Genomic DNA, 116,167 nt, shown 5'->3' on the forward strand with positions numbered 1-116,167 from the left:
TGATGATGAGATGATGGAGGAGGTGACCTCACACCTGCTCTGTCCTCTATAATCAGGAAGGTCTCCTCTTACCTGGTGATGTGAGGGGCTGGTGGTCCTCCATCATGATGTCCTTGTACTGGTCCTTGTGTCCTTCTATATACTCCCACTCCTCCATGGAGAAATAGACAGCGACGTCCTGACACCTTATAGGAACCTGACACCCACAATGACACAGTCATCACCCGGACCCCTCCCTTGTGTTATTGTACAATGTCCCAGCATTCCCGGCAGCGCTCACCTCTCCGCTCAGCAGCTCAGTGATCCTGGAGGTAAGTTCTAGGATCTTCTGCTCATGTATCAGTGAATGAGGTGGAGGCTCGGTGATGGGGCTCTGGGTCCATCCTCCTGACACACGGGGGGTCACACACTCACCAGACGACTTCTTCACTACTGTGTAATCCTGTGTATGGGGAGACACTGATCACTACATAGATCCTAAGAATCCTTCACCTCTCCAGTCATTTCCCGCTGTTATTCCTAGAGATAAGAGCCGTGTCCTGGGAGACTCTCACCTCTCCGGTTATCAAGGAGATCATCTCCAGGGTGAGCTCCAGGATCCTGGCCGCCATCTGCTCTCTGTCCTTCTCCCGGATCCCTGGGGGATCATTGATGGAAAGGATCATCTTTAGGAGAAACCTCTGGGAGTCCTGGATCTATAGAACCTGAGGAAACATGACAAGAACTAAGAGCAAACTCTATATGAAGCAATTGTGTCCATGACATGTGTGATGTGACAGATGGGGATTCTCCAGACACTGGAGGGGAGGTCACTGGACTGAGGGAGGAGTGATGGCGCTGGACTGTGCCGCTCCTCACTAATAGCACATACTGGACCCCACATGGAGGGACCTGGAGCATGCTGGGAGTTGTAGTCCCTCCATATAGTGTGTGTGCTCCTGGAGCATGCTGGGAGTTGTAGTCCCTCCATATATTTTGTGTGTGCTCCTGGAGCATGCTGGGAGTTGTAGTCCCTCCATATAGTGTGTGCGCTCCTGGAGCATGCTGGGAGTTGTAGTCCCTCCATATAGTGTGTGCGCTCCTGGAGCATGCTGGGAGTTGTAGTCCCTCCATATAGTGTGTGCGCTCCTGGAGCATGCTGGGAGTTGTAGTCCCTCCATATAGTGTGTGTGCTCCTGGAGCATGCTGGGAGTTGTAGTCCCTCCATATAGTGTGTGCTCCTGGAGCATGCTGGGAGTTGTAGTCCCTCCATATAGTGTGTGCTCCTGGAGCATGCTGGGAGTTGTAGTCCCTCCATATAGTGTGTGTGCTCCTGGAGCATGCTGGGAGTTGTAGTCCCTCCATATAGTGTGTGTGCTCCTGGAGAATGCTGGGAGTTGTAGTCCCTCCATATAGTGTGTGTGCTCCTGGAGCATGCTGGGAGGTGTAGTCCCTCCATATAGTGTTTGCTCCTGGAGCATGCTGGGAGTTGTAGTCCCTCCATATAGTGTGTGTGCTCCTGGAGCATGCTGGGAGTTTTAGTCCCTCCATATAGTGTGTGTGCTCCTGGAGCATGCTGGGAGTTGTAGTCCCTCCTCTGGTCACTTACCTCTTCTCTCCTCAGTGCAGGACACTCTATACCTCAAACACGTCCTCGTGCTTACTATCCACTAGTCATGTGACCCTGGGAGTGTGATGTCACTGAGGGCGGGGATTTCCCAGGAATACCTGTGTATAGAGGAGAAGTATTGGCCTGTGTAAGGACCTGTGATGATGTAATAAATCATGTGATCAGTGTGGGCGGGGCGCTGGTTGTGAGGGGGAGGGCACAGTTGCTCAGAGACTCTTCCATCCTGGAGGGTGTGAGGAGAGATGAAGAACTGGGTGATTTTGTGAGGCGTATAAGGAGTTTATATGGCGGCATTTTTAGTTGTGTATTGGTTAATGGAGTTACTGGACGGAGGATAAGAGTTAGTTCAGGAGTAAGGCAGGGCGGCCGCTGAGAGATGAGGTGATAAGAGGTGTTATGGTTCCTGGAAGTGGTGGTAGGGAGTAGAATGGCTACATGGATGACGTGTGTGGTGTGCGATTGTGAAAGTGCGGTTACAAGAGTGAAGCTGTTAGTGTCGATATTTTGTGGGGCCTTTAGAGTGAATTGGAGTAAAAGTGAGTATATGGTGTTTGGGGGCGAATGATTTAAGGGAGGATATTGGATTAAATAAAGTGGAGGATGGGATTAAAATTTTGGGGATTAAGTTTAATAAAAAGTTGGATGGAAGTGCATGCTGGGTGGATGTTAGAGACAGGATTGAAAGGAAATGATGTATGTGGAGGTTGTGGCAGTGGACTTTTTTTGGAAAAATTATGATTATTAAAAATGTTATTTTTGGGGGTTTGGCTAGCCACCGTCTAAGATGGCTGCGTGAGAGCTAAGTTTCGGGTCCCTGGCGCTGATTTCGCCCTCTAACAGAAGTGCACGCTGGCACCGAAGCTCAGAAGACGCTCCGAGAGGGAGCAGAAGCCCGCAGCTTCACATCAGAAGCCGTCCCGGCTGAAATCTCGGCCCCTGGACCGTTACTTGAGGCCGGTCCTCTCGCTACCCGGACCGGCACAGCACGTGCCGCCGCCCTCTTCAGAGACGCAGGAAGTGCCGGAGAGACACGCGCCCACCCAGGAGGCAAACATGTCTCCGACTGCAGCAGCAGGACGCTCCGCTAATCCACCAACGAGCAAAGGGAAGGGTGAGTCGGCTAAACTGCCACAGCAATCAAAGGCAGCACTAACGGCACGGAGGCAGACATCTCCGGAGGCCGTACATAAAACCTCCGCAGGAGGATACTCCCCCAAGTCCCCGGGCACGTCGGGGAAAGAGAAGTGGCCAGGCAGCCCCCAAAAGTATGACTCTGAAAGAGGGCCCACAGAATCCCCTCCCAAACCCTGCACCACAATTCAGGGGAAATCATATAGTGCAGCAGCGCAGTCTGTATGCCTTCAGAGGGCCTTACCCACGTCACCTCATCTGCCAAAACCTCAATGGGAGGTGCGTGCCCCCCATACCCGAGACCCCCCACAATCGGACTCAGAGGATATGCAGGAAGATGATATAGGGGCCACACCGTCTTTTGCAAGATACCAGGAGCCGTCCCCAGTATGGGCCTCATCCCCTGAATCACAAACAGAACCTGAAGGGAATAATCCCTCTCTGCAAGAGATAACATCTTTGCATGCATACTTACAGAATCTCCCTACTAAAGAGGATTTCAAGATGCTTCTTACTGAGGTCAAAGACGCCTTTAAGTCTGAGATCACTGAGATGCGACATGACCTACAGAATATGTCGACCCGTATAGAAACTTTAGAAACTACCACTGATGACAATAGACGCACTATGTCACAAGTCCAGATGACTGTAGCCTCTCACACTGACGCTATGAGAGACATGACTAGACACCTGGAAGATTTAGACAACCGGGGTAGACGGAACAATATAAGAGTGCGTGGGGGTCCCGGAGGCAAATGGAAAAGAGGATGTGAAAGCCACCCTGACATCTCTGTTTTCTACTATATTGGAAGATGACACTATACAAATTAAATTTGAAAGAGCCCATTGGGCATTGCGATCCAAATCATCGACCGATAATTCAAGGGACATTATTTGTTGTTTGCAAGACTTTGAGCTTAAGGAGCGGATAATGTTTGCAGCAAGAAAGCACTGAGAAGTGGCATTTAGGGGAGCAAAGGTCCAGTTGTTCCAAGATCTTTCCTGGATTACCCTACAGAAAAGGAGACACCTGCACCCTCTGCTGGACACTTTGAGGCAACATGGCATCCTGTACAAATGGGGCTTTCCATTTGCCCTTATAGCAACTAAAGAAGGAAGATCGGCTACCTTACGATCCTACTATGATCTGGAACCCAGCGCCAGATATAAGGGACAGGGAAATTGGATACCCGCCTCCTATGTTACCACCAGTCTGGGAAACAGTCCAGAAGAAGAAAAGAAGAAGGCCTTCAGGGGGTTCCCAAAGGGGACCGCCACTCTAAGCATTGTCCTATATTCGTAGTGGTATCCTTTTTTAAAACAAAAAAAAAAGAATTTTTCTAGGGGACACTCTGCATTGTCTACGGGCTACTGTAGTTGAATATTAATGCCGGTCTTATATACATCCTGATAGTGCCAGGGATCAGGACATTGTTGTTTTCTATACTAGATTCATCTAACGAAACCATTAGTTTTGATTTATCTAGAGGCGTAATAAAATCTGTAGAGGGGGGCTCTAGCCGCGTTTACCCCCACATTAAGGGTCATACTTAGGCTCCCCTGGGTAATCCAGGGTAGACTAAGCCAATCGGCTGTACACTCCTGTAGATTTCACAGGAGCGGTTGGTGCGATACCTTAACCAGAGGAAAGGGGTCTCCTCCACACCTCTGAGTGTTTATACTAAGTTGGTATTGTTTTATTTGTACGACTTGTCTTGTGTCTTTCCCCTCCCTCCCCCCTCTCTTATCCTACCCCTTCCCCATCCTCCGCCCTCAGATATCCTAGCTGATACGCCTTAAACGAAGCTTGACTGCCCCCCTTGTCTGAGGAACGGAGCTGTCCGGGGCCTGATTTGAATAGTACTGCAGACAGTCCTATTCCCTCTCCCCATCAAACTAATTCGGATTGAATAGTACGCCAGATTGGACCGGGAAAAGGAGGTAATCTTTTTTCTAGGGTCAGAAGATTGGTAGGCCTTACAACATGGTTAAAATTATCACACTTAACGCTAAGGGGCTGAACTCTCCTGCAAAGCGCAGACTACTGCTCAAAGAACTTAAATTACATAAAGCAGATATTGTCTTCCTGCAGGAGACCCACTTTGACTCAAAGGGCACGTTTAATTTTACAAATCACATGTACCCGGTGACATACACTGCATCGCATGATAGCAAGAAGGCGGGGGTGGCGATCCTACTTTCCACCACATGCCCAGTGCAGGTGGTATCAGCAATAACCGATCCAATGGGTAGATACATTATTTTGAGAGAAACGTTAAATGGAAACTCGATTCATCTCTGCAATGTCTATGCTCCAAATTCCTCCCAGATAAGGTTTCTAAATAAGGTCCTGAACAAAACCGTGAAACTCCCGCCAGCACCACTTCTAGTTGGAGGAGACTTCAACCTTATCTTCTCCGAATCTATGGATAGACTAGCACTCGCAAATGCCCCAGTAAGCAGATCCAAAAAGGGTTTAGCCACTGAGTTTCGCAAATTGGTGAGACGCTTTGCCCTATATGACCTATGGCGAGTCTGTAGACCTAGAGACCTAGAGATAAGGCATTCTCGTTTTTTTCCCCGCCCCATGGCACCCATACCCGCATCGATTATGGGCCTTGCCCATTAACATTCCAGAAGAGACGGTAGCATTGTTAAAGTCAAATTATAAATATTCCTGGAAAACGGATACGCTAAAATATTTAGGGATAAGCCTCACCTCTTCCTACAAAACTCTTTACGAACATAATTTCCCGAAGTTAATCCGAGAAATTCGATCTTTACTGGATAAATGGAATGGTTTGCCGTTGTCCCTATTCGGAAGAATAGCCTCTGTGAAAATGACAATACTCCCCAAATTGATGTACCTGTTTGAAACACTCCCGATCCCGGTTCCCATGAAAGTGCTCAAATCCCTGCAAGCTTCCCTCCTTCACTTTGTGTGGGCTCAAAAGCGACACCGAGTAGCTAAATCCGTCATGCTCTCGCATAAGTTGAAGGGTGGACTCTCAATGCCAGATTTAATTAAGTATTACTGGGCAGCACATTTGATGCGTATCCCAGCTTGGTCGCAACTTTGGGCCTACTCAAAGTGGATGGAAATTGAAAAGTTATGGCTGGCCCCATACCATCCTAACTCTTATCTGTGGTCTCAGAGATCCCTCTCACCTCCCACCATGGCGCTAGGCCCTATTAACTTTACATTGAGCATATGGAACACTTGTAAAGCCAAGTTCCCACTAGCATCACCAAAGCCCCCCATTGCAATCCTTCCTTTACAACACAGAGACAGAAGATTTTATGATAGGGAGAGATGTGAAGCCATGGCATGAAAAATGCCTATTCCGCTTCGCAGATATAGTAGATCACATGACTTAGAAAATTCTGCCGTTTGAAACACTCCAAGAGAAATTTGGTATCCCACCATCCTCACGATATCATTACCTACAGATACGTCACTTTTTACAGAATGTCAGTAAATCAGATAGGGTTTCCAAACCCACAGAATTTGAACACATATGTTAAACGACAACCCATACTGCAGGACTGATTTTGGTGATATACCTACTGCTGCTACACCCTGATCCGGAAGCTACCCCTTCACACCCGTACATGGCCAAGTGGGAGGAAATCGTTGGGGCCCCGATAGCTCGAGAGTCGTGGCAGCGCATATGGCAATACGCAGCTCAGACCTCCATGTGCACGGCCTATAAAGAGAATCAATATAAATTGCTTCTCCATTGGTACTATACCCCGGCCTTCTTGCATCGCATATTCCCAAATGTATCGGACAGGTGTTGGAGATGTGGGTCAAAGAGAGGCTCCCTGCAACATATTTTCTGGACATGCACTCTTATACAGCCGTTCTGGGAGGATGTGAGGAAATTGCTTAAAGAAATCCTCAAAGTAGATATTCCTTTGAATCCTCTATTCTACCTATTGAATGTTTCCGCCTTACCGATGGCGAAAGCGGTTAGGAAGGTTTGCCTTCACATCCTTACCGCAGCTCGCTGTCTGATTGCACAACACTGGAAAAGACGGGCTCCTCCAAACCACACACAGTTATTGGCTAGGGTGAGAGAAGTCCGAAGTATGGAGACAATGACAGCTTCCATGAATAACCAGTCAGACCTTTTCACAAAAGTATGGAACCCATGGGACGAATACTGGGCATTATCTCCATAGGGTACCAGTGGAGTTATAAGTAGAACGGAAATCCGTTGGATCGGATACTAGGGACCATCCCTCCCCCCGCCCTTACTTCCCATCCCCCTCCTGATGTTTGTGAAGTTGGTATACTGTTTATGGTCACTATTCCAGCCATATATCCCGGTTAGATGTGATTCCATATACATGACTTATAGATTATGTACTTTCTATATATGTATATATTATTTTGTATTACTGAAGATTGTAATTTTGACAATGTCTGCAGACCGGAGATCCGGTAGATGTTTTGTGTTCAAGTAGAATCTGTACTTTACATGTTTTAAAAAATTCAGTTAAAAAAAATAAAAAATGTTATTTTACCTATTATTTTGTATATAGCGGTAGTCTTTCCACCTAATATGGTGGAATTAAGAAGGTTAAACCGGGTTCTTTTTGTGTTTTTTTTGGAGTTCAAAGTATGAGAGAGTGAGAGAGAAGTGGTCATGAGAAGCATTGATAAAGGTGGACTGGGGTTTCCTAATTTGGAGGTGTATGTGGGGGTGAATGTTTTGGCGTTTGTGTTAAGATCTATTAAAAAGAGAGTTTGTTGGCTTGTATGTGTAAGTATAGTGGTGGAAGTTTGTTTATTAATGAAGGATGGATGGAAAGTTGTTTAATGAAACCGGTAGTGTTTGAATGGCCGAGGAGGTATGAATGGTTGAATAAGTTTCTGAGGAAGTATGAACTGAATGGGCTTAGTAAGGAGTTTTTGATAAATAAGAGGGGGATAGTGAAGTTAATCCAAAGTAAAGAGTTAGAAGTGAGTATTAATATGGTGAAAGGTGAAGATACTAAAGTTGTATGAGAGAGAGGAGCAGAGGATGGATTGTCGAATGTACAAAAAGAAATTTTGTGGCAAAGTTGACACGGGGTGTTACCGCTGCATGATTTTCAAAAAAGTCATGGTTTTGTTATAACTGATGAGTGCCCTAGGGAGAATTGTGGAGGGTGTGAAGGGTTGGTACATTTATTCTGGAATTGTGGATACACCAGGAAAGTAGGACCACTGTGTAAGGAATTGAAAGGAGTTCATTTTTTAACCTTTGAAAATTGTATGTTTGGTGAACGGTGGGAAGAAAGAAGCAAGGGTGTTTTGGCTAATGATGGCTTGTATTAAGGCAATGTTATGGGGTGTGAGATGTGCTTATGTATTTAAGAAAAAAGAAGTACGTGTGCAAGAGTGTGTGGAGATGATTCTTGGGAAAATGTATATATGTTATTTATGGGACAAAAGGAAGGGGTTAGATGCAGAAGGGATGTGGAAGGTCACGAAGTGGAGACAAATTGTTTGTTAAAATGTATTTGGTTGTTTTCTTGACTTTATTTTTGACAAAAATTTGAAAGTAAATGATGGAAGGTCTGACGTTTTCTGGTGCGAAATGCGAGAAGGAATATAGTCGAGACCCATCTGAGACTTTCAAAAAAATAAAAAAAAAACTGGGTGAAATGTCCCACTCTAGTTTGTTTGTGCAGTATTCACATAATGGGACACAAAATATATCAGAATATTTCCAATTGCCCATGGCAACCAATCACAGCTCCCCTTTAAAATATTCATGAGCACTGGTGAAATGAAAGCTGAGCTGTGATTAATTGCCATGGGCAACTGGAAATATTCTGACTTTCAGACTGCTTGATAAATCTGCCCCATCATATATATAACATATAAGAAAAAATCAGTACTTCTTTCCGGATGGATGAACTCTCCTGCTGGGCGGCGGCCATCTTCATAGCTCTTCTTATCCCACTGTAAAGTGGCCAGTGCCATTGTGGTGAGCAGCTTGGTGCCGGCGTTGAGGTTTGCGTCGTGGCCCCGACGTTGTGAGTGCCTACATACAACGCCGTGTTGTGCATAGGCAGAACAGCGAGTGTATTAGTCCTTATTTTGACAATGCACAAGTACACTCGAGCGCGACAAAAAAGAGGCTGAGAGAGATATACACTTCTTTCTCAACAACAGAGGAATAAGTTATTGAGCACAAGAGGAGCAAAAAGAAGGTGGTCGTGTCAGACACCTTCCAGTCAGACCCTGAGGAAAGGGCGACTCGTAGCTATAGCACCTCTAGTGAGAATGACAGAGGGGCTGGTACACACTCCGTCTTTAACAACTTAACGCTGCAGCTCCTTCGTCTCGTTCGAGCGACATAACGAACTACAAGTTCCATGAAGTGTTCACTTCATCATACATGTCCCCAGGCACAGAGCTCCCAGAAGAGGTCGATCAGGAGTCAGAGACGGTCACCAGGTCCGCCTCGTCTTTTGAGAGGGGGAAACGCAGCGAAATACAAATGACCAGAGTGGGGCTAAAAGGAAAAATCTCCCAATAAACTATTTAACCAGCGCTGGGCCATAGCAGAATACTCAGACGTGTGAGATTTTGCAAGTCTAGCTTTCAGGACCACACTAGTCAAGGAGGATGGTCTAGTGTTACACAAACAAATTGGTGTTCTGGAAATACAAGCGCTTATTGCCCCAGATATTGATCCAGCTCTGTTGTCCATTGCTGGAATCTCTAGTACTCCAGATAGTCTGGACGCCTTCTTATGTAACATACAGTTTAAGATGATGGACGCGGTCGGTCCCCTGTTATTTATGCTGTCCAAGGCAGAACAGGAGGGCAGCTTAGAGAATAACACTCAGAGGCTGCTAGCGTCTAAGATAGCGCTGCTAAAGGCCATAAGCAGAGCGGTTCTAATAGTGGGCCAAACCTTTAATTTTGACACTAATCTGAGAAAGCTCACTGCTGCTGGGATGCTAGACTTGGCCCCAAAAACACAAGTTTCCTAATTTGGAAACAGCTAACCTCTTTGGACCAGAGTTTATTCAGGTGGTAAAAGCAAGATAAAGGGCTAGGAAATTTTTTTTGCAGATTTTAAAAAGCCTGCCCAAAATTTTAAACATCCCCTTCATACAACGGGTCGGTCATACAAGTCCCAGGGACAGACCTGTGGCTATTCCCAGGGACCGTACAAGGAGTCAGCCAAGTCAAGAGGCTCCTCATCAGCCAGAGGTAGTTCCTACAGACCCAGAACCTCCAGAAGGGGTCAATCTGGTCAATTGGAACACTGTTCATTCCACGGCATGTTTGAGTGCCTGGGAGCAGTTCATTACAGATTGTTGGGTGTCTCAGATCATTAAACAAGAAAAAAATGTATATTCCAGAGGAAAAACTCTGCTTTATCAAAAGCAAAGAATTGAACGAGGTGCTGGATTCAGCATTAAAAGCAGGCCTCCCAAAGAGCAAAGCTCAGTTTGCAGGAATCTATGATCTGCAAACTGCATTTGTTCTAGGGAATAGGTCAGCCACCCAGCAACAGCTCCCCCCCCCCCATCTCTTTAGAGGTTTTAAGGATCCTAATAGTGTCTCTTAGGAAAGTAAAACTATTGCAATTCTATTGCAATAGGATCGAAGACTCGGAAACCAACCACGTGACAGGATGTGACAGAAGTTAAGAAATAGCCTGGCGAGAACAGAATAGAAAGCTTCATCTATTCTGTTATTGTACTTTATTTCAGTTCCAGTTATCTGTTGTGTGATCACAAGTGGAAAGCTTGACAACTCACCAAAGACTTATATTCCATGACCTGTTTATCTTGGTTTCTTTACAAATAAGTGCGACAGAAAGGAACAAACACATCTATGACTCTCATGACGGTACACAGGGGGTCTGACTTAAGACTTAGTGTCTGCAAAATGTTCTTAGGGAAGAAGTTAGGGCAACCATTAGCTGTTGCTGGGTGGCTGATCTTTTCCCTAGGCTAACCTATGGCACGGGTGCCAGAGGTGGCACTCAGAGCCCTCTCTGTGGACACCCAGGTCCTCAGCATAGAGTTCATAAGACAGGATCTATAGCCTCCTCCTGCAGTCACAGGCCACACAGGACAATCTCCACTCACTAGTATTTTAAAGCAACACATCCTTAGCTGCCTGGGTGTTAAAGAGGTCGCACTGGTTTCGGACGCCATCTTGACTACTGTCCGCCATCTTAGATACAGCGGCCACCTTGGGGGGTATGCTTCCCTCTTAAAAGCTATAGAGTTAAATGTTTTAATTCAGCTATTTTTCTCATTCAAACTGTTGTTTGCCTTTTCACAATATCCTTGGCATTTCTTACCGTGCTTTGGGCCTCTGTATTCTTGTTATTTATTTTGGTTATGAAGAAGCTTCTAGGAGCCATTGTGTAGATACGCATGGCTGTAAACAAGGCCTAGTCATTTTTCCCAGAATGTGCTGGTACAAAAGCATAATGGCCAATAGGATCTAAGTACCTTATCAACACCCCAAATGTTGATCTCTATGTGTTAAAATATAGCTGTATCTGTTTGAAATAAACAGTTTGATTTGAGTGCATCGGAAGACCGACTGTGTCTTGCATTTACTCTGTCAGCTTGCTGCCGGCAGCTATCTCATCCTCCCTCAAAGGGTTAATTAGGACTCACCTTACAAAAGTCAAGAGGGCTGTTGGGGCCCTGCACAAAAATCCCTAACAATATTTGGCGTCCTTTCCTGGGTGGGCTTAGAAGTAAACAACAACAACACCGAGACAGCCTCCGTGAAGGGTCCCCGCCGGCTTGGTGAACAGAACTGACCAGAGCGCTCTCAGGGTAAGATATTAATTTTTCTTGTCTGCCTTGATATGTCACTTCTGGTTCACTAGTTGGACGGACCGGGTAAGACTGTCCCTGTGTTATATATTTGCCACTGTTGTTCACTGTAACCTAAGCTCAGAGTTTTTGGCAAAGAACCACTTTGTAAGGTGATGGACAGAGACTGGACAGTGACGGATGGTCAGACAGTCTGTGGTGTTATCTGGTTGGAGCTGTGGGACAGGCAAGAGTAACCCTTAGAGGTCCGCACTGCTATAATGGGAAGTGAACAAAGTAAAGTAAGCCAAGGGTGCGGACCTAGAAAAGCTTCTCAGATTGTGTCCCACATGAAGGGAAAGAGATGGACAAAAGGTAGTAGTGAAATTTTAAAGGGTTTGGGTATGTCAGATGATCCCTTGAATGTACTTAAGTGGGAAACCGCTTTAGAGGAGAAAAGCGGCTGGCTTAAGGACAGAAAGTGGTATGCACAGGCAGAAGGCTGGCTTGAAGTGAGTAGAGATCTGACATTAAAGGGTGGGGGCTGTTGAAGCTGCGTTTTGTTTTGTGAAGAACTGACATGTGCTGTGTCTGTCTTATCTACGAGAGAGACGATAGTGACCTTGATGTTCACGGAAAACTGAATTTCTCCATATTGAGTTGCTTGGAATCTGTGTTCTGTTATCTCGTCGTTTACAGGCTAGTGAGAACTTTTCCATTTAGGAGGGGTAGATCGCTGCGTTTAGACTTCTCCCTGACAATCTAAAAAAGACTTGAAGGAATTTATTTGATTGTGGAACAAGAATACAGTATGATGTGATGTCCTCCTGTGTACCCCATGAACAGACTAAGCAAGAATGAGCCCCCCAACTGTATTACAGAGCCTATGATTGACTTTTGTTCCTTTTTGATTAAAAACCAACACAAGTGTACCTGGATTTTATTGAGACGTGGAGTCTGGCCAGAACTTTATAGGAAGCACAGAACACTGGGCTGGAGATGTGGTGGAGGGACTCTGACACATTGACGTACAGAGGGAATAGAGGATGTTTCACAGACCACGCCAAAGTGAGATTGACAATGTGATAATAATATTACTCCTCCACAGTTTGTTGTATATATATATTTTTTTTTTTATTCTTTCTTTGTGTTGTTTCATTCTGCCTGTTATAAATCATTAGGCTCTATTTGTTTAAGATCAGCCAGAAGATGAGCCTGGCAGGGTGGTTATAAAACCCCAGGGAGTCTATGCTTGATCAGAGAAGCATGGTCTTCCTAAGTGGTAAAATTAACACCTCTCGGCCAGAGTAGTCTAGTTAGTGGGGGATGAAAAGAAGCCAGAGACTGCATGTTTTTCCCTCCAAATTCAGACAAAGGGGAATATCATAGCTGCCCTTAACTGGGACATAATTCATAATTATAGGTCCCAAGTTACACAGGACAGTTATGGGGTCTAGACACACTCCTAGCTGCAATGGAAGGCAGTCAATAGCAGAACACCCCTGATATTAGGCTAAGACACCCCGAGTTTGGTATGGGGTTAATGGGAATAACATGCCCGTTTGGTTGGAAGCCATGGCACAATTGTGCCATCTCCCAATCAAAAGTTATGGGGTTCTGATAAAAACCCAGACCCAAAAAGTATCTCACTGATGGGAGGGGGATAGAAAAATCCCCCTCACAGTGACATCACAGCCAGGGGTGGGGGTCAAAAATCACCTGGGCTTAAATTAATGAAGCAGCCACATAGTAGTGTTCAGTCTGGGTGACTCTATGACAATAGAAGGCTGGATCGATGCTTATGCCCTGTCCTCGGGCCAAAGAATTTCTTCCTATTCCACTAGCAAGAATTTTTTGTTTCGCTCTTCCCTAACTGTTTGTAAGTATTGTATGTGTATTGTTTTAATCCTTTTTTCATTTTATCTGACAATTTAATTCTTTGAGTGTACTGCATTTTTATGTAAATTAAAACTTTTTTATAAGCCTCTGCTTGTAGCCTTAAAGAATCTGAGTCTCTAAAGGGAATCACGTTACCAGAGGTCATTATTAGCATAGTCCATGTAGTAAGCGATTGCATGTTCTGTGTGAGTTTATAATTGTAATATCGTGTAAGTAGTGTGTGCATGTGCTGAGTTATCATCAGGGTACATTGTCTGTGTGGTTGAGGTGCCTACGGCCTTCTTTGCATAAGTAACTCGTGGGTGGTGGCAGTGGATTGGCTGGGGTGGAAATTCTGTGGAGTAAATTTAGCGTAAGGACGCCATTTTGTGGAAGTGGGCGGAGCTTAAGGGCTAAATTCTGGGACTCCATAGAGTAGGTATCCCCGTGTGTGAACTCCGGTGAGTCGGGTTCGTGACAGACAACATCTCCGGAAGTCTCAACCGGCCAACCCAAGTGGGCGTTGCGGGGAGGAGACATTACTGTAGTGAGTGGCGGAGACGGCCCCGACAGGGCAAGACAAGGTGGGTGGTTATGGACAAGGATGTCAGCGAGAACAGCCCCCCCAAACAGAGTCATCGCCTTGCATTGTAGAACTCTCCCCTGCTAGTCCGATGATGATTTTAGCCCATTCCCGGTCAAGAAAAGACTCAGAAAGAACAGCCAGATACATGTAGGATGGTCCATGATCTCTAAGCTGCCAATGAGTGCACTGAAGCCCAGTGGTCCCTAGCCCAAACTGGCAGCAGTCCCTGAGAGTGACCTTTTATTCACTGTTATTGATTTGGCAAATGTTTTCCTCTCTGTGCCCCTGCATGAAGATTGCCAGGACCTATTTGCCTTTACCAGTTCAGTATTCCAGTATACCTGATGTAGATTCCCACAAGGGGGGTAAAACTCACCCAGCCAGTATTCCATACTACACAGCCCTATAGGGAGTAGACTGACAGACTAGCCCCTTACTGGATGTTCTCTTTTTCAGTATGTGGAGGACCTACTGTTTTTGTTTGCCAGGATGCATTTATTGACCTTATGTGTTTTCTGTTCCAGAAGGGTTGCAAAGTTCCCAGAGACAAACTCCGGTACTGCCAGGAGAAGGTGGTCTTCCTAGGCCACTGCTTCTCAGCCACAGGCAGATACCTGGCAGAGGAGAGAAAGCTGGCAGTCCAGAATGTGCCCCTGCCCTGAGGCCCTAAGCCTCTTCACATGATTCTAGGACTGGCCAGCTCCTGCAGGCCTGGGATAAGGTCTGCTGCCTCCAGCCCAATGCTGCCCCTTTCTGACTGAATTGCCTCTTCCCCATTTGCCCTTAGTCAGGAGGCAATTGATGCATTCCATAGCCTTAAGCTGGCAAATCCTGTCTGCCCCGGCCCTAGGCACACCCCACTGAACCAGACCTTTTGTTTTATTTTGCACTGAGTATCTAGGAGACAGGTGTCCTAGCCCAGGAACGTGGTGGCCTCCCCAGTGGCCCACTATTAGGCCCGGTTAGACTCAGTCGTGAGGGGAGCCCCTCATGAGCTGATCCTAGACCCTAGATCACTCAGTTGCAGTGCAAACCCCACATACCTTGCACAGTGTCCTCACCCAAGTACAGCCCAAGCATGTGAGCCAAGGCCAGACAGCTCAGACTCCAGTGTGCACTCCTGATTCCCCAGGATACACTGATAAGGTGCACAGCTCTGAATCCTTCGTTCTATCGCCAGTCTTCCAGGATTCAGAGAGGGGGGGAGAGCAGGGTAATTAACCCAGATGTTGAGTTTTTTTCTCATAGATGGCTCCAGGTCTGCAGGAGAAGACAGATGGTTCTACACTGGATATACAGTGGTCAGTGGCGCACATGAGGTAGTACAAGCAGAACCACTCCCTCCACACAGGTCAGCGCAGGAGGTGAAGTGACGGCACTCAGGGAAGCGCTACAGCTGGTGGAAGGTAAAAGGGCGAACATCTATACTCAAGGTATAGTCCTGGGGTCTAAACACGACTATGAACCCATATGGAAGGCTAGAGATTTCCTCACCTCTTCAGGGACCCCCTTTAAGCATGGCACGCTGGTTAAAGAGCTCATGGATGCTCTCTTACTTCCACAAGAGGTGGGGAAAAAGCAAGAAAAAGCACACACAATTTGGTAACTCCACAAGCCAAGGGCAAGTATGTGGCTGACGGGATGGCGAAGGCAGCTGCACAGATGGAACCCAGAGACTGTCCTGAAGCCTCAGCGGTGAGTTCTGAGCTAAAAGTTTGATCCACAGATGTTCCAGTCCCTGGTGGCCCGAGTGTCATCAGAAGTGAAGGAAGAGTGGAGGAAAGCTGGAGCCCAGATGCCTATGGGACCTGGATGCTGGGAGAGAGGGTGTGCCTGGCAGGAGCCCTGCACCCGACAGTAAGTCAAGTAGCCCACGGACACACACACATATCCAAAATGGCCATGCTAGTGCTCATAAACCACCAGTGGTTTGCCCCGGGCATTACTACCCCTGTCACTAGACTAGTGAAAGCCTGTATAGTCTGTGCCCGCCACAACCCGGGTAGGGGGAAAAGACCCCACAGAAGGTGACACCCAAGCTGCTGTATCCCTTCCAGAGACTGCAGATGGATTTTATCCAGCTACCAAAAATTGGTACGTAGGAATACGTGCTTGTGTGCATTGATCTCTTTCCAGGGTGGCCAGAAGCTTCTCCCATGACCAAGGCTACTGCCAGAGCTGCAGCCAAAGAAGTTGGTGAGTGAGATTTTTCTGCAGGTTTGGACTTCCAGAGACCATAGAGTCCGGTCGCAGAGCCCACTTCACTGGACAGGTAAAGACCTGAAACCTTGTCCCTCCTGGGTGTAGAACAGGCCCTGAACGCCCCTTGCCCTTCCCAAGTTAGTGGTGGGATTGAAAGACTAAACGGCACTCTTAAGTTAGAGATCCAGAAGGCCATGGAAGAAACAGGAAAACCATGGCGCGAGTGCTTTCCTGCTGACCATCATTCAGTTAGGACCACGCCCACCAGAAAGATGGGATTGTCCCCCTTTGAAGTACTTTTTGGCTGTGCACCCAGACTAGGCCCCTACTTCCCACAGACCCTATAGCTGATGGCAGGAAACCAGGTGGAACATGCCACACAGTTGAGCCAGGCCTTTGAAAAGGTCCGCAAAAGTGTTTCTGATTCCTTTTTCAGATCCAGACAGAGACCTCATGATGCATAACCTGAAGCCTGGAGATTACGTGGTGGTAAAGAGACACCAGGGAGAGAGTCTGGAGCCTCGCTACGATGGTCCTTTCCAAGTCCTGCTGACCAGTGCCACGTCTGTGAAGCTAGAGGGAAGTCAGCATGCTTCCACGCTTTCTATTGCAAACTTACTTATTCTTCTTGCTAGCTGGTCTCTTCTGACTGACTGTCTGCTCAGGGACACCCCAACCATGACTATCACTGTATCTATAGGGCTGACCAGGATGCCCCCAGGGTAGGAGACTTTACCTATGGTCGGTGCAACAAGACAATGACCTTCTTTAACATTGACAGCACAGGTAGCCCTGTATTAGCAGTGTCTGATGTGTACCGGATTTGTGGGGATAGGAGAGTAAGGTCAGGCCTAGAGGCTGGGAAGGTGAGTGTACGGTGATAACACTTGTGCATTCCTTCCTCGTGATCCCCAGGGATAAGGTTGATCAGACACATAAGAAAAGGTACAGAATCCCAAAGGATTCTGGAGGTCTGAGAGAAGCACCTAGATGACAACGTTTATATGGATACAGTGGGAGCACCAAGGGGGGTCCCAGATGAGTACAAGGCCCACAATCAGATATGGGCAGGTCTAGAGTCCATTATTCCCCAGAGAGCTATGAGCAAAGATGTTGGTTGGGTAACTGTTTTTTATTGTAATCAACAGAGATTTGGGAATATATTCGAGATGCTTCCCAGAACCGCATGGCTTTGGAACATGAACCTTGCTGAGAAGGGAGGAGTCTGTAAGATGGTGGGTGTGGCTTGTTGCATGTACATCCCAGATGACATCGCCCCCTATGGATCCATTACCCATGCTCGTGAAAAGACTGAAGGACTGTCCAGGGAACTCAAGAGAAACTCTGGGGTGGACATTTTGTCCTTCACTTTGTGGTTGGGGGATTGGAAGGGTTTCCTTTAAGTGGGAATAATATTGGGGATTGTGATTTTGCTCTTGTCACTTATTGCGTGTTGTGTGGTCCCCCTCATCAAGTCCACCATGTCCCAGATGTCCGTCCAAGCGGTAAGAACCACGACAGGAGAAGTGCCCGGAGCAGAGGATGATGCTGCCTGTTTACAAACCTATGGACTATGGGAACTCAGTGATGTGATTTGAGTGTGCGGGCCTGTAACCCCTGAGTGACCAGCCTCCAGGGGATCTGGTGAAGAGTTAACAAGTCCAGCAGGTACGGGCTTAGCCTACCTGTGGGTACCTGGAGCTTGAGGAGGTCGCTCAGGATGGAGTTACAGGCCAGCAAAGCTCAAAGGGGGGAATTGTTAAGGAGGTCGCACTGGTTTCGGACGCCATCTTGACTACTGTCCGCCATCTTAGATACAGCGGCCACCTTGGGGGGGGTATGCTTCCCTTTTAGAAGCTATAGAGTTAAATGTTTTAATTCAGCTATTTTTCTCATTTAAACTGTTGTTTGCCTTTTCACAATATCCTTGGCATTTCTTACCGTCCTTCGGGCCTCTGTATTCTTGTTATTTATTTTGGTTATGAAGAAGCTTCTAGGAGCCATTGTGTAGATAAGCATGGCTGTAGACAAGGCCTAGTCATTTTTCCCAGAATGTGCTGGTAAAAAAACATAATGGCCAATAGGATCTAAGTACCTTATCAACACCCCAAATGCTGATCTCTATGTGCTAAAATACAGCTGTATCTGTTTGAAATAAACAGTTTGATTTGAGTGCATCGGAAGACCGACTGTGTCTTGCATTTACTCTGCATCTCATCCTCCCTCAAAGGGTTAATTAGGACTCACCTTACAAAAGTCAAGAGGGCTGTTGGGGCCCTGCATAAAATTCCCTAACACTGGGACTGCAGGAGGAGTGAGAAGATGTGGATAGGGATTATAATTTGAGTTCCTGCCATGGGCTCTGTATCATTGCTGCACAGGGGACCCTGGAAGGAAGTTACGATAATAATCTGAATTTCTCCCCTTTCTACTGTGTTTAAGTCCTCAGGATGAAAGCGGTTGAAAGCTTTGACAAAGCAGTAAGCAATAAGTTACTGCTTAAATTGCCATGTTGGCACTTCGTAATAGATAAGTGGGTTTTTGTTGTAGTTTGGGCACTCGCTCTCTAAAAGGTTCGCCATCACTGCCCTAGAACAAATGCAGTTTGCAGATCATAGATTCATGCAAACTGAGCTTGACTGGCCAATGCAGGTGATCAGCATCCCAGGACCAATTAAATTGGTCCTGTGATGTCAGCGGTTAGGTGTCGCCTTGCGATCCCCACCTGCCCCCTATAGCTAGCATAAGAGAGAGGAGCCCTTATAGGTACTATGCTTGATTGTGATTGGTTTATACTAATTTGGTCATGTATCTGTGTATGCGCAGAGAGGTACATAGAATAGACAGCTTATCATGTGATTTATACACTCACCGGCCACTTTATTAGGTACACCTGTCCAACTGCTCGTTAACACTTAATTTCTAATCAGCCAATCACATGGCGGCAACTCAGTGCATTTAGGCATGTAGACATGGTCAAGACAATCTCCTGAAGTTCAAACCGAGCATCAGTATGGGGAAGAAAGGTGATTTGTGGCCTTTGAACGTGGCATGGTTGTTGGTGCCAGAAGGGCTGGTCTGAGTATTTCAGAAACTGCTGATCTACTGGGACTTTCACGCACAACCATCTCTAGGGTTTACAGAGAATGGTCCGAAAAAGAAAAAACATCCGGTGAGCGGCAGTTCTGTGGGTGGAAATGCCTTGTTGATGCCAGAGGTCAGAGGAGAATGGGCAGACTGGTTCGAGCTCATAGAAAGGCAACAGTGACTCAAATCGCCACCCGTTACAACCAAGGTAGGCAGAAGAGCATCTCTGAACGCACAGTACGTCCAACTTTGAGGCAGATGGGCTACAGCAACAGAAGACCACACCGGGTGCCACTCCTTTCAGCTAAGAACAGGAAACTGAGGCTACAATTTGCACAAGCTCATCGAAATTGTACAGTAGAAGATTGGAAAAATGTTGCCTGGTCTGATGAGTCTCGATTTCTGCTGCGACATTCGGATGGTAGGGTCAGAATTTGGCATCAACAACATGAAAGCATGGATCCATCCTGCTTTGTATCAACGGTTCAGGCTGGTGGTGGTGGTGTCATGGTGTGGGGAATATTTTTTTGGCACTCTTTGGGCCCCTTGGTACCAATTGAGCATCATTGCAACGCCACAGCCTACCTGAGTATTGTTGCTGACCATGTCCATCCCTTTATGACCACAATGTACCCAACATCTGATGGCTACTTTCAGCAGGATAATGCGCCATGTCATAAAGCTGGAATCATCTCAGACTGGTTTCTTGAACATGACAATGAGGTCACTGGACACAAATGGCCTCCACAGTCACCAGATCTCAATCCAATAGAGCATCTTTGGGATGTGGTGGAACGGGAGATTCGCATCATGGATGTGCAGCCGACAAATCTGCGGCAACTGTGTGATGCCATCATGTCAATATGGACCAAAATCTCTGAGGAGCTTCCAGCACCTTGTTGTATCTATGCCACGAAGAATTGAGGCAGTTCTGAAGACAAAAGGGGGTCCAACCCGTTACTAGCATGGTGTACCTAATAAAGTGGCCGGTGAGTGTATATACACGTTTATATGTACAAGTATTGTAATGTTCCCTCTTCTAGGCTGCTGAAAACTGGTTTTCTGTAACTCTGGTTGTAGTACATTAGTTCCCTGGTTTGTTAACTTATGTGTGGATGACGCTTATTTTGCTCCATTCTCTTCTGCCTGGTATCACTACCTGGGAGCTATGTACCAAAACTAGGGGATGTGTTGTCAAAATATAATACCATATAATATATATATATATATATGTTCTGTTCTACTTTCCTGCTGCACAGTGTCTGCTCTGACCTTATATGAGGCAGTAGTGATGTGTCGTTCAAGTGCGAGCCGACTCTTGTTCGTGAACGATGGGAGCTGGCTCCCCTCAGTGAGCCGATGGCTCACTTAACCCCACCTCTAACTGGCCCACCACGCCCCCTTCATCCCGATACAATCAGGTTAAAAGTGGAGTGATGTGGGTTGACTTACTGGCCTGAGGCTCCCTATTATATATTTAATAGGGAGCAGATCAGGAGCCACTAGAGCCGGCTCACCAAGAAGAGCCGTAATTCCCATCACAAAGAGACAGGCTAGCAGCACCTCTAGTGTTTTATAGGGTCAGCTGCAGAGAACTGTGGGAATTTTCAATTGTATAAAAGGTGTCACTGACCAGCAATCAGGGGGGATTTTGATTGTGGAGATTCTTGTTTTGCCTTCTGATTATTCGTGGAACTACAAGATCCTGATGTCTATTGAATCTGTTATGTTATATATGGACTTTCCTTTGTGAAAAAATGAACTTTTCAAAACAAACGCCTTTGGATTATTTCCATCAAGCAAGGTCTGGTTGTCCATTGAAAAGCCTATGCCTTACATATGGGGGCACATACTAAGGGCTTTGCGCTGCACTTATGTCAGACTGTTCACATACTTCTAGGCTAAAACAGCTTGCACAGGTATTTAAGATGTGTGTGCTGGGATTGTGTTGCACGCGACTCTTTTGTTGCGCAGCTGCGTTGGTCTCCATGTGACACACATTATGGGGCATGTCGTCGGTCGGTCCGACTGATTCGGACCAAGTGTCATATTTCATAGTATCATAGTATATAAGGCTGGAAAAAGACGCAAGTCCATCAAGTCCAACCTTTAAGAATTAAATAAATGTTTTATCCCCATAACCCGTGATATTTTTGGTCTCCAGAAAGGCATCCAGGCCTCTCTTGAACATGTACATAGAGTCCGCCATAACAACCTCCTGCGGCAGAGAGTTCCACAGTCTCACTGCTCTTACAGTAAAGAACCTTTGTCTATGGTGATGGTAGAACCTCCTCTCCTCTAGGTGTATACGATGCTCCCTGTCTATGGTGATGGTAGAACCTCCTATCATCTAGGTGTAGAGGATGCCCCCTTGTCCTGGTCACAGGCCGAGGTATAAAAAGATCTTTGGAGAGATCCTTGTACTGTCCGTTCAGGTATTTGTACATTGTAATGAGGTCTCCCCTCAGTCGTCTTTTTTCTAAACTGAATAATCCCAAATTTTGTAATCTGTCAGTGTATTCTAATGCCCCCATTCCCCTAATAATCCTGCTTGCTCTCCTCTGCACCCGTTCCAGCTCTACTATATCCTTTTTATACACTAGTGCCCAAAACTGTACACAATATTCCATGTGTGGTCTGACCAGGGATTTGTAAAGACATAGGGCAAAACTATGTCTTTATCATGAGAATCTATTCCTCTCTTGATACATCCCATTATTTTATTTGCTTTAGCAGCAGCTGCCTGGCTCTGGTCACTAAAATTAAGTTTACCATCCACCAATACCCCCAAGTCCTTTTCAGCTCCAGTTTTACCAAGTAATTGACCGTTTAGAACATAATTATACTTTTTGTTTCCATGGCCCAAGTGCATAACTTTACATTTATCTACATTAAATCTCATCAACCATTTCTCTGCCCACTCCTCCAGCTTCCACAAATACCTCTGTAATGCTAAACTATCGACCTCAGTATTTATTACTTTACACAGCTTAGTATCATCTGCAAATATTGAAACTTGACTGTGTAAACCCACTACAAGGTCATTAATAAAAATATTAAAAAGAAGTGGCCCCAATACTGACCCCTGTGGCACTCCACTACCTGAACCCAATCTGAGAATGTGCCATTAATTACGACCCTCTGTTTTCTATCACTAAGCCAATTACTTACCCAAATACACAGATTTTCTCCTATTCCCAGCAGTCTCATTTTATATACCAACCTTTTATGTGGCACGGTCTCAAATGCCTTTGAAAAGTCCAGATATACAACATCCACAGCGTCCCCCAGAACCAGTCTTGAACTTACCTCCTCGTAGAAACCAATCAGATTAGTCTGACAGGACCCATCTCTCATAAACCCATGCTGACACTGGATTATAAGGTTGTGCACAGTGAGATACTCCAGGATAGCATCTCTAATAAACCCCTCAAATATTTTCCCCACCACAGAAGTTAGACTCACGGGTCTGTAGTTTCCAGGATCGCTATTTGATCCTTTTTTGTATATTGGTACCACATTTGCTATGCGCCAGTCCTGTGGAACATAACCAGTCCCCAGTGAATCTTCAAAAATTAAAAATAATGGTCTGTCTATCACGGTACATAATTCATGCAGAACCCGGGGGTGTATGCCATCTGGCCCAGGTGATTTATCTATCTTAGTGGTTGCGAGGCGGCGCTGTACCTCTTCCTGGGTTAAGCTGCAAATTGTGTTGCACGCTGTATGTTAAAGATGCACCACAAAAAAGATGGTGAACTCTGTTGCACCAATGCGGGGAAGCGCCAGATTAATTATTTCTGGCACACAATCTTAGTTAATCGCCATTAATCGCAGCATTTTACACGAAAATAGCACTTTTCCGACGATCTGAGTAAATGTGCCCCCAGGTGTCAGAAGTGCTCACATGACTCGTTTTTGGCGCATGAAACCAAAAGAAACTGTTCATGCGAAGCAAGTTTCTGCAACTAAATCCAGCAAGATGGAAAGTTCAGGTGCCAGACCTAAAATCAGGTCACCTGCAGAGAAAGAGGAGGAATCAGAGGTCCAAGGAGCTGCTGCTTCATCAACTCCAGGTGTGACCGAAGCTCCCGAAAAGGCTTTACCTGAGAAAATTACCGACCTGATGAAATGATTAACTGTGCAGCAGATTGTAGCAGAAAAAAAGCAAATGGAGGAGATCAGGAGAAATAGAGAAGAATTGCAACGTCAGGATGAACGCTGGACGGGGCTGTTGCAGACACCAACATTGGAAGGGCAAGCTGTTTCACCTCCTCATCCTGCACCTGTGACCGTGTCTCCTTGGAAAGACCCTCATATGACAAAACTTACTCCACAAGATGATATTAGGGCATATTTTACGACATTCAAAAGAATTGCAAGCACATGTCAGTGACCTAAGGAACAAGGTTGGTAATAAGACATGCCCTTCATCTTACTATAGCCACATGGACATACATGATGCTAATAACTAGGACATGGTTATAGAGACTATTTTGAAATGATATTACATCAGTGAGGAAACCTAGCGAGGAGACAGAGGTTCAGACAGCTCAAGTATTATCTCACTGATAATCCAGGAGAATTCTTTACTGTTCAACATTTCATGGTGACAAGGTACTTCATTTTCTTCCTAGCCATGAATATAAGTTGTTGGCAAAACGGCAAGAGCCTTACAGAGTCATCAGACAGACAGGTCCAGTTGATTTTGAAATTGAAAACCCAGATAAAAAACTAGAACCAGAGAATCGTCCAGAAGCTAACACTGCTTGTACCATTGTCACGAAGTCTTCACAGGATATGTCTGAAAAGTTCTATGATTTGTTGAACAATTTTGTAGATTGGTCAGAGGTAACTTTAAATCCAAAGTTATCTAAGGCTTGAGAAACCTTATTAGGTCAAGTTCCCATACGTTCGGAAGTAATCCTGGGTGTGTGTACTTTGTTCATCATGAAATAAATACTGGGACCATGCTCCAGTCAGACAGAAGCCTTAACGACTACCTGAAAAAGTGCTAGGCTGAAAGTGAAGTACAGGAAAGGCTAAAACTAGAAGTTATTGAACCATCCAAAAGTCCTAGGTCTTCACCTGTAGTGATGGTCGGGTAAAGATGGGATACTGGGGCAGATTTACTTACCCAGTTCATTCGCAATCCAGCGCCGCATTCTGTGTGGAGGATTCGGGTCTTCCTGCGATTCACTAAGGTAATACTCCCGATGTCCACTAGGTGTCGCTGCTGAGCTTAAGTCCGTCGGAGTTCACTGGAATTCCCCAAGCTATCGTGGGTGCAGGTAAGTGCGTGTCAAGCGACACTTTTTTTTAAAAATATGGCGGTTTTTCCGAATCCGTCGGGATTTCTTACGGCCACCCCCACCGATTTCCGTCGCATGCATGCTGGCGCCGATGTGCCACAATCCGATCGCGTGCGCCAAAAACCTGGGGCAATTCAGGGAATATCGGGTAACCCGGCGGAGAAACGCGATTCGGGCCCTTAGTAACTGACCCCCAATAAGTTTTGCCAAAGATTTTTGCTAAATTAATGCTATCTATCTATTTGACCGCTATGCATTGATGACCTTCTTGAAAAATTGAGCAATGCAGCAAATATTTCCACTTTAGATTTACACAGGGGATATTGGCAAATTCCACTTGATGACAAATCAACAGCAAAAACTGCTTTTGCGATGTCTAGTGGTTTGTACCAGTTGCCATTGGGTCTTCATAGCGCTCCAGCCACATTTCATAGAGCCATGGCCATTCTATTAAGAGATTATGTAGAACACAGTTTCATATCTAGACAATGGGGCACATTTACTAAGGGTCCGTACGGTGCATTTTCGCCGGGTTTCCAGACTATCTCCAATTTGTGCCGCATTTAATTGGGGTTTTTGGCGCACGTGATCGGATTTGACTTTTATGCGACACAAATCGGGGGACATGGCCGACAGACAACTCGACTGATTCGGACTAAGCGCGGGATTTATAATTCAAATTGTATCTCCAGAGATGCACTCACATACATCGGGAAGAAGAAGGTGAACTCCGGCGGACCTCAGCGGAGAAGCAACAGATGCAGGATCTTGAAGAATTGCGCCGGACTTCATCCTCGTCGGACAACACATCTCGGGGACCGTGACAGGACCGGGTAAGTAAATGTGCCCCATTGTTTTGATATTTAGTAGAACATGGAGAGACCATTTGCATCACTTGGAAAAGGTCATAGCTGAAATTACTAATGCAGGCTTCACAATTAATCCACGTAAATGTGCTTTGGGATTTCAGGAAACAAAGTCCCTTTGGTTTATTGTGAGTAATGTGAAAGTACAGGGCCAAGCAATACAGATTCTTCTCATGAATAGTTTCTACTGTTTCACGCTGTAGTGTCTTGGCATCGGTCCCTCCCCCCTGCATTCCAAAATTAGCTCACACACACACAGACTCTCACATTTCCTGCCGGCAAACAGATGCATGAGGACCGTAAACCTACAACCTACAGGCAAGATAAAAGCTTTAAATTAGGGGAAGGAGGCACAGTAGAGCTAACTGTGTGTGTGATATAGCTGAATTAGCAGTGCTGGAGAGTGTAATTGTGTCATATGCATCTCATAGATCTCATCATCTCTCATCTCTGATCTGTCTCATCTCTATTTTTCTGTGTGCCAGATACTAGTGAATGTTCAGAAGCTAAATAAAATTGTAGATTAACCTGGATCCTGCTAATGTAACCAAATTGTCAGCATACAGGGATCATAATGTGTCTGCTTAGAGAGTCCCTGCTCAAAAAATGGAATTTTACATTGACCATTGCTGAGTGGTAGGAGATAAAACAGCAATACAAGGGAGTAAAATGGACAGGAGAGGGGTTCATCAGATACAACCCTTAGTTGGCATGGCCCAGGAGCAGGTAGGAGGCCCTCATTTGTCCTCAACCAGCCTCTGTCCTCAGCCTTCCTTTCCCTCAGCCAGAAAGCTACTAGGTGGTCTAGGCTCAGCACCACTATAAAGCGAGGACGAAGTGTTTGAGGACAGTCAGCAGCTGCTTGGCAGTGGAAAGGTGGGGCAGACATCCGCTGCTTCATGCAGTAGGCGGCAAAGTAAAGATGTGGACAGTGGCATGGGAGTTTATGTTGCACTTGCAAGTAGTCAGGCTGTGAGGTACTGAGACCGTTGAGGAGAATAGCAGCGACAGGGAAACACAAATTGATGATGATGTAGCCGATCGCACTTGGGAGCCGGGTGAAGCAAGGGCTTCATCATCATCGTCGGGAGAAGAGGGTGTCAGCTTACCATAGGCCAATATGACACAGTCTACCAGAAGTACAAGGACTCCATCCAAAGGAGAACACTTTGAGAATGGTGAACTGGGTCTGACCTTTGTCAAGATGAATCAGGCTTGGATCGGCCAGGATTTCAACACCAATGCCTTATGCATCAAATTAGATCAGCCATGATGCCTCCCTCAAACGTTGAGAAATAAGTCTAGATTATAACTACCTGCCTCAGCCACTATTCTGACGCTGCCACCTGCCTGATGCAACACATCTACTGCCAGTTGCTGAATCTGCCTCCCACCATCTTTACCAAGGACTGCAATTTTCACCCACAGTCACTCTCTGTCATTGTGCCACTTTCTGACCTCCTGCTGCTGCCGGCACCTCCAAACTCATTGTGCCACACTGTGGCCTACCATGTTGCTGCCACCACCTGAGTTTGTCATTCTGCCACTCTCTGACCTCCTGCTGCTGCCACCTCCTCTGTCATTGTGCCACACTGTGACCTATCATGTTGCTGTTTCCTCCATAATTTGTCATTGTGCCACTCTGCGGCCTACTCATGCTGCCGCCAACTGACCGCTGTCTCCCTGGGACACCCTGTGATTACCATAATGCTGTTTTCACCCTCCACCACTCTATGACGTTGCCACTATGTTTGGTTTTCCCCTTAATTTCATCTTCAGGATTTATGGCCAAAAGCAGGAGTGGATACAGAACACAGAGGACATGCAAATATCCCATTTACTGGCATATCTGTTTTGGATCAACTCCTGTTTGCTTTAACAATACTGATGGATTATTGAACGATTAAAAGCGGACACTGATGGATGAAAAGAAGGGCAAAATGATCAGTGCCGTAAATGCAAAATTACTGCCGACACCCTCTGCACTCTTTTAGGGGGGTTTCTAAATGTATCCGCGTTTAACAGAACAGGTTGTGTCGTCATCTATGGAATCATCTGATGTCAGTGTAAAAAGAGTGCACTCTGTGATGTTATAGTGGGATCTTGGCCCTTAGCTCAGTCCTTTGGAGCTGGCACAGACGTTACCTTGTCAGGCTGCGTTCCCGCTTCACTTATTTGGTGAAGTTGGCCCCTGGAAGTGCACATGGAATTGAAGAGTGAATCGATTCTAAGAGCGGCGGCTGTCATGTGCGTGTCATACTAAAACACAGCATTGTTTGAAGACCAAACCACGCTCCCTATGCATCTTTGAGCATGGCACAACGTTCTACAACACCCTACAGGTTCTCTGCAGCCAGGAAATACCTGTTTTTAATATGATTCGTCATGATTCGATTAAGGTCAAATCGAATTTCATCAGAAAATCTGAATAGTATCAGTGCCGTGATCCCTGCCGCTCCAATGGTTTTGTTTAATACAGATCTCTAACTAAATCACGGAATAGGAAGCTGGGGCCTAGGCTGAATGTGAAGAGCGGCCTAAATAGCTGTACACTCAAATCCTGACTGATACCTTCTCCTCAGCATCTAGTCACAACTGGCTCCTCCCTCTAGTTCACAGGTTTGACTTGGGAGACTCCTCCCTCAGAAGATTCTAGAGGCTTCCCCAGGAAGCCTGGCTAAGGAAAGGTCATGTGACCACAACTCTCACACCTATACAATTATGCCAGTAGGTGGCAGCATAGAGCACACTGAATCACATAATACATTTGGCAAATCATCAACCACGTGACAACTACATTACCCAGTAGCTGGGATGAGGTTCTGGGACACTACACGCTGAGGCCAAGAGCTATAGTATTCAGGCTATTAGAGAAGGAAGGTCCGGAAGGTCCGCAATACATATTGTCTTTATATAATGCATCACATAATCCAGATTATAGACTATGTAAGACATTCTCTTCTCTGTATCCACCTGTAAGGAGAGACAAACTTCCTTGTTCAGTGGTTGCCTGTCCAGGTGACTAGACCTGCGTCATGAGGAAGGGACCAGGGAAGGAATTAGAGAACCTTACCAAAGAATTGTGAGAAAATTCACAAGGACTGATGCTGACTATAAGAACTTCTCCTCCAGCTAGTTTAGTAACCGAATGAGAACCAGGACTGATATTTGGCAGCTGAGGCCTAGGTGTCCCCCTGGATGCAGGGGAGCTGTAGTGCGGCTCAGTTCCTTTTGTACTTCCATCTATTTCCAGCCATGGGTTTTAAAAGGTGAAAGGAAAAGTCCTGAAAGCTGAGTGTCCCTGTAAGTGATTGCTTCCTGGAGGAAGTTTTATATCGAGTCCATCGATCTCTCTGGCGACCAGTGGTTGTCGTGTTGATGATTTGTGGACTTTGCTCCATTACTTGCAGGACGAATAAAACATTTTCTGCATTCTGAACATGAAAATGGCTTCTGCCCCAAGTTCTGTGATGTTGGAAAAGCTTTACTTTGCTACAAATACATTTCTAACATTCTGTACATGAAAGTGGCCTCTCTCCTGTGTAACATCTCTGGTGTTAGACAAAATTGATTTTTCCGGTAAAAGATTTTCCACTTTCTGGAAATAAAAATAATTTCTCTTCTTTGTGAGTTCTCTTGTGTCTAACAAGATTTGATCTATTAACGAAACACTTACTGCATTCGGAGCATGAAAATGGTTTCTCTCCTGTGTGAGTTCTCTGATGATTAAAAAGACCTCCTTTCTGTCTAAAACATCTCCCACATTCTGTACATGAAAATGGCTTTGCCCCTGTGTGAATTGTCTGATGTGCAGTAAGTCTGGATTTCTCGCTGAAACATTTTTCACATTCAGTACATGAAAATGGCTTCTCTCCTGTGTGAATTCTCTGATGTGTAACAAGAATGGATTTCTTTGTAAAACATTTACCACATTCAGTACATGAGAATGGCTTCTCTCCTGTGTGAATTTTCTGATGTTTAATAAGCCAGGATTTCTCTCTAAAACATTTCCCACATTCAGTACATGAAAATGGCTTCTCTCCTGTGTGAATTCTCCGATGTACATCAAGATGTGATTCCTGGGTAAAACATTTCCCACATTCAGTACATGAAAATGGCTTCTCTCCTGTGTGAATTCTCAGATGTACAACAAGATGTGATTCCTGGTTAAAACATTTCCCACATTCAGTACATGAAAATGGAAACTCTCCTGTGTGAGTTCTCTGATGTTTAACAAGACTGGATTTATCTCTCAAACATTTCCCACATTTAGTACAAGAAAATGGCTTCTCTCCCGTGTGAGTTCTCTGATGTGCAGCAAGGGTTGATTCATGGGCAAAACATTTCCCACATTTAGTACATGAAAATGGCTTCTCTCCTGTGTGAGTTCTCTGATGTACATCAAGGGTTGATTCATGGGCAAAACATTTCCCACATTCAGTACATGAAAATGGTTTCTCTCCTGTGTGAGTTCTCTGATGTACCACAAGATTTGATTCCTGGATAAAACATTTGCCACATTCAGTACATGAAAATTGCTTCTCCCCAGTGTGAGTTCTCTGATGTATAACAAGAGATGATTTCCGGGAAAAACATTTCCCACATTCAGTACATGAAAATGGCTTCTCTCCTGTGTGAATTCTCTGATGTACAACAAGATGTGATTCCCGGGTAAAACATTTCCCACATTCAGTACATGAAAATGGCTTCTCTCCTGTGTGAATTCTCTGATGTACAACAAGATGTGATTCCCGGGTAAAACATTTCCCACATTCAGTACATGAGAATGGCTTCTCTCCTGTGTGAATTTTCTGATGTGTAACAAGCCAGGATTTCTCTCTAAAACATTTCCCACATTCAGTACATGAAAATGGCTTCTCTCCTGTGTGAATTCTGTGATGTACAACAAGATGTGATTCCCGGGTAAAACATTTACCACATTCAGTACATGAAAATGGCTTCTCTCCTGTGTGAATCCTCTGATGTACAACAAGATGTGATTCCAGGTTAAAACATTTCCCACATTCAGTACATGAAAAGGGCTTCTCTCCTTTGTGAATTCTCTGATGTACAACAAGATGTGATTCCCAGGTAAAACATTTACCACATTCAGTACATGAAAATGGCTTCTCTCTTGTGTGAATTCTCTGATGTACAACAAGATGTGATTCCTGGGTAAAACATTTCCCACATTCAGTACATGAAAATGGCTTCTCTCCTGTGTGAGTTCTCTGATGTGCCACAAAACTTGATTCCCGGGTAAAACATTTACCACATTCAGTACATGAGAATGGCTTCTCCAGTGTGTGAATTTTCTTATGTACAACAAGATCTGATTTCACACTAAAATGTTTCCCACATCTGAAACATGAATATGGCTTCTCTCCTGTGTGAGTTCTCAGGTGTTGATCAAGATTTGATTTCGAGGTAACATGTTTTCCATGTTTCGGACATGATAACTGCCTCTTATCTCCATGATTTCCCTCCTCTGAGTAAAGATGTGACTGATTGTCTTCTACTTCACCACAAGGAGATGAGGGGGGACGTCCATGGGAACCTCTTGTACTTTCCTCTCCTAAAAAATAAAGTCAAGAAATCAATATTGGAAGTTTCCTTTTCTCCAGTTACAAGCATTAGTAAAGCAGCCAGTCAGTAACATACAGTCATCTATGGAGAAAAAGGTCATGAATATTAATCCATTGAAATACAATTTGAATAAAATCCAACCATGAAATAAATAATCAAATCCTTAGAAACTGGAATCTTCCCAGACATAAGAGGGTTGTGTAACCAGAGATTCCCATCCCCCCCTGGAGCGGAGCCTCGTAGTCCTAGAAAACCAGTAAAGTGGGTGGGAGAAGCCCCCGGCAGCCGTATATACAGGGGCTTCTACTGGAGGATTCACCACTTATCAGGTGCTACTTGTATATTATAAATCAACAAACTCAGCTCACCTGCCCCTCTCACGTCCGATAGGTGCACGGGTCTCCGCCCCGAAGCAGGTGCCAAACAAAGTAAAAGAAAGAGATTGTACTCCAGCACTCAGTCGGATAATATGAGTCTTCTATACTATAATAAAAAGTCCATAGTGCACAGAGAATACAACCCTTACACCGACGCGTTTCATCTAAACATATTATTAATCATGGTATCATAAAGAAGACCCGTATTATCCGATTGAGTGCTGGAGTACAAACTCTCTCTATTACTCTACTTGTATATTAGTTATACAGCTCCTGCACGACCCAGAAATAATACGCATTGATCTAAAAGAAGGCAAAAGCTCTGCAACACTGATACCAATTAGCCCAAAACATGGAAAAAAATCCTTCCCGACCCTAATATAGCGGTCAGAATAACGCCCTGGTTTATTCCCATACAATGTGATATTATTATTCTCCAGAAAGGAGTCCAGGCCCCTCTCTAACATGTTCAAATTATCAGCCAATGCAACTTCCTGCAGAAGAGAGTTCCACAGTCTCACTGCTCTTACAGTAAAGAATCCCTGTCTATGGTGATGGTAGAACCTCCTCTCCTCTAGGTGTAGAGGATGCCCCCTGTCTATGGTGATGGTAGAACCTCCTCTCCTCTAGGTGTAGAGGATGCCCCCTGTCTATGGTGATGGTAGAACCTCCTCTCCTCTAGGTGTAGAGGATGCCCCCTGTCTATGGTGATGATAGAACCTCCTCTCCTCTAGGTGTAGAGGATGCCCTGGTCTATGGTGATGGTAGAACCTCCTCTCCTCTAGGTGTAGAGGATGCCCCCTGTCTATGGTAATGGTAGAACCTCCTCTCCTCTAGGTGTAGAGGATGCCCCCTGTCTATGGTGATGCTAGAACCTCGTCTCCTCAAGGTGTAGAGGATGCCCCCTGTCTATGGTGATGGTAGAGCCTCCTCTCCTCTAGGTGTAGAGGATGCCCCCTGTCTATGGTGATGGTAGAGCCTCCTCTCCTCTAGATGTAGAGAATGCCCCCTGTCTATGGTGATGGTAGAGCCTCCTCTCCTCTAGGTGTAGAGGATGCCCCCTATCTATGGTGATGGTAGAACCTCCTCTCCTCTAGGTGTAGAGGATGCCCCCTATCTATGGTGATGGTAGAACCTCCTCTCCTCTAGGTGTAGAGGATGCCCCCTGTCTATGGTGATGCTAGAACCTCGTCTCCTCTAGGTGTAGAGAATGCCCCCTGTCTATGATGATGGTAGAACCTCCTCTCCTCTAGGTGTAGAGGATGTCCCCTGTCTATGGTGATGGTAGAACCTCGTCTCCTCAAGGTGTAGAGGATGCCCCCTGTCTATGGTGATGGTAGAGCCTCCTCTCCTCTAGGTGTAGAGGATGCCCCCTGTCTATGGTGATGGTAGAGCCTCCTCTCCTCTAGATGTAGAGGATGCCCCCTGTCTATGGTGATGGTAGAGCCTCCTCTCCTCTAGGTGTAGAGGATGCCCCCTATCTATGGTGATGGTAGAACCTCCTCTCCTCTAGGTGTAGAGGATGCCCCCTATCTATGGTGATGGTAGAACCTCCTCTCCTCTAGGTGTAGAGGATGCCCCCTATCTATGGTGATGGTAGAACCTCCTCTCCTCTAGGTGTAGAGGATGCCCCCTATCTATGGTGATGGTAGAACCTCCTCTCCTCTAGGTGTAGAGGATGCCCCCTATCTATGGTGATGGTAGAACCTCCTCTCCTCTAGGTGTAGAGGATGCCCCCTATCTATGGTGATGGTAGAACCTCCTCTCCTCTAGGTGTAGAGGATGCCCCTGTCTATGGTGATGGTAGAACCTCCTATCCTCTAGGTGTAGAGGATGCCTCCTATCTATGCTGTTGGTAGAACCTCCTCTCCTCTAGGTGTAGAGGATGCCCCCTGTCTATGTTGATGGTAGAACCTCGTCTCCTCTAGGTGTAGAGGATGCCCCCTGTCTATGGTGATGGTAGAGCCTCCTCTCCTCTAGGTGTAGAGGATGCCCCCTGTCTATGGTGATGGTAGAGCCTCCTCTCCTCTAGATGTAGAGAATGCCCCCTGTCTATGGTGATGGTAGAGCCTCCTCTCCTCTAGGTGTAGAGGATGCCCCCTATCTATGGTGATGGTAGAACCTCCTCTCCTCTAGGTGTAGAGGATGCCCCCTATCTATGGTGATGGTAGAACCTCCTCTCCTCTAGGTGTAGAGGATGCCCCCTATCTATGGTGATGGTAGAACCTCCTCTCCTCTAGGTGTAGAGGATGCCCCCTGTCTATGGTGATGGTAGAACCTCCTCTCCTCTGGGTGTAGAGGATGCCCCCTGTCTATGGTGATGGTAGATCCTCCTCTCCTCTAGGTGTAGAGGATGCCCCTGTCTATGGTGATGATAGAATTGCCACTTCTCTAGGTGTAGAGGATGCCCCCTGTCTATGGTGATGGTAGAACCTCCTCTCCTCTAGGTGTAGAGGATGCCCCCTATCTATGGTGATGGTAGAACTGCCTCTTCTCTAGGTGTAGAGGATGCCCCCTGTCTATGGTGATGGTAGAACCACCTCTCCTCTAGGCGTAGAGGATTTCCCCTACTCTTGATGGCAGGCCCAGGTATAAAAAGATATTTGGAGAGACCCTTGTTCAGGTATTTTTACATTGTAATGAGGTCTCCCCTCAGCCGTCTTTTTTCTAAGTTGAATAACCCCAAAATTAGTAATCTGTCGTTGTATTCTAATCCCCCTATTCCCCTAATAATATTGGTTGCTTTTCTCTGCACCCATTCCAGTTCTACCAGGTAATGTGCGGTCTGACCAGTGATTTATATAAAAGTAAAACTATCATAACACAATGATAATCTATTCCTCTCCTGATTCATCCCATAAATGTACTTGCTTTAGAAGCAGATGCCTGACACTGATCACTAAAACATAATTTACTATACACCCCAAGTCTTTTTTTAGTTTTAACAAGAAAGTTACCATTTAAAACATAAAATTTCCATTTCCTTGACCCAAGTCCATAACCTTACATTTATCTACATTAAACCTCATCTGCCATTTGGCAGCCCATGACTCCAATTTCCACAAATTTATATATAATATTATACTATCCTCCTCTCTATTAATTACTTTACAGAGCTTAGTATCATCTACAAATATTGAAACTCTACTTTGTAAAACCTCTATAACGACCCTCTGTTTTCTAGCACTAAGCCAATTGCTTACTCAAATACACAGATTTTCCCCTCGTCCCAGCATTTCTCATTGTATGCCTTTTATATGGCACTGTATCTAATACCTTGGAAAAGTTCATATACTGTATACAACATCCCCGGCCTCCCTCAGGTACAGACTAGAACTTACCCCGTCGTTGAAACCGATCAGATTAGTCTGACAGGACCGATCCTTCATAAACCTGAAGCTGGATTATAAGGTTATGTGCAGTGAGATACTCCAGGATAGCATCTCTAACAAACCCTTCAAATATTTTCCCAACAACCGATCTATGCTATTTGGGTCTTATGATTTGTCTATTTTATCGATTGCATTTGTGATTTTGTTTTCTCATCCTTTATATTGCATTTTATTTAGTATAATGCATTCTTTATTTCTCACACTTTATTCATTATGTATATTCTAACACTTTAGGTTTTGGTAATTTTTGGTTTGGTAATTGTTCCTCATTTAGCACTTTTATACTTTTAACTCCTTAACGACGCAGCCATTTTGTAGCTAAAGGCTCAGCCCCATTTTTTGGATTCTGACTTGCGTCGCTTTATATGGTTAGAACTTTTGAACTCTGTTTTTTCCCCTCACATGTTTTATTCCTTTACTTCATTTGTGTTAAATTTTGGCTGATAAGTTTTGCGTTTATTTACCAAAAAATTTTTCAAATTTGAAATCATTACCACCTAAATAAGTTGCTGAATAACATTTCCCATATGTCTACTTTACATTTTCATAACTTTTGAAATGTCTGGATAATTTATTTTGATGTCATACAGCTTACAAATATCGCTTTTCCGTATTTTCAGAATTTACTATATCAGAATTACCGTTCTGAATGAAATTTTTAATATTTAGCATCAAACCCCCTGTATAATCAACCCATTTTCAAATCTGCCCCCCTCAAGCTATCAGAAACAGCTTTTAGGAAGATTGTTAACCCCTTTAGATCTTCATAATAATTAAATCAAAATGGAGGTGAAATTTAGAATGGTCAAATTTTGTCGGTTATACGTTCATTTAGCCCTAAAATGTACACTTTTCCAAAAGATATTTGTTATGCAATTTCTCCCGAGTACAGAGACCCCCCCACATGTGGCCGTTACTTGTTTTATGGGGGTACAGCGAGGTGCAGGAGGGAAGGAGCGCCCTGCAGCTGCCAGGATTTTAGTTTCCTCATTGGCCCCTTTAGTAGGCTATAAAATTTTAGCTTTTTCGTTATTGGGGCCATGTGATGGCATTTTTATTTTGCGGAATGAGATGCTTTTTCCAGTGTGACCATTTTGGGGTTGGTATCTCCTATTGAAAATTTATTAACTTATTTTTTTGAGGCAGGAGTTGAAAAGCATCAATTCTGTACTGGATTTTTTACTTTTTTTTGGCATTCACCGTATAGCCTAATAATCATGTGATCTTTATTCTACAGGTCAGTACGATTACGGGGATACCAGACATGAATATTTCTTCTTATGTTTTACAAAATTTGCCAAATAAAACCCTAATGTGGGGAAAAATCTATCATTTCCAACTCTTCCAAGTGGCATAACATTGTTACTTTTTTGGCTACGGAACTGGTTGATGTCTTGTTTTTTGCGGGACATGTTGTACTTCGCAACGGTATCATTCTGGAGTACATTTTTTTGGATCACCTATTGCATTTTTTGTGGGATTAAATGGCTAAAATTATAATTTTTGGCAGATTTTTAACTTTTTTTTTTTACGGTGTTCATCGTGCGGGTTCAATAATTATTTACTTTTATTCTGTGGGTTTTTACAGACGCGGTGATACTATACATGTGGGTTTTGTGTTATGATTTAGACCAGCTCCAATAACCTGTGCGCTGGCCCTTTAAATCTCCAAGTACCGCCGGGCGCAGCCTGGGAAGAGGGGACACGCACGTGGCCTAGTCCGGACAGGAGCGGGAACGTGGAGAGGCAAGTTCGGAAAGGGGCCCAGGGCAGTGTGACGGAGAGGGTCACGGGTGTGCCCGCAATCCGTGACAGCACCCCCCCCCCCCCTTAGGTCTCCCCTCTTCTTTTTGGTCCCAAGAAACCTCTGGAGGAAAGTCCAATCCAAAATGTTCTCTTCGGGCTTCCAGGATCTCTCTTCAGGCCCGAACCCCTTCCAGTCTACAAGGAAGAATCGCTTACCTCTCATGGTCTTCATGTCCAGGACCTCCTTAACTTCATAGACATCAGGGGAATCAGCCTCAGGAGCGGTTCAAAATGACTGGCTTCAGGAGAGAGACATGGAAGGAGTTCGGGATGCGCATTGATGGAGGAAGGTGGAGCTTGTAGGCCACTTGATTTATGCGCTTGATTACCTCAAAGGGACCAAGGAATCGGGTTCAAGTTCGTAGCTGGGTATCTTCAGCCAGACTTATCTGGGGGATAACCACACCTTGTCACCCGGAGAGAAGACAGGAGGAGTTCGACGTTTCTTATTAGCCTGGGTCTTGGCTCAGGTCAAGACTCGTGAGAAAAGACTGGTGGGTCTGGCCCCAAATTGATTTGAGGTCCTGCACCAGATCCTCTAACGCAGGGACAACTGAGGGAGTAGACAGCGGAAGAGGAGGACGAGGGACTCGTCCGTAGACCACAAAGAACAAAGCCGCGCCAGCAGACCCAGAGTCCAGGGAATTGTAAGAGAACTCAGCCCATGGTAGCAGATCAGTCCAGTTATCTTGACCGGCTAAGACGAAGAGGCGGAGGTAACAGCCTAAAGTCTGGTTCACCCTTTCTACTTGGCCTTTCGACTGAGGGTGGTAGGCAGAGGAAAAGTCAAGGTTGACTTGTAGCTGGTTACACGAGGAACGCCAGAACTTGGAAACAAACTGGACAACTCGGTAGGACACGATGTGAAGTGGAAGACCATGCAGCCGGAAGATATGTTTGAAGAACAAACTGGCAAGCCGTGGAGAAGACGGAAGACCTCGAAGAGGAACAAAATGGGACATCTTGGAAAACCGGTCCATCACCACCCAGATGACAGTATTGCCCGAGGAGACAGGCAGATCAGTGATAAAGTCCATTGCCTCATCGTAGCACTCACCAAGAAAGGTGCCAATCCCCGTGCCTGGCCTCCTACAGCTGAAGAGGCCTTCTCCAAGCTAAAGTCCACCTTTTCCTCAGCTTCTGTGCTCACTAAGCCTGACACAGACAAACCCTTTCATCTCGAGGTGGATGCATCCTCCGTAGGAGCTGTGCTCACCCAGAAAGGGCCTAATGGCCGAACTCTTACATGCGGCTTCTTTTCAAAGACTTTTTCTTCCACTGAGAAAAATTATTCGATTGGTGACAGAGAACTGTTAGCCATCAAACTTCCTCTGGAATAATGGCGGTATCTTCTGGAGGGAGCTCTCCAACCCATTTGTGTGTACACTGACCACAGGAACTTACTGTCTGCTTACTAACCTTAAAATACAATTCATTTAGAGGGGCGTGGCCTACTGACGAGCAGAGCCGATGCTCATATCTCAATACTCCGTGACTCTCTTGTAAATCCCTCACCATCTGGACTTCATACAGGACACTCACTACATCAAGTGCCCCAGGACTGTCACCTGCTATTTTTAGGCAATTATGGGTCCCACTTTGGCCCCCGGGCTGCTGCAGCCTATGCACCTCATGAAGCCGGGACCTCAATTACTAACAGTATCAGTCAGCAGATACTTCTGCCCAGCCTGAAACTTCATCGCCAAGCGCTCTACAGAGCACACCTAGCCCTAGGGCGCGCGTTGGCTCACGAACATTGGCTCTGTATGGCACTGCCCAGTTCCAGGTTTTCCTTATAAGCCGGCTGCTCCCATCAACCCCTGCCGGATCTTTGAGCTTCATGCCATTCATAGTATCATAGTTTATACGGTTGAAAAAAGACACATGTCCATCAAGTTCAACCAAGGAAGGGAAGGGATGGGATTGGATGAGGAAGGGATTTAGGGGAAACAATTCTATATAACATAACCCTCAATGTTATTTACGTGTAAAAAGGCATCTAGACCCTTCTTGAAGCTCTCTGCTGTCCCTGCTGTGACCAGCGCCTGAGCTCCGCTATTCCACAGATTGACCGTAATTATAGTAAAAAAGTCCTAACGCCTCTGGTGATTAAACCTGGTTTTCTCCAGATGCAGACTCCGCCCCCTTGTCTTTTGATTTGATTTAATCTGGAACAACTTACTACCATATAATGTATTGTGTATGGACCATCCATATATTTATATAAGTTGATCATGTCCCCTCTTAGTCGTCTCTAGACTCTATAAATCTAATTGATTTAATCTTTCCTCATAACCGAGACCCTCCATACCCCTTATCGTTTTTGTGTCTCTACGGTGAACCTTCTCCAGCTCCAGGGCTTCCGTTTTATGGACCGGTGCCCAGAACTGAAAAACAGTTTCAGTTGATCCAGAGACTTACTCCAGAGGTTGGGGGAATTTTCCCTACTTTGGGTGGTGTTCGGTCTTTTGCTCACACATATGTTTCAGCACATTCTGTTGCGTTTCCCATGGCTGTGCTGAAACTGGTACCGCCAGTCCAACAGTGACCGGATGAGAAGGTAGAAGAAGAGGAAACTGAGGAGGAGGCAACCCGGAAGCAAGGAGTGATGTCCTGAAATCCTCAGTGATGGAAGTACATGCGCCACAGCGATTCCTACCTCAGTCCCAAGATGTAACATCCCTGCCTGTGCTTACTGGTCCACATATCAGTATCATATCACTGCTACATGTAAATGAGCCTGGAAGGCGACACCATAACCCCTCCCATCTTTTATATAATCACTTCACTTTTCAGGTTTACTACCACCACCACCCCAGCCATAGAGACGTCATCCGGTTTTGCAAAAATTGCTAGGGGGAAGGGGACTGGCTAGCTATATACTGAGAGAGCCTGTGACTAATGCATTTACCACCCTAGGCTTATACTCGAGTCAATGGGCTTTCCCAGTATTTTTGTGGTAATATTATGTGCTTTGGCTTATAATTGAGTACCCATCGCTCTCTACCTGGGATGAGGGAGATATAGATACAGACTGATCCGACCCCTGGATGTGACCTCTCCCTGCAATGTATAAGGGAAGAATAACCCACAAGATACATGAAAGGCTCTTACCCTCCTCTGTCACTGATGAGGGGATTTCCTCTCCGCTCCTCCTTCCACCACAACTTTCCTGGAAAGATCCAACATGAAGGACCTGAGAAAACAAGGAAATGTCTCCAGAGATTCTCTTATATCCAAGTGATGGACAGAAACCTCCAGAACCAGGAACTAAGGGGAATAATCTCCTGCAGGAGGAGACGGGATCCACATTCATCCCAATATTTTACACATCAACATCAATGTTCCGGTTATATTACTGCATAACCCGATGTGACCCGATCCTGAGGTGGAGACTCATGGACACCAGGGACAAGATTATTCACTTCTCCTGCTCTTCTACCATTTGTAGTTATGTCCGACCAACATCTCCCCATAGACCCTCCACCCACTGCTGCCGGAGAAGGTAAGTAGCTTCATTACATCCATCTATAGAGGATTCACAGGAACCTCAGCTCCACCTACCTGATGATCCAGTGGGACATTCTCCTCCGGCTCCTCTTTAACAACATGGAAATATAGAGGATTGGGACATCTCTCTGGTTCCTGTGTAATATCTCGGGAATCTCCAGGACTGGGACATCTCTCTGGTTTCTGTGTAATATCCCGGGAATCTCCAGGACTGGGACATCTCTCTGGTTCCTCTTTAATATCTCGGGAATCTCCAGGACTGGGACATCTCTCTGGATCCTGTGTAATATCTCGGGAATCTTCAGGACTGGGACATCTCTCTGGTTCCTGTGTAATATCCCGGGAATCTCCAGGACTGGGACATCTCTCTGGTTCCTCTTTAATATCTCGGGAATCTCCAGGACTGGGACATCTCTCTGGATCCTGTGTAATATCTCGGGAATCTCCAGGACTGGGACATCTCTCTGGTTCCTCTTTAATATCTCGGGAATCTCTAGGACTGGGACATCTCTCTGGTTCCTCTTTGATATCTCGGGAATCTCCAGGACTGGGACATCTCTCTGGTTCCTCTTTAATATCTCGGGAATCTCCAGGACTGGGACATCTCTCTGGTTCCTGTGTAATATCTCGGGAATCTCCAGGACTGGGACATCTCTCTGGTTCCTGTGTAATATCCCGGGAATCTCCAGGACTGGGACATCTCTCTGGTGGATTTCTCTGACTGGATCCATCTATAGGAAATATACACAGTGACTGATACATTGTCTATATGTGATGATGAGATGATGGCGGAGGTGACCTCACACCTGCTCTGTCCTCTATAATCAGGAAGGTCTCCTCTTACCTGGTGATGTGAGGGGCTGGTGGTCCATCATGATGTCCTTGTACTGGTCCTTGTGTCCTTCTATATACTCCCACTCCTCCATGGAGAAATAGACAGTGACGTCCTGACACCTTATAGGAACCTGACACCCACAATGACACAGTCATCACCCAGACCCCTCCCTTGTGTTATTGTACAATGTCCCAGCATTCCCGGCAGCGCTCACCTCTCCGCTCAGCAGCTCAGTGATCCTGGAGGTAAGTTCTAGGATCTTCTGCTCATGTATCAGTGAATGAGGTGGAGGCTCGGTGATGGGGCTCTGGGTCCATCCTCCTGACACACGGGGGGTCACACACTCACCAGACGACTTCTTCACTACTGTGTAATCCTGTGTATGGGGAGACACTGATCACTACATAGATCCTAAGAATCCTTCACCTCTCCAGTCATTTCCCGCTGTTATTCCTAGAGATAAGAGCCGTGTCCTGGGAGACTCTCACCTCTCCGGTTATCAAGGAGATCATCTCCAGGGTGAGCTCCAGGATCCTGGCCGCCATCTGCTCTCTGTCCTTCTCCCGGATCCCTGGGGGATCATTGATGGAAAGGATCATCTTTAGGAGAAACCTCTGGGAGTCCTGGATCTATAGAACCTGAGGAAACAGGAGAAGAACTAAGAGCAAACTCTATATGAAGCAATTGTGTCCATGACATGTGTGATGTGACAGATGGGGATTCTCCAGACACTGGAGGGGAGGTCACTGGACTGAGGGAGGAGTGATGGCGCTGGACTGTGCCGCTCCTCACTAATAGCACATACTGGACCCCACATGGAGGGACCTGGAGCATGCTGGGAGTTGTAGTCCCTCCATATAGTGTGTGTGCTCCTGGAGCATGCTGGGAGTTGTAGTCCCTCCATATAGTGTGTGTGCTCCTGGAACATGCTGGGAGCTGTAGTCCCTCCATATAGTGTGTGCACCTGGATCATGCTGGGAGTTGTAGTCCCTCCATATAGTGTGTGCACCTGGATCATGCTGGGAGTTGTAGTCCCTCCATATAGTGTGTGCGCTCCTGGAGCATGCTGGGAGTTGTAGTCCCTCCATATAGTGTGTGTGCTCCTGGAGCATTCTGGGAGTTGTAGTCTCTCCATATAGTGTGTGTGCTCCTGGAGCATGCTGGGAGTTGTAGTCTCTCCATATAGTGTGTGTGCTCCTGGAGCATGCTGGGAGTTGTTGTCCCTCCATATAGTGTGTGCTCCTGGAGCATGCTGGGAGTTGTAGTCCCTCCATATAGTGTGTGCTCCTGGAGCATGCTGGGAGTTGTAGTCCCTCCATATAGTGCAGTGGTGGCGAACCTATGGCACGGGTGCCAGAGGTGGCACTTGGAGCCCTCTTTTTGGGCGCCTAAGCCATCAATATAGCACTCGACATAGAACTCAAAGAATCATCCTGCAGTCCCAGGTGACTCAAGAAATGCTGCTCTCAGTGCTATTTTAAAGCAACACATTCTTGATTGTTTGGGACTGCAGGAAGAGGTAGAGCATGTGCAAAGGGGAGGATCTTTAGAGCTCCTCTAGGCTTCTTCCTTTACAGGGGGACCATAGCCACAACATTAGTCCAAATTTGCCCTTCTGCATTCAACTGTTTTGTTGTCCTCTAAAGGCCGATATGATTTAACGTTGTAGTAGAACAGGTAGCAATAAATTACTACTTAAATTGCCGTGCTGGCACTTTGCAATAAATAAGTGTGTTTTGGTTGTAGTTTGGGCACCTGGTCTCTAAAAGGTTCGCCATCACTGATATAGTGTGTGCGCTCCTGGAGCATGCTGGGAGTTGTAGTCCCTCCATATAGTGTGTGCGCTCCTGGAGCATGCTGGGAGTTGTAGTCCCTCCTCTGGTCACTTACCTCTTCTCTCCTCAGTGCATGACACTCTCTACCTCACACACGTCTCCTGCTCACTATCCACTAGTCATGTGAGAAGAGAAGTATTGGCAGAAGGACCTGTGATGATGTAATAGATCATGTGATCAGTGTGGGCGGGGCGCTGGTTATGAGGGGGAGAGTGCAGGGAGAGATGCAGAGGAGGGTGTAATGTCTTGCGCCTCCATTATTAATGCCCCCTCTATATTTACCCCTCTCTTTTCCAATTATAATGCCCCATCTGCTTTGCTCCCCTCCATAATGTCCCTCTCTAGTTTGCTTGTGCAGAATTTATACATAAAGGAAAAAAAACTGTATTTCTTCCCTGATGAACTCTGCTGGCGGGCCTCTTCACATCTCTTCTAATCCCACAGTAAAGTGGCCAGTGCCAGAGCTGCGGTGAGCAGCGTGGTGCCGGTGCTGCGGTGAGCAGCGTGGTGCCGGTGCTGCGGTGAGCAGCGTGGTGCCGGTGCTGCGGTGAGCAGCGTGGTGCCGGTGCTGCGGTGAGCAGTGTGGTGCCGGTGCTGCGGTGAGCAGCGTGGTGCCGGTGCTGCGGTGAGCAGCGTGGTGCCGGTGCTGCGGTGAGCAGTGTGGTGCCGTTGCCGTTGCTGTGGTGAGCGGCATGGTGCAGGTTTCTGTAGTGAGCAGCGTGGTGTTGGTGCTGTGGTGAGCAGCATGGTGTTGGTGCTGTGGTGAGCAGTGTGGTGCAGGTTTCTGTAGTGAGCAGCGTGGTGCTGTGCTGAGCGGCGTGGTGCCGTTGCGGCGGTGAACGGCGTGTTGCCGGTGCTGCGGTGAGCGGCGTGGTGCATGTGCTGTGGTGAGCAGCGTGGTGCTGGTGCTGTGGTGAGCAGCGTGGTGCTAGTGCTGTGGTGAGCAGCGTGGTGCTGGTGCTGTGGCGAGCAGCGTGGTGCTGTGGTGAGCAGCGTGGTGCTGGTGCTGTGGTGAGCAGCGTGGTGCTGGTGCTGTGGTGAGCAGCGTGGTGCAGGTGCTGCGGTGAGCGGCATGGTGCAGGTTTCTGTAGTGAGCAGCGTGGTGCTGGTGCTGTGGTGAGCAGCGTGGTGCAGGTGCTGCGGTGAGCGGCATGGTGCAGGTTTCTGTAGTGAGCAGCGTGGTGCTGGTGCTGTGGTGAGCAGCGTGGTGCTGGTGCTGTGGTGAGCAGCGTGGTGCAGGTGCTGCGGTGAGCGGCATGGTGCAGGTTTCTGTAGTGAGCAGCGTGGTGCTGGTGCTGTGGTGAGCAGCGTGGTGCAGGTGCTGCGGTGAGCGGCATGGTGCAGGTTTCTGTAGTGAGCAGCGTGGTGCTGGTGCTGTGGTGAGCAGCGTGGTGCCGGTGCTGTGTTGAGCGGCATGGTGCAGGTTTCTGTAGTGAGCAGCATGGTGCTGTGGTGAGCAGCGTGGCGCCGGTGCTGTGGTGAGCAGCGTGGTGCTGTGGTGAGCAGTGTGGTGCAGGTGCTGTGGTGAGCAGCGTGGTGCTGTGGTGAGCAGTGTGGTGCAGGTGCTGTGGTGAGCAGCGTGGCGCCGGTGCTGTGGTGAGCAGCGTGGTGCTGTGGTGAGCAGCGTGGTGCTGGTGCTGTGGTGAGCAGCGTGGTGCAGGTGCTGCGGTGAGCGGCATGGTGCAGGTTTCTGTAGTGAGCAGCGTGGTGCTGGTGCTGTGGTGAGCAGCGTGGTGCAGGTGCTGCGGTGAGCGGCATGGTGCAGGTTTCTGTAGTGAGCAGCGTGGCGCTGGTGCTGTGGTGAGCAGCGTGGTGCTGTGGTGAGCAGCGTGGTGCAGGTGCTACGGTGAGCGGCATGGTGCAGGTTTCTGTAGTGAGCAGCGTGGTGCCGGTGCTGTGTTGAGCGGCATGGTGCAGGTTTCTGTAGTGAGCAGCATGGTGCTGTGGTGAGCAGCGTGGCGCCGGTGCTGTGGTGAGGAGCGTGGTGCTGTGGTGAGCAGCGTGGTGCTGTGGTGAGCAGTGTGGTGCAGGTGCTGTGGTGAGCAGCGTGGCGCCGGTGCTGTGGTGAGCAGCGTGGTGCTGTGGTGAGCAGTGTGGTGCAGCGGTGCTGTGGTGAGCGGCATGGTGCAGGTTTCTGTAGTGAGCAGCGTGGTGCTGGTGCTGTGGTGAGCAGCGTGGTGCCGGCGTTGAGGTTAGCGCCGTTGTCCCGACGTTGTGAACCCTTACATACATGCTGTGTTCTGCATAGGCAGAATAGTGAGTGTATTAGTCCTTATTCTGCCAATGCACAAGCACATTCAAGCGCTTCATCAAGGGCCTGCGGGACATATTGAAGAGTGACAGCCGCGGGCCTTGCTCTTCCTACGGGTTCGGTCTCTCTCCCTGCCCCTGCTGGAATACTCTCTCCTCCTTCATGTACTTTGGTTCCTCTAGCGTTTTCCATACAATAGAGCCCGACCGGAGGAGAGGGAAGTGAGACCCTACAAGTGGTCACTGCACTAATCACCTGAGGAGCAGACCACAGCTCAGCCACATAGGGGTGTGCGCCACGATACAGGGGGCACCACAGCTCATCCACATAGGGGGGTGTGCCCCGATAGAGGGGGCACCACAGCTCAACCACATAGGGGGGTGTGCCCCGATACAGGAGGCACCACAGCTCAGCCACATAGGGGGTGCCCCCAATACAGGAGGCACCACAGCTCACCTTTGGGGGTAATAATTCAACCATTTTTAACTGTCAATTGTTCTAGACAAAAAGTCATACCAAAAAAATTTTTTGTAGAAAATATTTGCCATTTGTCTTCTTTCTATTTCCATAATTATTTTAAGGTTTATTTTTTATGCCCCCTGCCTTGACCATCTGCCTGTCCCCGACTACGAGATTGCCTGCCGTTCCTGTACCTCGACCTTGGCTGCCACCGCAGACAAGTAGCACCTGTGGAACGATCTGGTGGTACCACAGGGTTCACTAACCCCGAGCCCTGACAGTAGGATCCCGTCATGCACCCAGCCAAAGTGCCGCTTCCGAAACTGGATGATCTTACCAGCGTTGTGGTTCAGCAGTCCCAGCAGACTGCTTTGCAAGGAAAACAGCTTGGACAAGTTACTGCCATGCTGCAACAGTTGATTGCCACTCAACATCAGCGCCAGACTCCTGCGACTTCTCCTGTTACCCCGGCTTGTCTACCTGCCGCAGAACCAAGGCTAAGACTTTCTATGCCCAACAATACTTTATTACCCAGTGCTCTTTGCACACTGAACTTATGTTATCTGCTGAACCTGCGCCAGGGTAACTCGTCCGTGGGAGAGTACGTGGTTCAGTTCCGAACCCTGGCCTCCGAACTCTCCTGGAATGATGTGGCTCTGTCAGCGACCTTTAAAAAAGGAGTTAAGGTCGCATTGGCCGCTTGTGATCTGCCATCTACTATGAGTGGTCTCATCACACTAGCCACTCAGATAGATGTGCATCCTCAACGTTTACCTCGCCTGGTCCCTGCCGTCCAAAGGCCCATCCAGCCTCCGGCCGTACCGTCTGCAGAGGAGCATATGCAGTTAGACAGAGCCAGACTCTACCACCCAGGAACTCTCCAGACAATGTCAGGAGAATCTTTGCCTGTACTGTGCTAGTCCGAAGCTCTTCATTGGGGCTTGTCCAGTCTGCCCCCAGTGTTTGGGAAACGCCAGCACCGAGGGTTCTTGGGAGAAGCGTCCTTAGGTGTGAAGAAAGCTTCTCCATGCTTGACTATTCCTGTGCTCCTCCGTTTCTGCTCCTGCACTCTCAGGTTTCAGCTTCCTTGGACTCAGGTTCTGCGAGGAACTTTGTGGATGCAGCTCTGGTCTCCCGGCATCCCATTCCGGTGGTTCCTCTCAAGAAGCAGACAAATCCTTTCCGTTCCGGTACCGCACTGAGCCTGTCTCTCTGCAAATAGGAGCCCTTCACAAGTAAAGATGGTCCTTTTACGTGCTGCAACACTCCACCTCATCTCTCCTGCTGGGTCTCCCGTGTCTGCAACTTCACACGGTCCTTAACTGGAAGACGGGGGAGATCCTTCGTTAGGGACCAGAGTGTCAGTCTCGCTGCATGGTGGCATCTCTACCTGTCCTAGCTTCCTCCGTGACTCCAAAGCCCTTGTAGGGTCTACCTACGTGTTACCAGGATTTTACCAATGTTTTTTCCATAAAACAAGCAAAGACTTTGCCACTGTACCGTCCTTATGACTGTCCTGTGGATCTCCTGTCAGGTGCCTCTCCTCCCAGAAGTCGTATGTATCCTCTTTCAGTTCAGACTGCTGCTATGCCAGAGTTGTTAAAGAGAACCCGCAGAGAGACTTCATACGCAAATCCCCCTCTCCGGATGGCGCAGGCTTCTTTGTTGTGACCAAGAAGGATGGCTCCCTCTGTCCTTGCATAGACTATCGCAGGTCCCCTACCGTTGGTTACGGAGCTCTTTGACCGCCTGCGTGGTTCCAAGGTCTTTTCCAAGCTGGACGTTCGTGGGGCCTACAACCTCATCTGGATCCGCAAGGGTAACGAATGAAAGACAACGTTTAACACTCGCGATGAACATTCCGAGTACCTTGTGATGCCATTTGGACTGTGTAATGCTCCAGCTGTCTTCCAGAAATTCCTCAAAGACATCTTCAGAGATCTACTGTATACATGTGTCGTGGTCTACCTGGACGACATATTGGTGTTCTCCCCTGACCTTGAGACTCACCAGTTTCACATAAGACAAGTTCTTGGACGCTTCGAGCCTATGCCTTCGCCAAGCTCGAGAAATGTCAGTTTCATCAATGGAGCCTTCCATTCCTCGTCTATGTAATCTAGGACAGAGGTCTTCAGATGGATCCAGCTAAACTGTCTGCAGTTCTACAGTGGCCACGTCCAGAGGGCCTACGAGCTATAGAGAGGTTCCTGGGTTTTGCGAACTATTATCGACAGTTTATTCCGCATTTCTCCACTCCCATCGTGGCGCTCACCAAGAAAGGCGCCATTCCCTGTCTCTGGCCCTCGGCGACTGAAGAGGCCTTCTCAACGTTAAAGTCCGCCTTTGCCTCGGTCCCTGTTCTCACTAGGCCTGACACGGAGAAGCCCTTTCATCTTGAGGTGGATGCATCCTCCGTAGGTGCTGGGCGGTGCTCACGCAGAAAGGGCCTAAGGGCCGTACTCTCAAGTTCGGTTTCTTTTCCAAGACTTTTTCTCCCGCAGACAGGCATTACACTATAGGTGATAGAGAACTTCTGCCCATCAAACTTGGCCTGGAGGAATGGCGACATCTACTAGAAGGAGCTCTTCATCCAGTTTGTGTATATACAGACCAAGAATTTACTGTATCCCCAGACAGCCCAGCGTCTTAATCCCAGGCAAACTTGTTGGTCGCTTTTCTTTACACGTTTTAATCTGTTGATCTCCATCCTGCGGAGAAGAATATCAAGACTGACGCTCTTTCCCGTGCCTCTGATGTCATTGGAGAAGAATCGGTCCCTTGGCATATTATCTCTTCTGAACAACTAGTTGTTGCCGATTCAGTGGATCTTTGGCAGCCAGCTCCCAGCAAGATGTATGTTCGACCAGTGCTCCGGAAGAGGATTCTGTTTTGGGGACATTCTTCACGTTTGGCTGGGGTAGCCTGGGGTGCAATGTTCTGTGGCCCTCATCTCCCGCTACTACTAGTGGCTAGACCTGGTCAAAGATGTTTGGGATGTCGTGGGATATAGCACTGGGAAGATTCCCAGTTACAAGCTAGGTCCCTGCTTTCTTGGTCCCTTTGAAGTTATTCAAAGCATAAATCCAGTGGCATATAAACTCCGCCTCCCACCTACGATGCGCATCCTGAACTCCTTCCATGTCTCCATCCTGATTCCACTGATGTCTACAAGGTTGAGGAAGTACTGGACATGAAGACTGTGAGAGGTAAGCGGTTCTTCCTTGTTGACTGGAAGGGGTTCGGGCCTGAGGAGAGATCCTGGGAACCAGAGGAGAATATTCTGGACCGTAGCATCCTCCAAAGATTTCTCTGGACCAAGGAGGGGGAGGCTGAAGGGGGGAATCACCCGTGCCCCTCTCCGTGGTGGCGCCCCATCCCCCGATCCTCACTAACCTGTCTGCATTCCTGCTCCCATCTCGGCTCGGTCCCTGCTCCTTAGGACGCTTGCACCGGCACTCGCAAATTTACTGGGTTTCTATTTAAGCCAGCTGCTCCCAGCATTCCCCGCCGGATATTTGAGCGTATGCCAATGAGAAATCTTTCCCTGCGTTTCTTCTGTGTTCTGATCTCCCTTTGTGACCTTGGACCAGACCCTGACTTCGTACCTCTGCTGCCAGCCCTGATCTCCTGCTCCTTCCCTGACTTTGCATCCTTGCCGCCTGCCTTGACCATCTGCCTGTCCCCGACTACAAGATTACCTGCCGTTCCTGTACCTTGACCTTGGCTGCCACCACGGACAAGTCGGACCTATGGAACGACCTGGTGGTACCACGCCGGAGCAATACCATCCTGCTTTGCGGCGGGCTTTGGTGAAGACTGGTTGCCACTTATATTCTGGTCCCAGGTGTCGGCTTGTGTCATCGTCACTAACCACGAGCCCCGACAGTTTTAAAGTGTATTTTTAAAGTGTGTTATTACATGGCAGTTTACTGTGACACTAACAATTTCCCCTATGGGAATAATAATAAGTTATTCTAATATATTCTAAGTAACCTCTTAACACAAATTATGACCAAAATTCAATGACAATAATAATAGAAAGAATAACACACAAGAGAAACAATACTAATCATTTAGGGGCTGACTGTGGATCCCGTGGGTGCTAAATATGCTAAATCCATATAAAGTTTTTGATAGTCCCTATCAAATCTTTAATCAGGCATAAAAGCAACAAAACAGACCACGTGCAGTGACTGCCCAAACTAAAGAAAAGAACTTGACTGATCCAGAGGTAAGTGAATCTGAAGTTAGCTACACATCAGGTCAGGACACAGAGTTAGAGAGTGAAAAAACACACAAGTCGTCTAAAGACAAAACCAGTCATAATCCCAATACCCAAAGAGCACAAGAACAAACCTCTCCAAATCCATCAAATTCCTACAACCCACCCCTGCTTTATTCACCTTGGCAATGAAGCCATTGGCTAGACTGATTAACGCCAGCCTGAACATTATGGGGATTGAGTTTGGGGGTCAGCCACTAAAAGGTTAATCTGTTTTCAGACAGACCATCTGCTTCTGACTATAACTAAACCTTTGATGTCATTGCCTAACTTTTGTAAAAAACGGAGGCACTCTTCTGCAATATTGCTTCTCATACTGGAAAGCTGCTAGAATTAAATTTTGGATTTTAAGCCAAGCCCAATTATATTACATATTTGGGTGTCAAGATTACACCCTCAGACTCGCTGTATTCAGCTAGCTTTCTGATGATGTTTCGGCAACTCCAATCGGATTTTGCTAATTGGCATACTTCTGCCATGTCAAGGGTAGGGCGCATTAATTCCATAAAGTGGCCGCCTTTGCAACGAAGACCTCCCCAATTCCCACAGGTTCAAGCTAGGGCAGCTGCTCCATTTTACTTTTATTTTTCTCTATGATCTCAGACTCCCCTCCCAGACATGACATACTTTGAGATTATTTGTAAAAACAACTCGATTTCTAGAGATGTTTTTCCTCTATCTTTTCAATATAGAATCAACCACCTAGGAATCAAAAATTGCATTTCATGCCTCGATGGGAGTCAGACTTAAACGTCATTGGTGTGAGACAGTTGTGAGGGGAAGTCACCAGCTGACGTTGGCAGAATGGTCCATTAAGATCCTACGTAGGTCGTATCTGGTCCAGGAACGCATTAATAGAATATTCTCTTTGGCCTCACCCTTGTGTTTCATAGGTTGTGGCCATATGGGAACCACATTTGGTGGTCATGTGCAGGGATGACTGTATTTTGGAGCCACATAGCTCAATGGTTTGAAAAGACGTTGAAACCTACTCTTGAAGTGTTGTTGTTGGCAGATAAACCACAGAAGTTTAAATTTCATGCGGATAAGTTGTCTTTTATTTGTATGGCAGCCAGGATTCATTTTGCAACACTGGGATTTGTAGATCCTGTCAGTAGACCAGGTGAAGGCAAGGGTCTCATAGATGTTACTATATGAAAAGATTTCAGCAATACGGGAAGATAACATGGAGGCGTTCTATAAAACGTGGCAGCCCTGGATAGATTACATGCCATCACCATCCACCCTACTAGCTCCGTATCGGAATTGGCCTTGGGCCAACATGGATTCGTCTCTTCTCTCAACTCTGACTACACAACACCTTTAGGTTGTTTGGAGTTACTACTACCCCATCCTTTCGCCTTGTTTTCTTGTATTTTTCTTTCTGTGGTTATATTGTGTTACCCACCTTCCTTTTCATTTTAGTCTAGACCTGGTCTTTGTCAGGTCAGGTAGAAACTTGTGTTAGACAATCCACTGAAGTATAAGCAAGAAGACCAGCTCACCTCCCGTTCAGGACACGCCGAGCGAGGCACGGGCCTCCCCTCTGCCAGGGTTAGGAATCCAAATGAACGAAAATAACGGCTCAGCCAGGCTCCAGGCAATGCATTTAACGTCCTTTATTTATGCATGAAAGTGCAACATCCACTGTGTGGGGAAACAGCAACAGCTGACGCGTTTCGGGCGGGTTAACCGTCCTTAGTCATAGCTGACACATTGTATCCTAACAAACTTTAAATACTAAAAACACCGTCTTAAGCCCCGCCCCCAACACCTTAAGCCCCGCCCCCACCGGAAGTCAAGTGCCGTGCCCACAGAAAGCAAGAAAAACAACATGACATTTGCCTGCAATTGAATACATACAATCAAAGAAGTGGGTGGGCGTTTTCCCAAAATCTAAATTAGACATCCCTTGAGCATGTAATACAGTCCATTACATTTGGAAATGGCATGTGCAGTAATACAGATCAGCTGATCGCGGGGTCACGTGACCGCATCATGTGCTGTACTACGAGTCACATGATCGCGAGGTCACGTGACCGCGTCATATCCATGGCAACCGCATCACATGATGCGTAGTCATGGAAGCGGGACGCCAGTTGAATTGAAAAAAAGGGGGGGGGGAATTCGTTCGGCATCGCCACGGAGATCAGTGGAGCGTGCGGGATGCCAAGGGCCGTCTGTGCGGCATGGGTGGAGTGGGGAACGGGATCAGCGCGGCGAAGCCGAAGTCGCATCCTCCTTGAAGGTGGGTAGGTGGGGCATGCATCTAAAAGCAGATGAGACAAAGTTAGTGGCTAAGAAACAATTTGGATAATATCATTAGAAAGGATAAAAACAACAATAGGACTCGTAAGGGTAGAGAGAGCAAAGAGAAAGCTGGAGATAGAACAATATTCCATTGGGTCACGACTATCCCTGGTATGAAAAGAGGGGAATTAATAATGGTACATAAGTTCACGTTTTGCATTCAATCCATGTGGATGACATGTTTCTAGTGTAAATATCCAATACGCCTCTCTATTCAATAACCGGGAAGTTGTACTGCCACCCCTGATATTTTTGGTCATTTTTTCAACGGCAAATGTTCTGAGAGAGCGAACGTCACCTTTGTGTACCTGAACAAAGTGCTTAGAAGCACCCGACAGATTACGGCCCAGAGGGTTAGAAATATCGTAGAGATGTTCTACGAACCTGGTTTTAAATTTTCGCATGGTTTGTCCCACATAAATCAAATTGCACTTGTTACAGTGTATAATGTAAACAACATTAGTCGAATTGCAGTTAATAAAATCTTTTATCGGATATTGCCTCTGACCATTACTACTGGTAAAGAACTTTTTATTGTCCAGAGTGAATCTGCAGGTCGTACACCTATTCGTTATGGAACCCTTGTGTGGATAACCAAGTTTGGTTAGTTTTGGGAGCAAAAAGGGATGGGAGACAATAAATTACCCAGACTTTGACCCCTTCTTGACACGATTCGACAGCCTTTATCTAAAATTTGTTCCAGAATTGGATCTGAATGTAACAGCGGGATATGCCGGTGGATAATTTGTGAAATGGCTTTGAATTGTGGACTATACTGTAATACAAGTGTAGGGGTAAAATCAGGGGATGTGGAGCCATGTTTTTTAAGAGATTTATTTGCCCCGTGTGGGAAAAGTAGTGTTTTTCTATCTTTGATTTTGACTTTATTGTAAGCCCTTTTGAGGGACCACTCAGGGTAGCCTCTGTTTCTTAGTCTCCTACAGGCATTCATGGATTCTGCATCAACTGACTCCTCAGTACTGCAATTACGTTTTATACGTGTGAGCTCACCCACCGGAATTGCTTGAATTGTATGCAGGGGATGCTGTGAACTGGCGTGCAAGATGGTATTGCCTGCTGTGGGTTTGCGATGTGTGGTGGAATTGATTACTTGTCCTGGGGTGCATGCCAAATGTAAGTCAAAGAACACGATTTCCCTGGGATCAGCTGTGTAAGTGAACTTCAGATTGCAGGTGTTGGTATTGAGATATTCAATGAAGAGTGGTATGGCAGGTACATCCCCCCGCCAGATGATCAGCAGGTCATCAATGTACCTGCCATACCACTCAACATCCGACATGTACGAGTTGTGTACTGAAAAAATGGTATGTTCCTCCCACCATGACATGGTCAGGTTGGCCAAGGAAGGTGAAAACTTGGCCCCCATACTGACTCCCTGTGTCTGTAAATAAAAAATTCCATCAAACATAAAAAAATTGTGAGTGATGAGATAGTGACTGTTAGGGTGAATTCCTTAAATTCCAAACCGTAATCTGTATATTTGTTAAGGTGATGTTGTAATGCCGTAAGTGCTACATTGTGGGGGATAGAGGTGTAAAGAGACACCACATCACAGCTGACCCAATGAAAATTGGCCTGCCAGTGCTTGTCGTGAAGTGAGCATAAGACATCCTTTGTATCTTGTAGGTAACCAGGAACTCTACGTACCAATGGCTGGAGTACCCAATCTAGCCAGCTGGAAAGGTTCTCATTAAGGGAACCAATGCCCGAAATAATGGGGCGCATGGGGGGTGGTATGCACCCTTTGGGAGTTTTGGGAAGGGCATGCATTATGGGGATAATTGGATCTGCAACCTTTATCTGGTCTACTTGACTCGGGGTTAAAGCCCCCAGACTAAGCCCTTCTTCGAGTAATTTGTTCAATTCCTCACTGAAACAGTGGGTGGGATTGGCATTGAGTTTTCTATATGTACTTTCATCATTGAGTAGCACCATGATCTGTTCCTTATACATGCATTTATCCATCAAAACTACTGATCCCCCTTTATCTGACATTTTGAGTATAACATCATGCCAGCTTTTTATTTCCTTTAGAGCTTGTTTCAGAGGAGGGGAAAGATTGTGAGTTCTCGGTTCAATGCTAAGATTTTTGAGGTCTCTTTCAACCCTCTCCTGAAACAAGTCCATGCCCTCCGTACGGGAGTTGACAGGATAGAAACCTGGGTTCTTAACCCTGAAGTCATCTATTTTGTTGGTGTAGTTATCTCTGTCAACACCGTCACCTAAAGACAGTAAATTCATTAGTGTCATTTGATCCGAAAAATTTAATGTTTTAAACTCATTTGCATTAATATGTGAAATCTCTGGATCAGTGACAGGGGCTTCATTAACATTGAAAAAGTGTCGTCTAACAGTTAAGTCTCTGACAAATTTGTTTATATTACATATGGTGGAATACATATCAAAATTTTTGTCAGGACAAAATTAAGGCCAAAAGAAAGTAATCTGACCTGGTCCACGGAAAGTTCATGTTGGGACAAGTTGACAACATCCAACTCCCCTACTTCTTTTTCTGGCTCCTCAGTGTCCAGGAGGGGATGCCATTTGTTCTGGTTGTTTCGTGTTTCCGCCCCCCTCTGCGTTTTTTGCAGGATTTCTGTTTCTTCGTTTCTTGTAGTATGGCACAGCTTTGGGGGTACTTGTACCTTGCTCTGGTTCTGATTCCTGGGTCAGGCATTCAGATGAATCCTGGTCTGATGAAATAAAACCCACTTTCTGAGACCTGTTACGATATTGGCGTCTCCGTGTCTTCTTCAAGATTGATCTGGGTGTCTGTGATGGTTTTTCCCATCGACCCCACTCGTAGACCTGTTGGTGACTGTAATCATATTCATCTCTTAAAAATTTTGACCTTTTCGTTTCGGCAATTTTCTCTTCAATGTTATTTATATGTTGGTCAATCTCTTGCATCTGAGTGTTGAATGATTCCTCTGTCATATTCAGTTTGAGATTATTGCGTGCTTCGTCTATTTCTTGCTGTAATTCAAGTAACTTCGACTCCTCGCATTGTATGATCAGCAACATCAGTTTTTTGGAACATTCTGATAGAGCGTTGTTCCATTCAGAGATGAAATTTTCAGAGTAAACCGTGGAGGGAATCTTTTTAATGCGTAGACCCCTCGGAATAAAACCATTTTCAATATATGTCTTGAGAGTGGTATGGTCCCACCATACCCGTGTTTCTTGTTCCATCAGTTTCTCCAATGCTTTTTTGTTTTCGGAAAACCCACTTTGGAAATCTTGTGGGTTTTTGTCTTTCGAGAATACAGCAACTGCTCTCTGGGTTCTGTTCATCGTAGATTTGTGAGCAGGAACCACACATTAGTGGTCTCATACAAGTCCTTTGTGAATTGCTGACCTCCCACGTGGTTCTGTTAGACAATCCACTGCATGGGAAATTTATGTGGTGAATTGTGTTGGTATTTCATATCTCCCTGCATGGGTGAAGTTTAGGCGAAGTGTACCCAGTTTTTCTTTGGGTTTTATCTGTATATTTATCTTCTAACATTTGCAAGTGAGAATTTTTATATTTATCGGTTTATCATCGGACTTCATTATAGTACCATCTATGCAACATTGTCCCCTGGTGCTCAAACACAAGTCCCAAACAGGGTTTTACCCACAAAAATGAATAACTTCAAGGTGACGAAAGATCTTTACTTATTTGGCAGAAAATTGATTAAGAAGATATTTTCAAAAATATTTACAAAAGTGAAGAACTGCCATTGGATCACGGTGAGAATACACAAAGTGATGGAGAATTGATTAGGAGTAATGTTATAATTACTGCTGGAAAACATGGAGGATAACATCATAATAGAACCAGAAAAAGAAGAGGAAGAAAGGACAAAAATGAAACCCAATTCTAGAGCTTGTAACATAAGAAATTTTGGATTTACCAAACATGGAAAGCCCCAGTAACATTAGTCCAATAATGCAATAAGCGCTTGATCAACTACGTGAATTGGATGATGTAGTTCGTAAAAAATCTGACAAAGGGGGCAATGTGGTAATATGGCCTAATGAAACGTATATATCCAAAGCCATCGACAACTACGCAATAGTCACTGCTTTAAAGCCCTTCCACTAAGAATTTCAGAAAAGAATATAAAAGAATATAAATCATTACTAAATGAAGGATTAAAAGATGTGCAAAAGATCTAAAACAAAGGCTACGAGACAGACGCTACAGCTATAGGCTGATTAAGTCCGCCCATTATATGGCAATGAGAACTAATTGGATTGATTCTATTTATCAAACCAAAGCAGAGACAAAATGGTAAGATTCATAATAACTTAACACACGCAATGGAAAGACAGGCAAGGAATTGTAGAAAAATACTGGAATATCTTGGAAAAAGATGAGACAATAAGGCAATGCCCGCGTTTATACAAGAAAATCACCACGATTGGAAGACTAATTACAAAAAGCTATTTTTCTCACAAAATAAAGACAAAATAATCGGTGATTATTCCCTTGTGGACTATTCCTGGATGGAAGCCGAAATATCAGAAAGATAAGACCATGGAAGTGATCAAGGAATACAAGAAAGAAGAACAATGGAAGAAGAATGGAAAACTACGCTCAACGACGCCAGCGATAAAACATTGCAACCTCAAACATGGCGACAGAGTTAAAGATCTAACCGCATTGGGAATGTGTCAAAGAATAAGACGGAGAGATTTAGATCAGCTCGTGCTGAGAAATGAAAGTAAGTGGATATTCCGAAAGAACTCTAAGAATCCTCATGGCCTTAACGAATCATTGAAGTTTGGTTGCTACTTATGAAACAGGGGGCAGACAAAATGAAAGATGTCAATGATTGAGTTCTAAAACCAAATGTCAGAACTTGCAAATTGTACAGAATGGGATCAGATTTCAAGCTTCTGTGCCTGAAAACCACACCCAGAGCTGCCTGTGATTGACAGCTCCCTTCCTGTTCTTTCCTTGGGAAAGCTGGGTATGTGTTTGAGCTCATTTTGTCTGCAGCTGTGGCTTGAGTGATGGATGGCTGAACCAGTCAGTGCTGGGGGCGGTGTCCATTAATACTTTTATATTCTGCCAAGTTCCTTCAGAAGGTGCTGGTTATTCAGTCTGATCTCCGCTTTCTAGTGTTTTTGCTACTTTGTTGTTTGCTATTCTGTGTATTTGACTTCTGCTTTGCATACTGACCATTCTATTACTATACGATTCTGTACCTTTGCCGCCATCTTGGTTTTGACCCGATTTCTTCTGACTCTGCTTGAGTGCATGTATCTGCTGTTTGTTCCTCAGTGTCATATATCTCCCGTTATGATCCCGTTGTCCCTGCCTCTGCCTCTTGTGTTGGTTTCTGTGTACAAGTGTAAACACTGTGTACAAGTGTGATTTCCTGTTTCCTGTCCCCTCCACCACCCAGGAGCTGCCAGACAAAGTAAGTCTTTCCTGTCACCTTGTAAGGGTCTCCTCAGAGTTTGTTAGTTAATTTCCTAATAGTGGGTTTGCCCTTGTCAGGGCGACTTATCTGCTGCAGGCAGGACCATAGCCAGCAGGGACGTCGCAGGGAGAGTTCACCACAACATATCTAGTTTGACAGCAAACACCAACCTGGTTGCAGCATTTAGAAAAGGTTAAAAGAAAATATCTCACTTAAAAAGAAGTCGACAAAGATAAAGTGAACATTAGAATTCATAAAAAAAGAGAGATCAGTAAGAAATTAGTAAAAAGCAAGAATTTACAGTAGAGAATTACAAAAGGAATTTAATCCATAAATGGAATATGACGTTCTATATAAACCCTTAGTCAACAAATTAGTGGAGACCTCAACTGTCCAGCCCTGAAAATAATGAGCACACACAATAGGGGATCATAAATTATTTATACAATGTAAAAGGTCTTCATTGCATGAATTCGGAAAATCAAACTCCATGGTTTAAACAGTTTAAAAAAGCAAAGTTTTAATCAACACATTTACATTTTAGAAAGATGTAACAGCCTTCTGCTCCAATCATTTGGGTGGTTACCATAATATTTGTCCTAATAGCAATTGTGATGGCATTAGTTTTAAATATAGTGAGTAGGGTGTAACTTAGTTTTTAGATAACATATATACTGCAAAAATATGCAGAAGTCATCAAAAAGAAACAGATATCAAAACTACTAACATTTCTTAAAATATAAACATTAACAAGGATTCTCCCCTGTATGAGTTCTCTTATGTCTGGCAAGATTTGATCCCCGAGCAAAACACCTTCCACATTCATTACATGAAAATGGCTTCTCACCTGTGTGAGTTCTCTGATGTCTATAAAGCACTCCTTTACTGTAGAAACATTTCCCACATTCAGTACATTCAAATGGCTTCTCCCCTGTGTGAGTTCTCTTATGTTCAACAAGACATGATTTCTCACCAAAACATCTTCCACAAACCGTACATGAGAATGGTTTCTCCCCTGTGTGAGTTCTCCGATGTCTAAAAAGATTTTTCTTGCTGCAAAAACATTTCCCACATTCAGTACAGGAAAATGGCTTCTCACCTGTGTGAGTTCTTTGATGTTCGACAAGACAGGATTTCTCACCGAAACATCTTCCACAATCAGTGCATGAAAATGGCTTCTCCCCTGTGTGAGTTCTCAGATGTGCAACAAGATGTGATTTCTCACTAAAACATCTTCCACATTCAGTACATAAGAATGGCTTTTCCCCAGTGTGACTTCTCTGATGTTTAAAAAGCTTTCCTTTGCTGCAAAAACATTTCCCACATTCAGTACAAGAAAATGGCTTCTCCCCTGTGTGTGTTCTCAGATGTTCAACAAGATGCGATTTTCCACTAAAACATCTTCCACATTCAGTACATGAGAATGGCTTCTCCCCTGTGTGAGTTTTCTGATGTACATTAAGACGTGATTTTTCACTAAAACATCTTCCACATTCGGTACATGAGAATGGTTTCTCTCCTGTGTGAGTTCTCTGATGTCTAAGAAGCTTTCCTTTGCTGAAAAAATATTTCCCGCATTCAGTACATGAAAATGGCTGCTCTCCTGTGTGAGTTCTCTGGTGTAAACCAAGATGTGATTTCTCACTAAAACATTTACCACATTCAGTACATGAGAATGGATTCTCTCCTGTGTGAGTTCTCTGATGTCTATTAAGCACTCCTTTGCTGCGAAAACATTTCCCACATTCAGTACATGAAAATGGCTTCTCCCCTGTGTGTGTTCTCAGATGTTCAACAAGATGTGATTTCTCTCTAAAACTTTTTTCACATTTGGTGCATGAAAATGGCTTTTCTCCTGTGTGAATTCTTTGATGTATAACAAGATTTGATTTCCGGATAAAACATTTCCCACATTCAGTACATGAGAATGGCTTCTCCTGTGTGTGAGTTCTCTGATGTGCAACAAGATTTGATTTCACGTCAAAATGTTTCCCACATTCATTACATGAAAATGGCTTCTCCCCTGTGTGAGTTCTCAGATGCTGATCAAGATTTAATTTCTGGGTAAAATGTTTCTCACGTTTGTGACGTAAAAACTGCCTCTTATCTCCATGGTTTCCCTCCTCCGATGAAAGATGTGACTGATTATCTTCTACTTCACCACAAGGAGATGAGGGGGGAAGTCCATGGGAACCTCTTGTACTTTCATCTCCTAAAAAATATAGTCAAGAAATCAATATTGGAAGTTTCCTTTTCCCCAGTTACAAGCAGAAGTAAAGCAGCCAGTCAGTAACATACAGTCATCTATGGAGAGAAAGGTCATGAATATTAATCCATTGACATACAATTTGAATAAAATCCAACCAAAGAAATCCTCAAATCTTTAGAAACTGGAATCTTCTACTTCCAAGACATAAGAGGGTTGTGTAACCCGAGATTCCCATCCCCCCCTGGAGCGGAGCCTCGTAGTCCTAGAAAACCAGTAAAGTCGGTGGGAGAAGCCCCCGGCAGCCGTATATACAGGGGCTTCTCCTGGAGGATTTACCACTTATCAGGTGCTACTTGTATATTAGCTGTACAGCTGCTGGTTAATGCAGTTATATATTTATACACATGTATATACTATATTATCATGTACAATGTGGTGGGGACTTTACAGGCGGTCCCCTACTTAAGAACACTCGACTTACATACGACCCATAGTTACAAACGGACCTCTGGATATTGGCAATTTATTGTACTTTAGTCCTAGGCTACAATGATCAGCTGTAACAGATATCACAGGTGTCTGTAATGAAGCTTTAGTGTTAATCCTGATTCTTATGACAACACAAAATTTTTAAAATCCAATTGTCACAGAGACCAAAAAAGTTCTGGCTGGGATTACAATTATAAAATATACAGTTCCGACTTACATACAAACTCAACTTAAGAACAAACCTACAGACCCTATCTTGTATGTAACCCGGGGACTGCCTGTATTCATACAGGATTTATGCATTATTTATCCTCCTTTATATTGTATTATATTTTAGTATAACACATTCTTTGTCTCGCACTCTAGAACTTTATTCATTATGTGTTTTCTGACTCTTCAGGTTCTGGTAATTCTTCCTCCTCCGTCACTTTATGTCTCTGTTTATACATTTTATGGTATAATCTTATATTTCCGGCTCATCGACAGTTTCATGTAATGGTTATTTATTTCTAAATATTCTGGTCTCAGATCTCGCCTCATACTTACCTATCGTCTCCTCTGTTACTCCTCCGAGTTTCTATTCAGCGCCACGTGCTCATGCGGTGATCCAGAGTACTGATGTGTCACCGGCACATGACTACGGTAACGGGCTGTGCTCACAGCAGGACACTTCACTAGCGGCTCGCGGACCAGATGATCATACTGCACTTGGATCAGCATATGGCAGCGTAGTCTCTTCCAATGCATTATTCACCTGTAGAGGGAAGATTCTATTGGTGGCCGTCTCCTTCATATGTCCATCCCAGTGTACGCCCACCGACTGCTTATTATTTACCTTTCTGTGTCCTTGCGCAGCCACACTAGTAACCTGCGGGCTGTCGGGATCGGTGGTAGTGGATCCTCTGGACCACCGCAGACGATGACATAAGCCGACACCTGGGAGCGGAGTCTAAGTGGTACTCGATTTTCACCAGAGCCCGCCGCCTAGCAGGTTGGACTTATTCCGGCGTGGTATCACCAGGTCGCTCCACAGGCGCAACTTTGTCTGTGGTGGCTGCCAAGGCGTAGTACAGAAACGCAAGGCAAACCCATGGTCAGGTACAGGCAAGAGGTCGACAGACAGGCAGAACAGGAGGAGAGCAGTAGGTCAGGACAAGAAGCACAGGATCAGAGTCGGGGGTGTAGCGGTAGGTCAGGACAGGCAGCACAGGATCAGAGGCAGGAACAGAATCGAGGTCACAGCAGGAAATCAGGATAATCGCAGAGGGGCTAGGACACAGGAACGCACATCGCGGGGACTGCTGCTGGAGCTGGGACAGGTGAGTCACACGCTGAGGCACCTGGAGGTACATGGGTGCGCCTGCTACCCGGAATATGGGTCGCAGGGGCACCCGTGACACAGGCTCTTCAAGGAACAAGTTCTCAAACATGAGCAAGATTTCCAGACAGCCGACTGACGTCACCGCCTGTCTGAGGATAGCAGGGCCAGCCAGAGGAGTGAATAATGAGCAGCCGGGGTGTGTGTGCATAATTATGGAGTGGAGGAGCCAGAAATAACACAGGTAGTAGAGAGTGAAAGTTACATAGCAGATGGGTTCCACAGGTTTGTTCTTAAGTTGAATTTGTATGTAAGTCTAAACTGTATATTTTATAATTGTAGTTCAAGGCAAAATAGTTTTTTGCCACAGAGACAATTGGAGTTTTTTGCTGCAATGGGACCAAGGATTATCAATAAAGCTTCATAACAGACACTTTACAGATGATCATTGCTGCCTGGGACTATAGTAACATCCAGGGAGCTTCACCAAAGGTCACAGGGGTCCATCTGTAACTAGGGGTCGTCTGTAATTTGCGTACCCTTAAGTAGAGGACCTCCTGTATACTTCAGTATTTCAGCATAATTTTTGTGCTGAAAAACCCCCATTTGGCTTATACTAAAATTACAATCAGTATTTTCTTTTCTGATGCCCCAGGAAAGTCCTCTTCTTGATTCCTGTGTGCTAGTAGCGACAGGTCCATGCGCATCGTCCGTACACACTAGAATACAATTACTGAATTTATTATTTTTCTGGGCATACTGCGTGCAGATGGCTGGCTATATACTGGGGCAGGAAGCTGCCTGGTTATATACTGGGGGCTGGCTACCTATATACTGAGGAGCAGGAGGCTGGGTATATACTGGGGGCAGGGGGATGGCTAGCTATATACTGGCAGGCAGGGGGCTGGTTGGCTGTATACTGGGAGAGCATGTGACAAATGCATTTCCCACCTCCTGGGTTTTTGTGGTAAAATTAGGTTCTTTGGCCTATACTTGGGTCACCATCGCTCTCTACCTGGGACGGGAGAGATATTAATACAGACCGATCCGACCACTGGATGTGACCTCTCCCTGCAATGTATAAGGGAAGAATAACCCACAAGATACATGAAAGGCTCTTACCCTCCTCTGTCACTGATGAGGGGATTTCTTCTCCGCTCCTCCTTCCACCACAACTTTCCTGGAAAGATCCAACATGAAGGACCTGAGAAAACAAGGAAATGTCTCCAGAGATTCTCTTATATCCAAGTGATGGACAGAAACCTCCAGAACCAGGAACTAAGGGGAATAATCTCCTGCAGGAGGAGACGGGATCCACATTCACCCCAATATTTTACACATCAACATCAATGTTCCGGTTATATTACTGCATAACCCGATGTGACCCGATCCTGAGGTGGAGACTCATGGACACCAGGGACAAGATTATTCACTTCTCCTGCTCTTCTACCATTTGTAGTTATGTCCGACCAACATCTCCCCATAGACCCTCCATCCACTGCTGCTGGAGAAGGTCAGTAGCTTCATTACATCCATCTATAGAGGATTCACAGGAACCTCAGCTCCATCTACCTGATGATCCAGTGGGACGTTCTCCTCCGGCTCCTTTTTAATATCCCGGGAATCTCCAGGACTGGGACATCTCTCTGGTTCCTGTGTAATATCCCGGGAATCTCCAGGACTGGGACATCTCTCTGGTTCCTGTGTAATATCTCGGGAATCTCCAGGACGGGGACATCTCTCTGGTGGATTTCTCTGACTGGATCCATCTATAGGAAATATACACAGTGACTGATACATTGTCTATATGTGATGATGAGATGATGGAGGAGGTGACCTCACACCTGCTCTGTCCTCTATAATCAGGAAGGTCTCCTCTTACCTGGTGATGTGAGGGGCTGGTGGTCCTCCATCATGATGTCCTTGTACTGGTCCTTGTGTCCTTCTATATACTCCCACTCCTCCATGGAGAAATAGACAGTGACGTCCTGACACCTTCTAGGAACCTGACACCCACAATGACACAGTCATCATCCAGACCCCTCCCTTGTGTTATTGTACAATGTCCCAGCATTCCCGGCAGCGCTCACCTCTCCGCTCAGCAGCTCAGTGATCCTGGAGGTAAGTTCTAGGATCTTCTGCTCATGTATCAGTGAATGAGGTGGAGGCTCGGTGATGGGGCTCTGGGTCCATCCTCCTGACACACGGGGGGTCACACACTCACCAGACGACTTCTTCACTACTGTGTAATCCTGTGTATGGGGAGACACTGATCACTACATAGATCCTAAGAATCCTTCACCTCTCCAGTCATTTCCCGCTGTTATTCCTAGAGATAAGAGCCGTGTCCTGGGAGACTCTCACCTCTCCGGTTATCAAGGAGATCATCTCCAGGGTGAGCTCCAGGATCCTGGCCGCCATCTGCTCTCTGTCCTTCTCCCGGATCCCTGGTGGATCATTGATGGAAAGGATCATCTTTAGGAGAAACCTCTGGGAGTCCTGGATCTATAGAACCTGAGGAAACATGAGAAGAACTAAGAGCAAACTCTATATGAAGCAATTGTGTCCATGACATGTGTGATGTGACAGATGGGGATTCTCCAGACAATGGAGGGGAGGTCACTGGACTGAGGGAGGAGTGATGGCACTGGACTGTGCCGCTCCTCACTCCTCACGCAGATTCTGGACCCCACATGGGGGGAGATTTTGTTGGCTCAGATATTTCCCCATGGGTGAGTGCGAGGGATTAAGGCAGTGATGGCAAACCTTTTAGAGACCGAGTGCCCAAGCTACAACCAAATCCACTTATTTACCATGAAGTGCCAACAAGGCATTTTAAGCAGTAACTTACTGCTACCTGCTCTTCAACATCTATCAATCGTATTGGCCCCTGCGGCCACCAATACAGTTGAAGGAAGGAGGGCAAATTCAGACTCTCATTTTAGCTTGTCTCCAGGGTCTCTGTAGAGAAGAATGGTGGGTCCAGCAGGATGAGCTTCAAAGATACTGCAGTGCTGTCCACACCTTCTCACTTTTGCCACTGTTCCAAACAGCCAATGAAATGTCGCTTTAAACTAGCTCTGAGAGCAGCATCTCCTAAATTGCCTGGGACTGCAGGAAGATTTGGTGGATTTGTTCCTGTCTGGTGAACTCTGTCCTAGGATGATAACCTGAGTGCCCCCCGAAATGGCTCTGAGTGCCACCACTGGCTAATGGGAATTTTGTGGCTATAATGATAAATACTCCCCCATGTGTACAATGTGTGTGCTCCTGGAGCATGCTGGGAGGTGTAGTCCCTCCATATAGTGTGTGTGCTCCTGGAGCATGCTGAGAGCTGTAGTCCCTCCATACAGTGTGTGTGCTCCTGGAGCAAGCTGGGAGTTGTAGTCCCTCCATATAGTGTGTGCGCTCCTGGAGCATGCTGGGAGTTGTAGTCCCTCCAAATAGTGTGTGCGCTCCTGGAACATGCTGGGAGTTGTAGTCCCTCCATGTAGTGTGTGTGCTTCTGGAGCATGCTGGGAGTGGTAGTCCCTCCATACAGTGTGTGCTCCTGGAGCATGCTGGGAGTTGTAGTCCCTGCATATAGTGTGTGTGCTCTTGGAGCATGCTGGGAGTTGTAGTCCCTCCATATAGTGTGTGTGCTCCTGGAGAATGCTGGGAGTTGTAGTCCCTCCCTATAGTGTGTGTGCTCCTGGAGCATGCTGGGAGTTGTAGTCCCTCCATATAGTGTGTGTGCTCCTGGAGCATGCTGGGAGTTGTAGTCCCTCCATATAGTGTGTGCGCTCCTGGAGCTTGCTGGGAGTTGTAGTCTCTGCATATAGTGTGTGTGCTCCTGGAGCATGCTGGGAGTTGTAGTCCCTCCTCTGGTCACTTACCTCTTCTCTTTTCAGTGCAGGACACTCTCCACCTTACACACATCCTCCAGCTCACTATCCACTAGTCATGTGACCCGGGGAGCGTGATGTCACTAAAAGGGGCGGGGCCTCCTGCTCACTGTCCGCTAGTCATGTGACCTTGTGATGTCACCGAAGGAGCTTGTACCCCTTCATCATATTCTGTTTCATGGATTGTATTGGAGCACAGCGCAACCAAGCTTAGCTAGGAGAGCTGCCAACCTTTACAGGTCATGCTCATTACTCCTCCCCCTGGAAGAATTGGCGAATGAGAAGAGAAGGGAGGGAAAGAGGGAAATCTGAGGGAGATGGTGGGAGAGAAGGGAGAGACAATGATCCTGAGGTAAAAGTTGGAGAGGAGAATAAGAACAAGGTCTAGAGATGAAAGAGAAGAGAGAGACAAATGTGTAGAGAGATAATCTCTGTTATCATAGGGACAAGAGTTTCCTACACTAGAGAGATAAGGCGGCCATTACTCTGCTGACAGGATCCTATAATGAGAGACACAGATACGTGTGAGGGAAGAAACTGACGATCCAACGTTTATAACTGTATAATGACCGAAATATTTATTAACCCCTTATCACCGATATTTGTTTTCAGCTTAATGACCCAACTCGATTGTTAGAATCTGCCCTGTGTCACGATAATTGGTTATAACTCCGGACGCATTAACATTTCCAGGTGATTTTGAGATTGTTTTCTTGAGACACATTGTACTTCATGTTAGTTGTACAATTTTAGTGATAAGTTTTGTGTTTAGTTCCGAAAAAAAAGAAAATTTGGCCAACGTTTCAGAAAAATTCTTCATTTTCAAAGTTTGAAATGTTCTGCTTTCCATACAGGAAGTAAAACTACCCGTGATATCTTATGTGTCGACTCCTTTCTCTTATGAGGCGCAGAACTTTAGGGGCGATTTTTCAAATTTTCATGAAAATCGCTAAAACTCACATTTTTAGGGACAACTCAGCTTCAAAGTGACATTGAAAGGCCTAAATAATAGTAAAACCCCATAAATTACCTCACTATAGAAACTACACCCCTCAACATGTGTAACACAACTTAGATTCTTTAAGTGTTTCACATGGGTTAAAACAAAATGGAAATGCGATTTAGAAACTTTTGAATTTTTTTGGAATATACATTCATTTAGGCCAAAACTGACAGTTTCATAATGAATTAAACGCTCTGAAAAGTTTGGTGCCGAATTTCTCCCGACTGTAGCGACACCCCTATATGTGATGGCAAACTGCTGTACGGGCGCATGGCCTGGCATGGAATGAAAGCCGTGCCATTCACAGCAGATTTGTATTGTCACATTGTAAAGGGTTTAAATTTAAATTTTTTTTTGGTAATGCGAACACATGAGGCTTATTATTTGCAGGGTGAGATACAATGTATAGATAATTCATTTTTGGGGTCTATAGCTTATTCATGAGATTTTATTAACTATTTAAAGGGGGACACAAACAAAAAATTTTATTTTGGATTTTGAGCATTTTAGAGATTTTTCTTAAATCTCCCATGTGCGCCAAATATTATCACGCCCCTCCCCATCTAACCAATAGCACCAGATACAGATGACAGCATCTGTAAGAATAAAAATAATAGCTGCTGTCTTAGGGCCAGTTCACATCTCTGTTAGGTCTTCAGTTACTTCCTTCAGTTATTGCGAGTCACAACCAGAAGTGGTCAAACACACAGAACAGATGCAGGTCTTCCCGACGTCTATACTGAGGTCAGAAGTATAATGGAAAGAGCAGCACCTGTTCTGTGAAAATAAGGGACATAAAAACCGGGACCTGGTCAGAGATGGTTGCATGACCACTATGCAGCGCTGGAGATGGGGAATTGTTGTGTGATACAAATAGGTAATCAATAAATTGATGTGTTATGTGGAGATGAATAGAATGAAGGGTCTTGGGTGGAGGATTTTTTCAAATGACCCTAAGAGAGGAATCAGGAAGGCACTTTGGTTTTGTTGCAATAAGAGTAGGTTTTTGGGAAGAGGAGTCCAAGAGGGGCTCGAGAGTAGCAATAGACCACTAGACACAATCATGATCGCAATAGTTGGAGATTGTGGTAAGCGAGGTAGTTTGGGCGACGTTGGGAGCATACAAGCCCAGCTAGAGTTACAGTGAATTGTGCAGGGTCCCTTTTAGAGAGATGTAACAGCCTTCTGGAAACCAGTTGGGTGGTTACAACCAACAGGATATTTTTCCTAATAGCAATCGTCACAATTGTTTTAGAGTTGGGGAAACAAGAGAAATAGTGAGTAGGGAGTAACTCAGATTTTAGATAACTTATACACTGCAGATATCAGCAGAGATCCTAAAGAAAGAAATTCAATAATAGAAATCTAGACTGGAAATGTTCACATTGTAATAATTACTAACATGGCTTCTGTGCGAGTTCTCCAAAGTATAACAAGATATAATTTCTGGGTAAAACATTTCCCACATTCTGTACATAAGAATGGCTTCACCTGTGTGAATTCTCTGATGTCTAAAAAGCTCTACTTTGCTGCAAAAACATTTCCCACATTCTGTACATGAAAGAGGCTTCTCTCCTTTTTGATGTTTCTGGAGTTTAACAAGATCGTATTTCTTTCTAAAGCATTTTTCACATTTAGTACATGAGAATGGCTTCTCCCCTGTGTGAATTGTGTGATGTACAACAAGGTTTGATCCATGGGTAAAACATTTCCCACATTCATTATATAAGAGTGGCTTATTTTCTGAGTGAATTCTCTGATGTCTAACAAGACCGGAATTGTCGATAAAACATTTTTCACATTCACTACAGGAAAATGGCTTTTCTCCTGTGTGAGTTCTCTGGTGTCTAACAAGATGTGCTTTCTTGGTAAAACATTTGCCACATTCAGTACATGGCTTCTTCCGTGTGTGACTTCTCCGATATTGATCGAGATTAAACTTCTGGGTAAACCTCTTCTCAGGTTTCGGACATGATAACTGCCTCTTATCTCCATGATTTTCCTCCTCTGTGGATCCACTGATACACCCACCGCTACACATCCACCGCTACACCGGCCCCTACATCCATCGCTACATACCCACCGCTAAACCCGCCCCTACATCCACCGCTACATTCACCGCTACATTCACCGCTACATCCACCGCTACACACATTGCTATATCCACCGCTACACCCGCCCCTACATCCACCACTACACCCACCACTACATCCATCACTACATTCAACACTCAGTGTTGGATGTTAGTGTTTTTTGAACACATGTTCTTGCCAGACACTGTGAGTGAGGAGAGACAGAGTCAGTCCACCATCAGGGCTGACATTAAGCCGAATCCCAGGACCAGAGTTAGGAGGCTCAGAGCTGCAGCTTCCACAATTGGACACAGCTCCATCCCAGCCTTCATCTACTACCATGCTTGTGAACCATTCCTGAGGACCACTCTCCATGACCACTCCAGTAATCCGGAATCTGTTCTGAGATCGTTCTGGCCTGTTGCCTGCAGTTGTTCTAATAAAGAACAGCGAGTTATTTTGCACAAGGTTGCTTCTGTCGGATCCCTGGATACAGCTGTACCACCACGGTCTCCCCATCCATTACCCAGGTACATATCTCACAGACACTTGGGGGTCGCCCCAGGGAGAACCAGTACATCAGCCTCTCCCTCCATATTTCTTGCACACACCACCTGCTGGAGACCTGCCAGGCTGTTGGACAGCCCTCCGGTCCCTATACCAAGCACCGTGACATCAGTGTGTCTAGGCCGCAATTGCAAGCCACTCCGGTATTCTGGGCCCGGCTGTCTCCAGGACCGAAGAAAAGGCTAGGTTCCAGTGGGGGATGTTGCACATGGCTTCTCCCCTGAGTGAACTATTTGATGGTAAATAAGAGTTGTTTCCTCAGTAAAACGTGTATGAATTCTGATTTCTGGCAAGTTTTGATTCCTGAGCAAATTATTATACACAATCAGGACAAAAAAATTACTTCTCTCCTACGAGAATTCTCTAATGTATAACAAAATTTGCTTCCAAGGTGAAGCATTTCCCACATTCAGTACACAAATGTGGTTTTCCCCTGTGGGAATTCTCTGATGGTAAACAAGACCTGTTTTCTGAGTAAAACATTTCCCACATTCTGGACATGAGAATGGCTTCTCTCCTGTGTGAATTCTCTGATGTTGAACAATTTTTTCTTTAAAGTGAAAATAATTCTCACAGATGGTCTCCTACTTAAGGACACCCAACTTACAGACAACCCCTAGTTGAAGACAGACCCCTCTGCCTAATGTGACCTTTGGTGAAGCTCTCTGGAAGCTTTACTAAAGTCCTAGGCTGCAATGATCACCTGTAAGTTGTCTGTAATGAAGCTTTATTGATAATCCCTGAAATTTTGAAACTCAAATTGTCATTGGGGGCAAAAAAAAAATTTGTCTGGAACTACAATTATAAAATATATAGTTTCGACTTAAATACAAATTCAACTTAAGAACAAACCTATGGCACCTATTTTGTATGTAACCCGGGGACTGCCTGTACATGAAAATGGCTTTTCCGCTGTGTGTGTTCTGTGATGGATAACAATATGTGATTTCTGAATAAAATATTTTCCAGATTCAAAGTTATATCACACTTTGATATGTACTATATATTGAGTGTTTTTTATTAATTTGATTATAATCCATCCATCCATCCATTCAGCCTTGCTGCGTTTTATCTGGGGCAATAAATGCCCAAGAATTGGTTGGCGGTACCTTGTCAGGTCAAAGATGGCCGGGGGGGGGGGGGAGGGTGTGGTGGCTACCAGACTTTAGTCTTTATCATCAAGCATCCGCTTTAGTGTGGATTTTAGATTGGCACTATCATTAGGTCTCATTGGGTCCGGATTGAGCAATATAGCTCCACAACCCCATTATGCCTGCTTTCCTGGGTGCCTTAACAACGAGTGGATCTGGAACCGCAGACTCTCTTTCTCTCACAAACAATTCTGTCCCATTGACAAAATCCAGACTTCCCGTCCGCTTTCTCTAGATCCATCTTTCTGGGACGCCCGACTCACAAGGCCCTTTGTATGCATGACCTTTCAGGTGAGGCTCCGTCTACTTTTTCCAGGGATTTGGCCACGAGCCTCGAGACAACCCATTTACCTTGGCTGGAACTTTCTCAACTAGGCTCCTTTCTAGGATGCCTGGGTCCCGAGGCAGCTTTCAATACCCTGCTGACACCCTTTGAGGACCTCTTCTGCCAAACATCCCCTCCGGAGCACTGTATCTCACAAATTTACAGCCTCTTAGTGAAGGAATCAACTGTAGTCTGCCATACATAGCTAGCTGGGAGAAAGAGTTGGGCATAGCCAAGTCGTCAAAAAACTGGGATAAGGCCTTTTTTTCACTCACAAACTCTCAATTGCATCTTCAATGCAAGAACGCAACTACAAAATACTCTCAAGGTGGTATAGGGTACCGGCCCTAATGCATTCCATCTATCCTCCGCTGCCAGACATGTGTTGGAGATGCAGTACTGAAAAGGGAGATATGCTCCACATATGGTGGTCATGCAGTAAACCTCTTCTTTTCTGGAACCAGGTATTTGAGATCTCTAAGACCTATCTGAACACCCCCATAGCTGGTAAACCGGAAAGAGCTTTAATAGCCATCTTACCCGGAGAGATCGGGAAACATAGTTTGCTTACATTCTCTCTAATGGCAGCATGTTTAGTCATCCCAGGTAAGTGGCGCTCTACCACCCCTCCCTCTATCTCTGACTGGGCCCAGGAAATGGTCCAGATTTTCCACATGGAAGAAGCCCCCCCCCCCCTCTTTTTTCGTGTTTTTTTTCTCTATCTCCCCTCCGTGTATAATTCCCTACTGTTATTTGTCTGTATGAATGTGTGTGCTGGCCTACCCATATACCAAGGGTTTCTGTGTGTTGGACTACCTATCTTCTAGGGGGGGCATGTGCGAAGCCTACACTACAGTATATACTCGAGTATAAGCCGACCCGAGTATAAGCCAACACCCCTAATTTTACCACCAAAAACTGGGAAAAACTATTGACTCGAGTATAAGCCGAGGGTGGGAAATGCATTGGTCACAGACCCCCCCAGTATATAGCCAACCAGCCCCCTATAGTATACTGCCAACCCAGCCTGCCCCCAGTAGTATACAGCTTGCCCCCAGTAGTATACAGCCTGTCCTTAGTAGTATACAGCCTGCCCCAGTGGTATACAGCTTGCCCCCAGTGGTATAGAGTTTGCCCCCAGTAGTATACAGTTTGCCCCCTAGTAGTATACAGCTTGCCCCCTAGTAGTATACAGCTTGCCCCCAGTAGTATACAGCCTGCCCCCAGTAGTATACAGCCTGCCCCAGTGGTATACAGCCTGCCCCCAGTGGTATACAGTTTGCCCCCAGTAGTATACAGCCTGCCCCCAGGGGTATACAGTTTGCCCCCAGTAGTATACAGCCTGTCCTTAGTGGTATACAGCCTGCCCCCAGAGGTATACAGCCTGCCCCCAGTGGTATACAGTTTGCCCCCTAGTAGTTTACAGTTTGCCCCCTAGTAGTATACAGTTTGCCCCCAGTAGTATACAGTTTGCCCCCAGTAGTATAGTTTGCCCCCAATGGTATACAGCCTGCCCCCAGTGGTATACAGCACTGCCCCCAGTAGTATAAAGCTTGCCCCCAGTGGTATACAGCCTGCCCCCAGTGGTATACAGCCTGCCCCCAGTGGTATACAGCCTGCCCCGAGTAGTATACAACACTGCCCCCAGTGGTATACAGCACTGCCCCCAGTAGTATACAGCCTGTCCTTAGTAGTATACAGCCTGCCCCAGTGGTATACAGTTTGCCCCCAGTAGTATACAGTTTGCCCCCTAGTAGTATACAGCTTGCCCCCAGTAGTATACAGTTTGCCCCCTAGTAGTATACAGCTTGCCCCCTAGTAGTATACAGCTTGTCCCCAGTAGTATACAGCCTGCCCCCAGTAGTATACAGCCTGCCCCCAGTGGTATAAAGCCTGCCCCATATGGTATACAGTTTGCCCCCTAGTAGTTTACAGTTTGCCCCCTAGTAGTATACAGTTTGCCCCCAGTAGTATACAGTTTGCCCCCAGTAGTATAGTTTGCCCCCAATGGTATACAGCCTGCCCCCAGTGGTATACAGCACTGCCCCCAGTAGTATAAAGCTTGCCCCCAGTGGTATACAGCCTGCCCCCAGTGGTATACAGCCTGCCCCCAGTGGTATACAGCCTGCCCCGAGTAGTATACAACACTGCCCCCAGTAGTATAAAGCTTGCCCCCAGTAGTATACAGCCTGCCCCCAGTGGTATACAGCCTGCCCCGAGTAGTATACAGCACTGCCCCCAGTGGTATACAGCCTGCCCCGAGTAGTATACAGCACTGCCCCCAGTGGTATACAGCCTGCCCCGAGTAGTATACAGCACTGCCCCCAGTAGTATACAGCACTGCCCCCAGTAGTATACAGCACTGCCCCCAGTAGTATACAGCCTGCCCCCAGTAGTATACAGCACTGCCCCCAGTGGTATACAGCCTGCCCCGAGTAGTATACAGCACTGCCCCCAGTAGTATACAGCACTGCCCCGAGTAGTATACAGCACTGCCCCCAGTAGTATACAGCCTGCCCCCAGTAGTATACAGCCTGCCCCCAGTAGTATACAGCCTGCCCCCAGTAGTATACAGCACAGCCCCCAGTAGTATACAGCACTGCCCCCAGTAGTATACAGCACTGCCCCCAGTAGTATACAGCCTGCCCCCAGTAGTATACAGCACAGCCCCCAGTAGTATACAGCACTGCCCCCAGTAGTATACAGCACTGCCCCCAGTAGTATACAGCCTGCCCCCAGTAGTATACAGCACTGCCCCCAGTAGTATACAGCACTGCCCCCAGTAGTATACAGCCTGCCCCCAGTAGTATACAGCACTGCCCCCAGTAGTATACAGCCTGCCCCCAGTAGTATACAGCCTGCCCCCAGTAGTATGCAGCACTGCCCCCAGTAGTATACAGCACTGCCCCCAGTAGTATACAGCACAGCCCCCAGTAGTATACAGCACTGCCCCCAGTAGTATACAGCACTGCCCCCAGTAGTATACAGCACTGCCCCCAGTAGTATACAGCCTGCCCCCAGTAGTATACAGTTGTCATACAGGCGGCGCCCTGCAGAAGAAAGAAGACGGGCGCGGAAGCCTGAAGACAAGCGGCACGGACATTGGGGGAGCAGCGCTGCACGTCGGGGCCACCGGAGGGTGAGTATATAAGTTTATTATTTTTTAACTCGTGTATAAGCCGAGGGGACGTTTTTCAGCACATTTTTGTGCTGAAAAACTCGGCTTATACACGAGTATATACGGTACATTTGTTGCATAATAAATTGCACTTCATAGTGACAGTATGTATTATTCCTTGCCATGTACTGGGAAATGGGGAAACGCAGTGAAAAAACTCATTTGCATCATTTTTTTGTATGCTTGGTTTTTACGGCTTTCACTGTGCGCACCAAAGGACATGTCTACTTTATTCTTTGGGTTGGTACGATCACAGGGATAACAAATTTACATAGGTTTTATTGTGTTTTAATACATTTAAAAAAAAATGAACACCTTCTGTAAAGAAAAAAATGTCTTCGTTTCGCCATCATCTGGCGCTAATAACTTTTTCATACTCCAGTGTACGGACCTGTGTTTAAGGGACTTTTTTATGATGTTTTCTTTGCTACCATTTTGGGGACTGTACAACCTTTTAATAATTTTTTTACCAAAGTTTTTCATATGTTGCAAAATGGCGAAAAAGTGGTGTTTGGGACGTCTTATTATATTTAATTGATTATATTTTGATAGATTACACATTTTGGGATGTGGCGATACCTAACACGTTCAGGACTTTTACTGTTTATTTTTATATTTCATTCTATGGAAATGGGGCGAGTTTAATTTTTAGGTTTTATTAATTTAATTTTTAACTTTTAGTTTTTACTAATTTTCAGACCCTTTAGGGTACTTTAACCCTAGATTGTCTGATTGATGATACGAGATACTGCCAAACAACAGTATATGGGAATTTTATAGATCATCTGTTACAATGTGCCACTGGTACATTGTAACAAATGATCACAAACTACACAGCCTAGGGTCTTACAAAGATCTGAGGCTGTCAAAATGACAGATCGTTGCTCCCTGATGATGTCACAAGGACCAACAATTTTAGGAAAGATAAGGGTGCCCATTCGCCGCCGCCGGCAATCAAACAGTTGACACCCACGGTCAGTGGCTCCACAATGGTGCAGCGAATAGAACCAAGCTATAAAACCAGACCCAAAATTTCGCCTAAAAACAATGAAGGGGATATGGACCTCAATTAGCTGATTAATATAGATCTTAACAGCAGATTCCTCATTGATATTAATTACAACATTAGAAGAGTTGAGGTCTTGTGCAGCCCATCTCAGCTCCTACTACATCTCTACCGGATGTATCTCCCTCACTCCAATCCTACTTTGTTCCACACAATTATCATGAGAGTTTGGCCTAGTCCAGGGGTCCCCAAACTTTTTACCTAGGGGGCCGTTCACTGTCCCCCTCAAACCGTTGGAGGGCCGGACTAAAGTTTAAAAATAAATAGCGGTCCATGTGACCGCATCCGCAATACACTGGTACCCCCTCAATTAATTATTTAACATACTGCACCACCTTGTGAACTATTTTATATATTGCCCCAATTAATTAATTAATTGGGCCAATTATTAAATATACTGGGACCCCTCTCCATTAATTATTGAATATGCCTCTCCCCATTAATTACTAGACTGCCCCTCATAATTAATTATTTCCTATACCCCCACCATTAATTATTTCCTATGCTGTCCCTCCCCCATTAATTATTTCCTAAGCTGCCCCCACCATTAATTATTTCCTATGCTTCCCCTCATAATTATTTCCTATGTTGGCCCCAACATTAATTATATCCTATACTGCCCTTCATAATTAATTATTTCCTATGCTGCCCCTCATAATTAATTATTTCCTATACTGCCCCCACCATTAATTATTTCCTATGCTGCCCCTCATAATTATTTCCTATGTTGGCCCCAACATTAATTATTTCCTATACTGCCCTTCATAATTAATTATTTCCTATGCTGCCCTTTATAATTAATTATTTCCTATGCTACCCCTCATAATTAATTATTTCCTAAGCTGCCCCTCATAATTAATTATTCCCTATGCTGCCCCTTACAATTAATTATTTCCTATACTGCCCTTCATAATTAATTATTTCCTATGCTGCCCTTCATAATTAATTATTTCCTATGCTACCCCTCATAATTAATTATTTCCTAAGCTGCCCTTTATAATTAATTATTCCCTATGCTGCCCCTCATAATTAATTATTCCCTATGCTGCCCCTCATAATTATTCCCTATGCTGCCCCTCATAATTAATTATTCCCTATACTGCCCCTCATAATTAATTATTTCCTAAGCTGCCCTTTATAATTAATTATTCCCTATGCTGCCCCTCATAATTATTCCCTATACTGCCCCTCATAATTAATTATTCCCTATGCTGCCCCTCATAATTAATTATTCCCTATACTGCCCCTCATAATTAATTATTTCCTATACTGCCCCTCATAATTAATTATTTCCTAAGCTGCCCCTCATAACTAACTATTGGCCCCCAGTCGCCACAATCTTTTTTGATAAAAAATAAAAACTGTCCTCTACTTACCTAAGTCTTCTATCTTCTTGCCGCGTCCGGGCAGGAAGGGGTGCGCGGCCGCGCGATGACGTCATCACGCGGCCGCGCAGCCTAGTTCATGGAGCGATGTGCGCCGGGGTTGTCTTCCGGCCACATCGCTCCAGTAATAGTGCTCGAGCGGCCGTTTCCGGCCGCATCGAGCACTATACAGTGACGGGCAGGAGCTTCCTGTCCGGACGGACGGAGGCTCCTGCCCGACTGTCGAAGGGCGTGGGGGACCGACGCCGGTGCGCCAAGCGTCGGGGCCGGATCAAAACGGTCCGCGGGCCGCATGTGGCCCGCGGGCCGTAGTTTGGGGACCCCTGGCCTAGTCTTTCACAAAAATTTAATGAGGCTCCAATGTCCTCAATGTTATCTTCCGTAACGTTTCCATCTTTGGTTTGGTGATGCTTCAGTAACATGCAAAAGATTAAGGAATTCTGTTCTCTATCTGACCAAATCCATCAGTTCATGCCTGAAAACCAATATCAATTTGAGTCCAGTGATCAATGATGACAACTTTCAGTGAATGATATCGATGGACATCACTGAAATCATCTAAAGAAAAATTTTTTGTAAAATTTTTATTTTGGAAACCAGACCTCAAAGTAGGTTCTACAGAACCCAGACACTAAAATGGTTTCTCCTCTGTGTGAATTCTCTGATGTCTTTCAAAACTAACTTTATGTACAAAAGACTTTGCACAATCAGGACACGTAAACTTTTCTCTATTGTGACGTCTTTGGTGTCTCACAAGAGCCGATTTATCTGTATAACATTTTCCACATTCCAAACATGGGAACGGCTTCTCTCCTGTGTGAGTTCTCTCATGTGCCTGGAGCTCAATTTTAAATGAAAAACATTTTCCACATTCTGAACACGAAAATGGCTTCTCCCCCGTGTGACTTCTCTGATGTCTCTGAAGTTGAACTTTATGCAAAAAACGCTTCTCACACTCTGGACAAGTGAATGACTTATCCCCTGTGTGAATTCTCTGATGTTTCTTAAGATTGCTTTTAAGTGTAAAAGATTTTCCACATTCTGAACATAAAAATGGCTTTTCACCTGTGTGAATTCTTTGATGTCCTTGAAGTTCAAATTTAGTCGCATAACATTTTCCGCATTCTGAACACGACAGCTTCTCTCCCGTGTGGTTTTTCTGATGTCTGTGAAGTTGAATTTGAGAAGAGAAACATCTCGCACATTCTGAACAAGAAAACGGCTTCTCCCCTGTGTGAGTTCTTTCATGTACCTGAAGATGAGTTTTACGTGAAAAACATTTCCCACATTCTGAACAAGGGAATGGTCTCTCCCCCGTGTGAGTTCTCTGATGCACCTGCCATTGCTTTTTCTGCAAAAAACATTTCCCACATTCCAAACATGAAAATGGCCGCTCCCCTGTGTGAATTCTCTGATGTCTCGGAACATCACCCTTATGCGCAAAACATTTCCCACATTCTGGACATGGAAACCGCTTCTCCTCTGGGCGAGTTCTTTGGTAGCTTTCAAGACTTGGTTCTTGAGCAGAACTATTCCCACTTTCAGGGAAAGATTCATCTCCTGTGTGAATTCTCTGGTGTTCAACAAGATCTAATTCTCTAATGAAGGTTTTCCCGCATCCAGCACAGGGAAAGACTTTTACTTGTTTAGGTCTTTGTTTGCCAATCTGTGATTGATAATAATCTGGAGAGATAAAACAGAAACATCAGGGTTCTCAAAGACTCAACTAACCAAAAAGACCAACGTCTTCCTGGCAGTGGAAGCTCGAGCTACTGGTCGGTTTTCCCTCAGTACACGAAAGATTTATGAAGACTCTTACCTTCCGCTAACTCCGATTTGGGATCTTCTAGTTCATTAGTTGATTCTCTTCCATAAATTTCCTACGAAAACAGAACAGATTTCTTTATTGTAGATGATAACGACACAGAAGGATTATGTCCATCACTTGTGAGTCATTGCCTCCTAATACACGAGATTATATTAGCCTTAGCAGCTGCTATTTCCATCTACACAGCAGAACTTTAGTACAGAACAGAACAGTTATAGTCGTGTAGAAGTGGAAGTTTGATGGTAAAATTGCTTTTGTGTATCAAATATTTCACTCTCGACTCTTTTCTATGTACCAAGTTATGTTTCCTATAAACAGAGACAAGAGGAGACTACAACAACAACTTCTGCTGATCACTAATTGTTGGCTGAGGTGCCTCTCGCTCTTAATGAAGGGTGGTTCTCGGTTCATCGAGTTTCTGGGGTAAAGAGTTATGAGCCTCTACATGACGACTCAGCTGATCCCATAGGTTTTCAATGGGATTAAGGTCTAGAGAAAGTGCAGGCTCCATCTACCTGATGATCCAGAGGGACATTCTCCTCCGATTCCTCTTTAATATCTTGGGAATCTTCAGGACTGGGACATCTCTCTGGGGGATTTCTCTGACTGGATCCATCTACAGGAAATATACAGAGTGACTGATACATTGTCTATATGTGATGATGAGATGATGGAGGAGGTGACCTCACACCTGCTCTGTCCTCTATAATCAGGAAGGTCTCCTCTTACCTGGTGATGTGAGGGGCTGGTGGTCCTCCATCATCATGTCCTTGTACTGGTCCTTGTGTCCTTCTATATACTCCCACTCCTCCATGGAGAAATAGACAGTGACGTCCTGACACCTTATAGGAACCTGACACCCACAATGACACAGTCATCACCCAGACCCCTCCCTTGTGTTATTGTACAATGTCCCAGCATTCCCGGCAGCGCTCACCTCTCCGCTCAGCAGCTCAGTGATCCTGGAGGTAAGTTCTAGGATCTTCTGCTCATGTATCAGTGAATGAGGTGGAGGCTCGGTGATGGGGCTCTGGGTCCATCCTCCTGACACACGGGGGGTCACACACTCACCAGACGACTTCTTCACTACTGTGTAATCCTGTGTATGGGGAGACACTGATCACTACATAGATCCTAAGAATCCTTCACCTCTCCAGTCATTTCCCGCTGTTATTCCTAGAGATAAGAGCCGTGTCCTGGGAGACTCTCACCTCTCCGGTTATCAAGGAGATCATCTCCAGGGTGAGCTCCAGGATCCTGGCCGCCATCTGCTCTCTGTCCTTCTCCCGGATCCCTGGTGGATCATTGATGGAAAGGATCATCTTTAGGAGAAACCTCTGGGAGTCCTGGATCTATAGAACCTGAGGAAACATGACAAGAACTAAGAGCAAACTCTATATGAAGCAATTGTGTCCATGACATGTGTGATGTGACAGATGGGGATTCTCCAGACACTGGAGGGGAGGTCACTGGACTGAGGGAGGAGTGATGGCGCTGGACTGTGCCGCTCCTCACTAATAGCAGATACCGGACCCCAAATGGAGGGACCTGGAGCATGCTGGGAGGTGTAGTCTCTCCATATATTGTGTGTGCTCCTGGAGCATGCTGGGAGTTGTAGTCCCTCCATATAGTGTGTGTGCTACTGGAGCATGCTGGGAGTTGTAATCTCTCCATATAGTGTGTGCGCCCCTGGAGCATACTGGGAGTTGTAGTCCATCCTTATAGTGTGTGTGCTCCTGGTGCATGCTGGGTGTTGTAGTCCCTCCATATAGTATGTTTGCTCCTGGAGTATACTGGGAGTTGTAGTCCTTCCATATAGTGTGTGTGCTCCTGGAGTATGCTGGGAGTTATAGTCCTTCCATATAGTGTGTGTGTGCTCCTGGAGCATGCTGGGAGTTGTTGTCCCTCCATATAGTGTGTGTGCTCCGTGAGCATGCTGGGAGTTGTAGTCCCTCCATATAGTGTGTGTGCTCCTGGAGCATGCTGGGAGTTGTAGTCCCTCCATATAGTGTGTGTGCTCCTGGAGCATGCTGGGAGTTGTAGTCTCTCCATATAGTGTGTGTGCTCTGGAGCATTCTGGGAGTTGTAGTCCCTCCTCTGGTCACTTACCTCTTCTCTCCTCAGTGCAGGACACTCTCTACCTCACACACACGTCCTCCTGCTCACTATCCACTAGTCATGTGACCCTGGTAGTGTGATGTCACTGAAGGGGCGGGGCCCACTGTTCACCATCCACTAGTCATGTGACCCGGGGAGTGTGATGTCACCGAAGGAGCTTGTACCCCTTCATCATATTCTGTTTCATGGATTGTATTGGAGCACAGCACAACCAAGCTTAGCTAGGAGAGCTGCTAATCTTTTCAGGTCATGCTCATTACTCCTCCCCCTGGAAGAATTGGCGAATGAGAAGAGAAGGAGGGAAAGAGGGAAATCTGAGGGAGATGGTGGGAGAGAAGGGAGAGACAATGATCCTGAGGTAAAAGTTGGAGAGGAGAATAAGAACAAGGTCTAGAGATGAAAGAGAAGAGAGAGACAAACGTGTAGAGAGATAATCTCTGTTATCATAGGGACAAGAGTTTCCTACACTAGAGAGATAAGGCGGCCATTACTCTGCTGACAGGATCCTATAATGAGAGACACAGATACTTGTGAGGGAAGAAACTGACGATCCAACGTTTATAACTGTATAATGACTGAAATATTTATTAACCCCTTATCACCGACGCTTGTTTTCAGCTTAATGACCCAACTCGATTGTTAGAATCTGCCCTGTGTCACGATAATTGGTTATAACTCCGGAAGCTTTAACATTTCCAGGTGATTTTGAGATTGTTTTCTCGAGACACATTGTACTCCATGTTAGTTGTAATATTTAAGTGAAAAGTTTTGTGTTTCGTTCCGAAAAAAAAAAAAGGAAATTTGGCAAACATTTCACAAAAATTCTTCATTTTCAAAGTTTGAAATGTTCTGCTTTCCAGACAGGAAGTAAAACTACCCAAAAAGCTTGATAATTAACATTCCTGGAATGTCTCCTTTATGTTGGGATGATATCTTATGTGTCCTCTCTTTTTTTCTAGGATATTATGAGGCTTCGAACTGCGATTTTTCAAATTTTCATGAAAAATCGCCAAAACTCACATTTTTAGGGACGACTCAGCTTCAAAGTGACTTTGAAAGGCCTGAATAATAGTAAAGCCCCATAAATTACCTCACTATATAAATTACACTCCTCAACATATGTAACACAACTTCGATTCTTTAAGTGTTTTACATGGGTTGAAACAATATGGAAGTGCGATTTAGAAACTTTTGAATTTTTTTTGGTAATGTGAACATATGAGAGATGAGATACAATGTATAGATAATTCATTTTGGGGGTCTATAGCTTCTTCATGAGATTTTATTAACTATTTCAAGGGGGACACAAACAAAATCAGCATTTTTAATTTTGGATTTTTAGCACTTTTTTTCCTCCGCTCACCGTAAGGTAAAAATAATATTTTATCTTTGTTCTCTGGTTCACTACGATTACGATGATACCTCATTTTTATAGTTTTTCTTATCTTTTTGCAAAATTTTACTGAGCAAAACCAACATTGGAGAAAATCGCATTGTTTTTGCTTTTCAGGGGCAGATCTGGCTGAGGGCTTATGTTTTGCAAGTCGTATCATTTTAAAGAGCATAACTTTTCTTGCTCACTTTTTAGAACATTTTTTTGTGATGGTGTTTGAAGAAGATTTGTATATAACAGGAAGTTTTTTTTTTCTGTCGTTCACTGAGCTGGTTCAGTATTGATTTAGAGTAATTGTACCGCAATCTTCTTCTGACGCGTCTCTGTAGAAAGGCGTTGTTTCAGAGGAATTACCCTTAATGGCCGCCATAGAAAGCCGATAGGGTGGTCATTAAGGGGTTAATTATAAAGGTTAGAAGGTTTAGTCTGTTGATTTAAGTTACAGAAAATAACCAAAGAGAAGAAGAACAAGAGGAAAGAAGAATCAAGGCTTCAAACAACAGAAATGTGAAAATAATCTTTATTAAACACAGACACAATATAACTATATATCTTAGGCTGCATTCAAACACACGTACGGGTGACATATCTACAGCTGACGTATATATGGCGTATATACGTGTGGCACATTGCTGCTCCGTAGCCAAAATTAAGATAGGACATGTCCTATCTTTCGCCGGAATACGGCCCCATACGCCCCTATCACTATGGAGAGGGGTGGGGTTGGGCGGCGCTCACCCACCGCCCTCTACCCAGAGCCGCTGTGTGCCCGCCGTGGTACGGTACGGCAGGCACACATCTGTGTGAATGTAGCCTAAAATAGATACATCTCAGGAAGAATACATGCACGCCAGGTTATAGGTCCTAGTGTAAATTACTATAGTATAAATATAATCGAATGTGCAGAGCAGGGACAGCAGAGAGCTCAGGAGCAGAGCACAGCAGGGACAGCAGAGAGCTCAGGAGCAGAGCACACCAGGGACAGCAGAGAGCTCTGGAGCAGAGCACACCAGGGACAGCCGTGCGCTCCGGAGCAAAGCACAGCAGGGATAGCAGACAGCTTCCAAAAGGTTCTAGATGTCTTCATACATCAAAATAACATTGATGATTCTATTATAATACAGAATTGTGTCCCTTACAAGACAGATACAGATAACAATGTCATCACACTGTCCTCCGACCAGAGGGAGAAATGGGAGGTGATCACTTCATGACTATGAATAAGAAGGATGGTCAAATCACGTGACCCGATTGTACCACGATTCTGTGTCTGTACTGAGGTGTGTACCAAGCTGCTACCTGATCACTGAACACATGACCAGAAACAGCTGCAAACTTGAGACCAAGGAGGAAAACCCCAAAGTCCGCAGCATCGTTCCCTCATACAGAGATAAGGGGAAACTGGTCATGGTGTAAAATGAGGGAAAAGTCACAGATACAAAACAAATAAAAGACAAAAAGAATAAGAATAAAAGTAAAGAAGAGATGAGACAAATGTGGGGAGAAGTGATATACAGAGTGCGGAGGGAACGACCCGACAGTGAGAAGCTTAGGAAGAGAGAAGTGTGATGGATGTGAGAGATGTAATGATAATAAGCTGACAAATACCAATATTACATATACAACTTTTTATTTTATTGGGAATACATTACAAATAATTAAAACCACAGAAGTGGGCGTGGCCTGACCAGAGATGTGCTGAAATGCCCGGCAGAGCTCCCCCCACCGATCCTGAATCTAGATCATATTTCATCCTTTGAAGAGCAGAGATTGTTACCCTCACTTCATCCACTTGCTGTGAAGCAGGACGTGCTCGATACCTACTCCGGTAGTGCCCGTCTTAGGGCCATTTCACATCTCTGTTAGGTCTTCAGTTACTTCCTTCAGTTATTGCGAGTCAAAATCAGAAGTGGTCAAACACAGGTGCAGGTCTTCCCAACGTCTATACGGAGGTCAGAAGTATAATGGAAAGAGCAGCCCCTGTTCTGTGACAATAAGGGACATAGAAACCGGGACCTGGTCAGAGATGATTATATGACCACTATGCAGCGCTGGAGATGGAATGGAGATGTTGTACTAATTGATGTGTTATGTGGAGATTAATAGAATGAAGGGTCTCGGGTGGAGGATTTTTCCAAATGTGCCAAAGGGAGGAATCAGGAAGAGATGAGTAAAGGCACTTTAGTTTTGTTGCAATAAGAGTAGGCTTTGGGAAGAGGAGACTAAGAGTAGTTCGTGGGTAGCAATGGACCACTAGACACAATCCCTCACTACATGGGTGCAATAATTGGAGATCGGTGGTAAGTTTGGGCCACATTGGGAGTATACAAGCCCAGCTATAGTTACAGTGCATGGTGCAAGATCCCTTTTAGAGAGATGTAACTGCCTTCTGGATCAATCATTTGGGTGGTTACAACCAACAGAATATTTTTCCTAATATATCATGTCCTAGAATATTTTTCGTCATAATTCTTTGAGAGTTGGGGAAACAAGAAAAATAGGGAGTAATTCAGATTTTAGATAACATATATACTGCAGACATCAGCAGAGGTCATCCTAAAGAAAGAAATTCAGTAATATAAATCGAGACTGGAAATGTTCACAGAGAAAGAATTATTAACATGGCTTCTTCCCTGTGTGAGTTCTCCAAAGTATAGCGAGATATAATTTCCGGGTAAAACGTTTCCCACATTCAGTACATGAGAATGGCTTCACTTGTGTGGATTCTCTGATGTCTAAAAAGCTCTACTTTGCTGCAAAAACATTTCCCACATTCTGTACATGAAAGAGGCTTCTCTCCTTTTTGATGTTTCTGGTGTTTAACAAGATGGTATTTCCTTCTAAAACATTTTTCACATTTAGTACACGAGAATGGCTTCTCCCCTGTGTGACTTCTCTTATGTACAATAAGGTTTGATTCATGGGCAAAACATTTCTCACATTCAGTACATGAAAATGGCTTCTCTCCTGTGTGAATTCTCTGATGTATAACAAGATCGTATTTTTTCCTAAAACATTTCTCACATTCAGTACATGAAAATGGCTTCTCCCCTGTGTGAATTCTCTGATGTACAACAAGGTTTGATCCATGGGCAAAACATTTACCACATACAGTACATGAAAATGGCTTCTCTCCTGTGTGAATTCTCTGATGGTAAATAAGACCTGATTTCTGGATAAAACATTTCCCACATTCATTACATAAGAATGGCTTATTTTCTGAGTGAGTTCTCTGGTGTCTAACAAGATGTTCTTTCTTGGTAAAGCATATCCCACATTCAGTACATGAATATGGCTTCTTCCTTGTGTGACTTCTCCGATATTGATTACATTCCTGGGTAAAACTCTTCTCACGTTTCGGACATGATAACTGCCTCTTATCTTCATGATTTCCCTCCTCTGTGTAAAGATCTGATTGATTATTTTCTACTTCACCACAAGGAGATGAGGGGGGGCGTCCATGGGAACCTCTTGTACTTTCATCTCCTGAAAAATAAAGTTGAGAAATCAATATTAGAAGTTTCCTTTTGCCCAGTTATGAGCAGAAGTAAAGCGGCCAGTCAGTAACATACAGTCATCTGTGTAAAGAAAGGTCATGAATATTAATCCATTCACATATAATATGAATAAAATCCAACTATCAAATACATCATCATATCCTTAAATGCTTCAACTTCCAAGACGTATATACAGGGGCTTCTACTGGAGCATTTACTACTTATCAGGTGCTACTTGTACGGCTGCTGGTTTATGCAGTTATTTCCTCCTCACCTATATTTATACACATGTATATACTATATTATCATGTACAATGTGGTGGGGACTTTATTCATACAGGATTTATGCATTTTTTATCCTCCTTTATATTGTATTATATTTTAGTATAACACATTCTTTATCTCGCACTGTGGAATAATGGTGTAATAGCTCCTCCATGTCCTTCGTGGTGCTGGCGCCCCCCGCAGCCTGTGTTTATGAAATGCTCTAATACACATGACTGACTGACTGTATAATAACGTGAGGTATAATGGTGGAATGGCTCCTCCATGTGCTTCCTGGTGCTGGTGCCCCCTGCAGCCTGCGTGTGTGTATGAGATACTCCTATACATATAAATGACAACCTATATATTGCTTTGAGGTGTAATGGCTCCTCTATGTCCTTCCTGGTGCTGGCGCCCCCTACAGCCTGTGTACGAGATACTCCTATACACATGACTGACAGCCTGTATGATGATGTGAGGTATAATGGTGTAATGTCTCCACCATGTGCTTCCTGATGGGTAACGGCTGAAGAAGACGAGTTGGTTTAAGATGAAATGGCTTGTTTCTGGCACAGGAGGTGCAGGAGCCCACAAAATCCCATACATTCTTTACCAGATCTGGCCAACAGTAGAAACGGGAAATGAGGACGACAGAGCTTTGTACCGCGGGATCTCCAGCCACGTCCACTGGAGCAGCAAGAACCAGCCGTTCAGGAGGAACAATATGTCTAGGAACCGGTTCTTCCCCCAACTACATCCGAGGCACGAGAGAGTGCATCGACCTTAATATTCTTCTCTGGAGGACGAAAGTGTATCATGAAGGTGAAGCAGAAGAAAATGGACCAACGAGCATGTGGAGGATTCTGATGCTGAGCGGTCGAAGATTAAGGAGATTCTTGTGGTCTGTGTAGACACAGACTGGATGACGAGCTCCCTCCAGCAGATAAAGCTAGCCTTGGAAGGATGGCGTTATGGCCAGAAGCTCCCGATCACCTATGGAATGATTCTTCTCTGCGGCAGAGAAGGTCTTTGAGAAGAAGCCGCAAGTGAGGGTTTGACCTTTGGGCCCTTTCTGGGCGAGAACGGCTCCAGTACCAACCGATGAGGCGTCAACCTCTAATAGGAGCGGTCTCTCCGTATCAGGCCGAGTGAGTAGAAGCAGAGGTAAAGTCAGACTTTAGCTTGGAGAAAGCTTCTTGAGCCACTGGAGGCCAGAGCCTTGGATTAGCGTTTTTCTTCGTCAGCGCCATGATGGGAGACAAGAGAGAGGAGAAATGCGGAACCTCTGGCAGCACGTAGTCCTACTGGGAAAGGCCACTGAAGTACAACAGAAACTTAACAGGATCCATCAAAAGTCCCTTGTCAGAGATGATGTACCCGAGGAAAGGAAGACTCTTTTGATTAATCTAGCACTTCTCGAGTTTAGTGTAAAGGCGATTGGCCCTTAGACGTCTAAGGACTTGCCGTACGTGGGACTGGTGGGACTGAAAGTCCATAGAGAACACCAGAATATCACTGAGGTAGACCACAACACATATATATAACAAGTCTCTGAAAATGTCATTGACGAACTCCTGTAAAACAGCTGGAGCGTTACAGAGTCCAAATAACATGACCAGTATTGAAGGCAGTCTTCCACTCATCGTCTTCGCGGATACGGATGAGGTTATACGCCCCACGTAGGTCTAGTTTGGAAAAAACCTTGGCTCCAGCGGTCAAACAATTCCGTGATCAAAGGCAAAGGGTAGCAATTCTTCATGAATCCCGTCTGCAGGTTCTCCTTCACATAGGCTGACATAGCCACGGTGGAGGAGACGTGCCCGGCAATAGGCCTATAGGGCAGTTGTAGGGGCGGTGGCAGGGTCTCTGCTTGCTTTTCTGAGAAGACATCAGCAAAGTCCCAATATGGAGCGGGGAGAATCACCAGTGGCTTGGTGGACATCGGAGAAGAGACGGTGGATTGGCATTACGGTTCCCAGCAAAGGACTTCACCAGTCATCCAGTTGAGCACAGGTTCTGCACAGGTACTGGCGCTGCAACCACGGGAGGCCCAGAACAACAGACGACTTGGACCAGGGAAACACGTAAATAGAAAGGCTCTCACTTGCAGACATAAGGTCTCAGTGCGGTACTGGAAATGACCAGCAGCTTCTCTAGACGGACCACGGCAAGATGATGCTGAGAGACCAGGGCAGCATCCACGAAATTTCCTGCAGAAGCGGAATCTAGGAAGGCAGGGACGTATACCCGATTACCTGTCCCAGAGCTAATTAAGACAGGTATGTTCAGACATGGAGAAGCTTTGTTCTCACCTAAGGATGCTTCTCCCAAGAACCCCAGGTGCGTGCGTCTCCCAGACGCTGTGGACGGACTGGACATGACATAAGGAAGTGCTCCGGGCTGGCACAAAAGAGGCAGAGGTTCTCCTGTCGTTCTTGGGAAGACAGATGAGCTCTATCCACCTGCATGGGCTCCTCTGCAGACACGGAAGATGGCTGAGGTGGTGTTTTGAAGACTGGAGCCAGACGGGCAGACGTCGGGTCCTGATTTGCGTTTTTTCCAGACGTTGCTCCTCAAAACGCTCAGTAAACCAGATGTCAATCTGTGAGGCCAGAGAGATGAAATCACTCAGCGTAGACGGCAGATCCTGTGCAGACGGGGCGCCTTTGATCTGTCCAGACAGTCCTTTTTTAAAAGAGCAAGGCCGCATCATTCCAAACCAGCTTGGAGGCTTAAGTACAGAGTCTCCTTGACACAGGTTCAACAGTGCTGTCTCAGCAGAAGATGCCCAGGCTGGTTACCCAAAGGCATAACGGAAATCAGCGAGGAACACAGTGAGCGTAGCCGTGGCGGGATCGTCCATGTCCCAGAGGCGAGTAGCCCATCCTGGAATGAAGACTGATCACGAAAGCCACCTTAGCCCATTCTGTGGCAAACTGTGAAGGCATCAGTTCAATATGCAAGGAGCACTGGGTTATAAAGCCCCTGTATAACTTAGCCTCACCGTCATACTTGCTGGGCATATAAAGACGAAGCCTGGGTTCAGCAGTAGACAACCCAGCCGTATCGCAGTTATGGTTGCTGGAGCTGGGAAAACAACAATGGCTGCAACATGGTGGTGACTTGTCCAAGTTGCTGACCTTGAGCAGCAATCTGTTGAGCCACGACGGTGGTAAGATGAGCCAGGTCAGGTTGTGGAACCTTGACGGGATACATGGGCAGATCTTATTGTTAGGGTCAGATGTAGTGGATCCTCTGGACCACCATGGAAGATGACATAAGCCAACATCTTACAGAGCCGGTGCGCATACTAGCATACTAGAACTCGCTCGTGCTGGACCATGGGAAGCAAGGAGACAGCCGCTGTAGCTGGGAGAGGCGAGTTAATGAGCAGACAGGCTCCGGGGGCACAGTAAGGCACACGGGTGCGCCCATGGCCCGGGATGTATAATGGAAGAATGACCCACAAGATACATGAAAGGCTCTTACCCTCCTCTGTCACTGATGAGGGGATTTCCTCTCCGCTCCTCCTTCCACCACAACTTTCCTGGAAAGATCCAACATGAAGGACCTGAGAAAACAAGGAAATGTCTCCAGAGATTCTCTTATATCCAAGTGATGGACAGAAACCTCCAGAATCAGGAACTAAGGGGAATAATCTCCTGCAGGAGGAGACGGGATCCACATTCATCCCAATATTTTACACATCAACATCAATGTTCCGGTTATATTACTGCATAACCCGATGTGACCCGATCCTGAGGTGGAGACTCATGGACACCAGGGACAAGATTATTCACTTCTCCTGCTCTTCTACCATTTATAGTTATGTCCGACCAACATCTCCCCATAGACCCTCCACCCACTGCTGCTGGAGAAGGTCAGTAGCTTCATTACATCCATCTATAGAGGATTCACAGGAACCTCAGCTCCACCTACCTGATGATCCAGTGGGACGTTCTCCTCCGGCTCCTCTTTAATATCCCGGGAATCTTCAGGACTGGGACATCTCTCTGGCTCCTGTGTAATATCTCGGGAATCTCCAGGACTGGGACATCTCTCTGGGGGATTTCTCTGACTGGATCCATCTATAGGAAATATACACAGTGACTGATACATTGTCTATATGTGATGATGAGATGATGGAGGAGGTGACCTCACACCTGCTCTGTCCTCTATAATCAGGAAGGTCTCCTCTTACCTGGTGATGTGAGGGGCTGGTGGTCCTCCATCATCATGTCCTTGTACTGGTCCTTGTGTCCTTCTATATACTCCCACTCCTCCATGGAGAAATAGACAGTGACGTCCTGACACCTTATAGGAACCTGACACCCACAATGACACAGTCATCACCCAGACCCCTCCCTTGTGTTATTGTACAATGTCCCAGCATTCCCGGCAGCGCTCACCTCTCCGCTCAGCAGCTCAGTAATCCTGGAGGTAAGTTCTAGGATCTTCTGCTCATGTATCAGTGAATGAGGTGGAGGCTCGGTGATGGGGCTCTGGGTCCATCCTCCTGACACACGGGGGGTCACACACTCACCAGACGACTTCTTCACTACTGTGTAATCCTGTGTATGGGGAGACACTGATCACTACATAGATCCTAAGAATCCTTCACCTCTCCAGTCATTTCCCGCTGTTATTCCTAGAGATAAGAGCCGTGTCCTGGGAGACTCTCACCTCTCCGGTTATCAAGGAGATCATCTCCAGGGTGAGCTCCAGGATCCTGGCCGCCATCTGCTCTCTGTCCTTCTCCCGGATCCCTGGTGGATCATTGATGGAAAGGATCATCTTTAGGAGAAACCTCTGGGAGTCCTGGATCTATAGAACCTGAGGAAACATGACAAGAACTAAGAGCAAACTCTATATGAAGCAATTGTGTCCATGACATGTGTGATGTGACAGATGGGGATTCTCCAGACACTGGAGGGGAGGTCACTGGACTGAGGGAGGAGTGATGGCGCTGGACTGTGCCGCTCCTCACTAATAGCACATACTGGACCCCACATGGAGGGACCTGGAGCATGCTGGGAGGTGTAGTCCCTCCATATAGTGTGTGTGCTCCTGGAGCATGCTGGGAGTTGTAGTCCCTCCATATAGTGTGTGCGCTCCTGGAGCATGCTGGGAGTTGTAGTCCCTCCATATAGTGTGTGCGCTCCTGGAGCATGCTGGGAGTTGTAGTCCCTCCATATAGTGTGTGTGCTCCTGGAGCATGCTGGGAGTTGTAGTCCCTCCATATAGTGTGTGTGCTCCTGGAACATGCTGGGAGTTGTAGTCCCTCCATATAGTGTGTGTGCTCCTGGAACATGCTGGGAGTTGTAGTCCCCCCATATAGTGTGTGTGCTCCTGGAGCATGCTGGGAGTTGTAGTCCCCCCATATAGTGTGTGAGCTCCTGGAGCATGCTGGGAGTTGTAGTCCCTCCATATAGTGTGTGTGCTCCTGGAGCATGCTGGGAGTTGTAGTCCCTCCATATAGTGTGTGTGCTCCTGGAGCATGCTGGGAGTTGTACTCCCTCCGTATAGTGTGTGTGTGCTCCTGGAGCATGCTGGGCGTTGTAGGCCCTCCATACAGTGTGTGTGCTCCTGGAGCATGCTGGGAGTTGTAGTCCCTCCATATAGTGTGTGTGCTCCTGGAGCACGCTGGGAGTTGTAGTCCCTCCATACAGTGTGTGTGCTCCTGGAGCATGCTGGGAGTTGTAGTCCCTCCATATAGTGTGTGTGCTCCTGGAGCATGCTGGGAGTTGTAGTCCCTCCATATAGTGTGTGTGCTCCTGGAGCATGCTGGGAGTTGTAGTCCCTCTATATAGTGTGTGTGCTCCTGGAGCATGCTGGGAGTTGTAGTCCCTCCTCTGGTCACTTACCTCTTCTCTCCTCAGTGCAGGACACTCTCTACCTCACACACGTCTCCTGCTTACTATCCACTAGTCATGTGATCCGTGGAGCGTGATGTCACTGAGGGGCGGGGTGTACATGTGTATAGAGGAGAAGTGCTGGATGAAGGACCTGTGATGATGTAATAGATCATGTGATCAGTGTAGGCGGGGCGCTGGCTATGAGGGGGAGGAGTCCGTACTGATCAGTGTGAATAATAGGAAGAATGGATAACAATTCCTCCTTTTGCTTCCTTGTTGAGCGGCTCCTTACACCAAGCATGACCTACAAGAAGCCTAAGAACATTGGATTAAGTCAAACCAGTCTATCTATTCCAGGAGGAGCAGACCCCCGGCTGTACACAGCGCTGTGTGATGCTTCCACCTGGTTGGGTCTCCTCAGTGCAGCGCAGGGAAGTGGATTGTCTGTGAGAGGCTTGTGACCAGGGTCAGACCGTAGGTGTTCTCCTTATGGAGAGATTGCCAATTAAGGCCACCTTAACCCCTTCACGCTCCGTGGCTGATATATCCGCCACAGAGCTATGAAGAGCGCTCACGGGCTGCATATCGCCCCAAAGACCCATCGTTACCCCCCGCGGTCGGTGCTTGCTAATAAATCAGTCACAGTTGCTTCCTTCTCCCTCTGTGTTGGCCGGGTCCATGCCTGTCTGTATCCTGTGGCCTCTTCAAAGGTAACAATTCTCCATGAGCTACACAACCAAAGTATGACTTCTCCCAGCCAGTCAGCTCCTTGCCACACTGTGCTACTAAAAATATATCTCGGTTAATGGAGTATCGTCTCCTGGATAACTATTATGTCCCATGCTGCTAAATAACACTACATGCAACTAAACACACTGCCACCTACTGACTGGAAGATTTTTGGGGCCCTCCCACAGGTGTCCATTTCCACATTCATACATAACATTATACACAATTTTTTTTTGACCAAAACATTTTTGAGCCAAGACAAGCTAAACTCTGCACATGCCCACTCAGTATATAGATAGGGCGTGCACATGCCCACTCAGTATATAGATAGGGCGTGCACAAGCCCACTCAGTATATAGATAGGCCGTGCACAAGCCCACTCAGTATATAGATAGCCCCTGCATGTGGTCCCCTCAGAATATAGACAGCCCCAGCACGTGGTCCCCTCAGTATATAGATAGCTTCTGCACATGCCAACTCAGTATATAGATAGCCCCTGCAAGTGCCCAATCAGTAAATAGGTAGCCCCAGCACGTGGTCCCCTAAGTATATAGATATCCCCTGCACGTGCCCACTCAGTATATTGATAGCCCTTGCACGTGCCTACTCATTATATAGATAGCCCCTGCAAGTGCCCACTCAGTAAATAGGTAGCCCCTGCATGTGCCCACTCAGTATATAGATATCCCCTGCACGTGCCCACTCAGTATATAGATAGCCATTGCACGTGCCTACTCTGTATATAGATAGCCCCTGCATGTGCCCACTCAAGATACAGATAGCCCCTGCACGTGCCTACTCAGTATATAGATAGACCCTTCACGTGCCCACTCAGTATATAGATAGCCCCTTCACGTGCCCACTCAGTATATAGATAGCCCCTTCACGTGCCCACTCAGTATACAGATAACCCTTCACGTGCCCACTCAGTATATAGATAGCCCCTGCAGGTGCCCACTCAGTATATAGATAGCCCCTGCAGGTGCCCACTCAGTATATAGATAGCCCCTGCACGTGCCTACTCAGTATATAGATAGCCCCTGCACGTGCCCACTCAGTATATAGATAGCCGCTGCACGTGCCCACTCAGAATATAAGTAGACCCTTCATGTTCCCACTCAGTATATATGCAACACCCCTGCCAAGTGCAGGCAGAGGAGTGTTTGCGAATAATCTCCAAAGGAGAAATCTGCAGAGTCCGGATCGAAGATCCACAACCTGTCTACCTTCAACCTGGGACTGAGACGCTAGTATGGTGCCGAGCCTGCATGGGCTTTCAAGGTCAAGACTACTAGGCTATGGTAAAACCTCTACCAGCTGCTGAAGACCTGCCCATTCTAGCAGCCAGGAGCCTAGTCACAGTATCTCAAGGACAAGTACCCATCAGACTGCTGAACGTGGGGGACTCCCCAGTGCACCTGAGAAGATACCAAGCCGTAGCTTATCTCTTCAGCGTCCACCCTGAAGACTTAGTGGAAACCTCCTTGTCTGCCTCCCAACAGCTGGAGGTGAAACAAAGTGCTGAGGGTGAGCTTGCTGAGCAATACTGGTGGCTTGAGCTCAATATTGGAGATTAAGATATTACTCCTGTAGACCAAGTACAAGGTGTCCTGGACGTCGTCATGAAGCACCACTAGGCATTTAGCAAACACCCACTCGACTTTGGGCAGACTACCCTGATTCAGCATACCATCCCTACTTGCTCTCATCCTCCTATCAAGGAGAGATACCAGACAATTCCTCCAGCCCGTGACCAGGAAGTGAAGAAGCTGGTGCAAGAGACGAAGACAGCCAATGTTATCCGGGAGAGTCACACCCTGTGGGCTTTCCCGCTGGTCCATGTGAAGAAGAAGGGTGGAACCCTTCACTTCTGTGTTGAGCAGCGCTGGGCCTCTAGACTAGCGAACTTCAATTTTACCATCAAGTACAGGGCCGGCAAGACCAATGACAATGCCAATGCTCTGTTCTGACTCGCTGACCAGTGGGAGGGACCCTCCACGGATGCTCAGTGGGAAGATGTGGAGGTGCCGGCGTTCTATGCCCGTTTGTGCGCCAAGAGTTTACTCCTTACCCTCAGAAGCAGTACCAGCTACTCCACAAGAAGAGTCTGCGCCTGCTGCAGATAAAGACCTCTGGATGAGTCTGCAGGGTGATAGCCGCGTCATAGGAGAAATTATGGACTCTCTCTCTAGCGGGCGAGTGCCTGAAAGGATTCGTCAGAGAGGAGCGGACAGGGAGCGGACAGGTCCCAATTGTGGCGCCGCAGGAAGACTCTGAGTATGCATCAGGGCCTGCCGAAAAGAAGAACTCTGGATCCTATTACCTATGACCGGCTGTCCAGATTGTGATTCCCCGGAGGGACGCCAAGATAGGACGCTGGATATGTACCACGACCAGTCCGGACACTTTGGCACTCAGAAGACTGAAGCTACCCTACGAAAGCGCTTCTACTGGGTGAACATGAAGCCTGACATCGAGGCCTGGTGCCGGGAATGCCCAGCCTGCGCCATCGCTCGAGGAGAGCGACACAATCAAAAGGCCCCTCTACATCCCATTGTGAGCCAATGTCCTCTGGAGATCCTGACTCTGGATCATGTGAAGTTGGAGCCCAGCAGGTCCGGTCACACGTACACCATGACCATCATAGACCACTATACTAAATTTGTGGTCGCCATACCAGTCAGAGACTTGTTCGCCAGGACCACCGCAGTGACCCTGTGGAAGAGTTTCATCCTGTCCGGATAAAATCCTTACGGATCAGGGAACCGCATTTGAGTCGCAAGTGTTCCAAGAGATGTGTACCCTCTGTGGCTGCAAGAAGCTGAGAACCATAGCCTACCATCCACAGGGCAAACCAGACTCTCATCAATATGCTGAGGATGCTGACCCCTGCAAAAAGGGCTGACTGGCCGAAACTACTACCGGAGTTAGTATACCTGTATAATAATACCACCCATTGCTCCACAGCATACACTCCCTACTACCTGATGTTTGTGAGACATGGCCATCTCCCCGCCGATATGGCCTTGGACATGGAATTCCATGATTCCTAATCTCTACTGCCCCAGACTGATTGGGTCCAGGACCACCAAAGGCGTCTGGCGGATGCCAGCAAAATTGTGGACCTTCGGGTGAAGGAAGCCCGAGGCGAGCAAAAAAGAGACTTTGACCGCAATGCCTGCGCTGAGCCTCTTGCCCCCGGGGAACGAGTGTGGCTGCGAAACAACCATCCCACCAGTAAGTTAGATGGGAGTTGGGAGCGTGAGCCATACCTAGTTAGGGACAGTCTCTCCCTAACTATGAGATTTCCAGAGGAGACCGTCCACCCCTCCGGGTACACAGGAACTGGCTGAAGAGACGCCTGCATTCCTTCAACCCTGTGTCCAGATGTCTGTTCCCAGCACCTGTGCCTCAATTTTGTGTGGCTGTCTCCACCCCAGAGAGAGTTACTCCTGAGAGGTCACCATCCCCGTCGCAGTCTCCAATACTGCTGCCTGTGGAGGATGACCCTGTCCCAGAACCTGTTGCCCCCGTCGCCCCTGTGACTCCAGCTCCAGTGCTTGATTCCAGAGATGAGGAAATGTGTATTATATTTTCGCCAGAGACGAGTTTTTGAACAAAAAGTCAGGTCTTGGTGCAAGGAGTGGATTACAGAACATGACACCACATCTTTCCCTCATAACAGTTGGTTGAAGGGCGTTAGCTACCAACTGACACATATCTTTATTGTATTTTGTGTACTGAGTCCGACACCAACCCAGGTGCCTATGGCCAGGACCATGGGCAGTTTGTCCCCTATACTGCACATAGCCAGCACTTCACAGAAAGTGCAACCTTTACCATCTACACCCCTACCGGCTTTAATATACAGGTACCCTCAGGAGGCCATCTGCTGCTGGCCAGAGTTGGTTATCCTTCTCCCGTCTGGTCAATAGCCGAGCCGTGTGCGGCTGCGAATAAGCCCCTTGTTTGCATCTCCCCAGTAGGTGAGCCTGCACAACTCACTTCAGGGATTATACAGCTATCTAGAGGTAATTAGCAGCAGTAGATTCTGCCTGAACAGGTAAGGGTAAAAACTATTTAATGTTTGTTATCCAATGATGTTCCAATCTGTAAGCTGGCGTGTGATCGGAGAGCGAGCACCACCTGTCCAGGGAATAACAAAACCCCTGGAAAGGAAGGGGCAAGTCCTCTAGGAACCTAGTTCTCTTAGAGAGCAGACACTTCTTAGAGCACATGCTCTTGCTACATGTCTCCTAGGTTTCAAGCTCTCAATATAGAGCTTATAGACTGTCAGTGACCAGAGAACTAGTATTTCACACCTTCAGTGCCACACACAGAACACCCAGGACAAAGCTGCAGCTTCCATATCTGGACACAGCTACATCCCAGCCTGCACCTACTACCAGGCTGGTGAATCTATTCCTGAGGATTACTCTCCATGACCACTCTCAGCAATCCGGATTCTCTAACAATCCAGCATTTTTACAAGATCGTTTGGCCTGTTGTCTGCAGTTGGTTGAATAAAGAACCATGAGTTATTTTGTACAACGTTGCCTCCGCCTGGTCCCTGAACACGGCTGTAACACCAAGGGCTCCTCCATCCATTACCCAGAGACTCATACTACAGACACCAAAGGGGTTGCACCAGGGAGATTCAGTACATCAGCCTCTCCCTCCATCTTTCTTGCACACACCCCCTGCTGGAGACCTGCAAGGCTGTAGGACAGCCCTCCGGTCCCCATACCAAGCACTGACACCAGCTTGCCCGAGGCTGCAACCACCAGCCACTCCGGTATTCTGGGCCACGGCTGCCTCCAGGCCCCAAGAAAAGGCTAGGCCTTGGTGGAGGATGTTGCATATACATAGCCCCTGCACATGCCCACTCAGTATATAGATAGCCCCTGCATGGGGTATTGGTGGATTTTTGTAAGGAGTCAGCAAGTCGCTAGAACAGTGTTCTACAAGTATCAACATAAAACCTTTATTTTGCAGAAAATATGATGATGATAATTAGAGAACAGCAATGACTGGAGCACAGAGAAAGATTATCAGTAAATTTTCTGAAGGTTCCAGTAGTTACCAATCAGTAGGGAGGGCACAGGACCTCAGCCCCGACCACAGGACCTCAGACCTCTTATTTTTCCAGTCTTTTTCCAAAATTCTGTGACTGTTGTGGATTTCTTGGCCATAGCTTTGTCGCCAGGGATTTTCCGGAGGTTTTCCATGGTATCACGGGTCGCGGGCTCACCCGTGCTCCCCAGGGCTCGCAGGTGCGGCTACAGCTTAGCTCACCTTCCCCCGTTCCTGACTTAAAGGGCCAGCGCACCGCTAATTGGTGCGCTGGCTGATCACTTCCCCTTTAAAAATCCAGCTCCTTCCTTACTGCCTTGCCAGATCTTTGTGCCTCACAGCCCGAGAGAAAGCTCTTCTGCAATTTACCTGCGTTCCAGTGTCTCCTGCGTTCCCGAGTGCCTCCGTGTTCCTGTGCCTGTGTTCCTCCGTGCTGCTGTCCTGTGTTCCGTGTTCCCGTACCCATCTGCTTGGACCTCCTGTTGCTGCCGCCTGCCCTGACCCTGTGCATGGACTTTGACCACGAGATTGTCTGCCGTCTCTGTACTTCTACCTTGGCCGCCACTGCAGACAAGTCACGCCTGTGGAACGACCTGTTGGTACCACGCCACAGCTTGTCTAACCCGCCTTGCGGCGGGCTCTGGTGAAAATCGGGTACCACTTAGACTCCGGTCCCAGGTAGTGGCTTGTGTCATCGTCTGCAGTGGTCTAGAGGATCCACACCCACATGGATTTAGATCAGGATTCTGGGCTGTGGCCAGCTTATTGTTCCACTGTTCCAATGAACTGCTTTACCTGTTTTGTTGTGTAATAGAGGGCATAGTCCTGCAGGAAAATTTCGGCTGATTGAGTGATGAACACACGTGTTGTTGGAGAAGGTTCTAAAACTTGAAGTCCATGTAGCTGTATCAGAGATCCAACTCCTGCTGCAGAAAACATTCCCCAATACATGACACTTCCTCCCCCCCATATCACTTTTTTTTACACACTTTGGGTTCAGTCTTTCCCCAGTTTGTTGATTAACATAATGTTTCACATCAGATCCAAATAAATTAAACTTGTTTCATTACTAATATAATCTGTGGACACTTCTCCTCTGTCCACACAACATGCTCCTCAGCAGAGGAGAGTCTCGCCTTTTGATTCTTTTGGCCAATGAGAGGTTTGGTGACTTTCAGTCCTAATGCTCTTAAACATTGTGACACTGTAGGACGAGACAGATCCTTACCCTGGTCAGTGCTGAACTGGTGGCAATTCCAGCTGCAGTGGTGAATCGATTCCCCAGGGAGATTTTTTCCTGCATTTGTCTTTCGAGGGTGACCAGCCTTCTCGGGAACTTGAATTTGTGATGCAATATTCTAGAAATCACAGATTTGGAACCACCAACTTCTCTTGATATGGCGACCCCTTTGGCCTCATCTGGACAACCTGCTGCCAGAGGGTTTCAGTCACTTTGGAGCCACAAAAGATTTATACAAAGTCAGTGAAAATTGGAGAGTTTGGCCCCACTTAAATAGTGTTTGTCAGATAATTAAGGAAATTAGCACCAGGTGCCAGATGAACACCGATAACTTGCAGGAATCTGAAGGTGTTTTCTCATGTTGATTAATTTCTTTTATAATTATCTCATTTACATTTTTATTCTGTGCTTAAAAGTGGACCTGTCACCAGATTTTGCCCCCCACCCCTGACTAACAATTTCTGCTGATAAAGTCTTCCCCATACCACCTAAAATTAGCTGCACTGGGACCCCTGTACCTTAATTTCAGACATTTTTCTGATATGCAGATTAGCATTCCTGACTCTTGTCTAGTGGCTGTGACTCACCTCTCTCTCAGGCTGGCAGTGAGCCACGTCCCATTATTCTGACTGACAGCTCTGTGTCTCTTTAAATCCCTGCTCTGCTTCCTTGTACTTAGGGACCATCTGCGAATATTCAACTACAGACATATAAAGCTCTATGTACAGATGGGAAATATTGTGTCAATTTTTTTACACGGTGCCTTGTTTTACATTTATGACCTGTGACCAGTGACATTGCAAGTCCTTCAGCCTTCTAACAATAGCAAACTGTACTCCATGTATGTGATTACATGAAATCACAGCAGCCTCCGTGGAGGATGGAGAGGAGTAGAAGTCCATGGAGGCTGCCGTGACTTCATGTGGTCAGACATGTGGGTACAGTTTGCTATTATTAAGAGTCTAAAGGACCTGAGATGATGTCACTCTGGTCACGTGACATGAACTGTGACCAGTAAGCAGGCATAAGGCATGGGGAGAAGTAGACGGGAGGGGCCGGCCGAGAAGGACACGCCCCCTCTGATTCCATGGAACATAAGACAAAAAGTGATTTTTTTTTAAGCAAAACTATTTTTAGCTAAAAGAAGAGGGTCAGTCAGTTATTATAGCTCTATGGGAACCTGTCACTGGCTGCATATGTGCAATTGTGCTGACAGGTTCCCTTTAAATAGTGTTTGTCAGATAATCTAGGACCTGGTGTTAATTTCCTTAATTAACACCTATAACTTGCAGGAATCTGAAAGTGTTCTCTCATTTTGATCAGTGTCTTTTATAATTATCTCATAATTTTATGTTTGGATATAATCACATAGGACAAACAATGGCCGCGACATTTAGGAAAAAAACTGGTCAACGGTCACAACATTTCACACAATGAAGTCTGATCTACATAGTCGGAGCCTCCATCTCTAGGATATCGCTGCTCGTCGGATGAACCTTTAACACAGACTGATAAAGTTTTTATAGGGGAGGAACGATCATTAAATTTATTGTAACACCTCATCAAAGCTTCACCACTGGTGCATTTACATCTGGAACACATCCTTACAGAAACATTGTTCATGATGATGGACACGAGCGCCTACACACCAATTAAAGCTTTTCTCTGATCTATATGGTGCAGACATCAGCAGAAGTCATCAGAAGGATGGAAATCCATCAAAAGACTCTAAACTGGTCACATTTCTTGTTACACTACGAGAACTTCCACGGCTTCTCACGTCTGTGGATTCTCTGACAAGATCTGAGTCCAGGGTAAAACATTTGCCACATTCATTGCATGAGAATGGCTTCTCCCCTGTGTGAGTTCTCTGATGGCTAATAAATTACTTACCATATTCACCGACCAAAGGAAAGAATTACAACAACATATAAGTGGTCTAATGCACTAATTGTGCTGTTCTCCCTAATGAGACAATGCCGCTCGGCATCGACCACACTGGAAACCCCCGATGACGCACAACCGGTCCTTATCTGAGCACTCTGGTTTGGGAGCTGACGCTAGGCATAGCCCACACTGGAGACCCTGATGACGCACTTCCGGTCCTTCTCCGAGCACTCTGGTTTGGGGGCTAACGCTCGGCATCGACCAAACTGGAGACCCCGGTGACGCACTTCCAGTCTGTCTCCAGGCACCTCCAATTTGGGCGCCTCTGCTTAGCATCACACCGTATCAGCCAATACCTGTGATTGGTCCAAGTCCTCCTTATATTCCTCCCCCTAGAGCAGTGATGGCAAACCTTTTAGACACCGAGTGCCCAAACTACAACCAAAACCCATGTATTTTTCGCAAAGTGCCAATGCGACAATTTAAGCAGTAACTTATTACTCCCTGCTCTTTCACAGGTTTAAATTGTATAGGCACCTGAGGACGCCAATACAGTAGAAAGAAGGAGAAGAAGTTTGGATTATCATTGTAGCTTCCTTCTAGGGTCCTGGGCTTCCGGGGACAGCAAGAGGCCTTGAGTCCTGTCTGGGAAACTCTACCCAGGGGTGATGGCAAGAGTGCCCATATAGAGGGCTCTGAGTGCCACCTCTGGCACCCGTGCCATAGGTTCGCCACCACTGCCCTAGAGGTTAGTGCCATACCCTTTACAAAGCAGTTTCCTTCGAAGCAAGCATCGGGCGGCATGCAAGTCTTGGATCCCTGTTACAGTCCTCCAGTCCTGACATCTGCCTCTCGTGTAAGTTTATGCTTAGAAGCTAATACCCTTGGGCTTGTGTGGTATGTTTTGGAGGGACGCATTACCTGTTATCACTTATTGCTATTATTTATAGGCTTTACCTTTTCTATACATTGAATGTTTACATACAAGTGTATAGGGATCTGTTCTAGCTGTACCACTCACTGGTTTACAATCACATCGTGTTTCCACTTTCTGATTTTATTGGATACATGTATTTTATACCTTCTGTATATTTTTTTTACATTTTTATCTTTACAAGTGTTGGCATTCCCCTATTTCTTGTTATTTGGATTAGAAAAACGGCTTCTCTCATCTGTGAGTTCTCTGATGTTTTTGAAGATGTGATTTCTGAGTAAAACATTTCCCACATTCAGTACACAAGAATGGCTTCTCCCCTGTGTGAGTTCTCCAATGTTGAATAAGATATGCTTTCTGATCAAAACATTTTCCACATTCTAGACATGAAAATGGCTTCTCCACTGTGTGAATTCTCTGATGTCTAAACAGACTTGATTTGATGATAAAACGTTTTCCACATTTTGAACATGAATGCTTCTCCCGTTTATGAATTCGCTGGTGTTGAACAAGATGTGATATCTGATTAAAAGGTTTCCCACATTCTGGACATGAAAATGGCTTCTCCCCTGTGTGAATTCTCTGATGCTGAATAAGATGTGATTTTTGAGTAAAACATTTCCCACATTCTGGACATGAAAATGGCTTCTCCCCTGTGTGAATTCTCTGGTGTTGAAAAAGATGTGATTTCTGTTTAAAACATTTCCCACATACAGTACATAAAAATGGCTTCTTTCCTCTGATAATTGTCACATGTTGATCACAACTTGATTGCTGGGTTATATTTCTCTTAAATTTTGAGCACGAAAAATTGTTTTCCTCTGGGTGAAGATGAATGATAAGTTTTGATCCTTGACTAAAACGCTTCTCACATTTCGAACCTCTTGTACTTTTGTTTCCTAAAAAATATAGTCAAGAAATCAAATTTGGAAAATTTATTTTTCCCCAGTTACAAGCAGAAGTGAAGTGACGAGTCAGTAACATACAGTCATCTATGGATAGAAAATTACCAGCATCATGTATAATTATTGCTTAGTGTTGAATTGAATAAGAGCCAACGATCAAATAATAAACAGAAGTCTACAAATCTTTAGAAACTAGACCGTTTCAATTCCAAGACATTAGAGGGTTGTCAAACCCCTACCGCTTTCACCTTCACTGCCTCACTTACATTAGGCAGTAAGGAACTACTAGGAGACCTTTCCTGTCTGCACTAAAGTACAAATCAGACAAGACAGGAGACTGCAAAGAAGAGAAGTCACCAGAGCCAGATTGGAACCAAATACAGTACAAAATCACAAGATCAAAGAATAGTCTAGAGTCACAATACCAGGAAAATAGATGAGAATAACAAGATAATCGGGAGCTTCTCAGCAGTACTCTATGAAAGAGGATGTTACAGTACCCCTCCCCTTCTAACAGGGGCCAAGGAACCCTCATTACTCTCACTAGGTGTGTAAGGATTCTGATGGTATAAGCTGATAGAGCATCGAGCATGAAGTTCCTTGCCAGAGACCCAAGTCAGTTCCTCAGGGTGAATCCCCTTGCAATGGACCAGATATTGCACAGAATTCTGGATGCTACAAAAATCCAGAATCTTCTCCACTTCAAACTCCCCCGTAACTAAAACAGGAGCTGATGGATTAGACACAGGTAAACAGTAAGAATGTACTTTATAAATGTGTAAAATGTTTTTATTTCCCTGACCTTGGACTTTAGCCAGATTCAAAAGAGTCTGGGCCCAGACTGTGCACAGTCAAAGAAAATGTCACGCGTGCCCCTGCGACCCGTTGCAGGCCCGCCCGTGTGCCCCTCTGCCTCACTTACCTCTCCAGGTTGCAGCAGCGTATCGGCATGTGCGTCCCTGACTTCTAGGGCATGCACGTGCCGCCTCTGTAAAATTTAAAGGGCCAGTGCGCGCTAATTGGTGCTGGCAGGCTGCCAATTCTGTTAAATAGCCAGACCCTTCCTATGTCCCCTGCCCGATCTTCGTGCCTTGTGCCTCAGAGAAAGCTTGTTCCCCATGTCCTCTGCGTTTATTGTGATTTCCTGTTGTGACCTTGATTCCATTCCTGACTTTGCTCCTGTGCTGCCTGTCCTGATCTCCTGCCTGTCCACGACTCCGTCTCTGCCTCACGATTCTGCACCTCGCTGACAAAGTCGCACCTGTGGAGCAACCTGGTGGTACCACGTTGCAGCAGATCCAACCTGTTTTACGGCAGGCTCTGGTGAAAACTTGGACTCCCAGGTGTCGGCTTACATCATCGCCCAAGGTGGTCTAGTGGATCCTCTACCCCTGTTGCATGACAGCAAGATAAGGCCCTGAATCTAGCCAAGGTTCTGCTACCTGCCTGGCTGGTCTTACCACTATTGTGGTCCAGCAGATTACTGTGTAAGGTCAGCAACTCAGACAAGTCACCGCCATTTTGCAGCAATTGATGGCTACTAAGCAGCAGCGTCAAGTTCCTGTGGTTCCTTCTGTTACTCTGGTTTTTCTACCTTCTGCAGAACCCAAGCTGAAACTCTCCTTGCCCTCTAATTATGATGGGGACGCCAAGTTGTGCAGGGGCTTTATCACTCAGTGCTCCTTGCACATCGAACTCATGCCTACGAGTTCATCACAGAACGGTCTAAAGTGGCTTTCATCATCAGCCTCCTCTCCGGGAATGCCCTGGCATTGGCCACTCTCCTCTGGGACAGGAAAGACCCGGTCACGTCTAATATCACTACCTTCTTCGCAGAGTTCCGGTCCGTCTTTGAGGAACTAGCCCGGGCGTCTTATGTCGAGACCGCCCTGCTGACCTTGCGGTAAGGGGACTTATCTGTCCATGACTATGTGGTTCAGTTCCGTACCCTGGCTTCTGAGCTAGAATCTTTAAATAGGAGCTTTCTGGACAAATTAAAGACGCACTGTTTGCACTAACCTGCCGTCTACTTTAGTGGTCTCATATCTCTAGCCACTCAGATTGACATCCGGTTTACTGAGCACTCTGAGGAGCAGTGTCTTGAACAAGTGCAAGTCAAGATCCAACGTCTGCCCCACCTAGCTCCTGTCTTCCAAAAACCACCTCAGCTGTCTCAGAGGAGCCCATGCAGGTGGATAGAGCCCGTCTGTCTTCCCAAGAGCATTCCAGATGAAGGTAGGAGAACCTCTGCCTCTATTGTGCCAGCCCGGAGCACTTTCTTATGTCTTGTCCAGTCCGTCCACAGCTTTCGGGAAATGCACGGACCTGGGGTTTTTGGGAGAAGCATCCCTAGGTGAGAGCAAAGCTTCTCCTCGTCTGAATGTTCCTCTTCTTCACAGTTTTGGAACGGCGACCCATTTCAAGTTTCAACTTTCCTGGGCTCTGCAGGGAATTTCATGGATGCTGCTTGGTCACTCAGCATCACTTTCCTGTGGTTAGCCTAGAACCGGTCCAGTATCCTACTGATACTGAGAGACTGTGCTCCCCCGGTCTCCGTCCTCAATGCTTCCCGTGGTTGCAGCAACACCGTCCAGTGCTCGACTGGCAGACTGGGGAAATTCTTCATTGGGGACAGGAGTGCCATTCTGTCTCATGGCTCTCCATCCAGTGTCTGCCATGTCTTCTGCAGACTCCGACTGCCCCATTGAGCTGCTGCCTGGTACATCTTCTCGGAGCGAGGGGTCCAGTTTGTTTCCAGGTTCTAGTGTTCCTTGTGCAGCCAACTCCAAGATAAGCTGGACTTCTCTTCTGCCTATCATCCGCAGACAAACGGGCAAGTGGAGAGGGTCAACAAGACTCTGGGCAGCTATCTACGGCACTTTGTCTCTGCTGGTCAGGGCGATTGGACTACTCTTTACCTTGCGCAGAATTCTCATATAATTCTCTGGACCTGCCGGTGCCGCTCCCTTCTTTGTTGTCTATGGATGACTTCCACACAGACCTCTTCCTCTGTCAGTGCCTTCTGATGTTCCTGCCATGGAGGAATTGGTTCAAGTCCATCTGGGAGCAAACACGGCAGTCTCTACTTCAGGCGTCCGCCCAATCCAAAACCCAGGCCTGCTCCAGTCTGGTCCGGTTGAAGATTCCCAGCTACAAGATTGGTCCTTGCTGTTTGGGTCCATTTGAGTTGCTGAAACGCAGCAACCCTGTGGCCTACAAGCTCCTCCTTCATCCCACCATGTGCATCCCAAACTCCTTCCACGTCTCCCTCCTGAAGCCTGTCATCTTGAACCGCTTTTCCTGGCAAGAACCACCTCCAGCTCCTGTCTATGAGGTAAAAAAGGTCCTAGGTATGAAGTCAGTCAGAGGGAAGCAGTTCTTTTTTTTCAACGGGAAGGGGATCGGTGAGTTCTTTGGAGCTAGAAGACAACATTCTGCATTTTGGTGTTCTTCAGGGGTTCCTTCAGGCGAAAAAAAAGAGGGGGAGACCGAAGGAGGGGGATACTGTCATGGGTGCCCCTGTGAATCGCGTGGGGAGCCAGCCCCATCTACCCAAAACCCGGTGATATTTTTACATTTTATTACTCTGCTTGCATTTTGGTGCATTTGTCCTGTGCTTGACTCCTATATATGTATTACATGTAGTTCTTATTTCCACAAGTCATGCACTGGCTGCGCCGGGCCATACAGGGTAGTTGGGTTAGCAACCTCTTCAGCTTATTCTGTTAGCATTAGATCTATAGGGTTGCCTATAGCAACAAGTGATCATTGTCTTTGCACATCATACCTTTTTTGCTGCTATATTGAGACTTAGCACTTTACTGTGCTTTTTAATTGTTTTTACTGTTTTGGCTTACACATTGGGTGTTCATTTGTATTTATGGAAATAAAGACTTTTTCATTGTTACCACCATTGTGTTTTTGCATCAGTACCTATAACACGTCCCTTCTCTTGGTTCAAATGGTATGATTTTCTGACGTGTGGTACTCTCATTGGCCTTTATCTATTTTGTGACAAGTTGCCCCTGTGAATCATGTCTTGGGTTGAAGTGGTGTCTGCCGCGGCTCGGCACGCATGTCCCTGTCTCCTAGGGCGCGCATGTGCCGACTCTGTCAAATTTAAAGGACCAGTTTGCCACTAATTGCCGCTGGCTGGCTGGCAATTCTGTTAAATAGCCAGTCCCCTCCTGTGTCCCCTGCCAGATCTTCGTGCCTTGTGCCGTAGAGAAAGCTTGGTCCCTATGTCCTCTGCGTTTGCGATTTCCCGTTGTGACCTCGATTCCATTCTTGAATTCACTCCAGACTTCGCTCCCTTGCTGCCTGTCCTAACCTCTTGCCTGTCCATGACTCGTGCCTGTGGCGCGACCTGATGGTATCGCATCGCAGCAAATCCAACCTGCTTTGCGGCGAGCTCGGGCGACAACCGGGTGCCACTGGTTCTGCCGAAACAATTTAACTCTAAATCCCTTTGGGGCAATAACTCCAGATTCAAAACATATTTAAAGAAGAACAGCGTTACCTTAGATGAGGAATTTACTCTGTAGTCAAAAGCCAATTCCATGCGTGGGAAAAAAATGTTTCCATTACTCCTGAGCATCTGAGTTTAGTTAAGCCTCATTTATTTGCAAATAAAATGTGGATGAGAAGGACAGAGAGATTCCCAGTTACCCCAAGTCCTCTCCCCCCTCTGCCCCTGGATGTGACCTCTCCCTGCAATGTATAAGGGAAGAATAACCCACAAGATACATGAAAGGCTCTTACCCTCCTCTGTCACTGATGAGGGGATTTCCTCTCCGCTCCTCCTTCCACCACAACTTTCCTGGAAAGATCCAACATGAAGGACATGAGAAAACAAGGAAATGTCTCCAGAGATTCTCTTATATCCAAGTGATGGACAGAAACCTCCAGAACCAGGAACTAAGGGGAATAATCTCCTGCAGGAGGAGACGGGATCCACATTCATCCCAATATTTTACAAATCAACATCAATGTTCCGGTTATATTACTGCATAACCCGATGTGACCCGATCCTGAGGTGGAGACTCATGGACACCAGGGACAAGATTATTCACTTCTCCTGCTCTTCTACCATTTATAGTTATGTCCACCCAACATCTCCCCATAGAGCCTCCACCCACTGCTGCTGGAGAAGGTAAGTAGCTTCATTACATCCATCTATAGAGGATTCACAGGAACCTCAGCTCCATCTACCTGATGATCTAGTGGGACGTTCTCCTCCGGCTCCTCTCTAATATCTCGGGAATCTCCAGGACGGGGACATCTCTCTGGTTCCTGTGTAATATCTCGGGAATCTCCAGGACTGGGACATCTCTCTGGTTCCTGTGTAATATCCCGGGAATCTCCAGGACTGGGACATCTCTCTGGTGGATTTCTCTGACTGGATCCATCTATAGGAAATATACACAGTGACTGATACATTGTCTATATGTGATGATGAGATGATGGAGGAGGTGACCTCACACCTGCTCTGTCCTCTATAATCAGGAAGGTCTCCTCTTACCTGGTGATGTGAGGGGCTGGTGGTCCTCCATCATGATGTCCTTGTACTGGTCCTTGTGTCCTTCTATATACTCCCACTCCTCCATGGAGAAATAGACAGCGACGTCCTGACACCTTATAGGAACCTGACACCCACAATGACACAGTCATCACCCAGACACCTCCCTTGTGTTATTGTACAATGTCCCAGCATTCCCGGCAGCGCTCACCTCTCCGCTCAGCAGCTCAGTGATCCTGGAGGTAAGTTCTAGGATCTTCTGCTCATGTATCAGTGAATGAGGTGGAGGCTCGGTGATGGGGCTCTGGGTCCATCCTCCTGACACACGGGGGGTCACACACTCACCAGACGACTTCTTCACTACTGTGTAATCCTGTGTATGGGGAGACACTGATCACTACATAGATCCTAAGAATCCTTCACCTCTCCAGTCATTTCCCGCTGTTATTCCTAGAGATAAGAGCCGTGTCCTGGGAGACTCTCACCTCTCCGGTTATCAAGGAGATCATCTCCAGGGTGAGCTCCAGGATCCTGGCCGCCATCTGCTCTCTGTCCTTCTCCCGGATCCCTGGGGGATCATTGATGGAAAGGATCATCTTTAGGAGAAACCTCTGGGAGTCCTGGATCTATAGAACCTGAGGAAACACGAGAAGAACTAAGAGCAAACTCTATATGAAGCAATTGTGTCCATGACATGTGTGATGTGACAGATGGGGATTCTCCAGACACTGGAGGGGAGGTCACTGGACTGAGGGAGGAGTGATGGCGCTGGACTGTGCCGCTCCTCACTAATAGCACATACTGGACCCCACATGGAGGGACCTGGAGCATGCTGGGAGGTGTAGTCCCTCCATATAGTGTGTGTGCTCCTGGAGCATGCTGGGAGTTGTAGTCCCTCCATATAGTGTGTGTGCTCCTGGAGCATGCTGGGAGTTGTAGTCCCTCCATATAGTGTGTGTGAGCTCCTGGAGCATGCTGGGAGTTGTAGTCCCTCCATATAGTGTGTGTGCTCCTGGAGCATGCTGGGAGTTGTAGTCCCTCCATATAGTGTGTGCGCTCCTGGAGCATTCTGGGAGTTGTAGACCCTCCATATAGTGTGTGTGCTCCTGGAGCATGCTGGGAGTTGTAGTCCCTCCTCTGGTCACTTACCTTTTCTCTCCTCAGTGCAGGACACTTTCAACCTCACACACGTCTCCTGCTCACTATCCACTAGTCATGTGACCCTGGGAGTGTGATGTCACTGGGGGCGGGGCCTCCGGCTCACTGTCCACTAGTCATGTGACCCCTGGAGTGTGATGTCACTGAGGGGCGGGGCCTCCGGCTCTCTTTCCACTAGTCATGTGACCCTGGGAGTGTGGTGTCACTGAGGGGCGGGGCCTCCTGCTATCTTTCCACTAGTCATGTGACCCTGGGAGTGTGATGTCACTGAGGGGCGGGGCCTCCTGCTATCTTTCCACTAGTCATGTGACCCTGGGAGTGTGATGTCACTGAGGGGCGTGGCCTCCTGCTCTCTTTCCACTAGTCATGTGACCCTGGGAGTGTGATGTCACTGAGGGGCGGGGCCCCCCAAGGACAGGAAGTAGCAGGATGTACATGAGTATGGAGTAGTGTAGGATGAAGCTTGTGATGATGTTATACATTATGTGATCAGGTCTTTGCTTCCTGTTCCGTCACTTTCTATCCTGGGAGATTCTAACAGTTATCATGGAAGACTTTAACATTCCTAGTTACACCCTCATCCCCTCCTGCCCCTCCGCTCTTATCACTGCTCTCTGATTCTACGACTCAGGAAGACACATCCTCGGTCTTTCCCCCAGTCGCCCCTATCACTACCTTTCCTCGTTCAGGCCAGAACCTTCTCTATTTACTGTTAATAGTTTTTCTCCTTTACAGAACATGACGACCTACTGGGGAAGCCACGTGCCATCAGCTCATCTCCGACCCCGGCTACTAACCATATTCTCAAAAGTGTCACCAGCCTCGTCCAAACCTTCCAACGCAGATATCGGCAGCAGAAGATCCGTGGAGACATCAGCAGAGCCTCAGAACCCAGAGCTCTGCCCTTCACCAATCTATTCTCCTCTCTGTAATAATCCTATAGGACCCCGATACTCGTCACTACCCTACAAACACCAAAGGTGCAGCCACCTGTCACAGGCCTTGGGGCTGAAGATCTTCTTCCTTAATTCAAGCCTCCTACTCCCATCTCCAGGACTTCTCCTCAGCTCCACCAATTCTCTGGAACCCAACACCTCTAATGCTTCAAACATCCTCTTAAAAACCATTTCTTTAGACAGTTTAACTCTCTCTTTACTAACCCGTCCTGTCTCCTCCTCCTGTCTGGTATCTTTTAAACACCAGATACCAAGCTCCAGGCTTTTCTGCAGTTATAACATAAGGGCTCTTTCACATTGGCTTATTTTTTTCACATCCATAGATGCCTGTGGTTTCCATGGATGCCTCACAGAGCCATTTATTTCTATGGGTGTTTACAAACTGGGGCACATTTACTTACCTGGCCGCTGGAGTTCACAAGGTACGGAGTGTCCGATGATCATGCACTCTGGCACGATTCACTAAGATACTGCATGAGTCGTTCCCCGCTCAGGTCCGCCAGAGCTCACCTTCTTCTTCCCGGTGCATGTAAGTGCTTGATCTTGTGACACAATTTGAATCTTAAATCCCGCGCTTAGTCTGAGTCAGTCGGATCGTCCGACTGCATGCCCCCCCATTTCTGTAGCATAAAAGCAGCATAGCTGCTCCGCAATCCCATTGTGTGCGACACAATCCCCAGCTTACCCCTTAAGGACGCAGCCATTTTACAGCTTAAAGCTCAGCCCCATTTTTTGGATTCTGACTTTATATGGTTTTAACTTTTGAACACTGTTACTTATTGTGAGACACTGAAGGGGTTAACTGTGGATGGGCGGTATGTTTCCCCTAGGTTTTCCTATTATGCAAGGCCTTAGTGCTGAGGTTGTGGTGTCCAGCACCTTGGACACAGGTGGTGGGAACAGCCTAATCAGCCTCCATAAAGCCGCTGAGCAGAGCTGAGAGTGTGGTCTCTCTGAGTGGAGGCTGGAGAGCGTACACAGCCCTGACCTCTGTGCCTGGAGCAGCAAAGTATTTTGTAGTGGTGAGTTAGAGATTCACTGTATAGTTAGCACCCTGATGGGTAGGATATTATTTGTTTTATTGCCTGAAACTGAAGGCTGTTTTATTTTGTTCCTGCTGCAATGAATGCAGGCTAGACCTGTTTTTGGACTGTACCTTGGTGTCACTGTCTTGAACTGCATCACAGCCCCCCGCTACCACGGTCTCTACTGGGCCAAGTCTCCCACATATGGTGCTTCGGATTGCGGGCAGTTCAAAAAGACACACACCTGAAAAGCTCGCTACATCCTGCAACATTGCATGGCCTGGGTGAAAGCAGCAGGTAAATTGCAGGATACGGCCAAGATGGAGGACTTTATTAAATACCTGCAAGAGGAGGCCAGAGCTAATCTGCAGCAGCAGCAGGCCATGCTCCAGCAGCAGGAGGAGAGGTCCCGCCAGCAGCAGGAGGAGGCCAGAGCTAATCGGCAGCAGCAGCTGGAAGAGTCCCAGGCTAATCGGCAGCTGCAGCAAGCCATGCTCCAGCAACAGGAGGAGAGGTCCCGCCAGCAGCAAGCCATGTTCCAGCTGCAGGAGGAGAGGTCCCGCCAGCAGCAGGAGGAGAGGTCCCGCCAGCAGCAAGCCATGTTCCAGCTGCAGGAGGAGAGGTTCCGCCAGCAGCAGGAAGAGTCCCGAGCCATGTTCCAGCTGATGGAAAAGTTTTCTGGCATTATGGCAGCACCGCAAGCGACGACTACTGAGGGGTCCCATACTGGTTTGCAAGGGTACCCGGTTGTCCAGCGTTCCGCACGGGCTGCAGTACAAAAGGCTTTGCAAAAAATGACGGCGACCGACGACGTGGAGGCGTATCTCACTGTGTTCGAGCGAGTAGCTGAGTGAGAGGAGTTACCAGCTGAGCTGTGGGCAGATGTCCTGGCACCGTTCCTGACGGGCGAAGCGCAGAAGGCTTACTACGACCTGAGTGAAACGGAGGCCTGTCAGTACCCCCAGCTAAAGGCAGAGATTCTGGCTCGTCTTGGGGTCACCGTTCAAGTTCGTTCCAGCCGGGTCCACCAGTGGGCATACTCAGAAAAACTATCCCCACGCTCCCAAATGCATGACCTGATCCATCTTGTCCAGAAGTGGCTACAACCAGAGGACTGCACCCCAGCACAGATGGTAGAGAGAGTTGTTCTTGACAAGTTCACCCGTTCTCTGCCCTCTCTGCTCCAGCGATGGGTTGGGACCGGTCCCACAAATGCTGAGGAACTCGTGTCCCTAGTAGAGAGATATCGGGCTACGGAGGATCTTCTACTTACCTCTCCCACACGAAGCAGTGCCAGTGACAAGGTCACCAAACCATCTGGCAAGACTGCTACTGCGGAAAAGGGGAGACAGGTCAGGTTGGGAGGGGGTTCATTGGGGGGCGTGGATACCCAGAAACCCAGTGAGGCTCGTGACAGAGGTCATAGCCGTATCCAGTGCTGGCGATGCCATGAAATGGGCCATATTGCTGCCAACTGTCCACTGTCAGTGGAGCCAATGGACTGCAACCAGACCCGGCGAGTGTCACTGTTTGCCCGGCCAGTTCTGGCAGCCGAGTCGGTCACGGATGCGGAACCCCAAGTGTGTATGGTCACAATCGGGGCTTACACGGTGGAAGCCTTGCTAGACTCAGGGAGTCTGGTCACCCTGGTGCAGGGAACTTTGGTTGATCCTGGACTATACAGTGGGCGGAAAGTGGGAGTGTTGTGTATACATGGGGACACTCGCGAATATCCCACTGCTGTCATCAACCTACATACACCTTGTGGTACTATTACCCATGAAGTGGGGGTGGTGGGGACCCTGTTTCATGAGGCTATTATCGGCAGAGACTTACCGGTGTTTTGGGACCTCTGGAGACGAAGACCCACCTCAGGTGCTGTTGCAGATAATGGACATCAGGTGTGTCCGGCCTTGGCCCCTGAACCCTTTGAGGCCAATGTACCCACACCAGCAGTAGGGGTGACCCCATGTGATGAATTCTCTCCCCTAGAGGTCCTAGCTGGTGAGGTCGAGGGCCACGAGGAGGTAGCCAACCTGCCGGACCTTGAGATTTCCCGTGAAAATTTTGGGGCTGCACAGCTACAGGACCCTACCTTGTTTAAAGCACGGGAGAATGTTAAAGTGATAAATGGGGTACTCCAAATACCAGGGGCTCACAAAATATACCCCCGAATGGTGATTGTTGGGGAACTGTTGTACAGGGTTGACCAGGTACGGTGTGAGGAGGTTGAGCAACTTGTAGTACCCCAATCTCACTGTAGGCTGGTGCTAAATTTGGCACATAAACATGTGCTGGGAGGGCACTTAGGTGCTGAGAAGACCCGAGAGAGGATTCTGCAGAGATTTTTCTGGCCCGGGGTGTGGGAGCAGGTAAACCGGTATTGTAGCTCCTGCCCTGAGTGCCAACTTACTGCCCCGGTGTCCCACTTCAGGAGTCCTCTGGTCCCGTTACCAATCATAGAGGTGCCGTTTGAACGGATTGCAATGAATTTGGTTGGCCCCATAGTCAAGTCCACAAGGGGGCACCAGTACATCCTGGTTATCCTGGACTACGCTACGCGATATCCAGAGGCAATCCCGTTAAGGAACACCTCCTCCAAAAACATTGCTAAAGAGCTGTTCCAGGTATTCTCCCGCACAGGCCTTCCCAAGGAAATCTTGACTGACCAGGGAACCCCATTCATGTCTAGAGTAATGAAGGAGATGTGTAAATTACTGCAGGTTAAACAGCTTCGCACCTCTGTGTATCATCCTCAGACAGATGGCCTGGTCGAGAGGTTTAACAAGACCTTGAAAGGGATGCTAAAGAGGGTGGTCAGCAAAGATGGGAAGGACTGGGATTGTTTGTTGCCTTATTTGATGTTTGCCATACGTGAATTTCCCCAGTCCTCCACGGGTTTCTCACGCTTTGAGCTGTTATATGGCCGTTCCCCACGTGGGCTTTTGGATGTAGCTAAGGAGACCTGGGAACAGGAAAGGACCCCCCACCGTAGTGTGATTGAACACGTCTCCCTTATGCAGGACCGCATAGCGGCGGTAATGCCCCTTGTAAAGGAGCACATGACAAGGGCACAAGAGGCCCAGTCTAGGGTCTACAATAGATCAGCCAGACTCAGGACCTTTAACAAAGGCGACAGAGTGCTAGTTCTGGTGCCCACCGTTGAGAGCGAGTTCTTGGCAAAATGGCAAGGTCCATATGAGGTCATGGAGAAAGTGGGGGAGGTTAACTACAAGGTATCTCAGCCAGGGAGGAGGAAACCCGAACAGATAAACCACGTGAACCTCCTAAAGCCATGGAGGGAAAGAGAGTCCCTGATGGCCGTGGGAGTAGAAAAAGCGATGTGTTCTCTAAGTTACCGGGTCGTACTTCAGTCATCAAGCATGACATCATAACCGAACCCCACATCCGGGTACACCAAAAACCCTACCGGGTCCCTGAAGCGCGCCGGCTTGCCATATCCGAAGAAGTCAGGCAGATGTTAGACCTGGGGGTTATCGAGGAGTCTAAAAGTGACTGGTCGAGTCCTATTGTGTTGATTCCCAAACCTGATGGTTCCCTACGGTTCTGCAATGACTTTAGGAAGTTGAACGAGGTGTCCAAATTTGATTCTTATCCTATGCCCAGAGTTGACAAGTTGATAGAACGACTTGGACAGGCTAGGTTCTTCTCCACCCTTGACCTGACGAAAGTGTATTGGCAGGTACCCCTTACTGACAGGGCCAAAGAGAAGACCGCTTTTGTTACTCCTGATGGGCTTTTTCAGTATGTGGTACTCCCCTTTGGGCTACATTGGGTTCCCGCCACATTCCAGAGGTTAATGGATCTCGTGCTAAAACCTCACCGGAGATATGCCTCGGCCTACCTGGATGACATCATAGTCTATAGTAACGATTGGGAGAGTTATCTAGCCAAGGTACAAGCAGTGGTAGACTCTCTGAGGGCAGCAGGGTTGACAGCGAACCCCCAAAAATGTGCACTTAGTCTGGAAGAGGCCCGTTACCTGGGGTACCGTATTGGGCGAGGTGTCATCAAACCCCAAGTAAATAAAGTGGAGGCGATACAGTAGTGGCCACGACCTATGAGCAAGAAGCAAGTGAGGGCTTTCCTAGGCATAGTGGGCTATTATTCCCGATTTTGCGACAATAGCGGCACCCCTGACTGACCTGACCAAGGGTAGCAGGTCGGTAATGGTAAAGTGGAGTGAAGAGGCTGAGGGGGCATTTCAGCGACTTAAGACGGTTTTGTGCGAGAGAGCGGTACTGATCACCCCTAACTTCACCAAGACCTTTATTGTGCAGACTGACGCTTCTGACGTGGGCTTAGGGGCTGTCCTGTCCCAAGGAGTGGAGGGTGAGGAACATCCCGTGACATTCCTGAGCCGCAAGCTCACACCCCCTGAGAAGAACTATAGCATAGTTGAGAGGGAGTGCTTGGCGATTAAATGGGCTCTGAAATCCCTGAGATATTACTTGATAGGGCGACAGTTTACACTAGTGACCGATCACTCTCCCCTCACCTGGATGAGTCAGGCCAAAGAGAGGAACGCCAGGGTCACAAGGTGGTTCCTAATGTTGCAGAATTTTAAGTTCACGGTAGAACATCGAGCAGGAAAGCTGCATGGGAATGCCGATGCCCTGTCTCGTACCCACTGTCTAATGGCAAAAATTGTTCGCCCCCACAGGGTCAAACAGAGGGGGAGGGTATGTGAGACACTGAAGGGGTTAACTGTGGATGGGCGGTATGTTTCCCCTAGGTTTTCCTATTATGCAAGGCCTTAGTGCTGAGGTTGTGGTGTCCAGCACCTTGGACACAGGTGGTGGGATCAGCCTCCATAAAGCCGCTGAGCAGAGCTGAGAGTGTGGTCTCTCTGAGTGGATGATGGAGAGCGCACACAGCCCTGACCTCTGTGCCTGGAGCAGCAAAGTATTTTGTAGTGGTGAGTTAGAGATTCACTGTATAGTTAGCACCCTGACGGGTAGGATATTATTTGTTTTATTGCCTGAAACTGAAGGCTGTTTTATTTTGTTCCTGCTGCAATAAATGCAGGCTAGACCTGTTTTTGGACTGCACCTTGGTGTCACTGTCTTGAACTGCATCACAGCCCCCCGCTAACACGGTCTCTACTGGGTCAAGTCTCACATTATCAAAGCGATTCTGAGATTGTTTTTTCCCCACATGTTGTACTTCATTTTACTGGTAAATGTTGGCTGATAAGGTTTGCGTTTATTTTCCAAAAAAAAGAAAAAATTATGAATTTTTTTAAAAATTTCACTTTTTTGAAATTCAAAATCATTACATTTTCAGGTAGATAGATTTACCACCTAAATAAGTTGCAGAATAACATTTCCCATATGTCTACTTTACATTTTCATAATTTTTGAAATGTCTGGATATTTTGATGTCGCGCGGCTTACAAATCGAATAGCGATTTTCTGTTTTTTCAGAATTTACTCTTTTGCGGATAAATACTGTTTTGAATGAAATTTTACATATTTAGCATTAAAACCCCCCCTATATAATAAACCCATTTTCAAATCTGCACCTCTCAAACTATCAGAAACAGCTTTTAGGAAGATTGTTAACTCTTTGAGA

The 116,167-nt window shown here is 46.5% G+C and overlaps 4 protein-coding genes and 1 pseudogene across 4 annotated transcripts; all 5 read right to left on the reverse strand.

The window, feature by feature from the left end:
• Positions 1 to 25,567: 25,567 nt before the first annotated feature.
• LOC140119969 (uncharacterized) lies at positions 25,568 to 65,971 on the reverse strand (annotated as a pseudogene).
• LOC140119740 (uncharacterized) lies at positions 40,154 to 91,232 on the reverse strand. The gene is made up of 3 exons (XM_072139096.1): positions 91,157 to 91,232; positions 40,980 to 41,608; positions 40,154 to 40,866 (listed from the first exon to the last, which is right to left on the reverse strand). Exons 2-3 carry the CDS (start codon positions 41,059 to 41,061, stop codon positions 40,154 to 40,156), a joined length of 795 nt encoding a protein of 264 aa, XP_071995197.1. The 5' UTR covers positions 41,062 to 41,608; positions 91,157 to 91,232.
• LOC140119844 (uncharacterized) lies at positions 76,523 to 79,514 on the reverse strand. Its single transcript, XM_072139264.1, has 4 exons — positions 78,750 to 79,514; positions 78,536 to 78,636; positions 78,012 to 78,072; positions 76,523 to 77,875 (listed from the first exon to the last, which is right to left on the reverse strand). Exons 1-4 carry the CDS (start codon positions 78,832 to 78,834, stop codon positions 76,824 to 76,826), a joined length of 1,299 nt encoding a protein of 432 aa, XP_071995365.1. The 5' UTR covers positions 78,835 to 79,514; the 3' UTR covers positions 76,523 to 76,823.
• LOC140119860 (uncharacterized) lies at positions 83,062 to 88,998 on the reverse strand. The gene is made up of 2 exons (XM_072139287.1): positions 88,782 to 88,998; positions 83,062 to 85,017 (listed from the first exon to the last, which is right to left on the reverse strand). The coding sequence occupies exons 1-2, from the start codon at positions 88,981 to 88,983 to the stop codon at positions 84,224 to 84,226; spliced, it is 996 nt and encodes a 331-aa protein (XP_071995388.1). The 5' UTR covers positions 88,984 to 88,998; the 3' UTR covers positions 83,062 to 84,223.
• Positions 91,233 to 99,547: 8,315 nt separating the features above from the next.
• LOC140119866 (uncharacterized) lies at positions 99,548 to 108,643 on the reverse strand. The gene is made up of 4 exons (XM_072139295.1): positions 108,583 to 108,643; positions 107,127 to 108,068; positions 106,677 to 106,734; positions 99,548 to 101,909 (listed from the first exon to the last, which is right to left on the reverse strand). The coding sequence occupies exons 2-4, from the start codon at positions 107,352 to 107,354 to the stop codon at positions 101,245 to 101,247; spliced, it is 951 nt and encodes a 316-aa protein (XP_071995396.1). The 5' UTR covers positions 107,355 to 108,068; positions 108,583 to 108,643; the 3' UTR covers positions 99,548 to 101,244.
• Between the last annotated feature and the right edge of the window lie 7,524 nt (positions 108,644 to 116,167).

Source organism: Engystomops pustulosus, chromosome 2 (assembly GCF_040894005.1).
Source record: "Engystomops pustulosus chromosome 2, aEngPut4.maternal, whole genome shotgun sequence".
NCBI lineage: Eukaryota > Metazoa > Chordata > Amphibia > Anura > Leptodactylidae > Engystomops > Engystomops pustulosus.

Excerpts from the sequence above, each read along its gene's own strand:
- LOC140119740 (XM_072139096.1), bottom strand. The coding sequence starts at position 41,061 with ATGGAGGAGTGGGAGTATATAGAAGGACACAAGGACCAGTACAAGGAC. Across the intron at positions 40,867-40,979 it reads CCAGCCCCTCACATCACCAG|ATGGATCCAGTCAGAGAAAT; the intron begins GTAAGAGGAGAC and ends TATTTCCTATAG.
- LOC140119844 (XM_072139264.1), bottom strand. The coding sequence starts at position 78,834 with ATGGAGGAGTGGGAGTATATAGAAGGACACAAGGACCAGTACAAGGAC. Across the intron at positions 78,073-78,535 it reads ATGTCCCTCTGGATCATCAG|GAAATTTATGGAAGAGAATC; the intron begins GTAGATGGAGCC and ends CTGTTTTCGTAG. Across the intron at positions 77,876-78,011 it reads CAAATCGGAGTTAGCGGAAG|ATTATTATCAATCACAGATT; the intron begins GTAAGAGTCTTC and ends TTATCTCTCCAG.
- LOC140119860 (XM_072139287.1), bottom strand. The coding sequence starts at position 88,983 with ATGAATGTGGATCCCGTCTCCTCCTGCAGGAGATTATTCCCCTTAGTT. Across the intron at positions 85,018-88,781 it reads CTCATCAGTGACAGAGGAGG|GAGATGAAAGTACAAGAGGT; the intron begins GTAAGAGCCTTT and ends TTTATTTTTCAG.
- LOC140119866 (XM_072139295.1), bottom strand. The coding sequence starts at position 107,354 with ATGTATCAGTCACTGTGTATATTTCCTATAGATGGATCCAGTCAGAGA. Across the intron at positions 106,735-107,126 it reads ACGTCCCACTAGATCATCAG|GAAAGTTGTGGTGGAAGGAG; the intron begins GTAGATGGAGCT and ends GGATCTTTCCAG. Across the intron at positions 101,910-106,676 it reads CTCATCAGTGACAGAGGAGG|GAAACAAAAGTACAAGAGGT; the intron begins GTAAGAGCCTTT and ends TATATTTTTTAG.